General features: G+C 41.8%; 2 protein-coding genes across 12 annotated transcripts; both read left to right on the top strand.

The window, feature by feature from the left end:
* The first annotated feature begins 17,937 nt into the window (after positions 1 to 17,937).
* On the top strand, positions 17,938 to 81,482 carry mef2aa (myocyte enhancer factor 2aa). Of its 9 annotated transcripts, XM_069163551.1 has the most exons (11): positions 21,507 to 21,632; positions 24,073 to 24,196; positions 38,786 to 39,003; positions 47,140 to 47,343; positions 65,291 to 65,425; positions 66,728 to 66,941; positions 73,965 to 74,149; positions 75,637 to 75,660; positions 77,230 to 77,359; positions 77,523 to 77,646; positions 77,833 to 81,482. In XM_069163551.1, exons 3-11 carry the CDS (start codon positions 38,950 to 38,952, stop codon positions 78,170 to 78,172), a joined length of 1,410 nt encoding a protein of 469 aa, XP_069019652.1. In that variant the 5' UTR covers positions 21,507 to 21,632; positions 24,073 to 24,196; positions 38,786 to 38,949; the 3' UTR covers positions 78,173 to 81,482. The 9 variants fall into 9 exon arrangements, with proteins under 9 accessions (XP_069019651.1, XP_069019656.1, XP_069019655.1 ...); XM_069163550.1 differs by lacking the exons at positions 21,507 to 21,632; positions 24,073 to 24,196 and adding an exon at positions 17,938 to 18,196; XM_069163555.1 differs by lacking the exons at positions 21,507 to 21,632; positions 24,073 to 24,196; positions 65,291 to 65,425 and adding exons at positions 17,938 to 18,196; positions 65,092 to 65,223.
* Positions 81,483 to 85,960: 4,478 nt separating this feature from the next.
* On the top strand, positions 85,961 to 118,085 carry mctp2a (multiple C2 domains, transmembrane 2a). Of its 3 annotated transcripts, XM_069163200.1 has the most exons (23): positions 85,961 to 86,045; positions 86,573 to 87,544; positions 88,656 to 88,715; positions 88,812 to 88,920; positions 91,385 to 91,527; positions 91,626 to 91,702; positions 91,821 to 91,935; positions 92,045 to 92,068; positions 94,412 to 94,588; positions 95,295 to 95,425; positions 95,532 to 95,718; positions 96,335 to 96,428; positions 96,518 to 96,620; positions 96,704 to 96,806; positions 96,906 to 97,007; positions 97,104 to 97,178; positions 97,453 to 97,572; positions 107,395 to 107,514; positions 108,638 to 108,679; positions 113,380 to 113,489; positions 113,615 to 113,724; positions 114,845 to 114,942; positions 117,161 to 118,085. In XM_069163200.1, the coding sequence occupies exons 2-23, from the start codon at positions 86,585 to 86,587 to the stop codon at positions 117,218 to 117,220; spliced, it is 3,120 nt and encodes a 1,039-aa protein (XP_069019301.1). In that variant the 5' UTR covers positions 85,961 to 86,045; positions 86,573 to 86,584; the 3' UTR covers positions 117,221 to 118,085. The 3 variants fall into 3 exon arrangements, with proteins under 3 accessions (XP_069019301.1, XP_069019300.1, XP_069019299.1); XM_069163199.1 differs by having other exon boundaries at positions 88,656 to 88,920; positions 94,415 to 94,588; XM_069163198.1 differs by having other exon boundaries at positions 88,656 to 88,920.
* Positions 118,086 to 138,006: the final 19,921 nt, after the last annotated feature.

The raw sequence follows: 138,006 nt of genomic DNA, 5'->3' as shown, positions 1-138,006 counted from the left end.
ATTTTTCAGGGCCCCAAACCCTTCAGGGTCCTTCCTGGAAGGATGGTGGGTCTTGTTCTCACTCTCTTTGTCTGATTTTTCCTTTTGTTATCCCCCTGTTGACAACAGATGGAGCAGAAAACAGCAGAGAAGAAGAGCTGGTGCAGCAAAGGTGACTGATTTTCACTCCTGTTGTGTCTCTGATGTAATCAGACAAGTAGCTGTTATGTGTACCCGATTATGCAATTACACACACATGCGCATAGACACAGATTTTTACCCTTTTATAACACCTACAATTTCAAACAGTGTCTTTATTACACATCCTCATCTCAGCATATGCGGACAGTGATACATATGGTGTTCGGGGAGGTTTGTGTGTGATGGTGGATGGAAGGCACAGTGGGATTCTTCTTCCACTACATCACAGAACAACACTCTTGTCTTGCAGCCATCCATCTCTACAGCTGGGGTTTATGTACACACAGCAGGTCATGCTGGTCCTCTGTCCAGACCTGATGCAGAGCTCTTGATTATCCATTTACACCGAGAGAAACACATCTCTCTAATGGCACAAAATGACTCGGGTGGCTACAATTTGTAAGGTTTGCGTTGCTTTTGAAAAATCTGCAATGCTGTGATTTATGGTCTTTATTCTAGCAATTTTCAGGATGATTTTCTCATTATTTAAGTTTATTGTGGAAAGATACATTCCCTAATATCATCTCACTACACCTGTGACAAGATCTGGAGAGTGAACGAGCTCAAACTCACCTCAGCAATCTGCAGCAAAACAAACACTTGTAATCACCCAGGCTGTGAAGTTGTGAGCTAATGCTTACCTGATGTTTTAAATATGCTTCTTAGCTGTGTGCACAGTGCAGCACAGCAGCCTTAAAGGTGACCTTACACAGTGCAGACATATGTTGCACCCTTTTGGGAAAAGCTTTGACTTTTGTTTCATTTTTATTACACCGGGGTGAAGCCTTACCCCCGAGAAGACAATATACCTCCACTGGTGTTATAAATTTTATTTGCACAAGTACCAATTTGTCATGGAAAACTTTTTAACATCCTGTCCTTTTTTAACTGACCTTGTACAGAATAGCGCATGGAAACTTTTAACACACCAAGTGAAGATAATGTAGTGGCTGTACAAGATTTAGGTCCACACCATAAACCTCTCTTTACTGTTGATGTTAAAAATGAGAAATTCCTTCTCATGATAGATTTTATTGATAAAGATAAATAGCCGGGGGGGGGGGGGGGGGGGGGGGGGGGGGGGGGAATCGGATAAAAATTCCCTCAGGTTTCCTCAGCTTGCTTAACAGTTTGCCAAACATGTGGCGTTAATTTTCCAGCTATTGTCATGGAAAATCGGCAGATGGGATTTTAACTCATGGGCAGCGAGAGACCTAGAGAGAGCAACATCAAGGGGAATCAAGTTGGAAAACATAATAAGTCATCGTGTTAGCAGTGGAGTGAAAGAGATGGTGTGAAAATAGGCAAGAGGACAACCGGAGGTGGCGCATGACTGATGGCTGGGTAGGACGGGGTCTTGTTGCTCCAGAAGGGCAAACCTGACCTGATTGATTGGCTAGTATTTCAGAGAGAGGCCCCCACGCCTATTTGCTTATAATGCTGCAATGCTTTGGTAGCATTTCATAGAATGAGTATAGCTGTAATGAACAGGAGCCAATGTGAGATGAAAAATTATTTAGAGTGAATGAGGAGAAAAGAAAATTAGGCCATGGGAGGACATCATTTGCATCATTTTATATTATTATGGCTTAATGAACGCCCTCAAACTCCTAAATGCTGCTTTTTGTGTTAGTCTTCATTTATCAGGAAAAAAATGCAAATGAGAAAATTCAATACATTTTTGCTGTTGTTTTGGCACTTTCATGGGCATAACTCACTTATAATAAATGATTGATACACTAGAAACAGTGAGGGCAGAAATATTATTGAAAATATGACAAATCCAAAAGCATCAAAACCAGCTACATCAATCTGAAAATAGAGAAACTAGTCCAAGTCCACAGCCATGCCAGCAGCGCACACATGATGCTGAAATTCAAACATCAACATACTATCATGTGCACAATGACAGCGCTAATGGTGAATGCTTACCAAATTCATCACCTTAGTTAACATTTGCTAATTAGTGCGACAGAGTATAGCTGATGCAGATGGAAATGTCATTGTTATTATTCATGTTATTTTTTTTAAATGTATTTAGTCATAACTCAAATTTTTTAGATGCACTGAAATTTTGAGGTGGAAAATTAGGTGATCAAAGTCGTTACACTTTGTCCTGAATTGTATTGAATGCATTGAACTGACAGTGATAATGCATCCAATAGTTGTATTTCACTGAAACTACGTGTACATTTGCTGGTGTTACCAGAAATACATTCTCCAAAATCAGCCTTCATCTTTTGTTTATCATGAACGTCTGCATATGGAAATCTTTGTAATATTTATTGAGATATTTCCATCTGTACCAGACTGGTTAACTGACTGGCCTAACAGAGATGGACCTACAGTGCTCTGCCTAGCATATCTAAAGACCATCATTTTTGGTTTATGAATCTAAATTTCTCTTGCCTGCTTAATTTTTTCTAGCAGCACTTCTTTATTACAGTATTATAATGAGAGGCTCATTCTATTTTGATGGTTTTATTGCATTAAACTTAATATCTAATCTCCCCAGTCTCTCCTCACTAGTGTATGGCACTGTTCCATGAACTACAACCGAAAGAAACACTTACTTTTGGAATGTGCTTCACTGAAGAGCTTTACCTCATCTGGATAGTGGGATTGGTGTTTCCTGACTGTCTAATGTCTATCCTGAGAGGTTATTACAGAGAGAGGGATATCATGGCACATTATCCACCAGCATGGTATAAAAACAATCATGGAAATGTACTGAGCACTTCGTAAGAACACGGCCAGCTGTTTGGCCATTTAAAAGGAGGAAAGAGGATACATGGTCCACGTTGCACTTTTCCGCTGCTTTTGCCTCTTTGAACCTACTTCAAACATCAGTCCATATGTGTTTAGTGTCATGCCAGCCATGTGGATGGCATATGCTAACACTGAAAATGTGCTGTCTGGTTATAAGTGTGTGTGGTGACCAGTAGCTCTTAGTTATGTCCCTGAGCTGTAACTTTGATGTGAGGTGGTGGATGCCAGTGGTGAAAAGGTGATGGCTGAGGTGAATGTGTGCATGGATACAATTCAGATGCAAGTAATGTACAACAGTAGCCACATGAAAAGCCCCTTTGTGGGGCTGTGCTACCTTACAGATGGTCAGCTTCCCTCGTCCATTAAATAATAACAGTGTTTTATGTCTCCCTGGGCCAGATGTGCTGGATGGGTATGATGCGAAATGGAAACAAGTCAGTAAGGCTTTACTCTTTAATTGAACACTGGAGTGTTTATTTTCTTGAGACTTGCATAATAGACTCCAAAATTCCCATAAAACTCAACTCTGAGGGCAGATTAGACCATTTAGCACCTCTAGACAGTATTTTCCACATGAGACAAGTCTTAAGTGCAGTTCTGCTGGTGGCAAGACTTCCACACGGGACTGGTCACATCTTTAGTCACTCCTTATTTCTGCTCTGTGATCCTGCACTTAGAGGCACCCCTTGTAAAAGCAGCAGTCGCAGGGAGGTCGCCCTGACATCTTTATCATAATTGCCCTAAATACCCCCATTAGAGAAGCTAGCCAGTATCCTCAATAACACCAGTCATCCCTTGTAGCACTGGTGCATCTAATTGCCTGGGCCTTTTTTGAAAGATTGCCTGACATCAGCACGGTTCCCTATGGGCTGGCCCTCTTCATTCTCTGCCCAGCAAAGCATATCGTTATCGCAGCCAGCAAAGAGACCTGGCCTCCCTGCTCCTGGATAATTAACTGTCTGGCTTAACTGCATAATGGAAAAAGGAACATTGGAGGTATGGTAGTTATTCAAGCAGGCCTTAGAGAGGAGAGGTATAAGACAATACTGGGGTCATCCATGCTCACCATTTTTCAGTGGGATGGGTGATAATGTAGAAGGATAGAAAGTCATATTGGAGGCAGAAGCTGGTTATGGAGGATTGGTTTCATATGATAATTAGACCCATATGCTAATTGCTGAGGAAGCTTGATGAATTCCTCCAGCCTAGCTCTCCACTCCAGTGCTGGCTTTGCTATCAGCTGTCCCCAACGTCCCCCACTTCAAAGGCTTGAACCATCTTTACATAGCACTACATTCGCTCTCTCTCTCTTTCTGTATTACAACAACAGTTCTCCCCACCACTACCACCAAAGACAAAAAAAAAGGATTTAAAAAAAAAAAAAAAAAGACAAGAGCAGCAACAGCAGGAGGGGGAAGTAAAGGGGCGTCTGCCGTTGTTTGACATTTACAAGTCTCTTAGTGAAATGTATGATGCACATCCTTGTGAGTGTGTGTGCGCGCAAGTGTAATTAGAACACGGCAGGCATGTGTTTGTCTTTGTGTTGTTGTATGGTGGAGGTATCAAGGACAAGTGCATTAATGAGCACCTGGAGAGGAACAGCTTGTGTCTCCTGGTTAGTGTGACCGCGAGCAGGGCACAGACTCCTTCACTGACTCAGATGACGTGACTGATGGAGGGGGAGGTTTCTGTCAGATCTGGGGCACTCCCAGGAGCTGCAGTTTGTCTCGGCTGACAACAACGCTCACCAAAGGGGCCCCCGTCCCACACATCAGCTGGAAAGGCAAGAGAGGATGCTATCCTTCCCTCTGTACTTAGAGTCCTACTCTTCCGCCTTTCCTAATCTCCGACATATTTTCTTGAATGTGTGCCTTCCCTTAATCTTCTTCTATTTCCTTAAAGTTTGACATGAATGTACACAATCAGCTGTAACATTGGTATACTTTTTGATAGCAAATGTAATAGATAGAAAGTCTTATCTGACATTACGTAATGTGGCATCTGAAAAGATTGTTAATGGTTTACAAACTGCTCCATTAATACACACCTGTTAGAGATTTGTTTTGTATCAATATTTGAAGATCAATTCATATTGATGCCCAGCAGTCAAAATCAAACCATGTCCACATGATAAGTCTTGTCAAGTAAGGATAAAATAAACTATCCACCAAATGTTGTAGTAATATTTTCTTTATGGCAACAGAACAAAGAGATAGGGCCACATCCTCCGTTACATATGGATTGAACAGGATGCATATGAGACCAGAGGCTTGAGAGACCAGCTGGATTTTGGAGTTTGGCATTGCTTGAAAGTGTGCTGACATACTGAGTCCACTCTGCAATGAAAAAAAGAGCATTCGGAGTCATCCCTGCCACTCAACAATCATAACACTGTGTGTGTTTTGACATTGCTAACAACTGTCTTATTAGATTTGATCTGTGGTATTACATTGCTCTGCTAATAGAACTACATTTGCACTGCTAATAATATTGCATTCAATTCTCACATCCTCATCAGTACAAAAGGCAACAATGGCCTGTCTTGTTCACTACAGTTGCTCTGACATAAAAGATAAAAATATACAAGCATCTGGAGCAATATGTCCAAAACAGATCACTTTATCCTGGATTTGCTACAGTGCGTGTCGAGAATGAGCAAACTACTAATTTAGAGCCTCCACTGATGTTTGATGCAGCCGAAAAGATCATTTTAGACCTTGGAAACAGCAGCTGACACATTATGGTCTGGATCTTTCAGCCATTTCACATGATCTTCAATCAGCAGATTGGGTTTTTGCCAGTTGCCTACAGTTGATTACTTTTTAGTTTTTTTAGTCCTTCCTGTCGATGTTAAAAGAACATTCGAGTATCTGCAATCGGATGACAACTGGGCAAATTCAATCAAGCTCAATGATGATCATGTGAAGTGACTAAAATTTCCAGAACAACGACTACTTGTGCATGTAGGGAGATTGTGTTGTCAACAACAAAACATTTGCTCTAATTCAATGGGAGTTTATATAAGAACAACAGCATTTTGTCTGTTCATCATACTTTCCTGCGCTCACCTTGAAGTTTTACAGGTTCATGTCAGTGATGGGTTTTCCAGGTTCCAGTCTGCTGGTGACAGAGCTGCTGGTTTTATAGGTACAATGGCCCTGTACAGCAATTTTAAACACATGATACCCATAACAGTTAAGCATCTCTTCAATAGGGAAAATGGAGCTTGAAATATTGGAACATCATACCACACAATTCTCTTCTGTGTGACTTTTTATTGCCTGGTTTTATTATTACAAATGGCTTTAGTGAACTAAACACTAAAACCAGAACAAAAAAGCACAGTGTTAAGATTGTGATCTGTTTTAACTTGAGACAGGTCTTTGAAGATTTTGCTCCACGAATGCTTAGACTTATTTAAAGCTTTGATCTACTTTGAACACGTGGTGTTGGTAATAAACTGAAGAACATTTCCACAGATTTGATAAAGTTATCGATAAATTACTTCTTCTTGGCAGTTCCTCTATTGAATACCCCCAGTCAAACATATGGGGACATTTGTGCTTGTGTTACAGCTGCCCATGTTTACCATCCTCCACCTCAGGCTCTTTCCACTGAGAGAAAGACGCCGGCTAGGGTGCAACTCTGCAAATCCCACCTGGATGTGGCATTTGTAATAAACAACCTAGGGGCATGGCTACCACCCTGTCTTTTCTCTCCCAGCGCTCCTCCTCAAGCCCCTTCAACACTGTTGATAGCTTCCCCAAACAACCTCTAATTTGTCTCTTGATTAGTGGCTTATAAATTGCGCTGTGTTGTTTCCCTAGTAACTATATGGGTAACATGCAATACGGCTGTTCCCTGCATGCTCTCTTTTTCACACACACATGCACCCTCGCTCTTCATCACTGTGTTAGCACATGAGGGGGAAGATATAGTTATTTAGGGAATTATCTGCCTCATTGGTGCCATATCGCATCCCATGCTTTTGTGCCAAATGGCCGTGTTTCCATGGAGCCTGCCTGTGTTTACTGTGACGTGCCATGGCAGGGCCCTTTCTGGTACAGAGGGACTTAGTGCACAGCAGTGGAGGGTATTTCAGTCCCCGTCTGGAGTTTTGGGGCTTACTTCTCCAGCTCTCCCCTCTTCTCCCACCTGCTCTCCTTGCTGTTCCTTCACTGGGTGCCTGTGTGGCTGTGTGCTGGTGCTCCTGGCCCTGTTCTTTAGACAGACAAGGCTAATTGAAAGGGAAGGCTGCTCTCTGCTGATCAGCTCTGACAGCAGTGTCTTGCCAGAGGTGGGTGTGCCACCCCATGCGGAGAGTTTTCACGGCAAAATAACAGTGCTGTCGTGAAAAACACAAATCGTGCCACGACTACCCAGGCAGCTTGCCAACAGAGCCATATGACTTTTGCGTACAGAAGAAAGAGAGGAAACCCACTTTGTCTGCTTCATGACTTTAGAGAGGAGAGCTGTGCCAGCATTTAGTGAAACTCCAACAGGCGTTCTCTCATTTCATTCTGGGTTAGAATGAAATGAAATCACATCTTTTTTAAAGGGTGTTTGATCACAGATGTACAGTCTCTCATTTGTATTGCATTCCAGTGTTACAGAATGAAGGGTTCAACCAAAATTGAATATTTAGTGATTAACAACTCTAACCCCTTGTCCTCAAAATTCCTCTGAAGTTAGAACCAAAATGGAAATTGGAGGTAACAGATACAACAAAGAATTTCTTGGGGCATATAAATGTAAAATATGAATATTTTACACCCACTTGAATACAGTATTTGGACATTTGTTTATGGAGCTGTAAAAAAGAGGAAGCCTGAAAGCAGACCTGTGGTTCTTCAGAAACTGGTCTTACTATATCATGACCAAAATTGTTATATTCAGGTGAGCTATGCTTTTAAGTCAGAGTTTAATCGCCTCAGCCCAGCAGATCCTTTTCATTTGCTTCAGGTTCTTATTGACATCTCTTTTAAACTTTTGTGATGGGTCTTAGTCCGCTTGCAGGTCCATCCCACTGCCCATATCAGAGGTGCCACCATCCAGTGTGACATAATGCACCAGGACAGGCTGGGACCCCTCAGCAGGCCCACAGTGGACAGCTGTGATTACTGCTGACAATAATTTATGGTCCCCCCTGATTGAAAGCATGAGAGCTGGAGATAGAAAGACTGGTGCGGCGTCAAGGCACCACCTTAAGTAATAAAACTGAGGCCGCAGCTGCTGTCAAAAGCAGGACTCCTGCCAAGCTCTGCAGGCCTTCTGCCCATCCACACAATCACAAGATCTCATTTTGCTCTCTTTTCTCTTCCTTTAAATTTTCCTTCTTCCTTTTCTTAGCCTAGTCGCAGTCCTCATTTACATTGTTCCTCACAATACAATACTGCTATCTTTTTTTCACTCAATGCAATATCGCTCACAAAAAAGTAATTAAATCAAAATTAACTTGTTTTGCCATAACGGGTCAAAATGGCAAAGAGTACATATAAGTGGTAGAAAATTTCATAAAGTAAAAAAAAAAACAAGGACACTCCATAAAAGAAATTATTCCAAAATGTAATATCGAGAAATGCGGTTTGCTATCATTGTGCAAAACGAAAGAGGAACAAGCACTTATCCACCCTGGCTGATCAGGGGTCTCTACTGTGAGCTTTTCCAGCCCTGAGATTACCCCACTAATCCTAACAATAGCACTGTGCAGCTGGTTTGAACAACTATCGGCACCATTGTTTATGTTGTCATCCCTGCTGGATTGTACTCATGAGGGCTAACCATTTTAGTGGATTTGCATTTACTATTTCAATGCCATATCCAGGGATGAGGATCCCTTCCTCTAAATGGTGTATGTTTTGGGTATTACGTTCTATTCCTAAAAGAGGACTTGAAGACTTGAAAGAGAAAGGTAGCAAAGCTCTTGTGGATATAAAAAGGAAATTAAACAATCCCTAGATTGAGTTGTGAAAGATTGAAATGGAATCAGATAGATTGAAATTCCAAAACAATTAAGTAAAAACATTTGTTTTTAAAGCACTTTATTTCAAAATTGTGGTTAAATAGATAATTGACTATATTAATTGATTAACATGTGTTCACAATGTAAGTAGAAATAAAGTAATCATATACATGAATATAGTATTAAATGGTTTCATTTAAAGTTCTCACTGGTGACATTTGCATTTGTGGGCACATTTTTAGTATTTTCTTTTCCACCAAGGGCATATGTGTAATGCAAAAATGTGTTGTATTTGTTTGCATTCAAGTTATATAACAACTGTAACCATATGATTTGCTAAGTTAAGTTGTTATGTTTGGATATACACAAAACCTTTTACAGCATCACAAATTGTATCACACTGATTGTTTCTGCGAGTCTGTTGGCTACCTGTTTATGTAAAAATAACACCTCAATCTAGTGACGGAGTATGTTTCCTCTCGGCACAATGGTTTACAAAAGCGTCAGAGTTATGTGAACAAGAGAGGGAATGGAATCCCCCTAAAATTCAAGGCACACTACTTTGTTGCCAATAAAAAAAAAACAGTCTTTAGTCATATTGCCACGTGAATAAAACAAACACGTATTGACTGAATAGAGGTACTGAAAAAAACGTCCATCTTATCTACTGATACAAAAAAGTAACTATTGAAAAAGATGAATCAAGTACAAGGTCTGTGTTAGACCTTGAGTCTATCCACTTGCCTGTACTCTTCTTTTCCTTCAGTATGTGCTAAGATTTGCTGTAGTCTCCTGTGACCCTGAAGTGAATAAGCAGGATTAGAGAATTGTTGATTGAGACAGTGACATTTTTTTTTTAATTACCGCCATGCGGTTGGGCCTCCACCAGCCATTCAAGTTCAAGTTTACATGCATGTATGTCCAGACTCATATAATATATGAAGTGAAGACTTTGAATTAATCCTTAGCCAATTAAGTTGATTCTGATTGAACACAAATTTGTAGCCATGACAGCAGACAATGCTTCCAATATTGATGTTGCTGCAAAGAAGCTACACATTCTAAAATGTGGATGCTTCTCACACAGCACAGAAGATCTATAAAATCACTACAGTTTTAAGGGGGACACCCAAGATTAGCGTCTTGTGAAATATGGTCACAATGTCTCCTTTTATTCACGAGTTCTGGCATTGCATTCACAAGAATGGGACAGACTTGAGAGGGCACAGTGACCACGACCTTTGACCACCAAAATATAATTACTGCATTCTTGAGTCTTCAAGGCATTACTGATATATTGCATTCACCAGAATGGCATGGGTGGATTGGTCAGATGATGGGTCACTGTGACTTTGACCATGGTTCATTGACTGTTGACCCCCAAAATCTAATGTGTTTATCTTTTGGACCAAGTGAACATTTGTGCAACATTTGAAGAAATTCATTCAAAGTGTTCGTGAGATATTGACTTCACAATAATTGGATGGATGTAAGGTCACAGTGACTTTGACCTTTGACTTTTGACTGCTAGTCACTTCATCTTTTAGTTCAAGTAAATGTTTGGGGTAAATTTGAAGAAATTCCCTTGCGGTGTTCTTTAAATATTGTAATGGACTGTAGGTGGCGCTGAAGAATAAAAAAAAAGTACCTCTATGTATATAACTATGAAGGATTATTAATCATATTAAGAGTAAACTACTCTGATGACGATTTCAGCAGTGTTCTCTGAGACATAAGCCATACCTAAAGTTAGATGATCAAAGTTTGCACAGTCCGTGTGTTGAGAGTTTTCTTCTAAATCTCATATGATTACCCTTTGTCAAGAGGTTGTGGTCATTAATCCCTCTTCCTATAGTGACTGACAATAACTCCCACACTTTGTCCCATAACACCACAACCATTCATAACCATGTCACCTCTCACAAGGGACTGAATGGTGTCCATTTAACCACTGTACAAATCTGACTGTACTGTATGCACATGCTACAGCCTCCATGACTATATCTGATAAATTAAGAAGAAAGCAAATGAAAAATCACATTAATGCAGATATAATAAATGTTATTTAAAATGTCCATCATAGTATTAGAGAGAAAACAAAGATACAAAAATTTAAACTGAACATTATGGCAGAGTTGCAGTTGTTTTCACGGTGGTTGTTACCGGTTGCTTGATGTTTTATAGCTCACAGAAGGCTGATACTATCAGACTTGCTATCTTTTTTTCTCTCACATCTCTTTCTCCCCCTCCGCCTTCCTTGCTCACATTCACTCTCTGCCACCTGCACACACTCATATTCGCACACTTGGATGACATAAAAAGACTGCTTTCTGATGAATAAATTTGTATATTTTAGAACCTATCCCCGTTTCAGCAAGTATTCTCCAGAGGCCCTGCCTTCTTCTCTCCTGAGTTCCCCTACAACCCAGTGGAGTCATTAGTCTGCTTGCTGTGTTGAACTCTTTAATCATCTGTGTGTTACATAAAAAGAGGACTATTCCTCAGTGACACACAACGGCATGCTCAGCTTGGTTGGGGCTTGCTTTGATGTGTATAGGCTGTTGTGTTGTGTCTGCACTATAGGCTTCTTCAGGCTCAGTTTTTCCATTTCTCTGTGGAGGTGAGATAAGATGTCAGTCGTCTTCTTGTTGCAGTAAAGATGTGACTGTGGCTGTATAGTTTGACACTAAATAAGAGCGTCAGACCTTTGTAGACATACATCCTACTACAGTTTAGTCCCTGGTTTGTCTCCGTGCCTATGGGTCCTGGATCATGCACATATTTTCCGAGTGATAAGCACATGAGTGAACTAGCACAGTGTTGAATGCAGATTATTAATGCGCACGCCGTATTTACAACAGTTAGAACAAAAATGTTTATAAGTCCACAAATGTTCTTTGCCAGTCTAAATGTTAAAACTTGATGCACACACTCAAACACACCCACATGCACATATAGAATACATGCGGCATCAGTACTCCACAGAGACAAAGGCAGGCGCCTACTGCCATGGTATCAGGTTGCAGGTCTGTCAGACACAATGGTGAGGAGTTGCCCTGGGGCTCGACCTGAGAGGGCAGAACAATGGAGCCGCAGTGCAGACGGAGCAGCAGAGGGCACGACGAGCCGATCTGTCAGCCTGGCAGAGCTGCACGGTCCACTCCGGCCTCAGACCTTCTCCTTGCACATACAATGGAGGGTGGGAGGTCAAGAGCATGAGGAAATGGTGGGGAATTCCCAGCATGCTATAATGAAATGGAGTCCTCTATTTTGGTGGCTGTAGGAATAGGACACAGTCAGGCTACACCCAAAATACATCATAACTTTCACCGATTACAGAGAAGTCATTTGAGTGGGTCAGCGTGCAGCTGGAGATAATTAATTTATGGGTCAGTGGTCACTGCTCATTACTTATGCATAAAATGAAATGGCTTGTCTGTCTGACAGCTGAACTTGTACCATGAGACTAATACCACGCTGTCTTCATGGTTATCAGAACTTGTTACTGTACAATCTGGTTATAAATTACATTGCGAAGAGGGCAAAAATGTTTTCAATATGGGTCACTTTCTGAATTTCATCAGAATAATGTGAAGGATGTTGTGGTGCACTTTGAAACAGGCAGTTCAATATGCTGAAAAATAAAATTCAATCACATCAAGCCGTGACATCCAATAAAGCTGAATGTGTCTGATCTCTTACACCACTTACAGGGAGAAGGATATCACTTTAAACCAATTTTGCCATGCGTTCATACAGCACAGCTATAATATCTCCATTTTCGCCTTTTATCTGTTGTGCACATGTACACTGCCCCAATCTGTTCAGAGGGACTAAGCGTTTAGTCAGGCCTGTGTACAAACCGAGTTCCTGAAGACTGCTGCCCTCAGCGTGGTGACTAAGGGGGGCTAGTGAAAGCCAGATTTTGTAAAAGCTCTTAATAAGGCACAGTGTGATATATAAGCCCGCAGGCGGCAAAGCTCTGTGTGCAAACACTTCAACCACTCGTGTGATAGGGCAATCTGTGTGTGGAACAGTGAATGGCCTAACAACTCTGTTATTTCACACGCGACCCTATTTGGCCTCTCTGATATCCCTAATTTGGTAGCTGAATTTGATATAGTGCTGCAAATATTTGCTGAGGCACATTAACTCTGTTTGCTTGGTCTGTTACGATAAACAAACCGCAATGGTGTACTGAATGTAATAAATGTTAAACAGTGCATGCAATTATATACTTCACATATCTGGCCCTCCACACTGAAAGCATGCTTTGTGGACCTGAGCTCTATTTTGACAGATCGTTATTCCCCTTCCTGACCACCTAGGGTAATATTTAGAAATTAACTGTTTATGAGATGCCTAGGGTAGATGGCAAATTTTGGCCCATATTTTAGTGCAAAGAAAATACAGATTTTTACATGAAATTTTCACAGTTTCACTGAGTAAAAAACACATTAAGATACACAAAGAAAACAGGCACCAGCTTCCTGCAAATCTTAGATGCCCTAGTATGTTCTGCATAATCAGTAAGTTGCTTTAAGCTTTGCCTGTAAGTCTCTTTTCTGAATACTCTGAATGCTAAATACTTTCAGTTATACACTGCTTTTTATACCTTCACAATTCTATTATTTGCACTCTTTCATTTCCCTCACCTCCACTGAGCACACCAGGCAATGGCACACAGGTCAAGGCCTTTTTGCTATTTGTATGTTAAATTTGCTATTTAACATACAGGCTTTATCTTTTGTGTGTCTTGGATTTTTTTTTTTTTTTTACCTCCCCTTTTTTAAATGCCCTTCTCTCCCTGCCACAGTAGCACCTAATATTCTTATTATGGCCATGTGACTGCAATAAATTGCAAAAGGGAGTTGTTGTTTTTTGTAGGGGTCTTGGAGACATTTGCTACAAGAGATCCAACTGTGAGAGGGGTGATCATGGAGAAATCTAATTTGCTCGGAAAGGATGCACTTACAGTGTTTAATGACCTCCAGCTCTTCTTCCTATAAAAGTTGAATGCACTTACTGTATAACATTTTGAGCTACAGCATCTGCACGATGTATATAATGTAATGTCAGCAATGTTTTTTCATGATGTTCAGCTTCAAGTCAAAAATCAACTAATCACCCATCAAGAAGATCCTGGATTTAATACTGCTCCTGCTGTGATTAATTACCTCAAATTCAGACTGAGAATGGAGCGAATGAGTGTGTGCGATCAGGAGAAAGTGGGGCATCAGCAGCAGTCAGCTGTATTTGGATTATACCGTAAGTCAACATGCTTTTAGCTGTGCTACCTGCTGAATCAGCTGTTTCTTCGTGAGGACAGTGAATGATCTTAATCCTGTATATCCAGGTAACCTTCTCTGCAGGAGGACAAGTACAAGAATAGTGTGGTTTTCTTAGGTTTTATACTCTTTTATGACTGGTAGAGATATGCAACAGCTGCCATACTGTGAGGATAACAGGTAAGAGTCCTATTTTAGCATTGCGACTTTACATCCTTCATTGTGAGAGTACGTATGTATCCTGTAGTTTCATAGGGCATATGCAGTTTCTGTTACTTCTTGATAGTTGTTCTGAAGTAAGCTTTTCTCAGGATGGTGACAGCTTGCAGCACTATTGTGAGAGGAGGAGAAGACAAAGCACTCTGTAGTCTGAGGCAGTGTGTGATTAATGACAGAGGTGTGTGTTGCAGTGGGCACCCTCGGAGCAGCTACAGATCAGTCTTCCTGTAAGACAAATCTGACACTCACCAACCCGCCGCTCCACCTGCTACCCCCTCACCGCCATCAAACCCTCAGCGTCTCACAGCCAAGTGCACCCAGCACGACATTGCACTCATAAATCATCCTAAACAAAGCATGTTTAATCTGTGACGCGCAGGCCTGACACGCAAATTTATTACCTGTTGTAGGAAAACTGCATGTGTCCCACTGAGTCAAGCCTCTATTTACCTTTGTGAAACCAGTAAAATACTGGAAAGACAAAGTCTGCAACAAAGAAAGCTGATGATGGCAACATCTTTCAGGCTGAATTCAGGAGACAAAGCCTTGCTTTACTCAACCGTCCCGCTGCCTTTTCATGGTGGATGACATGCTTGCACGACTTTCTCGACTGCACTTGCCAAAAAGATTTAAGGATTTTTCTCAAGCACATTTGTAAAACATGAATACCAAATTATCTCTTGTGGATTAGAGTTGGATAGCTGCTCTATGCCTGGTGTGAGTCATAATGCTTAGTGAGAATTGGACACCTACTACCTACAATTGCATGATAGGGTAGGTTTTTAGAAATCAACTGTGCAGTAATGGAGCATTGTGAGGCAATACGTAAATGGCTCACTTTTCAAAGACAACGTGTAGCAGCAATTCCGAGCATATGATGATGTAAATACAACAGTAAAAACAAGTTTGTAATAGCAGATATTTTAAATCATAAGGTATTAGAGCAGTTTCTAATGTGCCATTTATCTGTTGAAAAGGGTCTCGTTAAAAAACAGCATTTAGAGCAAAATGGAGAACACTGTCTTCTCTAAATGTTGCCTACAGGTATGGTACAGTGACAGTAGATTTAGATATCTTTAGCTTTCTTGCTATACAGCCTGACAAACTGAATTACAGTAGCGTTAGCTTGATGTGTAATCGCAACTAAAATGCCAAGGAGAACTGGCTGAAAGGCAGAAATTGGAGTGGTTTCTCCCACACATTCCCTTTCGCAGACTCCCTTGATCCAGCTCGTCTTCAACATGTCTTTTCATTGTAAATGGTGGGAATGAGAAGTGATGGCACCTGCTCACTGGCTTTGGCAATGTCAGAAACTCACACGTACACAGACACGCTCAAACACGTTTTTGCTTATGATGCAATCATCAAGTCAGAAAATCTGTGAAATTAGCCAACAGTGAAATGCCTAAGTACAAAACGATCGTTAGGACTCATTTCACATGAAAGATTTATCCCTTAAAACACCATGAAAGTACATCTGAATGTGGATGTTTTTCTTCTTCTAATAAATGTAACCACAGAAAATTTCAGCTGGCTTTTACTTTGAAGAAAAAAAGGAGGAATTAGAGTGTCTTGTTCTATTCAACTTATATGAAAGGATATATGCTTGTAAGTATGAAAATTGCGAATATCACCCAGCAACCTATGACTATGAATAATTTGAGTCATTCCAGGTGATTTATTAAATAATACTTGAAATTAGGGACAAAATGAATAATGGTAAGAGCAGTTAAATTCCTGACCTTGTTCAATATTTAATGAGTTCAGTACGATGGAGACTACATTTTATAAATGGAGCTATAGACTCGTGTGAATATTGCAGATAATTAAAGAACTTGTGATATTATCTGGATCTCCGTACATCTGCTGGGAAAAAAAAGGGACCCATCAAGCAAACAAGACAGGATGGATGTTTGGGCTACTCCCCCTTGCAGTTGATAAGAATTCAGTAGTGTGATAAACAGAGACGAATACATTAAGAAACCCAAGAGACTGGTAATCTCAGGAGGGATCATCAGCTCATCATAAGGACCTTTGTATGCTGTCGTTCTCTGCCTCAGGAAGAGTGCAGGCGCTCAACAAAACCCACTGCAGAGTGGCAAAGTTGTAAGAGAAAAACATCACAGAACTCTTGCAAAGTCACTCCTGTCATTAAATCTGTGTAACAACTACACTCAACCTGCACTGTCTTCATTTGAATAATAAAAAAAAAAACATGTAACAGTCGTTGACCATTCAACTTTACTGGACACCTTTCTCCTGACCCACATTTACTGGAGTCCTCATAGCTCCACGTTAACCGCTCCACTTGGGCGCCAGCAAACTTACAGCTTGAGGTTTTTCATTTCAAGTGTCGCTCCTTCACATTAACAGTTGTGTGCTATTTGGAGCAGGAAGGCCTTGGTTACTTTTAATTACAGTAGGTAGTAATGAGAGAAGACTTCCAGAGTGAGACATGGCGTATTTTTAGATCTTGATCTTGATTATCCAATCCAATGCTGCGGTCGACTTAGATACGACTTTGTTGGGAGACTTTTGTACCATCAATATCAGTAAATGCCCTTTGAAAACTTAAATTAAATATTTGCTGTCAAATTCCTTCAAAATCTAAATGCATGAGTGTAATTCTGACAATTACTTGCACGTTGTTTCATAAACTTATCGGTGGTTCTGTAATAACTCTGACTACAGTGTATATAATGGGTAACTTTGCTTGCAGTACTTGTTGGCTGTGTTTGTCCCATGACTGAAAGTGTGGTGTGCAGTGAGTGGAGGGCCAGGGATTGATGCAGGGTGATAAGTGCTTTTCACAAAGGTTGTTTTAATGAGCCTCAGATAACGAACTGTTATTTTAGAGCTGCATGGTCAGATTGCCATTTCAGAAAATGGTGCAACTCAGTGATCTGTTTGTGCTTCTCTCATTTACAAAGTAAACATCTATTTCTTTCCCCGCTATCATACTGTAGATCAAACTTGACTTGTATATCCTAATAAAGCTTGCTGCATGAATTTTTTAATTGGAGAGAAAGAGTGTCTAGGTCTATTTGTGGTCTGGTGCAATGTTGAAAATGCCAGCTGTCGGCATCAAAGCCTTGCTGGAACAAACCATTATTTGGCACTTCCCTGCAGCTGTTTGAAATACATCACTTACGATGTCATACATGCAAGATTTCCCCATTAATTTAAAAAGGCAAATAGACATTTGATAAATTCAGTTTTAAAAGTTGAATTTTTTTTCACTATAAAGACTAATAACTTTTTATAAATCAAACAAACATTAAGACAGACACACGCAAGTAGTTTATCTCAAACTGTTTATAATGTTGTAGAAAAGACATTTTTTTTAAATGTCTTTTCAGCCTTCTAAGAGAGGAGGGAAAACTCCTCAACACCTTCCGAAGTTATGACTGACAGCTGTGGCTGGCCCAGAAAGCCCTGAGCCAAACCCCATCACATTCCGCATGCCCGAGATGTCTATGTCCATCTGGGGTCCTACCCTTCAAACCACTGCCCCCCTTTCTCTCTGCCGGCAGAGAGACCAAGGGAGAAGAGGAGGAACAGGGTGTGAAGACGGGCCTCTCAGGGCTCGGAAGGAAGCATCCAAAGCCAGCTGGTCTGGTTTTGAGGTAAATCAATGGGCAGAGTGACACAAAAGCAGCAGAAAGAAGAAGAAGGGTTGAAGACAGAGCAAAGAGAAGAGATAAAGAAAGTCAATGTGTGCACGAGGAGATTGAAGCAGCAGGTTCTGTGAAGACGTTTGTACAACAGCAACAAACAGGTGAGACACAGGTGTCACAACAAGTTTTGACTCCTTACACATATTGTGGGATGAAATATGATGCTTATGTCACGTAAAGTTCGGTTCGAGTTTTTATACAAAATTGTATCCTTTGCAAGTTTATGTGGATTTGAGAAATTATCTTTTGCCACACAGACCGTATCAGATACTGCATCATTAATGCGAATGAAACTTAATGAGCTGAATTCAATCACTACCTCAGTGTTTGCTGTATTTTTGCTAGCATCACTGTTTTCTGTCGCTGGCATCACTTTAGGAAGATGGGAGGGATGTGTGTTGACACAAAAATGCTGCTAAGGAGATACAGAAAGCAACTTGGATCTACGATGTTGTCAGCCACTTAACAAACAAACAAACAAACAACAACAGTGTGTATTGCTCAATGATGAAATAGTGCAATATAAAGTACTGGTGAGTAAGTGAAACAGATGGGAGGACAGTATGCATCAAGCATAGCTGTAGTTAATATCAGAACAATAACACTCCCGTACTTAGTATACAAGTTTTTCTTCAATATTTTTGAATGATCGTGTTGCTCACATTCATTTACATGTATAATGTGCAGTTAGTTTTGACTCAAAGAGAATAAAATGGACCAAATAACAGTTTAATGTCTGCTGTTGTGTTCAAACCTGACAGGGGCAATTTCTGTGTTCTGATATTGTTCTTTTGGAGCAATATTATTCCAAGATGATTGCAGTGGTTGTTACAAACTGACATAAGGGGATAACAGTGAGAGTTGTTAATGAGGAAACGTTTTTGTATGGGCATTAAGAGTTAAGAACAGGTGACTCAATGGCCTACAGCCATGAGTAAGGGATGAGGCAGACCAGACACTGCCTTTTCTTTTAGGACTGGGACTAACGGGTGAGAAAGGAGATAGTACACTGGGGGACAATATACTAGACAAGTATAAGTTATCTACATAGAACAGCAGCCATACTTTGTGAAAATCCTTTTTCTTTATTAGTTAGTAGTTACTAGAATGTGAAGTGTAATGAAACCTGATGTAACGTTTGCTAAAATCAGCATACAGTGTTTAGCTGTTAACAATTTCTAAAACATACAAAATACTACATTTAAACTTTGGGTGAGTTTATCTGGTGACTTTTGTAGTGTTCAATTTCAAATGACTTGAACTAATCCATTATCTGTCTATAAAATCCTGTGACTAACATGATGAAGTCATGTGATACAGTAGCACTCAATCATGTAAAATGTTTTTACTACTAGATAATGAGTAGTGTGATGTGTGAAACGTTTGTGTAACTTCTGTAACTCCTCTGGGCCTGGTTATATCTGGTAAACTGAGGATTCAGGCAGCAGTGGAAACAGAAGATGTGGATCCTTTACTTAAAACCAGTTAAACACAACAGATAGATATAAAGATGTAAGCCAAAGTATTACAGAGGAAAAACACTCCAATGCCAGTAATGTATTTTAACTGATTATATCATTATTTATGTGTAAGCAACGCATTAATGTTGTTGCTTGTCAAGATGGAGCTTATCTGAACTACTTTATTTTCTTTTAGTTTGGTATGAAGCAATATATTTGATACATGTACTGGAGTAAAAGAGTACAATAATTTATTCTGAAATATAGTTGGAGCTGACATAACAGCAGAAAACTGCAACACTTGAGTAAACTATGCAATAGACTAAAAGTACTTTCCATTAGATTCTACTTTATCCTTCCACTCCACTACATTTCAGAAAGAAATATTGTACTTTCTACTCCACAACATTTATTTACGAGCTTTAGTTACTTTTAACATGGTGATTTTACACATTGGATACTATAACAAGGTTTAAAATACAACACACACTTAATCCAGTGGTTTCCAATCTTTTCGGCTTTAGGCATTTTACAAAAATCAGTGTGTCGTCTTTTTCACTTCTGAGATGCTTGTGAGTTAACAGCTTCACCAAATATAGATTTTTTTCCTTCTGAACTTCTCACATGGTTTCATTTTGATAAATGTTCAAATGATCCAACATCTCACCAAAAAAATATTTGAGGAAAATTGTCCAAAAACTGAAAACAGCTTTGTGAAAACAGATTTTCTTCTTTCCTCTCCCAGTAATCACATGACAACCCCTCAGATTTATCTGCTGTCTCTGTGTATTAAATGGATATAAAGTAGTTAAAACTAGCTCCACCTGCAGCAGCTACAACAGTGACATGCTTACACTGATGCTTTTGGTATAAATAATATAAAGATGTCATGTATAATAATGTATCAGTCCCAGGGACCCAACCTTTTACTTTAATACTTTTTCTAGTTTGCTGCATTTCATTCAGAATTTTTTTCTTGTCACCAAGTATTCTGATATTGCTGTGTTAGTAGTTTTAATTAGAGATCTGAATACTTCTCCCACCACTGGGTTTAGACTGCTACATTTCATCAAAATAGGAGTCCATGTGCATATTTACTCCGTGTATCAAATCTAAACCTGGTCTCCTGTTTATCTAATCCCTATTGGACACATAATTACGAGAGAAAATGAAAATTATGCTGATTTTCAATCGCACCTGCCTCCAAATGCCAGTAAAAACCGTCACCACACCTCCTAAGATCCTACACGTGACATGCTCTTATGCGATTCACACAGAGTCCCGCCTTCCTCCTCTGATTGGCTGCTCAACAGACGCTGCAGATTGTCATTGGCCTAAGGAAGTGCTTTTCAAATCAAATTCCATTGCTGTGTTGTCTTAGAGATATGACGTCAAATGTAATATCTAATATGATGAGGCTGAGTGAGCCGAGCAGTTTGGGAAAGTAGCTGCTTAAATCTAAAGTGAGTGTGGAGGAAAGCAGGATGTGCTTCACTGATTGTTTTCTCTGCTTAAGATAGTGTTGTTGTTTTTTTTGTCAGTTAATTTGCCTCTTTGTTAAAGTTTCCATAAGCTCTGTCAGCTCCTCACAGTCACTGCCCCACGGCTAATTTTAGGCAAGGTTGTTGTTATGATAAATATGAAACGGATCTCAATGTCAGCAATATAAAAAAAAAAAAGAAAATCTAACATTTGGGCTGAGTATGTTGATCAAAGTGTATGTGTGTCCACCGCCTGAACCACGGATTCATTTTCATGTTATAAGAGTGTCAAGTTTTTGGTGTAAACAAGAGACTTTTCATACAAATGTTTTGACTTTGCGTGTGTGTGCGTGTATGAGAGAGAGAGAGAGAGAGAGAGAGAGAGAGAGGAGGGTGGGAGAAGAGGGAGAGGCAGGTCGTCAGAAAAGGGGAGGAGTCTCTTACTGACAAGAGGGAGACTAGCTTTTCTGAGTTTGTCAGCTCCCCCCCCCCCCCTAAAATAGAAGTCAGCGTGTAAATGTGAACTGAAATTACGTTTATCCACTGGAGTCACCGATATAGAGCGTCTATATACAGCGACTGACTTGGGAGTAAAGGTGAGTAACGGAAATAGAAACAATGTTGCGGAGTGTGGCAGCGATACTGTGGCAGTACAGCGAGTGAGAGTAGAAAAGCGCAAGAGGGAGACGTAGAGTGGATTTTGGGAGTCGTTGCGAGACATGTATCTCGTCTTCTCCCAGGTAGCTGCGAGCGGCGTTCGAGACCGTACACCACGTTAAAAGTCGCGCCGTGTCACGTAACATCGGTAAATGTGAGTTATCAGTCAGCTTTCGGTACCGTTAAAATGTCCAAGTGACGGGGTAAAAGGCTGCTGTCAGACGCGCGATCGCGCTGTTGATATCTTGTCAATTGAGAGAAAGTTTGACCGGATAATAAGTTGTTCTGTAGCTCCTGCAAACTGGTCAGTTTGTGAATTGTGATTCTTAAAAACTCCGTCAGAGTTTATCATGGGATCCAAAGTGTGAGCTGTTGAGCTCCTACTTTGTCAAAACAGGCGCGTCGTTTTGGGAAAAATAGTAATCAACGGTCGTATAATAACACTGTTGGGCCATTAGAGTAACAACACACACACACTAGCTCACAGTCACGGTGATACAAGTTGTTTGGCGTTGAGTTTACTGTAAATAGTATGTTTCCACATTGTGCAGCTTCTAAAAAAACAAGCAACCACCTTTAATTAAAAATATTGTAAATAATTCTTATGTACTATAGCCTGTATTTTTGAGTTGTGTACACGAACAATCCTATAAAGTCAAGGAGGGAAAGTATTATTATTATTTTTTTTTCAAAAGGGATTTACATTACATCAAGTCATATTGGTTATTTCCTCAATAATATAGCAAAACAGCCAGTCATTATTTGGTTCAAAAGAGATGACAAGGTTAATACCGAGTTGAAGCAGAAACAAGCTCAGCTGAAGTGTGCATAATCAAGTGAATTAATGGCAGATGTCTTATAGGTATAATCTTTGTCTTGATAGACCTCTCCCTGCCGAGGAAGACCACTTGAAGATCCCACATTTTATTCATTAAAGTGACAGGCAACGGGACAGTGCACAGTACATTTAAGATGAGCTGTATAGGCCGTTTGGGAGCAGAGCTTGTTAGAGTGGGTCTTTGCTTGTGCGGTGGTTCTTTGACTCTCTGGCACTCCGGTGACCTTAACCCCTGGCCAGAGTGGGAAATGGCCAACAGTAACCTGACCTTCTCAAATGTTTCTAGTGTGTGCCCCATATCTCATTAATATTGTACAGAAGGACTCGTTGTTATGCAGTTGGAACAGAAAATACTACCTGAAATGGTCACTTCTCATTTTACACATTACATGCTGAATGCAGTCTATAGGGCATTTTTGGTTGTCTGACACATTGCGACTTGTAAAGTGTGTTTAGCGTTATAACTATTATCCAGCATCTGTAAAAGATGTGTATTCAGTACATTGTTTACTTACATTTAAAAACGATTTATTTGCCTTAACCCGGGTAGTAAACATTTTACTGCTTACTGTATATTCCTCTTTTATCAGGTCAAAGCAATGACAAATTTTATTGGAAAAAAACAACTCTTCAGGGACACGAGTTGTTGCAGCTGTGTTAAAGCACACTTGCATTTTTCACTGTCCTTTTTTTAAAAAAATTTTTTTTTATGTTGCCGCTACTCTGACGGCATGCAAGTTACTATACCAGCTGGTTGCCAATGATTTCTAAAGCAAAGCATTAATGCAGCCTCCATTCTGCAGTCATTAGCTCCTGTGCTGCCCCAGGCCTCGCCAGTAATGGGCCTTGTTGCTCATGATCCACATCACGTGAGCTCTTATGTCTAATGAGTGGATGAGGGATTCTTTCATTGCTCTGAAATGAATATCGTTTCAACAATTTATGTCCTATATTATTCAAAGGAATGAATATGAAGGCACACGGATAGAGCCATCACCAAATGTCTTTCTCGCACATGCCGTGAACTGTTGCTCTAACCTCAGAGACCCCAAATGTTGCATCTCTGCTATTACACAAACACAGCGAGCCGTGTGATAATATGGCTATTAGATTCTGCCCTGTGCCATTTAATCAAGGATTGAATGATGTAGTATTGCACGATAGATGGCTGATATTCCACAATGACTGCCACTGTTTATTAAATGTTTTTAGCCTTGTTATATGTTATGTTTGTGTGCCCCTGCATGTCTCTTGTCAGTGTGTGTAAGTGCGTGTTAGCGTCTTAGCACAAGTTCTCGGTGGAAAGGGAGAAATGAGAGGTGGCGATGGCGCGAGGAATGGGCAGCTGCAGCATCTTTTACTGCACTCCTCATCCCACTTCAATCTCAGTGTCTCAGCTTCTCCTTCCAGGAGAAATGTGGAGTGTGTGGGCGAGTCGGATCTGCAATTAACGCCGGTTGTCAGAAAGAGAATGCTGGCGTTTACACGATGCCGCTGAATCACTGAGTGAAAGTCTTTCTCCTCCACTCTCCTCCTCCCAGGACATTTTTCCAAGGAGCAAAAAACACCAGAGCTGCAAGCCAAGGATGCGTTGAATGAAAAATAAGAGATAGGAGCTGTACATTCTTGGTCCAATAAAGAGGATAGTGTTTCTCTGATTGTTTGGTAAGCCAAGATGTTCTTTCATACTGCAGATTTAGTCAGGAAATTACAGCAGTTATGGATATTGCAATACATGGTATGATTCTTGTCTATCAGTTAAAAATCTTTTGCATGATTATGAATTTATTCTTTTAAATCCCTGGTTTGTATGATGCTATTTTGTGAGACATTGACGTGGCATTATTACAGGGCTGGTGGTTATCTGTAGACTGTACATTCAGCAAGTGGGCTCTTAAGTGCAGTTGTATTTTCTGATAAAAAAAAGTTAGAACATGATAGGTCATATGTTTTGGTCGGTGAAACGTGCCAAAAGGTACAGAAACCTCCCAGAGGTTTTCACTGGCAACAATTAAGTTCATGGATAGGGACATACAGTAGTAGTAGTAGTAGTAGTAGACTATTTTCTTTTAAGTGAGGATGTCTTTCCTTTCTCCTTGTGTGGTTAATTCTATTCAAAATGTTCGTCCTATTTTATGTCTGTTTTATTTTTTAATAAATACTCTATTTATATTTTTCAATCTCTCAAAAAGAAGTGTAACTATTCCACTTTGTCTTTGTCTAACTGAAGAATCTTAGTAACATGATTCATTGTTTATTGGAGCTCCATCATCAATATGGAGATTCCAGCATTCCCCTGTGAGACCTGGAGGTTAGATGCAGAATCTTGAGCCTGGCAGATAATGTTTTAGACCGCAGTTAACTGTAGACTGTTCCCTGTGAACTAAAGAGAAAAGACTTTTTTTTTCTTTCTACTAAACAATTGCTTACCTGTTAGAATATGTATTTAAACATGTGGTTTATTTCTGATATTTTACAGTACACCAAAAGTCACACCTAAACTACATTTCAAGCAGATGTTGTTTTTGTTTCTTTCTGAGTTTGGGTAAAGCTAATTAGATTGCACATGTGCCTGCAAATATCCGGACTGTGGGCGTCACGGTAAGACTTTGGTTAGCAGTGCTGCCTCGCTGCAGGGAGTTTCTAGGTTCAGTTCCTTGCCGTCGTTCTGTGTGGGGTTTGCATGTGCCTCTCGTAATAGACAGGACTTTCATGTGCTGTGATCAGGAGCCACGAATGATGGGTCACTGGCAACATGAACTCACCTGTTACTGTTTGTTCAGTGTTTATCATTTTTCTTCCAAACAACAAATGTCGAATGCTGAAATGTAATTGTCAAGTATCACAAACTCAACTGATAGAACTCACGCTTAAGGTTATTACTTGCCTTAACAAGTGCTGCCATGAAAGCACGTGGCTCTCCTATTAAATAACTGCATTTCACCGGCGGTAAGAAACTCTGTTCATAATCTCCAGTAATTGTTTAGAACCTGTAATAGCCCGATGTAAGCTCACAGGGTGAAAGCATTACTCGCTGAGCCTGTGTTTGTATAGCGAGATAGCTGGCAGTGACCTTTCAACTGTCCTGCCCTTGACTGAGACCTCTGGTGGTAAGCCACCTTATTTGGCTCACTCAGCACATGTGCTGCTGAGCAGGGCAGAGCAGCTTAGAGCCGTGCCGTCTTTTCCTGCCTCCCCTGCTCTTTCGAACAAAGCCCAGCTGGAGGTCTGCGCACCTCCTCAACCTGGACCGCACAGGCGACTCGGCGGGAAGGTCCTTGAACGCAGTCACACTCTTAGGTCTGCCTTTTGCCGCAACAATCCCAGTCTGTGTCTCGCTCCACGTCCATACCGGACTCTTGACTGCGATTGTCAGAAACAAGCAAACCTATGGTATAATGCTTTTAAATTCACTCTGCCCCCTCTAATTATCGTGTTTTTTTCAGCCGTTATTTGGACATCGACGTACATAATTTCATGGTCCTTCAGATGGTGGCGATTTTGCAGTGCCACCTTCTCAAATGAGCAGAATAATAGCGCATGCAGTCACTGTGTGGTTTGGTGGCGGGGGAAGCATGCAGTGGAGCAAAGGTGAAGACTTTGACGAGTGGAGTCATTTAGCGCCTTTAAGCTGTCTCGTCCTCCTCTTTCTTTGGGTTTCTGAACCACAGAATGACACTTTGCATCATTTCTAAAGTGAGTGGGCCACACTCTTACAAGACTAATGTGCATGTGGTTTATTTATTATTGTTTGGCGTGTTTTTCTTTTGTTGTTGTCTTAAAACGGACATTTTACAGAAGTGAATGATGTTGCTACGCGATATTGTGGTGATGTTATTAAGTTGAATCATGTATAAAGCAAAACTGAAGTTAAGAAAGACATCTCTTTGCTGAGTTGCATTATATCTGCATTTTAATGAGACTTTGAAAAAAACATAAATCAAAGGAATATATTATAATATAATTTACTAGATCAAAAGATCTCCCATGATTGCTAATGTGCGCCACTGTATTGAATTCCTGATGCTCTACTGTAGATCTTAAAAAGCATCTCTCACTGGAGATTTAACTTGTCTGGCTTTGTGTGGAGTCGATTCAAGTGGAAGCATCATCAACAGACAAACAATTGAACAGTGTGAAAAATAAACTTTCTTCAGAGTCTGGAAAGCTCTGTGTGATGAAACGGTTTACTATGTTGTTACCGAGTGCTAAACAAACAAAAAGAAGAGCTATTTTTTGAAGCATCAGTTACAGCATTTATCATCGTTTAATCAAGCCTCCCATTATGTTATCCAGGACAGAGAAGTAGAATGCATGCAGAAAGTGTTTATCAATGGCTGGTGGAGTAATTACAGCTGGGAGACTCCGGTGTCACAGCTCGTACATCAAGCCCCATTGACTAAAAGTCCAGTAGCTGCTGGAAGGAACAATTGGATCTCCTGCAGCTGTACCGGGCCCTGTGGCCCCATGAGCTGCAGGAAGGAGGCCTGGCCTGCAATATCCTTGTTTTTCTGTCTGTCTGCGAAGCCCTGTGAACCAAGACAGCTGGGGGGGATGTGATTCCTCCGATTATTCTGAAGCCACACATCAGCCCTATGAACGGGGAAGGGAAGTGACCCAGCCCCCTCTGCTCTCTGGAAGCTGCTCCGGTTCTCTGCGGGGCTCTTGACATGCAGTTCAAAGTTGTCTTCCTCTCTGCTGTTAAGACTGAGCTGTAGCAGCATGAACACTGCAACGCCTTACGCATGTTCTTTTTAGTCAGCGCACGAGTTTCCAAAAAGTTGCGCAAAAGACCGAGATACAGTTTTGTTGTGTTCATGTTGGGTGTGCAGATTAGAAATGATAAGAATCGTGACCTTGTCCACTATAGGGGAAGTGTGGGCCTGGTCAAGTTACAATTAGTGCAATCTAAAATAAACATTACTCTTCCCTCTCTACCATGTGGCAGGCCACATTTGTCATTTTTTCCCCCCATTTGAATTCATTTCAAAGTAGTCTCTTTGAATCCAGGGCATTCACAAATTATTGTCTTTGCATATCCAGTCTCCGGATCCCAGCTCTCCATAGTGCGACTGTGATTGTGAGTGAGGTGTTGAGTCCGCCCGCTGCTTGTGCGTCTGCCCGTCTGTCCTCTCCCTTTCTCCCAGTCCACTTTCCATCTGTGTGCTGTGGGCCGCAGATCTAGGTGAAAATGGTGTCGTGTTTCCACCAGTGAGCTGTTGCCATCCTGTGTTCATGTCAGACTGTGTTGTTCTTCACTTTGTTTCCCTCCTCCCCTGAACCTCTGTCGCTGGTCCAACTGCCAGGGGTGTTCACGGCAGCTATGGGGATTGAGGTGTGTGTGTGTGTGTGTGTGTGTGTGTGTGTGTGTGTGTGTGTGTGTGTGTGTGTGTGTGTATGTGGGAGGGGAGGGGGGAGAGGGGGTGGGAGGAGGGAGTACATTCATCATCAGCTGCTGGCCCTGGGAGTCAGAACCAGAGGCTATCAGCTATCAGAGACTGGGACTCAGGACCAGAGCCTCTCCAGGAATCTTTTCTGATTCCTGGAGAGGCGAGCAGCAGCAGCAGCAGCAGAGGCCTGTGGGGGTCTCTCTGTCTTTCCCTCTCTCTGTCTGTCTCCTGCTCTCTCTGTCACTGTTTGCACACAGCGTTCATGTGACAAGCTAACACACATCATCTGATTTGGGAGAAAGTGTGTGTTGTAACTGCAGAAACACCCATTCGATTATTTGCTCAGTGAATTCCGCTCATCGATGTCAATGCGTGTCAAACCGAGATAGAAAAGAGGGAAAAAAACAAAACAAAATAGATCTCCTCGCATTTCAGATTTAAGTCCGTTTACCCAGAAGAAACATTTTCAGGGATAGTCCTGTTGAAACCGGTGTTTGCTGCTAAAACGCGTCTTTCACGAGGCAAACTCAGAACATCACTGACTATTCCGAATGAATGTCTGCTCTTGTGACCTCATAAAACCCTGACAACATAAAACCCTATGACAAACGTTTTACAAACCCAGATTTGACACTTTTTCCAGACACTTCCATGCATCTCTCAGTTGTGGGGTATTTTGAGAAACAAGTGAGCAGCTGCTTTATTTGAAATATTTTACATGAAGTGAAACGTGTGAATCACAGGCCTTCGGTGTGAAATCATTACAAGATTAATTCTATAACATAAAATTGTAAGAAAAAAGAAATCAGCGCTACTTTAGCGAGCCCCTTTCGCTGTTGTTATGACTCATGGCCCGCCTCACTGCTCAGATTGCATAAACCTTTTATGTAATGGAACACTGTGGGAAAGAGGCATCGAGTGGGAGATAAAAATGGGAAGAGAAAAATCAAATATTTATTCTGAGCTTTTTGAAAACTTTTTTTTTTTTTTTTCCATTAAGAGCAGACATTCTCTCAAGGCAGACAGTAACTATACTCCAAAACAATATGGGCTACATGTAAGTGTACCAAAAAAAAAACAAAACAAAAAAAACCCGTCTGTTTCCCCGCTGCACTCACTATATATTTCTTTAAATCCGCCTGCTGATTATCAGACACCGTGAGAGAATTCAATATCTAGAAATTCCGTGGCTAATCTGGCTTCACAAGACGTGTTGAGATTGGGTAAATGTGCTGCTGCTGAGACACATTATGCATAAAGTCCCTAATATCCTTACACTGTGGATTTCCCCCCCGGAGGAAGATCTCGGTTCATCTTTTGCTGTTTACCATTTCTGAGTTACAGCCTGCGCAACATCAAAAGGCTGCCATGACACTTAACACAGCTCACAGGGTTCCTGGGAGGGTGGGGGTCCGTTGCTCCCCGTGGGGTTGGCATTATTACCCCCCCCCCCCCCGGTGAGAAGTCCGTCTCATGAGCGACAGCCATGCAAATGGACACATGCCATCGCACCAAATCAGACCGCGGTGCCGCACTGTAATCCTATTTAGAATTAGAAAATCTCTAGGACCATGCACGCATCACTTTCTGTTTGTTTGCGTGTGTTTGTGTACAGCCGTCAGGAAAGCAGAAAATAAAAGCAATAAGCCACAAAAAATAATGAAAGAGTGAAAGCGGAGAAAAAAAATAAGCTCAGACCTGTAACATGTAACTTCATCAGTAGGGGCAAAAGTATGACACAGGACGTGTTCATCCATAAGTGTGTGTGTGTGTGTGTGTGTGTGTATAGGAGGGGGGGAGGGGGGGATGAATGTTGACGTGACATGTCAAGACACTGACTTGTTAATTTGACACACTGTCATAAGGAATGTTGGTGATGAAGGGCCTTCGCTTAAAGACATAATTTATTAAACCAACGGGGTTAATATGAAGCGAGTAGTGAGCCATTAGTCCGTCAATTGCATTTTACGGATATAGCATGACATACTGTAGATTAACTGATTAGAAATTATTTGTAAGGGTCAAGAGGTCAACCCAATGGAGAAGTTTCTCAACTCACAATGATTCTTCACTCAATGCCACCGTGACCAATAGTCGACTCTGAACAATTCGAAGATCCAGTAGCACGCCAGCCCCACGCATAACCATCACACGCAGGCCTTCAGGTTACAACAGCTAGACTTAAAATAAATACCGAGCTATCTTCTTTTTTGAAAATCAGAGGTTTTTTTTTTTTTTTTTTTTTTTTAAATAAAACAACACATTTCCAGAATCCACAAAAACGTTTTCTAACCGTCTATGATCTGTTTGTTAAACACAAGCAAAATATGAACTACTGAAAAGAAACGCTGACGTAATTGATTACAAAATTTTGAGTTGTGGGTTAGACATTGTTTTTGCGCGAGGTGTCAGCAGTCAATATCTAATTATCTAGATTGTACGAGTTTTTGAGGATGCAGATACCTTCTTGAAAAGCACAAAGTATTTTTTTTTTCTCGACCAGCTGGGTTTCTCAAAGGTTCCCTGGTATTTACTTTTTGGAAAATCAGGACGCTCAACGTAACACTAATACCAAAGAGCCGAAAACCGAGGCCAGGGGTACACTGTGGCAACTGTACGTCTATGATTTCTCAGTCATCAAGCACATTCATTTTTAATGAGACATAATTCATCACCCTACCCTTGCATCGAGGAAGTTATCATCATTTTCTTTGTTCATAAAAGTTTCACTCAAATATGCATCAAGGGATTTACCTTGAGGTGGAGAGTAGCTTTTTCGACATGAAATGGATATAACTGTTAGGTGAGGGTCATCTCTTTATCCTTGAGAAACTGAGAATCCATTCATTGGCTGGGCTTGAAAACCTGACTGACGCAAATGGATCATTGGGAATAGAAGTGTCCCTGCAGTAATTATGTTACAACGCCGCTGCCGCACGCTACCACAGAGGTGGGATGGGATGGGCGCGGGGTGCTTCTTTTAGTCTTGTTTCCCTTACATCTTTCCACATAGTTAACACAGTCATACTGTCTTCTCTCTCTCTCTCTCTCTCTCTCTCTCTCTCTCTCCCACTCTCTCTGTCTGACTCTTCCTCTCGCTCTCGTTTTCATACACACCTGCTCTCAAACCCGAACGTACGTAAAGTGCAGTGAAAAGTTTCCAGCATTTATCCTTCTCTGCTGAGCGATTGTCTCGTCACTATGTTAAATGACCCTTAAAATAAGGGAAAAGTCGGGAGCAGATCGTGTCACCTATTTGTCACTGTTGTCTTCCTGGCCTCTAGATCCCCACCGCCTGTGCCTTGAAGCTACAGCAAAATGTCTCTTTCATTTCTTTTCTTTTTTTTTTTTCCTCCCGCTATCCAGGGCTCTGTGGCACTAAGTCAGTTAAAAAAGAGACATGAAATTAATGTAATGTCAATGGCGTTTTCTCATGAAACCCCAAGGCACTTAGTCAAAGTCACCTTGCAGAGTCCTCTCATCCCCTGACAGTGCTGCGAGAGTGAGATGGAGGATGTCTGTCTGGTAAGGCTGTCAGCATATGATGTCCTTCGGTTATTGGTTGTTATATCCACTCATCGTCATTCGTATTTTGTAGATTGGATACACGTCCGGTATTTATCTGAAGACCGACATCATTTCCATTCTGTCGTCTCCATAACGTGGCCGTCAGTGGAGCCTTTTCTCAGAGAGAGCAGGTTCATCCTGTGGGGTTTTCTTTCCTTTTGATGTCATTTTGGAGGTGATAAGTAGCTTTCTGTCTCCTGGTCCCTGTCTTACAGCACCATCCCCCAGCCCAAGCAAGGTGCTAGCAGCATGGAGGATTGTTTGAACTTGCATTGATCCAATGTGGGATTACAGCTGGGTCATTGGAGAGTTGGACTGAGCTTCCAGTCATCAGGGCAGATTAACCACTCGCTGTCTGTTTGGCTGCCATTTCGGTGCAAGCTCTCACTGCTGGCTTTGTGACTGTCCCTACTGTGCAGGTCACAGTTTCCTTTTCAACAATGCATTTTTATACTTAATTGAGTTATGCGCAGACTGATTTAATATGCAGGGGAATCATATTGCTTAATGAAATGAGACAATAAACATTCTTTGATTGCTTTTAAAGATTTGCCAATCCTAATTTTATAATCTCCAAAAATTGGCCTACAGGGTTTCCTTTTGTGCAAACCCTATGAATTTGATTTTCCGACAAGGTGTTCATATCATAAGCATCATGGCCTTTCCTTGAAATGCAATTCAAATCTCTACTGTGTGAGAAATGTCACCCTAAGCGATGCTTTACAGAGGAAGGGGAAGTGCTGCAGAAAGTCCACGTTTTGCAGACTGCCCCACCTCTTTACATTTATCAAAGCCTCCTTTTTCACTTTTTTGTTCGCGTGCCCTTGCGATAGCTCTTATTAATTATATCTCATTAGTTGCCTTGGAAACTGAGGTGAGGGAATGTATAACAGGAGTTCAAAAGAATGAGAGAAACAAAAAAAGAAAGAAATAAATCATGAGAAAAAAGCAAGCAAGAAGGAAAGAAAGAAGAGGGAGGGCTCAGAAGAAGGGATAGAGAAAGTGGTTGTTGAGGGATCAGCCGTGTGTCAGATTAGCATCAGGAGACATTAACACTAGTGATGCTGCCGGGGCCACAATCCTGCCTTTCACTGCTGGAGAGGGAGATAAGCGCACTCTCACAAAAGCGAAGAGGGAGAGAGTGTGAGAGGGCTGGCTTGCCTCCACTCCCCTCAGGCCAACAGCCCCATTTACAGGTACAGCACCTCCTGATGAAAGCAAGAACAAAGAGGTGGATGTTCATTTCCTACCGCGCTGGTGTCGAGGCGCCATTGAAACAAATCGGCAAAACTGTGGATTTAGGCTGTTTCGCTTTAAGTCTCCCGGTCTGCCGGGAGCTAATCACAACAGAGCCACAATGTTGACACTTTGAGTTTGATACACTTAAGAACGTTGTCGTGGATTATTTCACGGAATCCCAAAATCAATGCACATCAGATTACCGCGCGAGAGCTGTTGCATTCTCAGAAATGTAGTTCTGTCACAATCGTGTTGTTTTAATGTAGATTAACCCGTGCTGCGAGAGCTGTGATTCATTCTTACGTAACCGGCAGAGTGTTTGAATAACAAGAAAAGGTCTCTGGCTAGTATTTGTGAAGCAAGTGGCCGGGAGCGTCCCGTGCTCGTGGTCCAGCCCGTGTAATGATCCTTACAGTAACGGCGCACAGAGCGAAGCCACAAGAGATGAGCCTCTGTTGTTGTTTAGTCTCGGACTTAACATTCAGGACGGCAATAAAGGGAAGGATCAGAAGGGAAGGGTGTCCCTGAGGTGGTCCCTCCCTTTCTTCCTCTCCACCACGTCGCCCCGGCTCCCTCTGACTTCTGACTCCCCTTCAGAGGGCATGTAGAAGGGTCCTGAATAACAGGAAGTGCAGGGGCAGGAAGTTGAGTCTTGTCTGCCCACACGGCCTGTGGTAGGACACCGAGTCTAACTCTGTTTTGCACAGGAAGCGCAACTGTCATGGCTCAAGACTTTGGCTGTTGTCCATCACCTTCAAAGAAATGGAGGCATGATTGCTTCATGTAGTGGCTGCTTCTTTAACACAAGTCAGACAGATTGAATTTTCAAATGAACTTTGATATATTTTATTTTATTTTAACGGTTAAGATTTTGAGTGAAAAAAAAAAAAAAAAAAAAAGGTTCGTTGATACACTACATTTATATTTCAAACGTACAGACCGGCCTCACTTTGTGCTCATTTGGTAAATTCTCTTCACAGAAATGTACTTATGTAATTTCATGTTACCTTTTATATAGGCCAGCAGTTGAGGCAGTAATGCCTCAACTTTGTGAGGAGTGAACACAGGCCTACAAGGAGAGAGGGAGGAGGATCCATAATTACACTGGGAATGGAGCATGTTTTATTGATTGTAAAAGGGCCAGGCCTGTCACCGAGCCGCCCGGTGTCTCAGTGGTTCGTCCTAAGGGAGGAGGAGGAGGAGGCCGGCTGGCATCCCCGTCACTTGACCAGTCTCGCACCTCGTCACAGAGGATCAGTGCAGCTTTGGTCAGAAACAACAAAGCAATGCTTAGTTTTGGGTATCGAAATAGAGCATATTCCAGATCTGTATTTTGTTGAACAGGGTGTATAGTGAGGCATGGACTTGTTGTGTTAGGCCTGTCTTATTGACTTTCTGTCAAGGGGATGTGGCCGTTCCTACGGTGACATATTCTCTGCACAGTGATTTATGTGTTACAAATGTTTGGTAAGCATCTTTCAGAAGTGCTGGATTGGTTCATATCGAAGGGGACCAAGTGCATCATATCAAGGTCTTGGTAATGCAATGAATTGCTGTTATACAATGTGCTTCTTCGTATGTGCAAATTGAGGACGCACTGATCCGACTTTTTTTTTTATCAACATGATAGCGGCGCACCTTTTCTCCTAAATGTAAAATGATATGAGGCTCAAACTAGACAGCGCTTCTTCAAGCGGAGGTAATCCTGCTCCAAAATGCTTTTTAGACTTGTGCACATTTTATTTAGATTTACTTTGAAACTTTATGAAATTGTCTTACAGTGTATGAACTTCAAATTGACATACACAAACAAAAAGGGCAGAACATTTACTGCTGGACAAACTGCCCGGGATAAATCCTTTTCGAGAACAGGCCTCCCGCTATCTTTCCATGAAAGAATGTGTTATGCGGAACATGCAGCAATTAGCGAAGTTGTAGCTTCAAAACACGCCAGCTGTAAACAAACGGAGCAGAGCCCCAAAAATGTATTCGCTGTCGAATGGTGAAATTTGACCAACACCTGATTCACTCGGCATGGAGAGTTTGAAAGCAAATACCGATCCAACCGATCGGATCGGTTCCGAACGAGGTGACTGACCTCATCTACCAGCCTGTCATTATTCACAGGACCATGTCGTTTCTTTGAAGGCGTTACTTTTGCAGTAGTTAAGGGGTTACTCTTAACATCGACTTCACAAGTGTCCATACATGTGTCCATACATGTGTCCATACATGTGTCCATACATGTGTCCATACAGTTATAGTGAGGTGGCCTCATAGACTCGTGTTATCCTGCTCCTGCTTCCACGCTCAGTTTTCTCCTTTTCCTTTTCTCCTTTTATGTTCATCGTCTCTGTTTCTTACACACACACACACACGCACGCACGCACGCACACACACACACACACGCGCACACAAACAAACACGCACACAAACAAACACACACACTCACACACACACACACACACACACACACACACACACACACACACACACACACACACACACACACACACACACACACACACACACTCACATGCACAAAGAGCACATGATTTAGACCATAAACAGATACTCTGTCCCAATCTAACACTCAAGTGAAGTCAGCGTGTCACGCACAAACATGTACTCCGCTACAGTGCAGACATTGTTCTCCTTCGTAATCTGAACATCTTCCGACATGTTTATGTGGGTTGAGGGACCAGCTGAAAATTTCCCACTTCGTTGTGGAGATTGAAGCTGCATTGTACCATGTACACCGGTACATGGTGCGAAATGATCAACCGCAGTACAAGATCGGATCGATTCAAATCCTCAAAATAAGGTTTTGTCGGCAAGCCGTTTCAGATTTGGACTAACTTTCGATGAATGTGGACACTTAAGTTGAGAGCGTGGCACACCTGCAGTCGGAAGGCCCTCTCGGCTTGTCATTTCAGATCTGTGCAAGAGAAATGTCATGACACAGTCTATTATGCCTCTAGATGTGAACGGTCCTGCTGTGACAGCTCCTCTGCATAAAGAGAGGGAAGACCGTGCACATGCATTTCTATTCGTGAAAGTGTCTTGATTCTTCTTCTGGTGGACCAGATTGTTCAGTGACAGTCCCTCTATCGCAATCTTGCGATCACAATAATTAATTCAGATTCAACCATCCTCTGCATAGTAAACCTTTCCTAAACAGAACTCGCTTCATCAACAAAAATATCCCCATTTACAGTCAAGAAAGGCTCTTCAATGTTTTTTCCATCATCAAAACAAAACAAAACAAAAACTAAGAGTGACAGAGTTTATAGGAAATTGGTCTTATCATGAGAATTAGTCTGACTTCCCTGCATCAGTCTAATCGTACAGAAGGTGTTAGATCCATTTCATACACTTTTTCATTTGTAAGCAACTGCACTTTGATTCAGTGTATGTATATGCTGAATCAGTATTATTCAAAAAGCAGTCAGACACCTTAGTTTTGTAGAAGATGTAGCTTATGTATCTTATATTGTAGCCAGAGACGGTTTGTGCCCATGGTTCTTTAAGTGAAGAAAACTAAAAGAATAAAAAGACGAGAACTGAAATATTTAAAATATTAGATGTATAGTTAGCTTATAATCATATAACCATTAATGCATAAGGTTGTAGTAAATAAATTAAAAAAAAGCATTTTCTTCCTTGACTTGAAAAAAAATCCACATAAAATAAAATTCAGCAAATTCCTTTGCAATTTTTGAGAAAAGCCGCTGCAAAATCAAACCTTTTTGATCACAACAATTACATAAAAATGCTGCACCGATTGCCATTTCAGATGCAGTACACACTGCTTACAGTCATGTAACATTGAATACATTCATTTAAGCACTCACTTAAAGAACAGAACACTTGTCAGTTTAGACTAACCTCAAGTCATGATTTCAGATTCGTCCACCTCAGATGAGCACACAGACTAACACCAAATTCACACATACGCACACAGATAGAAATGTATAAACACAGAGTGAGACAAAAAATGGTCTCAACATTTATGGAGATACAATATTTGTGGTTAGTTTTCTGTCAGGTTTATCGTTGCTGCAGCGAGCTGTGATCTTAGCAGCAGAATAAACACTCTGGCATTGACTTTGTATCGTGAAATGAGGAATCCCCCCTCCAGAAAATAAAGGAAAAGGTTTGGCGGGGAAATTCTATTCTTGTCACTTAAAATGCAGTGAATTCACCGAATGAGTCAATAGCATGCTACTATTTTGTTACAATATAATTGTTAGTTGTTTGTATCAATATACAATTTCAGGGACCTGCATGTCTTTGGGGAACTGCCACGCTACGCCGAGCTCCCTTTAATTTGAACTCTGCTCTGTCAGTTTGTGTGTAAAATAGTGAATGAACAAGAGTATTGCGATTCTCTCTGGCCTGTTGTGATGTGGTTTGGGGAAATTCTTTGTGGGGGTTCAGGCAGCTACTTTCCTGGCTCAGACAGCCACGCGTGGGTAGTTAGCAAGGTGATCTCAGTCAAGTTTGCCTACAGTGGAGCCCCAATTCAGACAGCCAGACACCATAATGCCAGTCCATCTGTAACCCATAATGACTGTGTGCCACTGGAACTGGTCATTTTCGTTTTCACTGCCAATTCGGCCCCTGGCTCCCTCACCTCGCAACTGCTGACTGCACCTAATGGCCTGAGTTGTTAACCTTTCTACATTTTGTACTCGTGGGGGGAAATGCAGTTGTTTGGACATTTTCTATTTGCTCGGTGAAAGTGATGGATGTGCCTCCGGGGAGGGGGCTATATCTCTTCTTGCATGGGAGCAGTGACAGGACCGAGTTAGATGTTCCCTGGGGAACACCGTGGTCTGAACCACTGGCCAGGTTACAAGCTCATGTGGGAATATACAGTTCCCCCAATTCTCTTTATCTCCCCTGGCTTCTCCTCCAACCCAGGAGATTTCAACTGGCCTACTGTCAACACCAAAATGGGTGCTCTCTTAATCATCTTAAGAGCAAAGCTGGCATCAGCGAGGGTCAGCTCAGGAAGTCTCGGCAGGCAGCGCAAGGTAGAAAAAAAAAACTTTTCTATTTAGGTGAACCTGGCTTTGTAAAATGTTATCAAAACATGCGGTGACTACACCAGATCAAATGAAATGCAGCGGCAGTACTCAAAGGAAAAGTTTAGCGTTTCTATGAAAGGATTTATCCCACTCTCGAGTCTGTGAAGTCAAATGGAAGTAACAGCCAGAAGCTGGTTAGCTTAGTTTAGCACAAGGACTGCAAACAGATGGAAGAGCTAACCTGGCTCTCTCCAAAGGTAAACCACATTTGCCAACCAGTTCAGACCTCACTAATTCACACCAGTTGAAAGCAGTTGCCAGGCAACCACCGGAGACTCCCAAGAAGGTACTGCTCCCAAATAACTGAGCAAATAATAGGTCCTTAATAGGACAGGGAATTGTTGTTTTTACTCGTAACTTTTTTTTTTTTTTTTTTTGTACAGATTAAGCATAGTTATTACTGTTAATCCGTGAGCTTTATAGGTACAGGGAGTTGTATTGTGTTACTTTTGGACAGATCCAGGCAAGTTGCCTCCCCTGCTTCCATTCACTATGCTCAGTTAACACACTGTTGTCTTTAGCTGTGGTGTTGATCATTTCATCCAACTCTGTGCCAGAAAAGTGAAAACGTGTATTTCCTAAAAAGTCTTAAAATTAGAATAGAAGCTTCTGACGTAGCCTGACAACTCTCCATGTATTTCTTTATTCTAGTAATGAAACGGTTTGGAGACTTGTGTAGCTCCTTCCCTATAAATGTGAAGTTATCTTTCATTGACTTCAGCTGGGGTTCAAGTGCAGCAGCATTGGAGATAACGGCACGCCATGTGGGTCTCATACTTTGTGAATGTGCTTGAGAACAGGGCGCAGAGCCCTGCGGTGCTTTGAAGTGCCTAAGGAGACATTGTTGAGTGTCAAGTTAACTTTCTGTTTTCTCTCTCTCTCTCTCTCTCTCTCTCTCTCTCTCTCTCTCTCTCTCTCTCTCTCTCTCTCTCTCTCTCTCTCTTTTTCTTTTGGTACTTTTGCAGATTGTGGTGTGGTCTGCTGAAGAGCAAAGAGTGTACCGAGAAGAGTGAAAGAGTGTATCCAAGAAGAGAGGCTGTTGCACAATGTACTAGAAGAGTGGGGGAAGAAAGTGTGTTGTTTTTCTGATATTGTTGAGGTGTCAGAGAGACCTGGAAAGGACACAGCCATGGGGCGTAAGAAGATACAGATCACCAGGATCATGGACGAGAGGAACAGGCAGGTGAGTGGGACCATTTCTATTTATTGATCTGTCTATGTATCTATCTAGATATGTATCTCTCTCTATTTCTATTTCTCTACCGCACATATATGATATATATATAACGGTATATATATGCTCATATTCTATTTTAGAAGATGCTCCTGTGTCTGTCTTTGCTTACTGCTCTGTACCTGTCTGAAGGTTACAGTTGGCCTCTGTTTTCCTTCCTGCCTCAGACCAGAGTTCCACAGCTGTCATGGTGTGCACGGATCTAAACAGACATACCTCCCTCCCCAAAGTCCCAGCCAGCTGAACAGGGACCATGACATTTCTTTGTCAGTGCGGTCGTATTTACAGACATGATTCCCCTGCCACCCTGCAATTTCAGCCAGAGAACTTGATGAGGCAGCAGGAGCGCCGGGCTGCAGCGGGGGCCTCATGGCGTGGGAGTGAACTGAGGCTAGCGAGGAGCACAGCGGGCCGCCTGTGGCCTCCCCACACTGCAGGGCTTGTCCCCCGGCCTGGCGGTATGGCCGGGCCCCTTCGCTGTAGCCCTATGTGTTTGAATCTGTTTGGTAGTAATTAGGAGCAGCCACTGCACCACAGCACCCTCTCATTTGCAGGGTGGGACAGAGGGACACACAGCACCCTTCTTTGCCTTGGCTACACTGGTCCCGGGTAGCCACAAAGAGGGAGAGAGCTGGAATTCACTCTGTCTGCTCTTGTTAAATATAAACTGCTAAACAGCAAAACACTGTACAAAACAGCCTGGGTCTGTTTCAAACAAGAATAACAGGCGCAGATATCTATAGCAGAAAGGCTAGGTCCTTTTCTTTTTTAGCTACACTGTCTTTGATTTAAGAGCTAAGTTAGGGAACTGCAAGCTCTGATTTTGACGAATTATACCAATTAATGAAGACGTGTAGGTTTCCTGTATCCAAATAAAACGCATCTGGTTAACGCCGCCTCCAAATATAATCAATTACACGGTAGTAGCCAGTTGGTACTCTGACCATGTTTCTTCTCTGATAATGTGAGGGTAGCAGTTCAGTCAAGTGCGAAACAAAAATCCACAGCGTAGGCCAATTATCAGTATAACACCTGGCTCTGGGTGGGATCCAAAAAGGGGGGCAGGAGAGGAATCACTCCTGGCTCACTGGCGGTATCTATCCTCCATGCAGTGGCCTGTGACATGAAGAGAAAAAAAAGAAAGCGAGAAAATGACATGAAAACAGGTTGTCATCTGATGGCGAGGTGAGCGCGTTAACTCTTCAGATGATCCGTTCTTTACAGTGCGTGTAATAAGGGAGTGAGGGCAGACATTTTCCTCTATTGTTACACAGAAAAGTGGAGCTGCGCAGTTTATTATTAATGTGTCTCCCAAAGTCTGGTGTTTGCATCAGATTTTAAATGTCTCGCTGTATAATTTGTGAGAAAGTTTATCAGCAGAACGCAGGCAGTTCAGCTCGCACTTATTTGGTTTTAGCTGGCTCAGCAGAGAATTTGCTGTGACAATAGGCCGCTGTGCTAAAATAAAGCTTTGGTATAAAGTGATGTATGCATGTGTATCTTTCTCTCTTTTTTGTCCCCCGTGGGCAATGAAGCGCACAGTGCCATGTCCCTGGGGTGTACTCCTAACCAAGGGGGGATATCCATTAGCATATGCTCTCCATTGTCGGGAGACAATTTGAATCTTCGTCGATGCCACTTGGCTGTTAGCTTTCCACACTCTAGCATTGAAATGAAAGGGGTCCTTATGTGGGCTAATTAGATGGTATTGCAATACAGGATGTGTTTTTTTTAGAGGCAACAGGGGCTCCCTGGCACTGTCGGTGCAAGTGTTTTTAGGAGGGCAGTTAACCTTCCAGGATTTATAACGCCGAGCGTGACACAGGCTGAGAAGGTTTGTAATTACACAACCTCAAACTCAAGTCGAGAATTGACGGCAGAGGGAAGAGCAGGGTGAACTTAGCGGTTATACTTTTGTTGTAATGAAGTGTATTGTACAAATATGACAAGTAAGATAAGAAAAAAAATATTGCACAACTGTTGCATCCACCATGTGCAAGTAAGACCATTTCTGCTCACTCAAGTGTCCTTGTGCCATGTGGCCTTGCTGAGGTGACTGAGATGTGAAGGCAGCGCAGGCCCTATCATACATACTATAAGACTGTAAAGAGACAATCCCAAAGCCATGCTGTGCATGAATGATAGTCCTGCATCACAGCAGCAGTCACCAACCAGACTGACTTTGCTGATTGCAAATGAATGCTTCATAACTACCAGACAGCACAGCCCTGAATGACTCTCCTGATTTACTTTATTCACTGCAATTATGACCTTTTGAAATACAGACAGATACGCATACATGATACATAGACTCAAACAGCTTATACTTTTACTCATCTCTTGTCTTTTTTCTTACATACACACCTAAGAGTTTCTCACCGTGGACAGATCTGTGAAACCTAGCCCTCAGGGTCAACGGGCTTTTGTGCTTTCTGACTTTAGAGGTTTGTAACTCATGACCTGCACAACATAACAACAGCAGAGCCGGTGGCACTCTCGGAGCATATTCGGAGACGTTCGCCTCCTTCCCAGAGCTGCTGCCATTGTGTGGATCTACAGGGGGGGAATGACAGTACGCAGTAGTCCCATAAGTTAGTGTCGACGTTGGTGAAACCTAGTGAGCAGTGTCTAGTGACGTCCTCTGGATGCCATTAAGCCGGCTCACTGGGGGTAATTGTCCAAGTCATTAAAAGTTTGATGATTTTGCTGCTGGGTGGAGGGTTGCCTGCCCTTGCTGTGGCTCATTTTGGATTTTGCTCTGGCACGTCAGATGCCTGTAGGCACAGGGTAGCGCTCTCTCACAGTCTCCAGGGAGCAACACAGCGCATACCTTCCATTTTTCAGCTCTCACTCATTCCTGAAGTTTTGTTCGGTCATCATTAGTGTTTTGACAGGTAAAAAGCTTGTTGATGGACAACTGAAAAAAAACAAAGGGAAAATGTTAAATGTGACAGCCGGCGCATATATTATCATTGTTAAAGATGACAGTTCTCACTTTTCGACAAAACAAAATTTGTATTTCCGATTTTATCAACGCTCTCCATTCGAGTTTTCATGAAATTGAAATAGTGATTTATCCTTAAACTGGATCCATCTTGTTATTGACTGGAGGTATGTCTAGAAAACCAAGTTTCCTAGAAATATCTACTCCACGCTAGTCAACAAAACCTACTTGGGTTTCGTTAACTAGCGTGTCATCCTCTCCACTGAACAGGATCAGTCACGGCTACTGTAGGTTTCAAGGTCAATCCCACCCACTGGATGAGGCCTTTTCACTCGCCGTTGTCCACATGGGGATCCTGGGGCTGTCCTCTATCCCAGAGAGCTGATCCATGCAGACAGTCATGGTGGCCCTGGCTTGTCTCCCAAGCCCACACACTCTGGCACCGCGGAGCCAGGGCACCAGCCACAGGGCCTGGGTCACTCTGCCAGCTGGTGCCAGACCTCACTGTCTCTCAAGCCCGCTCTCACGTCTGCCATGGGGGCTGTCAAAGGTGACATGAGGTTCTAATAAGGCCGCTAGCTTCTCACCCCTCTGAAGGTGTTAGTGACTCAGGCATCTCCTGCCATGCCCCAGTCACAGCTGCACTCTCAGTCCCAGATGTCTTGTTTGTCATCTTGGCACCTCTGCCTGAGGACAGACATTGATAGACCCTTTGATTGACACATCAACTCAGTGTGAATGTGTGTGTGTGTGTGTCAGGGTTCGTTGTAGCATATGTTGTTATATACTACAAAATTTTCTTCGGCGGGGTCTGTCTAGTGGGGGATAAAAACAGTAAAACAAAAAGTGAATATTGCAGTAAAGGTATGTGTGACAGGCACATATGTTTGTGCTAAAAATGTAACGCACAGAAGGTTGCATTGGACACACTGGGATATCATGGAAAACAAATTTCAGTTAAAGTCACCTTCCACTCCAAAACATTTTTTTTCCTCTTTATCTTACGGTTAAATGTTTGAGCTTTACTGTGCAGAATGATGGATGTGCAGAGTTTAAAACTCATTGAAAATCTGATTTTAAGGTGCGGACCTATGGTGGATGACATCACAAATAGTTCAAAAAGCAAATCCTGATACAACATGCAACTCATACAACTTTGGAAGCTTGAAAGCCCAGTATACATCCAGACAGAATAGACTTGATAGTGGTAAGAGGCATCTTGTGTCCAGCAGTTTCACTTTAGAAATGAAATGTATTTGCATATTCATAGATTCTAGAATTGTTAATGGGTGAGGAGTAGATGTCATTTTAAGGATTATTACAAGATCCAATTTATTTGTGTAAACCCGCATCAGATACAAATTATTATTCAAAGTAGAGTATTTCAGATACATCTTCAAACATGTCTGGAGGAGATCTTTAACTTTGCATTTCAATTTACCAACCTAGCTGCTCTGTGATTTGTTTCATATCAAAGAGATAACTGTGACTGATATAACTGTGGCGAATTTGCTTGTTGCTCTCTAACTGAATGATTTTGTCAGTTCCAGAAAAGCAAAAATCTTAGGCAAAAAAGATGAGTCTACACCAGGGGTGTCAAACATACGGGCCGCGGGCCGGATCCGGCCCGCCAGGGGGTCCAGCTCGGCCCGCCGGATGACTTTACTAAGTGTGAAAATTACAGAAAGACATAAATTGCATTTCTATGAGAATATGGAGGTTTATGAGTACAAACGTTTTGTAATTGTTTTTAATCGATCCAGTAATTGCTTCAAAAACAGCGTAAATGCGATGTCTGCTCCGGAGGCAGAAGCGCTCGTTGCCACAGGCAGCAGCGCTCGCTGCTCGCTTTGTGACACGTTTGACGTCAAACGCGTCACAAAGCGAGGGAATCTGCAGAGGAGAGCCGGGGCAGATAAACAGTGGGCTGATGTCTGAGTTTTTGGTCTTTATGTTTCTAGTTTATTGTAGAAAGACCTTAAAATAGGGTTTATCATCCAAAAACCTTCACCAATGATTTAAACATAGAGAAATATTGTCGTTATTATGCTACGATTTTACTGGTCTGGCCCACTTGAGATCAAAGTGGGCAGTATGTGGCCCCTTAACTAAAATGAGTTTGACACCCCTGGTCTACACTGTCACTTTGAGCACGTGTTTCTCTGCTGCAGCACCACTCTCTAATTTTGACTGATATAACGGATGTATTTTTACTGAAATACTAATTTAGAAGCCGTGTCAGCTTGCAATCACGTAAAACTCATACCAAGTATAAAAACTACACATATGAGAACTAACTTACCGAGCTCAATTAAAGCTCTGTAAATACAGGATATGGTGGTGGAGCACTTGGGAAGAAGGCAGAAGCAGAAATGATCACTTCATCTTGACACCGTTAGAGCTTCTTAAAAGGTCAGCGAGTTTTCAGGCTGGCACGGTCTAAATGAAATGCTGGTATAGTCACTGATCTGTCGGGTATTGTGTGAGTTGTTATAATGACCTTATCAAAAGCAGAGAAAGTTGGAATCACTCCAGTTTATTGGAAGTTTGTACATGGCCCCCCCTTCTCTTTTGCCCTGACATTTTGATTTCTCTGAACAGCTGTAACATGCACTGGTACTGTGTGTGGTAGAGCTTTACAATACTCAGGCTAATCCTGCCATAGTGAATTACATGAATTAGTCAGGGAGCTAGACTACATGTGTACCACATCTTACTATAGGAGCGACTCAAATTTTTAAAACCACATTGAGTGTCTTTGTGCGTGTCTTTGACTTGGTGAACCATAGGAAAGCTTTGCCAGTGAGCCTCCCACTTGACCTCAAGGATGTCTGTGGTTTTCCACTGTCGCAGCAGTCACCCCAGACAAGATGGGGGTGGATAGAGGTTATATTTGTGAATGTTCCTCTTTGTGCTTTGAGCTTTTTGGTGTCTTAACCTATTAAATGAAGCTGAACTTCTTAGATATCCTAACAAAATGAGAAAACTAGGGCAAATTGGTATAAAAGAAGCTAACTGGGAAAGTACAGAAGAGTAATATGGTTGTCACCTTTAATGACAGTGCATGCAGAAGCTGGTTTTGTTGAGGTTGAAATGAAGCGGTGCCTGGGTCAGCAGCCCTGCACTCAGCACTCTGCCATGCATCCAGGTGGAACAAAGTCCTCGCTCAGCGTCTCATCCTGGGCTTCCTGCTGAAAGGTGACATCTCCATGGCTTAACAGCCACATTCATCTGCTAAAGAGCATACAATTTGTTAATCGTTTTCCCACAGGACAGTCCCCACCTTTCAGTTGGTTAGGCAAACAAACACATTTGCGAGCAGGTGAATGAGCGAGTGGGCAGCTCTGGTGTTTAGTCAGAGGAGACTAGTATCAGGTGGTTAGAGCTGAGTGCTCCAAATGGGTTGAAAGAGACCGAAAACTGTTCACAACAACAAATCCTCTTGTCTGCCTCCATGGTCTAACTTAAGAAAATGAAGATAAAGAATGAAGTGCACAATGCCGTTTCTGTTCAGCCAAACATGCTCAAAGGCTTTATATGACTACAATTTGTAAGGGAACATGTTATTTTATTGTTCTTCTCCCTTTTTTTAAACCTTGTCATTTCAAGACATGCCATGTTAGAATCCATTGGTGCATTGAACAGAAAATGACACGAAGGCAGGCTGCTTGATGTCTAGAGCAGGAATAATGGTCCTGTGTAATTACCTGTAGTGTGGAAGATTTGAAATTCATTTATCACAGTTGGAGTGACCCCACTGCCTGAACGGTTACACATACACTATGCAACACATAGGATTATACTGCATTATACCAGTTAAAATGAGGGTATAGCCGCAAGCTGTGACCAATTAAAGTTGAACAAAGCCATCTCATCTGCTCAACTCCTCTCTTAGTAGGTCAGTAAAACTGATGGAGAATACAGGCTCATACACTCCTCTGTAGCTCTACGCACAGCTTTTACTAGCACATTCACAAGCCACGTTGTATTTGTATGCGTTTCACAAGACAAACGCACTAACAAAACATCTGATTTCTGCAAACAGCCATTGCAAAACCAAAGGAAAAAACAAGCAAATTTCTATCCTCCCTCCTCATGAATAATGTTTTTAGTTTAAGAAATGAGTGTAGCTGACTGTAAAGAGCTGGTGTAACATAATGACATATGTGAACGGGTCTGAGGCGACCACAGAGACGGAGCAGCAGAGTTACAGGACAGAAAGTCACTTTGCAGAGAGGGTTGCGTTACCATTGGAGTGATGTATGACCTAAAGTCCCATCTGAGGGCTCGTGTTACAAGGCTTATGCTGCACGACAGAGATAGCTTTCCATATATGGAGTCAGGGGCTACAGTAATGTATGGGCCCCCGTTGTTGCCAAAGCTCTTACTCAGCTCGCTGGCACGGGCTCCTGACCCTGACCTCTGGCCTGATAACTAGACATTTCAGACATGCAATATGTTATTGTAATCACTCCTTAAGGGGGGGATGATCTTGTTATCTGTCAACGTTGTTTACAGCAGCGTTGTTGTCGTTGTTACATTTGCTCAAATACCAATCTGAAGTACAATTTTGAGATACTTTACTTGGAGTACATTCTGTTTTACTAAACACTTCAATTCCACTTCACTTCAAATGTTATATTTTTTTCTCTACGACATTTATCCGGCAGTTTTGCATGCAAAGTGTGCAAATACTTTATAAAATGTGATATTTTGCTGTAGCCAACAATGTGTATGCTTGAAATTTGCTTCACCTTGACCAGTGACAGCATTTTCATGCTGCTTATACATGAATGCAGAAAAACAAATATCCAGTAATATAACATATACATATACATCGTAACAGCAGCTGAGTATTTACATTTTGTGCATTTTGCTGATAGTATTTTTGCTTTCTTACTTGATAAATTAAAATGCAGGAATTTGACTTCTAATGGAATTGCTAATTTTACTCATAAAAAGATGTGAATACTCCTTTTACCTCTGATAATTGCCCAGTAAACATGGACTGCTGCTTTATGTTATAATAAGAAATACACATTTACACTTACTTTCCTCTCTTTTGTTCTCTTGACTTTGATCTTTTTAAATTAGAGAAACTGTTTTCCTCTGATGGTCTTGTTTTCTGTGTGTCTCCTCAGGTTACCTTCACAAAGCGGAAGTTTGGCTTGATGAAGAAGGCCTATGAGCTGAGCGTACTATGTGACTGTGAGATAGCCCTCATCATTTTCAACAGCTCTAACAAACTGTTCCAGTACGCAAGCACAGACATGGACAAAGTGTTGCTGAAATACACAGAGTACAACGAGCCCCATGAGAGCAGAACCAACTCTGACATTGTAGAGGTGAGTGAGTGTTGTTTTCTCACTTTGTGATGGAAAATGTCTTTCACATCATGCCTTCAAACCTCACAGTGACCAAGTAGTTTCTCTTCATTATGATTTGTTACACAAGACCTACACTCACATTTATGAGATTTAAGGCTGAATTCGTTATTTTAGTCCTGGAATCAGAATATAAACTACATTTATTTTGCGACAACAGTTTGCTTGTTTTGTAAATGCTGCTAAGAGTAATGCTTCAGACATGCCAGAGTTGGGAACAAGTAACAGTTTCCTTCTAGTCGGCATTCAGATAGGGCACAGGAGGTCTGCACTCCCTGATAAGTTCAGCCTCTCTCGTGCCCATCAACTGACGTGGAAAACCTATCTCTGCACACGCATGCACACAGTAGCTGCAGATCACCATTGCTGACCTTGTTTCCCATAGATATTGGACCTGTAGGGCACAGTTCTCTGGCTACTCCTCAGTACACACAGTTAGCTTGGCTGTTGCTGCCGTATTTCTTCTTCTTCTTTTTTTTTTTTTTTTCAGTGAAAATACAGTGTTTAGTACATTCCATACAGCTCTATAAAACTCAACAAGCACTTGAGGTTCCTGGCAGCTCCTCCATGCCCGGCGACTAGCGGAAGAGTAAGCCACTTGTTATGCCAGCATACAAAATTGTCAGCCAAAAGTGTAAAAGCCAAAGTAAATGAGAATGATTAGGGATACATCCTGTTCCAAACATCTTGCCTTGGCACACGTGTGGTTTCTCTGCTTATTCAAGATCTGCTTTAAGAGGCCGGTATCTTCATCCTGACGAAATGAAAGCGCACACAATGTATGTTAATGCTTATTGATGAAATCGTGACACTCGGTATGAAGTTGCCCATTAATCTTGCTATTATTTGAAATCCACTTAGATTTCCACTTTCTGCGGTAAGACCTTGCAAACTGCTGCATCCCAATACTCTGTGTTCACTGCCACCTGCCTACTGAAACATACATCATATTTTTTATTTTTGCTGCACAATTAGGAGATATTAAGAGTTTAAGTCGGGTGGGATTGAAAGAAAAATAAAAAAAATCAAGAATCCGAGCTTTGAAAAGAATTTCTCTTGGAAGAATTAGTGAAATTACATGCAGCATGAAGGAGTCAGCTGTGGCCCATTATCTTTTATTTATGCTGCCACTGCTTGTGAATTACCTGCTTGGCAGAGCTGCAGAAGAGTGTTCTGGCATTCAGTAGACTCATGCAGTCACTCTTCCATCAGAGCAGAGCACGGGCTCACCTGCATAAAAAATACATGGATACATTCCTTACATAACAGTGACCACAAATTTGTTTTTGCCGTGACTCTGGAAGCTGTCTTATTTTAAACAAGACTTGCTGCAAACACACCACACATCAGTTGGGTCCTTCCTCGGGCTGTTTTTATCACATATATCTGTGGTCTGCAAATGCATGTTTATGTGAACAGCATGATGTAATTGGAACACACATTGTGCATAATGTTGCACTAGTGAGCCCATGCTGATTTTCCCTCTTAGTACTGCTGGCTGCTCTCAAGGAAGCTGCCCACTGTACAAAAGGCGAGAACAGGCCACTGTTGTCCCCGCTCGCTCGGCCAGCATCTTTGAAAAAAATCCCCCTCTGCCTGCTAGCTATGTGGTCAAGGTTCAGAAGTGAAGCAGAGCTGAAGTAACCCAGCCAGTCCACTTCACAACATCACCACACAATCCCACTATTCACTTGGCCTGAGAGCCGTGTGTCAGAGGTGGCTGATAATCTGTGGAAGCTATGATCTGATCATATTTTCAGAGAGATCCTAATCCCAACTGTCGGTCAGACCTTTTCCGGTCTTTGTGCTTCTCCAGAGCTGTGCAGATCCTTGCAAAAACCAACGGAGGAGCGGACGCATTTGTAATGATGGGAAGAATCCACCCCTCCCTCATTTATCTAGTGAAATCGGCCTCACATGAAAACACTTAAACTGGACACTTATCTAAATCTTTAAATCGTGTTAAACCAATCTTTGCCATGCAAACAACCATGTGCTCATTTGTCCAGTTTGGGAGGCAAGAAAAATCCTCTCCCACTTTTCAGTGGTAAGCTCTTTCCGTGCGAGAAACTAAATCAAAGGTCACATTCCTGCTCAGTAGTACCATCTGTAGATAAAGGCTGAGCTGTGCAGTGTGGGAGAACAGTCTCCATGTTTTCCACAGATGGATGCATGCCTTGGCCACAGTTTGATAACCCAGTGGAGGGCTATGGACTTTGTCTCAAATTTGGCTCCCAGTCCAAAGCAGAGCATTGGGCTCCGATTTTTCTCCTGTGTGTGTGTATGTGAGTTTGTGCGCGTCTGCACGTGTTAACATTACCAACACTGCGGGCGACAGGTGTATAAAATTCACATGCATTCACCTGTATTTGACAAATAAATCCCTCTGAATTGTTAATAAAAATCAAAATAACATTAACGTAGAGGTTCATAGTATTTCATAGATCCATCCATGGATTGTCTTTTATCTATACCTGTGTTTTCCTGTTGCCGGTCACGCGGGGGTCACGTAGGATAGAGCTTATCCTAGCTGACTTTGGTCAAAGGTGTCATATACCCTGGACCGGTCGCCAGTCCATCACAAGGCCAGTTTTTATACATCTTCTTACTCAGCTAGATAAAACAATATAATTTATTGTATTCTCAGAATATGGTAAAGATCACAGTCCTGGAAACCAGCAATGGCTCCTACTGTGAAAGAAGAAAACAGTCTTTTAATGTTCACTTTAGTGTTATTCTTTTGTAAGTACAAACATTTCAGCAGACCTCTCTGCAGGTTTTCAGAAAATTCTCTGCCTGCCGTAAGTTTTTCTTTGGAAGTGAATGTGGTGTTTAATATAGTTGAGCAGAGTATTCATGACCGAAGGCTTCATGGTGTTGTTTCTATTGTATTACTTATTGAATTTCTGTTTATACCACAAATGAAAATGCTGCCGTTAGTCATTAGATTAATCTAATAATATTTAGTCTTACTCCCCTCTCCGCTTATGGAGCTAATGAGATTTTGCTCGTGCTCTGCTATAACCTCACACTGTTCTCCTGCACACAGAAAGATCCCTGTGTCTCCAGGAGAAACCTTGAAATGAGATCGCAACTTCACAGGCTTCATTTGGCATCTATCTGTCCTCACTTTGAGCAATTCAACACAATTAAGGTGTATTGTATAGATTAGTATTAATCAGGTTTGCAGGCACACGGAATCAACATTAACTCAACACTTATAAAATCAAGGTTGTGATTAGCCTTTAACCCGATTGGGAAATGCAATCTTAGTAGAATACCAATGCCTTGTAAATAACTGGATGCAAAGAATTGACTTTCCACAGCTCCTTTTTGTGTCTTTTGCCCTATTTGTGACATTAAACACTCCGAGATCATTCATAGGGAAATTCTGCTTATCTTACTCATAATAAAGAGGGGCGGCCATTGTTATTGTGCCTCTTGAAAAAAAAAATCAGACAGTTCCCTCTCTATTTATGAAGGAGCAGTCCCGGTCTCACAAGACCACTCCAGTGAGAGGAAATGAGAATAAAATTATCAGGTAATTTCCATTAGGTTTTCTTTCATGAACACTATCAACTTTGGTTATAAATAGAGCGTTATTAATAAGATATGTAAATATTTGCCATTATTGAATGTCAGGCCCTGTGTTTTCATCTGAAGCCCGCCCTTTTTTGTTCTATTTTGTTTGTTTATTTGTGACTGCCATTTGTAGACTTTACAGTGACAGCAGCAATATACACAATCATCACGTCCCACACTCTGTATGTCATTTTTTTCAATGATGGAGACAGTCATTGTATTACATGAGATGATGCTAAAGAAGTGTTTCCAGTGACTTACAGCTCAAAGAAAAATAAATGTTATTACCAGTTACAGAGTGAATATTTTTAAAAGCTTTGGGCTGAATGGGCACCAGGATTTTCAGACAGGGGATATTTATGTTCGTCAATCAAAGGCTGAGCAGTGATTAAGGCTCATTTCTATCTTAATGAATGCAAATTGGCACATCTGCTGTGGTGGTCTAGCTGTCCAGACTCTTCAATTAGCATGATTGATCAATTATCTTCCTGCTGGTGGCTCATTGGAAATAGAGGCTGGGGAATGGGCTTGTGGTGGTGGTGGTGGGGGGAAGAGGAGGGGGGGAGGAAGAAAGATGAAAGATGAAAGAGCATGAGAAAAAAATGAGCAAAAAAACTGTCCAGAACCTGCATTCAATGAATCTGATTTATAATTGTTTTTATTTCATGAGAATTGAAGAATAGTGGAATTCCATGTTACTCAAAGAAGACTCTCACTTTCATATATATTTCTTAAAAATAGACAGCGATGAGTATAATAGAAAAATCTGTCATTTTATCTTTAAACAACTGTTTACATTTTCGATAAAAAAAAAGAAAGAAAAAAAGCGTTTTCAGGTTGATGGGCTCATCAGAGATCAGATGCTCAGATTACAATAGGAAGATCCTAATATTACTTTAACAAATGTGTTTGCAAAGTCAGTGGTTCATTTTTACAGGCTGTAGCTCTAGTTTACTTCATTTGTTTTGCATGTACCCGTCATCTTTACATGAACAAAAACACACTCCGCATTTAATTTTTCTTTCACCCTTCATCTGCAGAATTTCTGATCAATTATTTATGAGGGAAAAGAACTTCAGCCTTGCAAATATTTAATAGATCAGTACTCAGTCAACTCTGAAGACTGTCTAGAATATTGTGGTGTGCAGCTTGCTTGTGTTGGTTTAACAGTGAGCACAGATCCTACAATACTCAAAGCAGGCTGACGAAATCACTTCAAGTCCAGAGTCTGACATACATTAATCTTTATGTTTTAGACGGTTTACTGCATATTATGTCAATTACATTCCATGTACACTACTGCATGTAACGTGACATCATTGTTCTTTGGTAATTTAACGCACATTTTTCAGCCATATTGTTTACTAATTACCTCAAACAAACCCCTGTAAATGGATCTCGAAGTTAATGGCAATTCATAAAACTGAAACCTGACATCCTGTTTTGGAAAACGGACACATCAAGTGTAGTTAATGGCCTGAACCACTTAACGCACAGCTCAGATAGCAGCTTTAAAGTTACACAGTGCTCGACACCAGTACGTTAATAGAAGAGTGAGACATATATTTGCCACTTGAGGCTTTTGAAACTGAAATGTAAAAAAAAAAAAAAAAAAAAAAAAGCCCCCCTCCCAAAAAAAAAAGTAAAAAACAACACAACACACTAATATTGTATAAACACTAGCCAGTAGCACTACTTGAACATAAATTTTGCCCTCCTGTCCTTCTGGCCGGCAAATTTCTCAATGAGTCTCTGGTTAAAGTCAGTCACCAGCTTCTTTTCCGTTGACAGCATGGCCAGTGAATCTCAAACTACAAGAGTAAACGAGGAACGCTCTGTGTGTAGCTGCCCTGATATGTGCACACAGCTAGTGCCTGTTAGAAGCCTTCTTCAACACGGATAGACATTTACTCAGATGATACTCGTACTCCTCAAAAGTACATTATCGGTACCGGATACTCGTCTTGTGCCTAGAAATAACCGAATTTTCCGCTGCCGGTCAGATAGGAAAGAAGCAGGAGTAACCGTGTAAATACTTAATGGCGGATGTGAGGTGAACCTGAAAGACGACGTCGAGAGTTGTCCAATCACATTAGATAAAGAAACGTAAAACAACACAGATTCGCTGCCAATAAAAGAGGGAGGGTCGGGAAAATCTGAAGCAGCCAATTGAAGAGCCACTTCAGGTCCTATGGTTGCCAAAAGTTGAAGGACTTGCATTCAGTCTCATTTGGCCGGCGGCCCGCACCAGGAAGTAGATGTATTTACACAGAAATGAACTAAATACAATTTGTAAACAGTTTTTATTGAATGCTCACAGGCGCTGGCAGACTACCAGGTCCACCTTACAAGCAAACTATTATTATATAATTAATTTATGTTTTACACGTTAAAGTAGTCTTTTTTTTCTCACGATGTTGGGTGGGGGGTGCCGCCCCGTATTACCAATCCACCACTGGTCTTTACTGCTGTCATTTTCGACTAAAGGTATTTTCTGTCTTTGTTTGTTCTGAAGAAACTGACACTGCTGTTGCCAGAAACACAAAGCAACATCACTTCCTTTTCAACAGAGTATTTTTCTCTGGAAAGACCAAACTCGTTTCCTGTTTACAGAGACAATGGTCTCTTGAGTTGATGTCTAAAATTTAAACAAGGCTGCTGCTCAGTCAGTCTGTCATTATGTGAAGACAATAACTCCGTACAAATCTACTTGTGAAATTTAAAAAGTATGTAATCTGAGTTCAGGTTTTGTCTTCCTTCCTCTGGTTGTAAATCAACTGCACTGCCCGGACTCCACTGATTCTGCCAATAATCCTTAATGATCACAGAAGATCAGTCTGCAAATGCTAAAGTCCATAAGGTTTTGTAAAGTATGCATTTGTGTTTCATAAAATTTCAAGCAAGTCGATTACATTGAAACATTATTCAGCACATTTAGACAATTATCTTTTCCTCATTTTACTCTTACCTTTTGATAAAGTTAGCCAACCAACTCTTTCAGGTTTTAGTTTGTGGTTAAGGTCTGCAGAAAATTTGCTGGCCTTCATTACAGTTTTATTTCTTCTTTTCGTCGAAACAAAAGTGAGCTGCCGTTTCTGGAAAAGTACAATACCAAGATAATTAAACATTTCGTATCTAGATTACACCATTCTCTCTTAATGTCTGACTGGCCAAATTGCTCATTCTTTGTATATAATATCTTACATTTTCTGGTGTGTTTCCAAAAGATCAAAGCAACAGTCTAAATTCAACAACAACATTTGCAGAGTGGATTTATAATTTATATGTCAGAGTGAAAATTTGTGATTTTTTTTTTTTTTAAAGAGGTTTTCACTTCAACTGAAAATAGGTAAAACAAGCAAAAGTTGAGTCCATGAAATAGACAGATTAAATGACTTCATCGTCAGTTCTCAATATAGCTTGATTTCCACCTCCAGATCTTCACCAGTATCTTTCTACTTCATTCTTTCCCCTCGACTGCACCATCATCATCCTTTTTCGCCACCGAGCTCACAGAGGCAGTGATGAAATATTCCTTTTAAGATAAATCAAATGTCATTGCTGTTGACATAGATTTATTGGTTTGATGTTGATTTTTCAAAGCTTTTCAATATATATGAAATTTTCAGCCAACCCATTTTTAATATTACAGAAAAAAGTACTTTTGCAGATGCACTTTTGGGCTTCAATGGTTTATTGGAGTGATATTAAAATGTTTTTTTTTGTTTTGTTTTTTTAATACTTGTTATAACTCGAGGTCATATGCACTACTGCAGATTACCTTAAATATGAGGATAATTTGGAACGTTTTCACACATATAAACACACCATGTTGTGAAGAGGTGCTCCTTCCTGTGTGCACAGAGTGTTTTGTCTACCTGAGAGCGGGTACTTAACCTTCGGGCCTATGTTACAGGCCAGGTCAGCTCCAGAGCTAACTTATGTTGCTTGTCAAAACAAACACACTGACTGTTCATACAGCGGCACCATCTATTTTCAGACTAGAGCAGTAGGACACGATAAAAATACATAACAACTCACAAATGTTACAGTGAAACAGAGAGAAGGGTTATCTTTGCCTCTGGAATGCCTCTGGTTATGTTACAGTTACAGTTTTAACAGGGCTTCATTTATATAGCCTCGATCTTTCTTATGTGTAGAGCAGAGGGAACTAAAGATGGTATATGGTATGGTTGGGCTATTACTATTTTGAGATTAATAGATTAATTTTCTCAAGTAATCAAATAGCTGTTTGGTTTTTAAAATGTCTGAAAACGGTGAAACATGTAGACCAGTGTTTCCTAAAGCCAAAGGTGCAGCCTAAATTGTCTTTTTTATTTTAATTTTTTTCTCAACCAACAAACCACAACCAAAATATATTCCTAGAGGACTAAAGGCACCAGAAGATATTCACATTTAGGAAGCTGGAATCAGAGAATTTTAGATCTTTTTTCATTAAACAAAACCAGGTCAAAACCAAGTATATGGCTGGACTGCGCATGAAATGCTGGAGGGCTTTTAATTTGAAACAAAGGCTTTTAATGTGAAATGGATACAAGAAGTTGCAGCATTTGGCTGACCAATTGTGTAGCTTTATTACTTAGTCACTCAGTTACTCAGTGACAGATATTTGCGTATAGATGGCTGGCCACGCTGTTGATGTCCAGCCAAAAACATGACTCAAAACTCCCCTGGAGTACTCTGGTGAGAGTTTTCTGAAAAGTCTTCTCTTGCAACAGCGAGTGAAGCAGTATTAATGGTTCTGTTGCGAGCATCATGCTGGGTTTCAAAGTGCCTCTTTTTATAGGACAAGGACTCCTTTTCCTCTGGGCTTTTAGCGGAAAAAAAAAAAAAGGTCACCAGTGTTCTCTTCTAGTTTGTGTAATGAAACAGTTGTGGTAATGTTCATGCAAGTATATGGCTGCAGACTACTCCGTAATACGTAATAGCCCTTGATTCTTTAAGTGTGAAAATGTAGTCTGATTATTGGAATGAAACTGGCCATAACCAGCAGTGTCAGGGCTCTTTATGTGGGTTTTTGTCTTGTAGGCCCATACAAGTGTTTTCTTTTGATTCACTGAATGGCTTAACTACATTATCAAATACTGTCTTCCTGTACATTTTAAACCCATCACGTACCACATCTCATTGTTTTATTATGCCTCTGCTGTGTGTGTGTGTGTGTGTGTGTGTGTGTGTGTGTGTGTGTGTGTGTGTGTGTGTGTGTGTGTGTGTGTGTGTGTGAGATGCTTGTTACCAGGTTACTGCTAAGAAATCTTTGCTTTTGGCACATGTCGTGCTTCATTGACGTCAGTGCTTTTTTTCCACCCTCTCAACTACGTTGCATATGTCTCATTTCAAACTGAGGGTCTCTTACAGAGCATAAAATGAAAAAAAAAGATTCAACAACAAATACCACAAGCCATGGTACCCTCTTCTAAGCATTAGTTTCCAGTCAAACTAATGAGCTAATATTCCAGGTTTAAAATTAGACATGTTCACTTTGAAAATCTGGAACTAAAAACACTTCAGTTTATTCACCACAGATGAAAAGATGTACGAGTTATATTTTAACCTGAATAACGCATTGTTCTGTTACATGAAGGCATTTTGTTTATGACTTGTATATATTAAAGAAAAAAAATTGTTTCTTAATGGAAGATGATGAAGAGGAAACCTCAAGAAAGAGTTTTTTGGAACCACTTTTTAAGTTTGTTGGAAAAAACTACGGCAAAAAAGATTAAACATGATACCGTCTTTGATTTGTAAATAAATGTCATCTTGTACTGTAGCGTCAAAGCAAATTAACATCTCTTAACCTTTATAAAAATTTCAATTTCACAATGACTGCAGATAGGCAAGCATGACCAAACTCTGTACTTGTACGCAGGAAATTGTATTGAGGTGGTGTTGGTAAACGGACCCAAACGCAAACACACACAGGCAACTTGAAAACAGCAGGGTGGAAAATAAAACCGAACGTGCATAAACACAGAAATAATCCAGGATTGCTGGAAGCCAATAATCGTCTTTCTCCTGACTCGGGATCATCCCTGAGTCGGGGCAGGTACTTGAACTAGTCCGGAAAAGGAGAGAGTCGGCGAGACCCGTGCAGGCAGGTGAAGGTGTACCCGTGATTCTCACCGGGGCCGAGACAGGCGAGTCCAAGCTGGCTTGAGGACGCGTCCCCGCGCTCCACACCGGCCACTGTGGGTTCAGGCAGAACCGCAGCGGCAGCAGGCCGGCAGACAGGTGATCTCCGTGGGCCGACGAAGGTTCGACTGTTTGGTTTCCCGTGGACTGACACAGGACCTCACGGACCAAGTCGGGGTCCAGACTCCGAGACCAGGGAACCCAACAAAGTTCTTCCGGGCCGTAGCCCTCCCAGTCTACCAGGTATTGGAAACCATGATCTTGTCTGTGGACATCCAAGAGGCGACCGCCATCAGTGAACCGAGGGGGGACGAGGTTCGGCCGAAGGGCTCAGAGGACCAGAGGTTACGGGCTTCAGGGGGGTTACGTGGAGGCACTTGTTCTGGTCTGATGTACGAAGCAGGGCAGCCCGAGTGTTTCTTCACATCCTCCTGCAGCGGCCAAGGTTGCGTTGCACGGATAGGACCACGACTTCAGCCTCCTGGCAGGGAAACGGGAGGGGGGGGGAGTTTGGTAGCCTAGTGGGCGCCCTTTGAGAACCGGTCCACTATGGTCAGGATTACGGTGTTGTTGTCGGATGGGGAAAACCCAGTGATGAAGTCCAGAGCAATGTGGGACCATGGAAGATGAGGAACCGGTAGAGTTTGCAAGAGTCCAGCAGGGGGCCTGTGAGACGCCTTGCTTCGAGTGCAAGTGGGGCAGGCGAGAACGTAGGTGCGAGCATCACTCTCCAAGGAGGGCCACCAAAAGGTCTGACGGAGCCAGTTGATGGTGTGTCAAATGCCTGGCTGGCTGGCAGGAGATCTGGGAGACCGGCAGAAAGGTGGCCTCCGTGGATCGACACTGGACGGCAGGTACGTAGCACAGGGTCGCAGGCACACAGGTAGGACTGCAGCAGGCAGGAGACAGACAGGGGGTCAGAACCGGAATTGCAGAACAAGCAAACGGACTTACTGAACTGCAACGTGGTACCAGGTGAGACGATCGGACGGTCTGACTCAGGTGGAGTGCAGCACGGGGGTTCATATACTCATATACTGCCAAGTGGTGATTACTGACACCAGCTGTGCCAGCTGAACAAGGTGTGGTAGTGGGAGGAGACTGGAGGCGGGCAGTGGACTGAATCCACACCCTCCAGACACAGACTGCAGACTCCAGACATAGAACACATGACAGACAAAAACCAGCAGGGGAGAAGACAGGAAATGGGTCATTGGGGGAAAACAGAGGGAATAAAAAACATGGACCGGCGGAGATCCTGACAGAAATAACTTCTGATTTATGTGTCATCAGATATTATGTTTTAATTGTGTTCAACATGATGGACAGGCTTTCTCTCAACATGTAGTTTAACATGTGAAAAATGTCTGCTTTTTGCATCAGCCCAAGTTCTCTGATTTCAGCTTTTTAATTATGAATAATAATAATTATATACAATAATTTTCTGGTTTCCTAGTCCACCATGATAATAAACTGAATATAATTTTGTTGTTGAGTGTTGGTTGGGACAAAACAAAACATTTTATACTGCATCCTGGGCTCTGAAAAACATGGACTGACATTTTTCACCATTTTCAAGACTAAAAAAAAAAAAATTATCACAAAAAAACAACTGATCAATCGATAATGGCAATTTGCAGCCTTAGTTTAATAGCATGTAACAATGATTTGTCTGTAGCGTCTGAAACTTGGTTCAAGTCACATACATGTCATTTGTGGTATGAACCACATGAAATAGGTCACACATTGAGCTGACCTAATTTGGTTTGATCTAGTTACAGAATAACTAATGCTAGTTATGCTAAAGACTATTAGAACCACAAGCTACAAGTCCACCCTCTGTTCTTCAGTGACCTTGCTGCACGGCTGAAATGAGACCTTGCTTTCGTGCACAACAGCTTCTGTGAGTTAGATCGTGCAACAATCCGCTTGCCCTTGTGCCCCCCTCCTCCCACTCTGCGTGCTGTGTGGCCAACCCCTCCTGCCCAGGGGCGAGGACAGAGCAAAGCCTGCTGGGAAGGGGGGGTAAGGGGGGGAAGCTGGGGTTTAGCTGGCATTGTGCCACCTTCCCTCGGCTGCCTGGCCTGACTGGGGGCAAAGAGGGAGGCTGCTGTGTCTCAGATTGATGAGGACAGGTCTGTGGTCTGGGTATAGAGTGTTGCAGAACAGACGTCCTGCTGGCACATCCTGCCCTCTCTGCCGCACGCCCCCCAGCCCTCCGTACTCGCCTTATCGGAACTCCTAATTGTCCTTATGAATATTTTAGAGGCGAGCAGGAATGGGAGTTCAGGGTTGGGGGTATGGTTTCAATGGCTCTGACAGCTAATGATCCACTCAGTGGCCAGAGAAAGAGGAAGATGGAGAGACAGACAGAGAAATGGACAGAAAGATTTTCAATAATCTGTATGTTAATTTTTTTTTTGTCTGGATTGTAATTTCCTCTGATCAGTTTTTAATGGGTGCCACCTTTTCCTTACGTGAAGTGGGAACAGAGTGCATTGTTCTCATTCTTTTTAATCTGTAGATAATGATGACATTGCTTTGCCTTTATCCTCAATTTGTAGTTTAATTCCCTCGTGTCTATACTGAAAATATGCAGTCCGCTGATTGAGACTGTTCTGTGACTGTGGCAGCTAATAGCTTTGTCACATCACTCATTCACCACAGTCTCAGAGCAGAAAGCTCTGAGACTGTGCACAGCAATTACTTCCTATTCTGTAAAATCAATGGGCTATATTAGTTTGGGACCCACGCAGATAATTGTTTGCAGTATACAATGTAAGATATCATGAGTTTGTCTCATGTATATCTATCACTGCTTTAGACTTGGCAAGCATGACTCACTTTGGATTTATGGCCCGCTGACTCTGAGGTCCCACTTCCATTGTCACTACGTGTGAGGTGGGATTAAATCTCCCTACGTATGTTGTTCTTCTAACAGCTGCATGAGAACAATTATCAAAATGTAAAGCAGACGGTCAAGTTGAATGCGTGCCACCTCCTGCTGCTCTTCCTGTCCACTGAGTAACTTGACAATGGACCGTGGTAAAGGGAGGACATGAATCCAGACTCATATCCTGATATCAGTCGGCTCTATAATGTGTAATAGTCATGAGATTAAACAAGATACGTCTGGGAATTACAGAGATATCCCTTATCTAATAGCCCTTCGCTCCTAACTCGCAGTATGTCGTGGAGAATAGAGCAAATAGAAGAATTCCTACATTAGAATAAACTCAGTACTGGACCATGGGTGCCTAAAGACCAACCTAAAGAGGCTTTTATTCCCCTCAAGTGAAGACTACAGCACCACCGGGGAAAGGGAACATGATGGTAGTGAAGTCTCTTAAGATATTATATAAGAGCAGAAATATTCCTTAGCAGATAAAAGCCTTCCTATCAGCCACCTCCCCATGCTGATTTCCTAGTGGGTTCACACTCAAAGAAGCCCTTTGATAAGCACATTAGATGGAACGGCCTGGACACAATGGTGATGTCATGAGGATTAGCACGCTACCTTGCTTAGTGCAGCGGCGGGCACAAGGGCTGATTCACAGCACTGCAGGGCGAGAGGGGCAGGGGACACGGCTGAAATGAGGTGCGGGCAGGCCGCTGCACAACAACCAGTTAAAATATAGCTTCTGTGGGAAGGCTGGAACAAATGCTACATGGATTAAACATTCATGATGTGCGCTAGCTTATTACACCACAAGCTGTCTTTCCATGGAGGGACCGGTATCCGAGCTGTGGTGCGCTCGTCATAGGTCAGGTGGTGCTCTACCAATAGTGAACGCTACTTTAAGTATAGCCTTACGGTGTGAGTCAGGCACAATGGAGGAGACTTCAGAAACAGCCTCTTCATGCCCTCCTTTCAGCCATCTCCCCCACAATTTTGTAAGTTCGGCTTTTATACTTAACCACTATTTTTCCCCTTTCACCCTACCTTCTATTCATGTACAGTTCTGTACAGTACATGAATAAGTTACATGCAGAAAGCTCTCTTGACACAAGAGAGGGAGAACATCAGAATGAAATGGTTCTCCAAGACTCACAGCAGCAAAGTAAATTGCTTGCACTGAAAGTACCCTCTCAAGAAACAGGTGATGTAGGTGGCTTATGCAATGGCTTGGGTTTTATTTTTAACCCGTGCAATGTGAAAATATCACTTAAAGTAAATATAAGGTCCGTAATAGAGCTTAATAATGTTACGCAGCACAGTAACGCAGATGAACTGTCCAAAAATACTCGTATATTTAAGCAGTTCATTTTACTGTTATAAAAATAAAAGTAATTTATTTTGACATAAAAAAAAGTGGAATGCAAGGTTACCTTTTTCTGCACTATAGCTGTACTACTGTACTGAACATATACTGCAGACCTGAGGAGGCAATTACTGTGCTGAATGTTTCCCATGGTAACAGCCAAGTTAATAGTCAGGGCTCAGATGGAGACGACAGAAAGATGTTTTTTCTTCTGAACAAGGAATCTTCAAGGCCTCCTGCAATTGAAAACATCTTTGAAGAGAAGCTGAAGTATCACATAAGCAAACTGATGGACACAAAGAGATTCAGACACAGACAATAGTGCCCAGTAGGGTTTGTCATCAGCTACTCAGAGTGTCATTTGTATTTGAAGTGCCAAATTTCTATCAATACAGGTTTGGACTGCTGTGAGAAAATAGCAGCTGGCCTTGTTCCCACTCATCTTTGTGAGCCTCTCAGGGCCCTGTGAATAGATTATACAAGTTCCCCCCGTCTATACCCTTTATTACCCTCTACCGCAACAAACAGCCCATATCTTTCATCAGACACGCATTTTAAAATCCCAGCCTCAACTGTATTCACATCCAGCCAAGTATATTTTCCAACGTACAAACCTCACAGCTTGATTCAACATGTGCGAGGCATTTTAAAGCTGCTTTTATCAAACTATTCACAATGCAAAAGAAGAAAACTTTATATATATATTTTTTTTTTTGCTTCCCGAAGTTTTCCCTTTTTCCAGGTCAGAACACTGTGGTGTGTGCAGCAGTGTGCAGCATTGACATGTCGGAACAAAGTTGATCTGGGGTCGGGTGGCCTTCACGGCCACATGTGATCCCTGCTATGGCCATGTGTATACGGGGCTGCTTCTGATTGGCCGGCACGGGCAGCTCGGGCTTGACAGGTGTTTGGAACAGGGACACCTGTTTGGCCATGTGCTGATTTAGTGATCCATTTACTTGGAGCAGTGGGCAGCGGCTGTGGGGTGTCCAAGACATGCCAAGTCATTTAAAAAAAAATAATCACAGCCACGCTTTCCTGGGTCTTCAATGTTATATTCGTTAGAACGCCACAAAGTTGATTAACTCTTGCACACCACAGATCGTGCATACACAAACACCTTTAATGCACCTTTTTGAAGACTCATGTCATGTATCATAGAACATATCTGAGTGCTGCCTGCTATTTGGTTCCTGCTCACTGTGCTGCTACAGCCCCTCCTGAAATGGCTTGGGCCAGTGGGTGCGGTGTACTGAAGGCTGGCCAGGCTTGTTGTGAAAGTAGAGCAGCCCTGCCCATCTTGCACAGCCGTGCCCGACCATTCCGACCAACATGTTCCCATAATGAGCAGGTTGGACCTTAAATTTGCAGGTTGAGATCAGATCTCTGGCTCACTGGTGGAAAAAGTGCATAGTTTAACCCCAGTAAACACAAGCCTTTCAGGACCCTAACTAAAGAGGGTTCGTTCAGTAAACAGGAAATGAACCAGCAAGGCGTTTTCTTAGAATGAGAAGAATGCCTCCGCTCTGTACCACACCAAACAGTAAAGCATCTGTGGTACAGTGCTGGTCATTCATTATCCAGAGGACTTCTCTCTCTCTCTCACTCCCTTCTGGGCATTGTGGACACTTATGTTTGAAGAGATGTGGGTGTTTTTCTGAATTTCCTTATTTCTATCTCAGCTGTGCACAGTGTCACATTTCTGTCTGCACCACGCAGATTATCATTGTTTTCGTGCCTCAAAATAAACATTCCATAAAAAAAAAAAATATAACTAATACAAAATTCGGCTTTTGAATGTATAGCGATAGAGAAAGCAGTTCGGGATCATCTGGTTTTAATGAGAAATGATATTATGCTGGAGTTTCCTAAAGCCATGGCACAGGTTTTCGGAAATGTGACTTACACTGAGGTTGTGGTGAGCAGCGCTGGGTTAGCCGCATTGTCTGCACAGACCTAAACGTACTGTCACATCGCTGTCAGAGGATGCAGCAGCTGTAGAAATACCTCCCCCTCCCCTCTCCTCACCACACATACACACACAATATATCGACATTGCACATATGCACCACACACTTGTACTCATAGTTTCTGTTTCCTCTTTTCTCTCTCACACACACACGCACACACACACACACACACACACACACACACACACACACACACACACACACACACACACACACACACACACACAGACACACATTTTCCACTTTGCTCGGCGATGAAGACCAGAAACAGAGAGGAAGGTCTCATTAGTGTGTGTAGGTTCCTTTCCTCTGGCTCACACTCTGACCCCGACATCCACAGGAGTCAGTGACCCTCCTGTAGACACGAGGCCTCCGAGGCAGCCCACAGACAGGGCAGGACGCCGCTGTGGACCTGCAGCAGCCTGATAGAGGAGCCTTGAGAGCCACACATAAATCATGTTTTGATGTACACTGCCTTGATATCACAGCCTGTCACATGCTGTCAGCAAGTCTTGTTAACACTGCTATTCAGAGCTGTAATGAGGAGCAGAAAACAGCCTGTTTGAAAGTGAGCAAAAGAGCACGGTGCTGCATTTATTTGTTTAGTTGTATGACATGTTATTTTTCCAGTGGAAGTTAGAATAGGCACTTCATAACACCACAACATGCCACTTTATGTACTTATGAGCTCTTTGCTTTTATAATAATTGCTCAGTTTTATGCTCAAATAAGCATATAATCCCATTTGATAAATCATTTTATCCTCCACATGCATTAACTTTGAAGATCCCACAAGTGACAACAACAGTGAATTACAGGCTGGATGTGCTCTGCTGCAGGGTTGTCTTATGCAGAGGTTTCTTCCAGATGGGTGGCTCAGGATAACTGAAATATAATGAAAAATGCAAACAGATTCACAGAGAAGGAAGAACAGACAAGGATGCCAGCAAGGGGGTGGGGGTGGGGGGTCGAGAAGGAGAGAGAAAGAAAGGAAAAGAGAGGAGGGCGGTATTTTGTATCTCCGTACACTTCTGCAGGGTGAAAGGATTTGGAGCGACATTTCAGTTTTGCCTTGTACCAGCGCCTCGCGCTGAACTACAGTTCAGGACAGCATTGTTATAGCAGTTGTTAATGTTTTACTGCAACAACAGCAAAAATTGAAGGACAAACATACAGTAGGTGTTGACATTTTTGTATGTAGTTTGGTTTAAAGTACTGTACTGTACTGTGCAAAAGTCACGTACAATTTAACAAGGGAGGATGATTAACAGAACAAAATCAAACCAATATTTGGTGTGATGACCCTCTACCTTTCAAAGAGCTCTCTGAAATGTCAAAACAATTCTCTGAGGTACACTTGCATATGCACAGAGGTACTTGTTAAATACGTTGTTCCAAACATCTTTGAGAACCTGCCGCAGTTCTTCTGTGGATTCAGGCTGAGTCTGCCTCTTCATGTAATCTCAGACTGACTCCATGATGATGAGATCAGGCCTCTATGGGGGCCATGCCATCTGTTGCAGGACTCTTGTTCATCCTGTCGCTGAATATAGTTCTGTATATCTCTGACTGTATGTTTGTCATACTTTAGAATGAATTGAGGACAGATTAATAATATTTTGTGATTAATCTAAATTGCCTGAAATGTTTGCATGGTAATGTATATATTAGTTGACAAGCAGCAAAAACACAGAGCCACATCTTGTATACTGTTTCTTTTCAACTGTGCAATTTCATTTCAGAAATTGAGAAACAAAGGCCATAATGACTGTGCTAGTCCTGATCCCGATGACTGTTTTGGGCACAGCCCCCTCATGGACGACCATTTCGGCAAACTAAGCGAAGAGAGTGATTTAATGTACAAGCGCTGTGGTGTAAGTACTTCCTTTGTCCCCTGCTATTTTGTGTTGATTCCTGTCTTTATGTTGATGTTCACTGCAGGCGCTAAACAAGAAAGAACACAGAGGTTGTGATAGCCCGGACCCCGATGCCTCATATGTCCTCACTCCTCACACAGAAGAAAAGTATAAAAAAATTAATGAGGAGTTTGATAATATGATGAGAAATCATAAAATCGTAAGTACTGTAAATGCAATGTTCTTGCTTGGCTTTGTGGCACAACGGATTTTGGCCGTTTTTTTTTTTGTTTTTTTTTTCATTTTAACTTTTTCTTCTTTTTGTTACCCTCCAGAACCTCTGTTAACTTCTTTCAGATCTACTCTACTTTAAAAAATTAATGCCCCCCCTTTAATGGGTGTGCATTTGTTTCTTATGTTGATTTGGTTTGCTGCTGATATTTTGGCACACCCTGATAAGATCACATTTCATTCAGAGGTTGCATGCTTCAGCTTGACAGATTACACCCCAGTATCATGGTCAAGTTATCATACATCAAACAGTCACAGTTTAAACACATAAGGAATTTAAAGTAAATAATAAGTTGTAATGTAATATTTATCTCCTTTCAAATCGTTCTTATATCTCAGAGTATTACAGAATATGATATCTCTTTCTGGTCCCACAGCTCACTAACGCTACACTATTATTTAGCATTTCCCCTCTTCTTCATAAAGTACCACACTTGGCTAACCCCCTAAAACATCGCAGATCTTTTGTGATCTTATCATGTGTGAAAATCTTAGAATTTTGCAAGAACATTTAGTGCTTACTAAGCAGTTTTCTACGTTCCTGAAATGAAGAGCATCACTTTGCCATTAACAAACTAATGATAACACCCAACTGGCTCACTGGATAATGCTATAATGAAACGTTCTCACTGCCACCTGTCATTCTCACTTATGCTTTGCACAGTCAGCACTCTGTAGGTGAATGCAAATGACTCGCGATTCTTGTAGTTGTAAATCCACACCACCGCTTTCTGTTGTGCTGAGAAACACACTACGCAGCGGTGTTTCCGAAGGCAAAAGTACGTCTCCAGTGCTGACTGCTGCAATGCCAAAGTGATCACCTGAATGCATGTTTTTGGATTTTCTTGTGTGTTTTGTGTATGCTGCGGTACTACTGAAAATTGATGTGTATTCTGTATGCAAATAAACTTTTTTGATGGTTGTGGGCTGTCACTAAGTAGCCTTCAAATGTTGGGCAGAAATGTTTGTTAAAATATCCTATGCTATGATGTAAATATGATTTTACTTATAAAGCAATTGTCAATCTTACAATGTACTGTAGTATATCCTTTTGCAGTTCTTTAGTGTGCTCTGCCTGATGATGTTGTGCATTTATTAGGTTATTAAAGCTAACCCTCAAGGGAAGCTCTTTGTTAATGATGCCATGACAACCACTGACCCATCAGACTCATCAGACCCTGGATTTTGAGTGCTTTGTGTGTAAATATTTCTGTTTGTCTCCCTCTTGTAGCCCACGGCATTGCCGCAGCAGAACTTCTCCATGCATGTGGCAGTGCCTGTATCCAACCCCAATGCCATGTACCAGGCAGGAGGAACCCTGGGCAGCCAGGCCCTGGCAGCAGCCACAGCCTCTCTGAGCGAGAGTGGGATGCTGTCCCCTCCACAGGCCTCTCTGCACAGGAATGTTGGCTCCAGTGGATCCTCCCAGAGGCCCACCAGTGCAGGTTAGTGGACAACAACCCCAGAAAATTGATCAAAGTAGTAGATGGTGGTTAGCACTGTCTGCCGCAGTGTTCTTTGTGTTTTTTTTTTTTTTTTTTTACTACCACTGGTTGCGCCAAAGTCAGAGATTTCAAAGTTTTTCATACAGTGGCTTGTAATGAGGAGTTCAACAGTCTGGGAATTGTTGTTGTTGACTTTCTCGTCCAGAGTGAGTTGGGAAGTTCAATACCACTCCCATGTATGGAGCTGGAGCCCGGAGATAACTAACCTAGCTTAGCGTGAAGACTGGAGGCAGGCGGAAACAGTTAGCATGTCTCCTTCCAAGTCGAAAAAAAAAACTACCAGCACTCTTCATTTCAGTTTGTGTTCGTAAATTAAATATGTGGTGTTAATTAGTGAGGTGTGGGAGGGACAGATTTCTGAACTTTGGACAGAACTTTGCTTCACCTCTGCATGCAAATCTAGGCTAATCGGCTTTTGGCTCGAGCTTCATACTTAGCGCATATAAAAGGGGTTTGGTATCAGTCTTCTCATCTAACTCTGCAAAAAAACTAAACTTTTTGTCTGTCTCTATTCCAAAATGGCATCGGATGTAAGGGGCCTCTAATGCCCAGTCAAGTCATCCTAACACCCTTTAACTGGTGTTTGTGTGATATTTCTCCTTCACTCTCTCTAAAAGCCTTATCATCACACCATTTACTATATCAGCATTGTGGAAAAAGTGTCAGATGCTAGTGCATGTATGACTGTTCTGAGTCAGCTCATCCAGATGGCTTTTGCAAGACTCATCTACACTGCATATGATGGAAGTACATGTAGCAAGGTGTGAAATGCCTCATTCAAATTTAACCACAGATCAGAATTGGCTGACACCCACCTGCACTCACAGGGAGGGGTTTACCGAAGGATTGTTCTTCAAAATAACTCCTCTTTCTTGATTATTCACTACAATGTCGCTATTGTTTTCCTTCTCTTTTATTCGGATTGGACCAGCATATTTCAAAAGCTGTAAAAAGTTGTCGAGGTTCAGGTGTTAGTCTAGCATTTTGTTCTTAGATTGAAGTGTGTCTCCTAAAAACGTTTGCTTGGTCGGCCGTTCAGAGACGCTCCAGTAGATGTCTGATTTCCAAGAAAATGTGGAATGCCGCATTCACCATCTCCAACTTGATAAACACGCTGAACACAAACAACATGCTGAACACAGCTCGATGTTGCTCTCTTTAATCCTATATTGAAAATTCCCCCACCACGACGACGCTGGCGGAGCACATGCCACCCTTTCGTGCGCTGTGAAGATAGATCGACATGACATTTTCATGTCTGGTCTGGCATCTCCATCACATGGGCTGATAGCTCTCAGAAAGGATGCAGATGGTTAATCATGTCACTCTGTGCATCTCATTAGGTGGCATGCTGGATACCACAGACCTTTCAGTGCCAAGTGGTGCGGGCTCCAGCCCAGCGGGTACGTCCTCCCGGAGAGATTCATTAGCTCGCTGTAGCTCTGCCCAATAGGTCTCCTGCTTAGCACGAGCTGGATAGTTGCGTATGTATTCGTGATTGGTTCAAGACAGTTGTTACCATCATTGATGGGTAGTAGATTGGCCTGACTTCATTTTATTGCACGCAAAGGGAGCACAGGTGTCCTCCCAGCTGGGGAAATGTATGATATGCTTGTTAAATGTACGTTCAAGATCGGAAATGGCTCCACGGCATTCCTGCAGTGTGGTGTTTGAACTTGAAAAGGGGGGTAAGAAGGCAGGTCAATTAGCTGTCCACCTGACATCGGCAGGTAAATAAACAGCGTTTCCTTTTAAGTCGTCACCTCCGTGCAGTTCTCCCTCCTCCGGTTTCCTTCCCTCTATTGACAGGTGCATCTGTTCCCCCCCCCCCCTCCCCTCTATGCTGGCAGCCCTTATAAGGCTGGAGAGGGTCGGTGAGATGCCTAGACCAGCATAACCCTGTAGGTATTCAGGCCATGTCATCCCACTAAGTCCTCAGTACACAATGACCGGACAGCCTGTCATGGCTGAAATGTGCTGTGTGAGACGTGGAGGCAGGTGGAGTTTAACTCTTTCCTTGTCACTCAGCTCGCTGCAGTCCATGTCGTATTTCTGGCAAAATACAGCATGCTATAATTGCATGACATTCAATGATAATAACTAGTTGAAGACCACATGAATACAGGCTTAGGGGGATATTTGATTAGGCTTTGGTTACAAAATATAAAGACCACCTCAGATTAGTTTCCAGTCAGCGATTTAGAGAGAGTGCTGGGCAAGTTTTAAGTTTGGGTGTGGTACCGGGTCGGGGTAGAGTTAGGAGCCTCTGCCGGAGAGGTGTGGGGGAGGAGGGGGCGTCAGGGTTTGGCACAGTGGGAGGCATGCTGCAGCTGTTGTTTGTACCAAGTGTGTAGAAGAGCTAAGACTACAGGGAGGACGAACCTCTCCAGCCCTGCTGTCAGATGACCATTCCTGACATAGTTCTGATTTTTCACAAGTAGCAGCTATGACCACAGCAGAGGCCTTTCGGAGTGGCCAGATGGAAGATGTGTCGTGTGATATCTTCCCTCCTGTTTGATGGTGTCACCACAGAGAGAACACTACGTGCACGTACAGCAAGGTTCAGTGAAATACTCCAGGCTTATTTGAGTTCATCTGAGTTAGTGTGTAAATTTCCTGTCTTACGAGCACACATACGTGCATGTACAATACCACAGTGAACAATATTGGCAACATTTTCTGGCAAACAAAATTTCAGTTGTTCTTTCTGAAATAAGCCATCTGTTATTCTTGTCTGGTCTCTGGTTCAGATAATGGCTCAACAGCTAGTACACCTTCAAATGCAAAACACCTTCTCTTAAAATCTCATTTTACTCAATCCTACAGTGTGCTGTGGACCGTATACTCCCAGTGTGTCATGCTTCAATACATTCTTTCTCTCAACATCTCATACAATTTCACCTAATTACAAGCTCTGGTCCTTGACTGGTGAGAAAGTTGTGGTGAAAAAGGGAGCGTTTAAGAGGGTGCTCTGTGTTATGCAATATGTATTGAAGTTGTACACATCCTTTCATTAATATTGGAACATTACAATCTCTAGGAACACATTTACAAAGCATGCTTGTATGTTATATCAGGGTATAGAATAAATAGAGCTGGAGCTGCATCAAGTCTGTTTTAGTGCATTTCTTTATTTCAAGAAAGTTATTTTCATTTATTCTAGCTTTGGATTTTTGCATGCTGGTTTATTGAATGTGTCACATGTAATAATAAAAATTGAAGCGTGATAATGGATCTTTCCCATACTGCATGAAAACAATACAAATATGTGTGCAGTCTCCATTTTTAAGTAAAATGGTGGGGGGCAAGAACAATTATTTACCTGGTTTCCATCTGTCTTTAGTCTTAACAAATCACCCTTGGGACATCCTGTCTGGAATTAGTTTTCTGAGACACAACAATAGGGCTGTGCGTGGCATCTATTATTGGAAAACTGCTTTTGGAGGCCCTTGATTCACATCTATTATTTATACTCATTCATCAAGACATTTTCTCTTTTGCCTGATCCTGACGCATGTGGGATGCTGGGCACAATAAGTCGCTGTGTTTTCTCCGCCTGAACTTAAAATTAAACTGAATGTTTCAGTTGTAAACACACAGCCTTATGTAATGCCCCTGCCCAGACCATGTTAATAATTCAGGACAATGAACAGAAACCAAACAGGCTTTCAACGTGCACAGGTTTCAGTCGGAGAGGATTTACTGGCACAACCAATCTGTTAGAGAAGTCTGAATATAGAATGAGGGCAGACATCAGGAAAGCCCAGTGAAATGTCCCTGCTGAAGGCTGCGTCTTAACTTGTGGCTGTTATCTTGGCTCGGAATTAACTTTGTGGTCTAAGTATTTGTTCAGACATGTGTTCCCTTCTTGGCATTCAGAAGAAGAACGGTTTGGTTCACTCATCATCAGACATCTGAAGCCATAATCAGAGGCACATTCCACAGATAAGATAGTCAGAGGGGTTAATCCAAGTCTAAATTAGCCACTAAACTCAGCAGCAAGTGTCTGTCTCTACCCTGAGATGAAATGGCAGATGACAATGTGAAACACTCTCTTCAACCCAGCAAGTTGGTGTAGGCTAAAATCCATTACAAATAAAGTGGACAAAGGATGATGTTAATATATGTACAGTATATGACTATATTCCTGTAATTCGGTGGAACTGTGCTATGTAAGCTTTGCAGAGATATACAGACTATTTAAAAAATGTGGAATATTTATATTTAGATAATAATTTGATAATAACAGACAGTGGATAATGCAGGTGGGCTACAGACACAGGTGTATTTGATTCAGTGAATATTAAACGGCAACCTTCTGTTATATCTGAAAAATATTACATCTATCATGAAGGTCAAATTGACCGTTTGAATACACAAACAAACATACAAATAATAAGTTCAAATCATAAATTTTATGATGACTCGTCAGAATATTCAGAAAGAAGTAGTTTAAGACCACTTGGATATAGACACTACATTTATCAACTTCATTTTACACAAAATATGGCATTTGGAAAATTATGCTCTTAGCGTAGTTCAGGGATTTCCTACATAATATTTTTTCTAAAGCTGAGCGTGTTTATTTTCTACACGTGAATTTCCTACACTGTACACATAATGTGTGGTGCTTGTCTTGTTGAGAAGTGCACATGTTGGAATTATGCTTCTGCAGAGACACACATGTTGAATTTACACAGAAGTGTGTTATGGGGTAGCCATTGTTTGCATAGACTGACAAAGCAGCTGATGTGCACACCAACCGAACCTATCTGATTGGTTGATCCCACTCCAGTTAATAAATGGCTTTAAAAGGGGAGGCAGGAAAGCAAAGCCAATATTTCCAGTCGTGTTGAAATATTTCTGTCAAAATCAGCCAACTAACAAGCAAATGAACTACCGAGATTTGTTGTGACATTAAAGGAAAACATGGCATTTCTAACAATAATAACAATGTTACTGATGACGGTGAGGGGTGGTTGTGGCTCAGGAGGGAAAACAGACTTTGGCCTTGTCATTGTAGGGAGAGCACGGGTGTATTTAATGATGGCTCAGTTCCATTAGATATCCCAGTAAGCCATGACAGTGAACCAGCAGGCACAAAACAGGACCTCCCCTAAGTGGAATGCAGCCATCATTAATACACCTGTGCTTCTCTGATAACAACTTAAAATATCTGTTATATAAAAAGCCTATTTCTCCTCTCCCTCGCCTTGTTTTCCTGAACAGCAGCTTTACATTTTTGGCTGACTTCTGCCGAAGTAAAACATCAAAGCTCACTGATTTATCAGCGAAATCTATTCCTTTACGTGAAATTGTATTTGCTCTAAATTCTCATTCCCACCGAATGACATCTTCGCCGCTTTTAACCAGGCTTGCTATTTTTAGGGCCTTGGACATTTACTCTGCTAATTCTGTAAACATTGCTTTCTTGCAGCAGCCAAGTCTTGCCTGATCAAAGCCAGAGCTGATGGCGATAGCTGCTTGTATATACTGTTGATTCAGCTGTGAGATACTATTGTAGACTTCATAACTGTTTATTTGACCATGAATTGTTGCTCTCCTTATCTGTAGTCAGAGGGGCTATTGTTCCATTATGTTCTTACACAAGAGCCTCCTCGTTGTGCACACAATTTGTGTTTCACTGGGGTACACTGAACACAATGGAGAAGTCAGCAACTTGTTGAAGTGTTACTGATCTGTTGATACAGTGGTGGATGCCATTAATCCTTTCTTCAGGATTTCAACATATATTTTTGTTTTCAAGTATAGATTTGACTCAAGACTGATATAAAACCAAATCCAGTGTAAAATTCAAGTGCACTTGAAATATTACTTTTGTTTGGTTATTGTTTTCATAACAATTCACAGCTCCCTTTTTTATTAGAGTGCATTTGTGTGGAATCTGCAGAGTCCCACTGCAGACCTTGTGCAGATGAGTCATACAGTATCTTGCAGTTGAAAATAAGGTACCGTAGGTTGACAAAAACACGAAGAATACATCTTTTTATGAAACCTGGATTTAAAAAAAAAAGACAACAGTTGTTAAAACTGCTATTTGGTATATTGTTATATAGTATCGTCAAAATACTAGATACAGACAGTTTACAGGGCTCTAACAGTTTGAATTTTGACTATAGTTTGGTTTATTTTAATTGACAAACTAGCAAGAAGACAATCTATTTCTGAAACCCAAAAAGCAAACAAGAAAGTAATTTTCTTGCTGCTGGTATTAAATATATTTTATGTTATACTAAAGTTTAGTAGAGATTACAGTATATAATGCATGGTGCAGTATCTGAAATTTGTTTTAAAAACTATCACAGACAGAGATCTTAACAAGTGTCTATCTATTTATCTGAAAAATATTTCTTAAATAGAATTCCTCACTGAATTTCAATAATTAGTGAGTACCGTGATAACATCAATCTTTTATCAGTTAGTTGCTGAGTGATAGAAAGGGAGTTCCTGTAATAAGCTGTAAGGACTCAGTCACTTTTCAAAAAAAGGAAATGACTAATGGCAGTCAACAATAAGGTGTGAATGTTGAGAGAAGAGTCTGACACTTTGCTGCTGTTTGTGTGCTGTTACAAACAACATAGAACAACATCTTATTGTTTTTATTCAGCTGTAATGGGCTCAGTTATTTCTTCTAAGCAGTCACAGTACATTTGTCAGTGAACTGCTCCTCATCCCAAGATGCAAAGAACTGGCTTTGGTATAATCATTCACAATAAAAATAAAAGGCTCATCAATTTTGAAATGGACATTTTATTTTTGTAAATGTGCAGGATAATTATCTCAGTCTATTAAAACTTCCCAGAGGGTTGGAAACACTTAACACCGCGTGCTGCAGCATGCTGGAAAACAACGCAGTGCGAGAGGTTTGCCTGATGACTGGGAGTGTTGTCAGTCACAGTCCACGGTTTGATGATGTGTTTCTGTTGCTGTGTACCTCTGCAGGGAACGGTTTTGTTAACCCCAGGGGCTCGCCGGGCCTCCTCAGCACACCCAGCGGCAATGGCCTGGGTAAAGTCATGCCCACCAAGTCTCCGCCACCCCCCGGAGGGAACATGGGAATGGGAAGCCGCAAGCCAGACCTAAGGGTTGTTATCCCTCCATCAAGCAAAGGGATGATGCCCCCACTGGTGAGTACAGAGCACACCACTGCACACAAGTATCTCCAGCTAAAGGACCTTTAAATATCTCTGCTGCGGGGCAGAGCTGAGCTTTGTTCAGTGTCTTTATCTCGACTTTCACAGCAGAATGTTTTGCAGGATTTTGCCTACGCATGTTTTTGATGTTATCACATCAATGTAGCACGGTGTGCGAGTGAGGTTGTCACCTCACTAAGGACTTTATCTATCAGCCAAGTGGGACTCGCTCACAGTGTGCTGGACTCATCTGAGCAAGGTTCCTCTTTTGCTGTGTTCTTCAATATTATGTGGACTGAGCCAAGAATCTGCAGCCCAGGTGTCATAACTCTTCCTCAATTATTCACATTTAAATGAGAGGCTTTCTCTAATTAAAATAATGAAGTTGCAGAGTACCCTGACCACGGCACACACCTGAGGCTGTTGTAGGCCCTCCAAGTCATAAATCAACATTCACAATAACTGCAAGCGGGGTACTTTCTGCCAGCAAATACTGGCAATACCAACTTTGCGTGTCGCTAGTGGCGTCAGTAACAGCAGCCACTCCAGAAAAGTGATTGTGTTTTGTAAATAAACCTCTGGTTACTGTGGGTGCTCCTCCTTTGCTGAGCCTCAACTGAGCCTGAAGCAGTGTTTAAACAACTGTGTTTCCATGTCTGCATGTGGAATACATAGCGCACGACAGGTTGTGTTGCAAGAGGTGGGAAACGGGTTCGTCGGTGGCGGGAGGTCGGTTCAGTTCTGTCTGAGCCAGTGGAGCATTTTAAACTAGTAGAGGCTGTGGAGGGTGCTGGCTGTGGCAGGACTGCAGACAGCCTGTCATTAGGCCATAATGGTATTAAATTAATCACATCTCAGTGTGACAGAGTGTAGATGAAGACTTAATCAGGGGCCCAGGGTGTGAGCCAGATAATATCTTGTCGCCCTTGTCGTGTCTTCCTACCGCTATTGATTGAGTGTGGGTATTAAGAGCCCTGGCTTGGTCACAGTATGTCCCACAGCACAGAAAAGATGGAAGATGAGCTTCTGGTTCCTCCTTTCAGCACAGGGAGGACTCTTAAGTGCACAGGGCGATGCAGTCATTGTTGATACCAGTGATGAAACTTTATCTGTAATTCCTGATGATTATAAGTTGATGTCAGAGTCAGAGTCACGATCAAATGAATGTTAGTCCACATCCTGTACAACTCTTGGTTCGTTTGTGAGTTTGTAACTTCAATAGCTTTTGTCCAGGATAAGAACTTTATCACACGTTGGTCAAAGAGCCAAATATGTTAAATAAAGGAAAGTAATCGGGTGCCTGTGCTTTGTACAAAATGAGTGACGTTTTATGACGACTGCAAAAGTCGTCTGCAGTTTTATACCCATTACTGTCCCTCTTACTATAAAAACCTTGATAGCTGTCACTATTTTCCCCGAGCGATTTTACAGCCGCTCGGCTTCTTTTCTGTAACCCTCTTCTTTTCTTCTGTTGAGGGCAGTCGGAGGAGGAGGAAATGGATTTGGTGAGTTTTGACAAATGCCTGGGCAAATGGCTGAAATGTGAACCATGCTTCCGGTAATCACAGATGCTAGACTGAAGGCAGTGTTCGAACTGGAGATTGGCTCTCAGAACTGCCAGCTACAAGAAATTAGAAAAAAAAAAAAAAATGTTTTGTCACTGCATGCTTTGGGTTTGGCCTGTGAAAATTGCCTCAGCCTGTTAAATTGGCTCTTCTATTCCCAACACGTCAATGTTAGTCATATACCACCAGGAGTGTGAGTGGTGTAAGTGTGTGTGTGTGTGTGTGTGTGTGTGTGTGTGTGTGTGTGTGTGTGTGTGTGTGTGTGTGTGTGTGTGTGTATGTGTGTGTGTGTGTGTGTAAGTGCGTAAGTGTGTTTTTGAGACAGAGAGAGCGAGAGAGAGAATCAATGCTTAATTTTTTTTTTTAACTATCACACTGCAGTCGCAGTTTGAAGTTTTACAATTTAAAGAGTGATGAGTCAAATATAAATCATTTATAGTTTTTATTTTCCCAAAGGGAGAGAGGCTTACATCATCTTCAATGATATCATTGTGTGAGACACTTGGGTTTGGTGAATTCATCTGGCTGGAGAGTGTTGGAACAATGCAAGGAAGCCATCTACTAGATCATGACGCAATGCTGCTTGAAACGTAACCGCTGGCAGCTGCACATATGTTTGTTACATTATACACTGTGGACTTGCTGGAGTGTTGTTTTAAACTACAGTACGTCTGCGTTTGATTAGTGCAGTTGGAGTGTCTGCGTTTGTAGCTCACAGCAAAGTTTGCTGCATGACCACACCAAGCTGTGTAGGTGTGTTTGTGTGGACCGCATGCCCGTCACTGCACTAAAAACCACCGGGGCTCGGCTGTACGTCACTCTGGGAATTGAAATGTATATTATCCTCTCGCACTTTCTCGGTTAGGAGTTTGAGCTCACAACTGATCTCGTTGTCTTTGTCTCACTGACTGTTTAAGCGACAGATGTTGTCCTTTTTACAGGTGTCCTCACTTGTCCTGAGCTGCCCCTAAAATAGCATTTTTCTTCATGTCTAACAAAGTGAAACTAATCGCTCGCGTTGTAGTAATTTGTTGTGTCAGTTGTCCACTTTAAAATGATGGAGGAAATAATTTATAATATCTGTAATCCGCTGTTTTTAGGCCAAGTTAACTATTTTTGTGTCGGGTAAATTTACAGGTGTATGTACAGTTCTACAGTATACGCCCAGATATGACACGTACATGTATAAATTCCTATAAGAGATGACGTATTGCGTATTTTATCCTCAATTTGTATGTATTTTGATTGTTAACTCATACAGTTAACAATGAATCAGACAGATCAGAGTACTCACTGCCATGAAGCTCCACCTCCACCTTGTGGCAGCTTTTACCATTACACGCACATCCCTGATTACCAGTAAATACTGGAGATAGGAAACACCTTGTAGGCTCTAAATCAATTGTTTTAAATCAAAAGGAATTACAGGCCTTGTTTAGAATCAGAGTGTGGCGTTTTTAGAGGGCCTCAGGTTTATGCATTGTGCTCGTTGTTTTGTATGTTTTGCAGAACACCCAGAGGATAAGCAGTTCTCAGTCCACCCAGCCTCTGGCCACACCAGTCGTGTCTGTCACCACCCCCAGCTTACCCCCACAGGGCCTGCTCTACTCCGGCATGCCCACCTCCTACAATCCTGCTGGTGAGTCTGGACTCGCTCCCCTCCCGAGCTGAACGCAACCCCCCTCGGTCGAGACTGTTTGTAGTCGACGCTGCTGGTTCCTGCTCTTTTCTCTGCGGCACACGGTGTTGTAACCGAAATGTGAGCGAATTCTCAGTGTGCGTGGCTGCTTTTGTTTTTACAGAGTACTCCCTGAGCAGTGCGGAGATCTCCTCCCTACAGGGCTTCAGCTCTCCTGGGCTCTCGCTGGGCTCCATGTCGGCATGGCAACAGCATCAACTGGGCCAAGCAGCTCTTAATTCTTTGGTGTGAGTAACACACTTCCAAACAAAGGCACACTCTCCAGACGCCCGCACATAAAAGCAACACCCACTGTGCTGTGATATCAAGCTGAATCACACATCTACATATCCCTGGCTTTTCACATTACTGCACTTCACATTTGTTGTCTCATTTCTGATAGATGCACAAAATGTCCTGCTTATCTTTCCTAGCAGTGGTGGAGGTCACCTACCTCAGGGTTCCAACCTATCCATCAGCACCAGCCAGAGCATAAACATCAAGTCCGAGCCCATCTCGCCCCCACGGGAGCGCGTCACCGCATCTGGCTTCCCGCTGCAACAGCCGCAGCAAGGGTCCAGCCGACAGGAAGTACTGGGACGTTCACCTGCCGACAGCCTCAGCTCGTCTTGTAGCTCGTATGACGGCAGCGATCGCGAGGACCACCGGCCAGACTTCCACTCCCCGCTGGGGCTGGGCAGACCCCCTGCTGGCTCTGAGGGCAGAGAGAGCCCGTCGGTCAAGCGCTTGCGCATGGACACATGGGTAACATAAAGAGTCGTGATCGAGCCTCCAGTCACCAGCTAGTCAGAGAGAGGGAGGGGTTAGACATGGAGATAGAAGAAAGAGCAAGGGTCCTATCATTATGATACTATTATTCAACTCCACTTCAATTTGGAAGACTGAGATGTAATGTAATGAGACGTGTCAGGACATATCTAAAGTAAATTCTCAAACTGATGCAGTAAGATTTAAAAAAGAAAGAGAAAAAAAAAATCTGTTAGCTGGACTGAGTTATATTTCACGAGCAGACGGTATCAGGTACTCGGTGCAATTCAGATTATGTTTTTAGAAGGAAGATGTTCAAAGAAATTTGTTAAAACATAGGCGGTAGATTATTGTAGTCACTGGTCTAGTCAGACACTTACATGTAGTTGCTGTTTTTGCTGTTGTGCTCGCAAGTTGCAAACAATCAGACAAAGTTGTGTTGCTTTGAGGCTGAGGACCCGTACATACGATGTTCACCGCAAGAACTATCTTTAATAATCATGCTGTAACCATACAAGACCTTTATCTCGAGTGGCCTCTTCTAATTTATTGATTCAGTCAATCAGGAGATACAGAGCACATGGAGTTAATCAATATTATACAGGAATTTTGACCCTACGGTAAATAATTGCAACAGTTGAGACTACTTTAGTGAGTACATGAAACAATAATGTTGGAGGTAAAAACTAAATAGCAACAGAATTTATTGCAATAATGACAAACTATTCGTTTTATAGTTTTAAAATAGTAGGATATATAAATGTGCAATTAAGATAATGCGAACCTGTCCAGTTGAACTGGTGAGAAAGTCGACATGTTTGTGTAACAGTTCATCAGTAATATAAGCCAAAGCTGTTCTTTTTGTGTTGTTTTGTACAGTTGCTATGATTTCCTAACAGTTCACTCAAATGCACCATTTCTTTCATCATAGTTTTATTTTTTATTGTGCTTTATTACGGTGTAAAGTCATGTAAACCGGATCTTGAAATCGATATCTAAAGCCATGAACATTTGCTGTTCTGTTTGTATAATTGAAAATTTGAGCCAAACATTGTCTTTTGTTGTGTAAATAGCGACTTTAATATATATTACCAGGGTGTGAGTACATACTGAATGTACTGTATGATCACCGTTTTCAAGAAAAGTATATTTTTGTGGTTTACAGCCAAGTTTACAAGAGTAGACCCTTAAAAAGTACAGTAGACAATTCGCTGGTCAATATTTGCTATTTCGTTTAGTCTCTTCTAAAATTGAATCATCAACATAAACTCCCATGTGTTTCAGTTCCAGATGGTCAATTTGTTTTGTCTGTCTTTATTAGTGGTGACTGTTTGTCCTGAAGACATTGTAATAGCAACGCTGTGAGATTGAAGTTCCACCATTTTCATATTTCTGAAGGATGATCCCAAGGTTAGGGGAAACAAGGGTTTCTTCCCACCTATTGTGTGAGTTGTATACCAGCAGCTGCTGAATACACTGCCGCCATTCAAATCCAAGGTCCCAGACCCACATTGAAGAATAATCTATTGTTACTGCACGTAGCTCGACTGAAAGACATGCCATCTCTCAGCGATTTCCACTATCCTGTTATTGGTACATGGAATTTAAGCAGAAGACATAAACATGGTTTGAAGGGTCTGCTGACTTTTACACAAAACTGATCATGCCCGGTCCCACACGTGGTTGTAAATACTACAGTCTAATCGTGTACAAAAAAACAAAAAAAACAAAAAAAACTAGTGTTTTCTTCATTGGCTCCAGAAATTGTATCGTTTATCCGTGCGCCGTTAATGAGAGTACTGTAGCCGTAGGAACCGTAGGAGCCAGAAAAGCGACAGAAAAAAAGGGGAGTCGGGGGGGGTAAAAAAAAAAGAAAAAAAAAAGAAGGGGGCTCCTACTTTTTCTTCTCCATCATCATCACATTAACAAATCATTCAGCAGCTAAATCATTACACAACACACTGACTGACTTCAATCTCACTGCTGAGAGGCACACGTTTGTCTGAGAAGTTTGCTGTACGAGAGAGGTGTTGCTCTGCATTCGCCATTGGCATCTCTTGTGTGCGCGTTTCTGAGGTTTCTGACCCCCTTTCCCCCCCCCCTCACACACACACACACACACACACACACACCCACCACCACCACCACCACCCACATCATCAGCTCCATGGTAGTTCTCAGTTTACGCCCGTACTGATCTATGCAGTTTTAACCCCAATTCACGTGAAATATATACGAAATATGATGTCATTACAGGTCACGCAGGAAGGAGAGTGACAGAGGGTAGACTGTTAGCCTCTTTTTCTGAAGTGCCACAGCTGGAAATGACTGGATAATACATTTCATGAAATGCTTTATTTGGATACCCCAGGGCAATCTCCTCATGTTCATATATATTGGTAGACATACTTTACATAATGTATAGTAATCCATAAAGTAATCCAGTTTATCACAGCAGGTGAAAATAGCAATAATAAATGACTACAACAAAAATGGTCTGCCTGTCTTGGCGGCATCACCTCGTAGTTGAGCACATATTTTAGCACTCGATAACATATCAGGGAATTTTGTAGTCGCTCTATCTATATGCACAGTTAGGAAATGCCTTATCCCAAAGAAAAATGTACTATTATTTTCTCAGTTAAAGAAAGACAAAGCAGACATCACTCAAACCTGACCAGACCTGCCTCTTCTCAGACTGGACTCGCACAAGAAACTGCGTGGTGAATGCACGGCGACACACTTTGCTCTTTTGGTCTATATCCAAATTGTGCACAACTGATGAATGTGAACGGAAAGGGTAATCAATGAACCTCTGTAGAGGACTTTCTTCACTTTGCTGTGCAAGAGTACACTGCTTTGCTTCATGGCTTTTCTAAACAAAACTATGTGTTTGGTAAGTGTTTGTAGTTGATAGTTCACTTAACTAATGAAGCTGTTTTCGGTTTGAACGCTCAGACCGTTTGGCGGCACAAGCTGGACTTTGTTGCCAATAATGAAATTATTCGTTTCAAAATCGAAATAGATTTTAAGTTAATCTACATTTTATTTCCCTTGAATGTGTTATTTTATTTTTCATCATACGATAAATATTCAAGTGAACTTTTTATTAAACAATTAAGATACTATGCTAGATGTTGTTGTACAAAATTTGTATTCTTCACAAAAGTACAAATATTGGCTTTTAATGTGTAATTTAGGTTCTCTCTCTTATTCTGTATAAAATGAAGTAAACAACTTTCATAGAATTTGTTCTCCTGTGAAGTCCCAAACAGTAGAAACTGTCAACTTTATTAAACACCTCAGTGTATGCTCAGTCTGATCTCACTGTCTATTCATCTTTGACTGTTGCTTTGAAAGTGCATCACCTCATATATCAGTTAACACACTTGGGCCACTGTCATAGTGACACATTCTTAACTGGCAGCACAAAGCTGTTAAAAACCTGAACTCCTTGAATTTATTGAAAAATACGTCTGCCATAATTCCTCGATGAAATCAGCAAATTTAAAACGTCTGTTTAAAAAAAGTGCTGCTCAGTTTACTGTAAAGGTTTTATGCATGATGTATTGATGGCCAGTGTACAAATAATACTATATGTATATATTTGCGCGTAAATATGTAAACAGCCTTTTAATGTTGAAACGAGTTGAGACGGAGTTAAATTTACCTTCATTAAAAGAAGATTAGGAGGTTTTATCTATAAAAAAAAAATGACACGTATTTCACTAATTCATTGGATGTTTTAGGGGGAAAAAAATCTAAGTGAGTTTCAGCAAATGCGACAATATTTCCTATTCAAATAAATTTGTGCAAAAGTATGAAGTACCAAGTAAACTAAGTACTTATAGTATTTCAAAACAGATGACAGTACATGTAGCCTTACCTATAAACTGTTCCGTAGTGCTTGGATAAATGTAGGCTGCACTGGAACATTTTTGCAAAGTAGATTGCATCTACTGATAAGTTTTAATTTTTTAAGATCAGTGCATTTCCACAGTACCACCAGCAAGTGGCACTGCAGTAAATTGTTGGCCTGTTGGTACAGCTGCAGGCTGTACCTTATTCTGGCTCTTGAGGTTATCTGGCTTCACAGGGGCTTGATCATAAAACTGGTTATGACCTGGCTCTATTAACTCTTGAGTTTACAGGCTTGTTTATGTAAAGAGGTGACCATTGAAATAGGAATGGATTTCATGCATTTAGTCTTTTTGACAGGGCTCAGTTTCACACTCATGTTACGTGCCATACAAATTTATATGTATCATATGCATTTAACAAATATAATTTATCCATCTATACCTTGATCTGCAATGAAGAGTTAACACAGCTGATTTTTAAGGTAAGTAAAGAAATTTCACACTCATAACATAACAGTTCATAACAGTTTTACTCACACTGTTGACCACTTCACTATTTGTAAAAAGAAAAGAAAATACCACCTCTTGTTCTGAATAACTTATTTCAGGGCAGTAGTGTTATTTTTTTTTATTTTTTTTTTTTATTACAAACACAACTTGCTAATAACAGCAAAAAAAAAAAAAAAAAAAAAAAAAAAAAAAAATGCTAACACATGTTAATTAATCACTGATGTTAAGTCACTTTAAATTGGAAAATTCTGAAGCTCTAGTAATTTACAAATGTTATACTGTTTTCTTGCTGTGAGCTAAGATTCATACTTCACACTAGTGTTTACTCCAGTTAACTTTGATTGTACATGACCTCCACAGACACCATGCTGAGCAGCTCTACCTGCTTTACAATTAAAAAAAATATATAATTTAGACAATATGGGAGCTTTGATGAGTCAGGTAAAGACAGGGATGTCATCTCTGTTAAGGTCATATCACCTATGGGGATGCTCCCACATTATACCACTAGAGATCTACCAATTAAATACAGCACGCTATATGTGTGTGTGTGAGACAACAAACCAAGAACAGCTGTCACGGTCACATATGAAGAAGCAACAAGATGCCAAAAATGCAGTTCCTGAGTGGCATTCACTGGGGAAGGAGATTTTTGTGAGACAAGCCATGTTATAATAGCCTGGGCCTGGTAACTTCCTTGATGGAATTGATTTGAGTTATTGCATCTTACTGCCCGTGGACCTCAGGTTAATTTTGAAACTATTGGAGCAGCCTTTAACCGATCAACATTGACCACCGTATGTGTCAAAACTCTTCCACCGCTGCAACTGCATTAAAAAAAAAAAAAAAAAAAAATAGGTCGCTGATTGGTCCTCCCCAACCCTCAGAGTGGCTGAGCAAATGTTAATGTGGACAGGATTTCCAGGCCAGAGTCACAGAGAAGAAAACTGAAGCTGTAAGTAATAGTCTGATGGAGCCAGACTAATGTTTGGAGGCCCAAGTCCCGCAGAAAACCTGACAGACAGGAAAACCTCTGGGACACGTTAAACAGCACTCACGAAGAGAGTTGTACTCGGTGCATCAGCTGTTGGGCGGGTCTATGATCCACTTGAGAGAACACCATTTGGGTTAATTGAAATGTAAAACTCAAATACACTAAGCGACGTTAGATTTCATGTCAGTCGATTATTTTAGCACCACACGTCAACCTGAGAGGAAAGGTTAGCGAGCTGCAAAATCTGTTCGCTAAAGCACCTGCAAACATATGGAATAGCTTTCCGATTTATCCACATCCAACCCATGACACAAGCTGCATACGGTCAAATGCTTTGATTTAGTTATGTACCAGTGATAAAATGCTTGCTGCACACGTCGGCGGGGGGCGTATGTTGTCAGGATCCCCGTTTATCCAATCGGATGCAAGAAGTTAGCTTATGAATACATATTTCTGGGTTACACTGTTGGTAGTGCGTCTTTCCAGGCAGCTGCTCTGTGGCATTTTAACAAGAGAGGGCAAAAAAAAAAAAAAAAAAAAAAAAAGGCGCGTAAATTGGTGGGTGGGCGGGGCTTCATTGCGCTTTCGTCCTTACGGCAATACGTCACCCCTCCGTTGTGCGTCCTCGTGCACGAAACGAACAAAACGGAAACGGGTCTAAAAAAAAAAAAAATGCTCCAAACGCGTGAGGTCAAAACTCTTCGTGGCACCATGAAGCTACCTGAACATAAACCTGAGCAACAGGTAATTAACCTTCGCCCACAGTAGCTGGACAGCATTACCTGTACATCAGTGGTAATGTTATATGCGATTTGTGGTGACCATATATTTTTTTTTTTTTAACTGCAATTTAAAAGGTAAATACTTTTACTGTTCACTCCTGGTGTCTGACCGCTGTGGTTATCAGTATCTCTACGCTGAAATCTTCCATACACTGAGTGGTTAAACAACATTTGTTTTTCAGAACTACAGTGTTATATTTTTTTATTTACAGTTGTAGATACCTTGCTGCTTTGAATTTTAAATGGTGGTACTTATTTGCATTTTCACCTGTGCAGTATTGCACTTTTTTTTTTTTTTTTTTTTTTTTTTTTTTTTTTTTTTTAATTTACAAATACAAACTTTAACCACATTTTCCACACTGAACATGCATACAACATTATGTAAAACACAGAAGTGGGACAAACAGAGGGTTTAGGTCAGCTGCGTAGTCCACAACCTCACTTTTTTTTTTTTTTTTTTTTTTATGGCTGTATTCAGTTTGTAGGCTGGCATGTGCATCACTCACTATATTTGTCCCCGAGTGCATGTTCTTGGCTTTCCATCCATGAGACCAGCTGTGCTGCAGGCTGGAAAAAGTCCAGTGTGCATGTGTAGAGTAACCAAGCAGGGTTTTGGGTTGTTTTCGTTGTGTGAGAAGGAAGGCGACAAGCCACCTGCCATAGGGGCTTGCCCTGTGCGGATCCGCAGCCCTGCCTTTCAACTGGGAGCCAAGTTGAGGTTCTTTCATGTGGGCCTGATCTCCTTAAGACATCAGCAAATATTGAACAAGAATCAGTCCAGGCTCAAACACATCTGTTGTCATGTCGTCTCCACTGTTCGGCACAGGCAAGAAGAAAGAGAGGGAACACCAGTGGGTGTGTTGCGATAGCTTCTATGTGTGGACAGAAAGCTATAGTTTATACTCTACAAACACAAATGCTCACTTTTGATGAGCTTAGGCTAAACCATATTCCAGTGCAAACAAATATGGAGCTGTGTGGAAGAAATGGGGTTCGGTACGGCGAGGCAGCCGCTGAGTGCCAGATCCGTTCTGACTTTTCATATGCCTCAGTCATGTTGCAGAATCCATCAGCAGTATTCTGGGACTGTTTTGGACAGATAAGAAAGACGGTTGTATTGCAGAATTAGGCTAGATTATGGCATTAAGTATATTTTCAAATACATGGACCTGTAAGAGGACCCATATTAAAGAAATGCAATGAATGCAAGTCTTAAAACGGACAAATTGCCTCACAAATGCAAATAAACTGTTAAATATACAAATCAACAATAAACAGATTGACAAAACAGGCTGCTGTACTGTGTGGCAACTGTTTCATAGTTTCAGTGCTTCAATGTCTGTTTAATCTCTCGCTACATTGTCTTAATTTACTCAATATTTGTTTGCAGATTATTTTTGATCTGACAAAACTGGAGTCATACTTTATGTAGCTCCATCCAACACGAACAACTTGGGCATGGCTCAACAGTTGATGATTTCACAGTCATTGAAACTCACCTTGCGTGACTGGTATGGCTAGTTTCACCCAGTTTGACTTCTCAGCCAATCACGTGTCCACAAAGTTATCTTAAAAGTGTGAAGTGCCGTACCCACATGTTGTGTTTCCTTGAACACTTCCTCTTTTTCACCATTGTTAGGATGGTTGAGCCGCATGTTGGACATTTTTCCACTGCTCCTGTTTGAAACTGAATCAGTGTTGCTTTGCCTGGCTGTTCAGCAGAGGTTGACGGAGTAAGTATGGTGTGATGTTTAATTTTTCTGAATTAGACTCGGAGAACGCAATGTCACGCAGAATATTTTATGTCAAGTGATTTATCAGTGAATGTTTGTAAGATTATACTTTGCCCATAATAGTAAGATGTTTCCATAGTTATGCAAGTTAAAGAGTAAGACAGAAAACTAGCAGAGGTATGTACTGTGTGGTGGGACAGTAAATCGGATGGCAGACGTAACCTTCTGTAAGGACACCATGTAGAGTAACTGAGTCAGCAGATTGAATTTAATCTTTATAAAGCCAAAGTGTCAAAGAGGAAATCTAATATAAAACATAATAGTAATATATGTTCAAAGGTTTTATATGTTTTGGTCAATGCTAAATAAATGAATATAGTTACCTGTAGTATATTTTACATTTGGCTCTTTTGTAGTTTTTATCATTTCCATGGACTTTGGCCACTGTACATCTTACTGCTCTGCATTAGCCCTGTGCATGTACAAATTATATCAATTTCACAGTTGTTGTTTTTTTTATCTGAAAGGTATCAATCAAGATGGAGGGCAAGAAAAAGAATTTATTGGAGAACTTGCGTCTGAAAACAAAGCTGCCCAACCTCAAGAAGCGTAAAAAGCCATTTGCCAAGCAGGGGAGGAATCTGGCCCATCGGCGAAGTATTTCCGTACCAGACCTCTCGTTTGTGCCAGGGGAAGCCTTTGGTAGCGATAGCGCCTTGGTGTCTACTGCCTCTGATGCTATCTTCTTTGGCATGTCTCCTGGTCCGAGTGATTCAGATTCTGTTGCAAGTGGCTCGGTCATCGACGGAGCACTTTTTACAGACAAACTGAATGATTATTTCCCAGAAACTACATTCAGAGTTCCTCGGCCAGATCACCAGGCTGCAGCTTTGAATAGAATAAGTGCACCAGCAGGATCACTAGCCCTTTATGAGGAAATTCATGAAATGACAAGTCCAGGCCCAGAGAACAAAGCAAACTTGACTCAAGAAGGCTTGTATGCACAAGTGGATAAAAGAGGCAGGGGGTATGTAACAAAATTTGCTTTTGAACCTATTCCGACACATGTTTTTAACAATGCACAAGTTAGTTCACCAAGAGCAGACCTTGTAGAGAGAGTGGGTCTCCCTGGTGAAGACACCCCAGCAGACTCTGTTGCTGCAGTGCTGGCCCGGGCAAACTCACTGGGGGACCAAATAAACCCCTACACTGCAAGGAAGACCGTATCATTTGAGCAGAAAATGCCGTCATCTGAAAAAGGGACTCCGCCAACAATCAGAAAAAAGGCTTCTGGAGATACTCTGGGTACTCCTTTGGAGAGTGCAGATGGCACTTCTTTCGACTCTGCATGTGGCACTTCCAGTGAGGAACGGGTCAACGTGTCCTGGATGACAGATTCAGAAGAAATGGACAGAGAACCCTTCTCTCTGCTGATGAGAGAGTTGTCCATTGAAGAGGGTATGCTGGAAGTTCCTGATGAGGCCCAGGAAGAAATAGAGGTCATTATTATAATATTATTCTTAATATTATTATTATTATTATTATTATTATTATTATTATTATTATAACATCATTTTTAGCCAGGTTTTTTTTTTAAGGTGACAATTAACACAGAAATCCAAACCAATCCAGCCTTGTGCACATACATCAGAGAGCCTGCACTTCTAGAGATTTAGATGAACTGTTTATCTCATAAATTGAGGTAAAAGTGTGCAATCACTTTTGCAACAAAAAGCAAATGTTGGACAAGAGGAGGTTACAAGAAGTTATAAAATATACTTAAAAGACCTTTAGTGGTTCCAAATGTAACATGAAGCAACAACACAATAAGTACTGTCAGTTACTTATAATATATTTCAACATTGGTCACATTTGTTTACACTTGCTTATATTTGCACGCTTTCATTTAACTTTCAAATATTGTGGTCAGCTTTTTCACACACTATGGCTTTCATGCTAAGAGTTGTGCTCAGCCTCTAATATGGTGACCAGCATGAAATTGATATTCCTTTCCTAAGCTCGAGCCTAGAGTTGTGGTTTTATTACACTTTATCCCAGTAGCCTTTATGACAGTAACTATTCAGTCTCCTGGTGCAACATATAAAAAACATCTTTGTCTGGATGCAGTTAAATGTAAAGCTGGGATTTGACTTAATGCGCCCTCTGGGATAGTTGAAACTGAGACTGTTGTCTCCTCTTTTGTCTAGATGTCCCATAGATATGGGAACCAGTTGAAAACCTGTGTTTCTAGTTGGTGACACGATGTGGCTTGGAGAGTTCTACAGAAAGAACACTAAAAGCTTGATTCAAATCTCACTTACACTCGAGACTTTGTACTGCTGTTAGCAGTATTTACATACGGGAGACACCATGCAGCCCTCACAGAGGTTAAATGTGGCCATGAGCAAAACACATACAGAGAACGTCTTGAAATGGATAAACCACCTTTTTTTTTAATAATTGCCCAAAATAATAAGAGCAGTACACACACCTTAACATCTCGGCTAAGTTTGACTGTTTGCAGCCAGCTAAAAACATGAACATGAAAAAAAAAAAGTGTTTTAATGTTGATGTTCTGTAAATTGTCATTATAATTGTTCTTCTTCGCAGATGTCCAGTGAACCGTGTGACCTTTATGATGAAAATGGTCAAGATCCTTTTGAAAACTCTGTGAGTACTCAATGTGCTCGATGTACTGTCCCCACTGAAGTAACCCTCACATCTGATATGAGAAAGTGTCTAAATGTGAATGTTTCTTCATTGGAGGTTATGACACCAGGGCCTGAGCTCCAAACCCCAGCCGCCTTCCAGCGGTACCTCTTGAACATCAACCTGAAGCAGGGAAGGAACCTAGTCATCAGAGACAAGCGTTCCGGTAGGTCAGCCGCCTGCGGGCGATCCACACAAGGTCCTGACAGTTCACAGCCTGTAAAACTTCCTCCTGTAACTGTGGAATTTTTTTGAAATCGATCAGTACAGATTCGCATGTGCCATATCAGATTCTTTGAACAATTGAAAAGAATGTCGTTCCTGGTGTGTTGGCTTTCGGTTACAGTTAAAGGCTGAGTCCTCAATCAGATTAGTACAGATTCACATGTGCCATATCAGATTCTTTGAACAATTGAAAAGAATGCAGTTCCTGGTGTGTTGGCTTTTGGTTACAGTTAAAGGCTGAGTCTTCAATCAGATCAGTACAGATTCACATGTGCCATATCCGATTCCTTATACAATTGAAAAGAAAGCAGTTCCTGGTGGATTGGCTTTTGGTTACAGTTAAAGGGTGAGTCCTCGATGAAACCCAGCATGTACACAATCTTGTTAAACTCGCTGTGACTGTGAGTCAATCAGACAGTGGAGAGTTGGGCAGGGAAAATGTGTTTTTGTGTATAAAGGGAAGATGGGATGTGTTCAGTTAACACCTCTGTTGACTGGTATGACATCTTTTGTCAAGTGACGCATGCACAACGGCAAAAAAAAAAAAAAAAAAAAAAAAAAAAAGAACACCAGAGAAGTATGCAGTCCAACCAGTATGACAAAAGACAGACCAGGAAAAAGGAGTCAGTTATAATTAAAGGACACACAATCTGTACATGAAACTGCTGCAACTTATTTAAACAGCTGTTGGTCAGAGGCTTATCCCACATATTCCTTGTATTTAAATATTATAAGCCACAACCATTTTTAATTTTTTTTATTTAAGTATAATGTTTGATTTAATCATCTTAAAGCAGCGCCTTTAGATCTATTCTTTGGGAGGAATTATTCATCGTCATATCCAGGTTTAGAGTCTTTCATGAACTTTGCAAGATGCTTTTATTTTAATAATAAATTTGTATGTATTTGAATGACTTGATTTTCATAACTTGCTGATCTTTTGATAATGGATTTCACATTAACAGTTGTATTTATGTATGAGAGAAAAAGATGGAGCGTGTGAACCACCTCCTGATGCCCAGGCCAAGGAGTGTTTGTTTTGGGAAAGCAGCAACCCCAAGTGGCCATAAATGAAATTACAACATATTATAAAATTCTTGTGTGGTCTCATAAGTTATGACTGTGTACCTTTTGTCATTTTTCAGAGTAAAAAAAAAAAAAAAAAAAAAAAAAAAATGCATTATAATAGTAGAAATATGATATGACAACATTTCAGAGCTACATCAATCTTATTTCATTTAAAATTGAAACCCTGAGGCTGTTCTGGGGTTTTAAGCAACATTATACTCTTCTGTAGCTCTTTTAGCTTTGGGAAATCACCTAACAGTGAAATGGTGAAAGGATATTCGTCTTTGAATTATGCAGTTTTTTTTGTTTTTTTTTCCTCACCTGGTGGCAGAAGACCCTCCCAGTCCAGTGCCCTCCTCCTTACTAGTTGAGACCTTACTTTCCCTGACAAGATGGCACCACAATGATGCAATCCCCACACGTATCCTGTCTCTCCACTGTTTGTCCAACAATCAACACCGTGCCAAAGGCTCACCAGTGGCATACATTGTCATTACATATTCTGAAAGGGCCCACACCACCAGCCCCCTCTCCTTGCTTTTTGTTCTCCCCTTTTTTCCCATTAATTTCCATCGTCACCATTCTCAGTCATGCCAGAGCTTTTCTCCTTGCTAGCTGCCACATTCTCCTCCTGTCAAGTTGCCTGGAGGTTTCCCTGTCACAGGCTGGCAGGGTGGAGCTGCTGTGGGTCCTGCCTGCCTTTGCGAGATGTTCATTTGGAGTGGGGAGCTGACAGGCCTGACAGCCCATCCCCACAGGGCCTTTGTCATGTGATTCAAGCCTCCCTGCAGGCTCTCTCAAGCACCCCTTTATTCCCCTATACAAATGAAGGCATGGGCCTGGCTTTCATTTTTTGGCCAATCTGCATGCAATTGCAGAAACAAAGGAGTCCCACACCCCCACCCCACTCGCAGACAGACTTTCTTAACAGGCTTGAGAGATTAACACTGGTTGCTTCTAGATTTTGGTTTCTGCTTGCCTCATGCTGGCGAGTGTTACCCTTTGACAATTAAACAGCTACATTCCTCTGTTTTTGCCATGTGTGTGGTGCACCTCCTCCCTACATATTTCAGTCTCTCACACAACCGGCATGGGGGAAGGGTGTGTATGTTTGTGTGTGTTCATGTGTGTTTTGACACACAATGTACAATCTTATATTGACAATGTGTTCCACAAAATGTAAACACGGTTTGAGCCGTTGAATAAATCCCTTCCACCGCTGAAGTCAGTATTTATACAGTGGTTGTACTGTATATAAATCTAACACTTGAGGTGATTACCGCTTGCGGTACACAACATTATCTCACTGATTTGCTCTTTTGTATATTCAATTTTAGGTACCAGTGATCCTTATGTGAAGTTCAAACTTGAAGGAAAGCAGTTCTATAAGAGCAAAGTGGTTTACAAAAACCTGAATCCACGGTGGAACGAGTCCTTCTCTCATCCTCTTCGAGACAGAGAGCACGCCGTAGAAGTTCGGGTAGGCACTGTCTGTTCCAATATAAGCACGTTACCTGACAAGAGTGGTCTTGTGCGAAAGAACACTATTTCAGTGACATGTTCGCATCAATGTTACAGGTCTATGATAAAAATCGGACCGCTGATGAGTTCATGGGTTCCGGCTCTATTTCTCTGACAAATCTTGAATTGTACAAGTGAGTAATAATTCAGTTTTTATATTTTTCAGAATAGGTCATCTTAAAGAAAACCGTAATTGATTATCATTTTTTTTTTTTTTTTTTTAATCATCTTGCCTTTTTTCCCTCTTCACAGAACCTATGAAATGGAGGTGAAGCTTGAAGATCCAAAAAGTAAAGAAAATGACATGGGAGTTATTATTGTTGACGTCTGCTTAATGTTCAGAGATGCCACCATCAAAAGACCCCCAGTAAGAGTATTTCTCATATGAGAGGAGTGTGTGTGGATGAAATTCTGTCTTTTATCTGATCTGAATTTTTTTTTTTTTACTGACGCATGCATTTCTTTTTAATTCACAGAGATGGTCACCAAGGAAGAATAAGGTATGGATTTGATTTTAAACTTGAATTTTCAAATTGTATACAGAATGCTGTTTGCATTCTTGCATTCAGCTTTTGCATTTACTCAGCAGTGGGTATGTTGTAGCTGATCTGAAGCACTAGGGGGCAGTAGCTTACTGTACTATGGTGCAACAAAGAATGAGGCCTATGCTCAGGACTCAGGCTTTTGTGTGTAACCTTGGTTTCAGCATAGCCTATTTCTTTTGTGGTTTTTATAGTTAACCTTTTTTGCAATGCATATTATTTTCATATCCTTTTATGTGAGGGAAAAAAAAAGAAAAAAGTATGGAACAATATCACATTCTGATCAAAACCAAAATAATAATATTGACTGAATATGTTGTCATGAGAGAGCCCTTAGACGAGTATTATAGACCAGGATTTGGTTTTGTTGTAAACAAAGTTCCATCTCTCCTCAAGTGGTTTTCAATATAGTGCAGCTGTAATTAGATTCAGAGTGAAATAGGAGGGTTGCTGTTTGGGACTCACACTGCAGCGAGTGGGTTTATATTCACACCTATGCTGTCACTACATCTGCCACTGTTCAGTCTCTTGATGGTGCAGTAGACAATCTCAATTTGAAATTAGATGACAAAGGAACGAATGCCATTTTCATACACATTGTAGGTTATCCACTGCAGATGGTTAAAGATACTCAAAGGGAGACAGAAATGTGTGGTGGGACTCTCCGCAATGTTCTGCTGCCTAAATCACAGTGCTAATTTAACAATGTAACAATGCCATTTTTCCTCCGTTTCCTTTTTGACAAACGTACAATATCTTATTGCATTTAACACCTATCCTGGAAGTGCTGAATATCCAGCTCTTACAGCTCTACTCCCCCTCTGTCAGAACATCGTTTTCTCCCTCTGTGCTACTGCCACAGAGACGGGGAATGGCAAGTGCCTGAGTAAAACTCTGCTGTGTGATAGTGTTTCAAACAGGAGGGGGCGTATGGGAGAAGCGGAAGGGGGGCTCGGCTGTTCGAGGCATGTTGCCAGTGTGGGATGCCTAAGATCGGCAAGGCTGATAATTCCCAGGCATAGCGGGCAATAACCCAGATGTTAGGATGTAATATCACAGCTGTGGATGGACAGTGCTGAGGTACCAGCCAAATGGACCTGGGTCTGAGCTCATCATGCTTGTCCCCATGCTGTCCCACCATATGGAAGCAATCGCACAGCCCTTTTAGGACCAGGAATAGATTCTCTTTAGGGGCCACTTACAGTTAAGTGGAATTGTTTTATTGGCCGCTGAGATAGAAATGTGTCCAAGATAAACACTTGGGATGACTTGGCTGAGGCCTGTTTTATATCGCTCCTCCACTCCCTCTGTTCCTCTTCTTTTGAAGGGGCTGATATTTATAGGGCTGTGCCTGTGGTATTCCATGTTAATTCAGGTCCCAGAGATGTGCTTTGATCCCCTCTGGATTGGGTGGCAATGTGGGTTGTGACCCCGAAGTGATGAGGAGGGGCCGGAGTGGCAGGGGAGTTGCAGTGGGGCTGTTTGAAGCAGCGTCGCCGGGGCAGCCGAAGGAGCTGGGCAATCAAAGAGGCTAGAGCAGATTACGCTCCTGCTCTTTAATTACAGTCAGCCCTACACAACCTCTGTGCTGTTTGTTTTTACAGCCCTGGCCTATCACCGCATGGCCTCCCGGGAACTCTAACATGGAAACATATCAAGGCCTCTCTCTCTCTCACTCTCTCTCACACTCCCTCTGTGACACACGGCAGGAGAAGTGGATTATTTGCTGCTCTTGTCCTTTATGTCCAAAGTGTTCTTGAAAGCACAATATTTTTGTTAGTTTACAGCTTCATTTTTGTCGAAAGTATTTTGTTATTATGCCGGTTAAATTAAAACTGGATGAATTTGCCAACATGTAGTAAACTCTGATGCTGCCCATATATACTGCATGTATGCATAATTTGCTGATGAGAGAGAGCTGTGCGGTTTGCATCATTACTCACTGCTGCCTGCTGTCTCTGGTGCAGTATGCCAAGTGTCCTGCCTCCCCACACTCAGTCTGGGAGCCAGTGATGAGTGGGACTGTCACAGCCAGGGACATCTGGCTGCTCGCTGACGTCCCTCTCTTTCCAGGAGCCTCCATGGTGTGGCTTGCCTGTCAGTAGAGATGTGCTAATGTGCTCCAACTAAGATGCGCTGTACAGTGTAAACCTTTGTCCTACTTTCATGCTCTCTGTGAATGTGATGAGGTGCCAGGCTGACGCAGGAGCAAGTAAAAAGATGGGAGCTCAAAGCCTTCCATGCGGGGTGCTTTTTAAAACAAAAAAACTGTAACTGTCTGTCTGCATCTTTGCCCTGCAGCAGAACCAGGCCACACCGTCTCATCGCCCAGCTGAAACACAGAAAAATCAGCTGAAGAACCAGATGTGGACTGGGATCCTCGGCATCACCTTAGTGGAGGGACAGGACCTGCCGCAGTGTGGCAATGGTGACATTTACGTCCGCTTTCGCCTCAGTGATCAGAAGTACAAAAGCAAGGTTGGACCTGCTTTTTTTTTTTTAAAGTGTTCCTCTTTTCTCACTTCTCCTCTACTCCTTTTCTCATGCTCCTCTGTCTTTTTAATGTCTGCGCTTTATACTTCAACTTCCTTCCCAGCCGCTATCTCTTACTTCCCCACTTTTTTCTCCCAGCAGGTGCCTGTCAGTGACTCACCTCCACCTTGGCTCACTGGGCCATGGCAGAGGCAGCTCATTAGACTGGGCGAGGCTGCCACTCACTTCTCAGTGTGCTTCGGGTGCTGGGCTTCATTGCCTTCATTTGCATAGCCAGCATGCCCTGTTCATCTACCTGTACTTGTTGGCCTCCCCCCTGATGATTCTATGGTGCACTTGTCTTGTGTTGTCGTGTCATTTCTTTGTAAACCTCTCTGCTTTCCTCTCTGCTTGTTTGTTTGTTGAACAAAGCTGATTCTAATTGGAAGCTGTCAGTGTTTACAATCCCAGAGTGGCTACTGAGGTGTACACATACAAGCGCACACAAATAGATACACATACACACAGCACACCTCTCTTTCCCCTCTCCTGCCTTGTTCTGGTTGGACTGAGTGAAGACTTAATCCACCTGTCATTGCAGGAGCTGCTCAGTCTGATAATGCATTAAACCTGACATCGCGTCAAGGTGTTTTGGTGTGTGTGTTTTTCCATGTTACTGTATGTGCTGAATATGTGTCTTTACTGCCCTTAGAACCTTTGCATTCAGCCGAATCCCCAGTGGAGAGAGCGGTTTGACTTCAATCAGTTTGAAGATAACCAGGAACCTCTGCAGGTGGAAGTCTACTCAAAGAGAGGGAGGAAGGGTGAAGAATCATGGGGGATGTGAGTATTTTCTGGTTAAAAGTGTTAATTTGGCTTATATTAGCTCCTCCACAGAACTAGTTGGCCTTGTATGTTTCAGCGGAGCGATTTTCTCTTTATGTCTCAGGCTTGAGGTTGACCTATCAGGACTTGCACTTAATGAGAGGCAGCTCTACACTCATGTGCTGAACCCAGGAAAAGGCAGACTGGTGTTTCTGGTCACCCTGAGACCCTGCTGGGGAGTCTCCATCTCTGACATGGAAACAGCTACCTTGGCAAAGCCTGATGAGAGAGACACAGTGGTGGAGAAATTTGTATGTTTTATGTTTTGTTTTGTTTTATTTTTATGTTAAAACAAGAAGGGCAGTCAGAGAGCACAGACCTCCACCAGGGCTATTAGTCCACTCTTCCATGATATGAAAATCTGCAACTGAAACCACTAAATTTGGGCGTATATCTTTCCAAATCAATTACAATGATGTCAAAATACACTTGTTCCCAGCTGAAGCATTACATCTCAGTTGTTGTATTGGTTCCGGTTCTCCCCCATGAAACCACTGCCCAGTAATCGCTGGTACCCGTGAATGTGGATTGCGATATGAAGTCGTCGTAACTAGCCGATGTTTTGTCACTATTTAAATTTACTGCCACCGACTAGATTTTTTTAGTTAAATTTAGTTTAATTTATATCGTGCCAAATTTCAACTTTACATGGAAATGTCTAGAACTTACAATATTATAGAGGACCTCAACAAAAACAAACTTCTTGGCAGAGATAAAAATAATGAAATCATGTTTTACTACCATTGACAGGTGTAAACTTGTTCTCTCAATTTGTTCACAAAAAATATATTGGTACTTTTATTAAATATGCTTATAAAAGGTCACATCAAAAAGTCATGTTTTTACTGTTTTCCCCCCCCCCCCCAGAGCTTAAAAAACTCTCACAAGTGTGTAGGAGATGTGGGCTTCCTTCAGGTCAGCGTTGTGAAGGCAAATGATCTTCCTGCAACAGACCTCAATGGTAATCTTTAAAGCTATTCGCTGCTGTGTTTCCTCTTCTCATGGTCTTTTTCTTTACATTAAATAATAACGCATATTTATAATTTGTAGGAAAAAGCAACCCCTTCTGTGTCATCGAGCTGGGCAACTGTAAACTTCAAACTCACACCATCTATAAGACCTTAAATCCAGAGTGGAACAAAGCCGTTACATTGTAAGTCAAAATATCAGGTAATCTTTCCTATTTTGTGATGTATATTTGAACAGGAATAACATTTGTTGAACTTTTATTTACAGCCCAATCAAGGACATTCACGATGTGATAGAGCTGACTGTTCTTGATGAAAATGGAGACAGAGCCCCAAACCTTTTGGGCAAAGTGGTCATTCCTTTATTGAGTGTAAGTTTATTTAGTTTCTCTGAACTATTAATATATGATACACAAACTATAAATCACTTGTAGAGTATAATTAAAGATGCACTGTATTTTGAAATTTAGGTTCAGAATGGCCAGCAGATAAGTCTGTTCCTGAAGAAAGAACACTTGGGAAATGTATCGAAAGGAACCATCACCCTGGTGCTGGAGGTTATCTATAACAAAGTAAAGATCAAACTATATCTAATAGTATTCTGTATCCTATATTGTTGGGTAAAAATGTCTGAAGTGTTATTTTTTTTCTCTCTCTCTTTGTTCCAGGTCAGAGCTGGAATCAGAACCTTTCAGCCACAGGAGACAAAATTAATGGAGGAAAATCTGAAGTTCTCCAAAAAGGTGATCTCTGTTCATGTATTTAGCAGAATTTAGCAGATGGCACAAAATAGCTTGCCAGAGGGTTCCACTCACATCCCACTAATAAAGTAGCCACAACAAATCTACACACAGTCATAGTTTGGATCGGCCACAGTCGTTAGTTTAATTGGCTTTAACTACATAAGTAGCAAATCAGGGATCTTAAAGGTGATTCAACCTCATTGCAAAACCATAAACATGATGTCCAGTATCAAGTGATACTAACCATTGTGTTATTCCAATTATTTCCCATTAGGTTCTTGCCCACAATATATATCGAGTTCGAAAAATCAGCACAGCAGTTCTGTACACGTTACAGTACATTAAAAGCTGTTTTCAGTGGGAGAGCATGCAACGGAGTCTAATAGCCTTTCTGGTAAGTCATTGCCTCACGTTAATGAACTCTCTTTAAGCCTTGGGGCGAGCAAGTTTTGTCCCATTTCACTGCAGCCCAGTTTTAACTCTTTCATTTTATGGGAATTAGATGTTGAGGAGAATCTTTGGTTTCGCCATTTTCTCCGTCTGCTTGTCTTTTTTCCCCATGAAAAACAGTGGCTACCTTCTGTTTTTATTCTGTGCGTATATGATGGATGCGATTTATCCTTTAAATCAAACCCCACTTGGCTTTCCTTGGGTCTAATGACATAAGGGTGAATTTGAAGGAGTGGGGTTTGGGTGTTTGTACATCTGACTTCTTAGCAAAGCCTCCTAACCCAGGGGATGGTGTAAGGAGGATCACAGTCTGCGCTTCCTTGGGTGGAATAGTGACAGTCTGCCTCTGAGATTTGAACCTTGTTTAAATGTCTCTGTTTAGCTGTTTTTAATGAGGGTATGTGATCTTAGGTCCTAAGCTTAAATAATCTTAAAGCACCCAGTGAATCCCCCGCAGTACAGCACATGTAATGTCATGATTAAGAGTGTACACTTGCCATGAAAGCCCTGCCAGCGCTGTGTCAGGGTGAGGAAGCGGTCACAGACAGGGTGTGTGAAGAACTCTCCTTTCACTGCCTTTCTTCTGTCTGCTCTGTCTCAGGATGACATGCAATTCATACCTGGTGTATTCTATAAGCCCTTCTCACTGATCCTGAGGTGCAAATCCCCCCTGGCAATGGCCAGGCTCAGTGTTTCACAGCCTTTAGAACAGCCCGACACAGACAGACAGACAGACAGGCGGACACACAGACAGGAAGACGGAGAACAATGCAGGCAATTGTATAAGGATAGAGTGGGAGGCAGGCTACTATCTGGGAAAGAAAGTTGGAGCACAGAATGAAGACAGTTCAGTAGTAGCGCCGGGTAGATAGCGAGAGACTTGGAGGCAGACGGGCAGGCATGGCTATGGGCTGGAGAGCAGGAGGATAGGCAGGCTGACAGGTGACAGGTCAGCGGGATGGGGCCATCTTCCTCCACCTATAATTAGATCCTCCGCAGGCGATGGGAGTGTGAGGTGGTACACTCTAATCTTTCATTTCCACTTCTCCTCCACCTGCTGTTTAGGAGTGCAGCACACAAATAGAGATTTCAGAATGAAAGAAAAAGCCTCGCACTCACTACTTTCATCGTGATTGTCATTGTTACTGTAGTGTAGTGCTTCCCAGTCTTTTTTTTTGTGTCGGTTTCATGTCATCTGTTTCCTGTCAGTTAAGATGGTAATTATTGCGACTGTAACTGAAAATCCGTTTATTTGAAACAACTGGTCTGTTTTCAGACATGAACACCAGCACACTAGTTGATAGGGTGTTTTAAAGCAGACAGTAACATAGTAGCTAAAGTGCGCCTTTGTCTGCGACGAGGTGTGCTTCAGAGAGTCTAAAAGTGTCGAAGGTGCGCGGTGAGAACCGCCCAAACAGAGTGGATCTGGCACTGTTATTCATCACCCACTCATCAGCAGACTGAGAGTTGAGCGACTGAAAAGTTACTTTTTTTTTTTCCTCAATGATTTATTATATTCTCAACGAGCACAATGAAATGTGCAAATCGCATGTAAATGTTGCAACAGGAAAAACTCTGCGTTTTACCACCGCCTGGCAGTCAGTGAGGGCAACAGCGAGGTCCTGACTGACCGTCATTACAAACCGCCCGTGCCATGCCACTATCCACACTCGGGCCCCTGCCCACTCCAAGGGCGTCCACCATGTCGGCGCTTCTCCTCCTCCAAGTCATCATTTCCAATTAAGTTAGTGTTTGGAGCTGTCTAAAGCAGCATGCCACCGTGTGCTTTAATGAAAGCAGCTCCCACTCCTATCTTTATATCTTTAGGCAGTGGTAATAAGGTAACTGATTCAGACATTGACAGATGGCCTCTGCTTGCCTCTCAGATGTGCATAATTATACCACTAGTGTCTGCTCTTTTCCACAGTGGCATGCAGCGCAGGGCTTCTCAGGGTAAGCCAGTAGGAAACACTGCAGTGGTGGGCCAAGCTTTAATATACATTACAATACATTATTTATCATGCAGGCAGACCAGTCCTACCCTTTTTCACTATATACATCCTGTAATGCATTACCACCGCTGTGGTTTTTACTGGGACTGCGGGATGCTCATGTAGTGCTTTACCAGGAATACTTAGCCATTATATCACTCAGTTCCCCAGGCCAATTTTCTGACCTCCACACAGCATGCAGTCTACATCGCTATCCTGTTTATGTAGATTCATGTATGTATTATGAAGTGGTTGTTAGTGTGTGGTGCGTAAAGTATTCAAATTTCTTCCGAGGGATCACTGCTCTGGTTCACGTTAAGCGAAAGAAGAAAAAAAAAATGACGGAGTTGGTTTTATTTGTATCAAGATGATTCCCCACGAGTGGCAATCAGAAAACTGCACATTGGCTTATTTGGTTTTGTGCTGCTACCAAGTGTTTTTATACGAGAGGAAACTCTGTAAGGAATGGAAGGAGTCGCAGGATTGTTTCTGTTTGCAAGTGCAGGAGGTTACTTGTTTTGATTGTGCAAACTCATCAGCAGAGTCCACACTGTTTGAAGTTGCCTTCAGTTTTCCACCAATGGCGTGCAGTTTTAAGATAGTCTCTCGACTTAAGTAATGTAATAAAGAAGAAAAAGGAAAAAAATATCTTTCTCACGCATTTAAACAAAGTTCTGGCAAATCCCCATAAACATTTTCATCAGTGAATGGAAATACAAACAAGAAATTTAGATTTCTTTCCTCCCTCTTGTTTATGCTACAGTAATGAGCTGAGGATCTACGCTTTTCAAGAGTTTGACAACAGCATGTTCTTTTCTCTGCGAGAGAGAAAATGTGACAGCTAAAATCTTCATAAAATAACTGCCTTTAGATGTGCTTTTCACTAAGACTGGGTGAGATGAATGTGCTATACATCAGCAGTGACTGCAGAGGGGTCACCCAGAGTTCTTTGCTGCACATAACAATACCACCTGTAGATGGAGCTACAGCACTGCTAGAAACATGAATGGAGGCGCTAAAGAGATCAGATCAGTTACTTTTCCCAACAGGAGCCATTCGTGGGAACAACTTGGAGTGAAATCTTCCATTCTGTGCATTAGACCAAGAGACGAAAGTTTCTTCCATTAAAAAAAAAGAAAAAGCTGAATAGCATCTATTAACCAGCCAAATTAATCTGTTTCAGAAGTTTAAAGTTGGGAACAATTTTGATTTAGATGAAATGGATGAAAGGTAAAAAAAAAGAAAAAGGATCATTTACACTTGAAAGCTGATTTTGAGCTTTGCTGTCATTAGACCGCTTTAAGTATTTAAGTAGAATTAATATTTTAACATATGAGGTACCTCATCTGTCAGGAGTTTGACTAGAAAGAAACCTGTATACCTTATGCGAGTATTTGAACAGTTTTCTTTTTGACACTGCCAGGTAGCAACTGCTTTAGACATCATTTGACAGCCTGTGAAATGCTGATTGCCTCACATCACACACTGTAAAGATGGCATTTGATGAATGTTTGATGCGGTGCAGCTGTAAACACACTTGGCAGCTGCAATAGGGGCTTTTTAGAGGCTGATAGAATCATTGCCTCCCCAGATGAGGGCAGGACAGGGTCAGTTCTGGCTCCGGAGGTCTCGGGAGACCACCTGTGTAGAGCCACCACAGTCCGGGCCATTAACCAGAACACCAGCCCGGCCAAGATCAAGGCCATAATCAGAGTTGTCATAATTGTTCTTGTTAACACTGTCCCTGAAAATGAGATGCTTTGTGAGTCTTGGATCTGCTCTTTTGTGGTTTACTGCATTGCAGTGTGGCCGTGCTTTTGTGAGAACAGCGAGAGAACTGTGCGCGCCTGTGAATTGTCTCCTTGTTTCTGCTCTGCATCTGTTTTCTCTCTGTTTGAAAAAGTTGGAGACCTTAAAGGAGTGGGTTTCTTCAGTCTCATGGGGGATTGACTCTCTATCTCCGTGGCTGTGGGAGTTCTCACAGACTGTGCAGTGGGAATGTGTCTTGTAGGGGAAAAAAATGATGGCAGTGATGGCCATGTGTATAATCATGTTTTTTTTTTTAGTCTGAGATCTATTAATTATTAAACAATAGTCCCTGACTACTTGCAAAATGCTCAGCAGTGCCTCCTGATTTCATACAACATTATTATTGAGCTGCCCTCAGTGTCAGCTGACAGCTCTTCAGGCTGGATGAATGCTATGTGTAACCTTGGAACATATTAATGGGATTAATGCATTTTCTCTGCTAATAATCACTTCATTAGGGCTGTGAAAATGTTTTAGGACACTCAAAGTTGAGAACACATTTGATTCCGTTTAAACCAAATTCATGACTCGTTATTATTTAGCATTAAAACCAACATAAATTTACTTTGAAGTATCAATAAGTAAAGGTGTTATCTGTGCATGTGTTGTACTTTGTTGTCTTATATTATGCATGTTTTCAGCCTACGTGAAGTACGTTCTGTGTTTGACCCCATTGTGTGTGCTGTATTATAATGACTCCCTTTTACATACTCACCACCTCCCTGCTCACAGAGGACACCTCTCTCCGTGCAGCTGAGGCAGCGACCTGTCCACCCCTGTGTGTGGCTGTTTCAGAGCCGGCCTTAGCCCCCGACGCGTTAACGTGTGTGAGCTGAGCTGACAGGGAGAGAGAGTCCATGCCACTGCCCCCCCCCCGCCCCCACCAGCCCCATCCCCTTACCCCCACCACCACCACTACCACCACCACCAACCTCCTCAGGGGAAAAGGCTCACATGGCAGATCTGTCACCCAGGAGGTCGCTTAGTGTTAACGCTCCCGACACGGATTAAACACTAGTGGCCAGTGCCGGAGTGCGAGGTCAGTGTAGCCACCACTGACAGGCACCACGGGGCCCCCGCCGACTGCCCCGCTCCAGCCTCGCACTGGCGCTACTCTAGCCCTGGCATGTGTCAGACAGGCAGGGAGACAACGGCCAGAGCTGGCCCTGTGAGCAAATGCTAATGCTTTGCCTTGCACAGCTGCTCTTCCTGAGTGCTTTGATAAAGAGCTATCATTATTGCATTGTAGTGTGCAGGCGTACTTACAAGCTGTGGCATTTGCTTATCGTTTTGCCACCGCTAACCTTTTGTTTACAATTTTGAAAAATGAGCAAACGCAGATTTGACGTAAATTAGACTATACTGTATAACGCTAATGTTATGGTCTATAATTATTTCTATTTACCCAAGGAATGGAATTGTCTATGTTTACATTAAGTTCTAAATGAATGAGTCAAATTCGCGCTTGTTTTTTTTATTAAGCTATCATAGAGCAAAACTAATAGTAACACTTGTAAAGAAAGTGGAAAACCAATACTACAAAAAAAAATCTGTAACTTAGTAATACTGTAAATAATGTTAGGATATCCATATTTGATTTCAAAATACATTATTTATTGTATCACACTACATAACTGCCACAACTGATTTAGCCCCGCTGAAGAGGCACATGAGATTCCCGTTTTATTGCTCGCTCTCGCCAAGGTAGCCTCTCTTTTACCCCTTCTTCCTCTCCCCCGCTCGCTCTCTTTCTCTCTCTACAGTCGATAAGACTTGAGCTGAGCGTATGTGAAATATTTATTCAGCGTTAGCTCAGAGCACTATGGCTGCCCACACACTCTACCTGCCCCGAAGAGAAATCTTATCTTTGCTTCCTCTGCCTCCGACACCCCCTGAAAGCCTGTCCCCACACTGGCCCGAGCTCAACACAAATTACATGTCTCATTGCTCTGCATTTACAGCTACTTTAAAGCCTGCCGCTCCTGTCCCCAACGCAACACCCTCTCATCCAGACTCTGTTTCAGATTATCTGAAAACTAAAATTGGAACCGCATGAGTTGAGCTGCAATTTGTACCTTTTAAATGGCTATTAATCCGTTTCTTTTGTTATTATTATTTTTTTAATTTTAATTGTGGGAGTAATACAGATTAATTTTACTGCCCTTGATTTCATCCCAAAAAATATCATCTTTATCAGAGTAAAGTCTATTCAAGGCTCTCTAGAGGTTCCTATTTATTTTTTCAAATAATAATTTTAACTGATTCTCTTAAAATCTGTTTATCTCATATTTTGTACTCGTATACTCGCGTACACCCATTTTGTCCTTTTCTTCTGTCTTACTCACACAAATAAACACACACGGGGAGAACCACACACATACAGACACAAACCCTGAAGCCTATACTCCAGTCTTAAACTCTTTCAGTATATGTTCACGTAATCTGGCATCCATCCACGGCCCCCACGACTGACCCTCATAATACTGGCTGGCGCTCTTCTCGCTTTGTTTAGCTTTCCAAGTGGAGTGTAACTGAAGAGAAGTAGTGAAGATAGAGCCAAAAGTAAATCGTCCGTGTTTTTGGTTGGTATAGTTTAAAAATAAGATTTTTTTTATTTATTTTAAATGTACCACATTCAAAAAAATAGCAGAAAGTGTTTTTCTACTTTTACGTACAGACATAGTAATGTCATTGTATGGCCTCATGTGCTGTGACATTATATTAATTTGGCTCATCAACAGCATTATTTATCTTGCACTGTTGTGATGCCTGTATTTATAGCTTGTTGTCTGTTGTAGTGTATAAGAAGAGCATTTGGCAGCCCTGCGGTCTGGCAGCACGTCTACCTGTCAGTGGTTTAGGTTGGTAGATTGGGCCACCCCCCCCCACCCCCACCCCCACTGTTAATCAATTTACAGAATGGTAGAACCTTTATAGAAGGTGTCTTTGTCCCTTTGTTCCTGCTACGATCCCTTCTCCCTCTCCTGGGAGAGTGTGGGTGGTGGGAGCTGCCATGCTTGCTCAGCTTTAAGTTATTTTATTCACACTTTTAATCGCTGAGTGCTTTATTATTAGGTGCTGGATTCTGCTGGCCAGGGGATCTGCATGAGAAGGCGCAGAATGCATTTAGTGGAATCATATTAATGGCACTATAAAACAAATCTGTCAGGCTGTTCTTAACCCTGCTGGCAGAATTGCTGTGCCCAGGGTTGCCCCCTTCTCCAAGCGCTTACAGGTGGCTAAGGAGAGTGCATCTCCATCATCTACTCCACTGTGTGCTAATAGTTTTATTAATTCATTCTTCTTCTTTTTTTCCCTAGGCACCCTGTGCATAATCATACAGACATTTTTCAGCTAAATGGTGTTTGTCAAGGGAGGTTTCCTACATTAGAGACACTCCTCCCAGACATACATACCAACACTTGTTCAATTACAAGTCGCTCGTTATCCGATTCTGCGGTGCGTATACCAAAACGCTCAGGTATATCATTAATTATCACCTCCCTTCTTTTTGTTTGTTGCGTTTAGGTTAAATAAATGACTGTGCAACATATTAGCACTGTCGAGTTGAAAAAGTTCAAGGTTTTACTTGACGTGAGTAATTTGTTGATGGACCCTGAAATGGAAGCCCATCTTTGATGGCAATGAAAAAGTGGATTATTTTCTATACAAATTTACACTTCCTTCTAAAAGGCTGCACTTTGTCCAACAAGTCCTTTAATCACCCAGCTGCTTGCTAATAAAACATAAACCACTTAGTGGGGAATTAGTTCTGTCTCCATTTCACAGAAACTCTGTAGAATGTGAGGAGACAAGGGGAAGGTATCGTCCTGCCTCTGCTCATTACTGTGGGATATCTGACGGCAAAGTCTCAGTCTGTGCACCTGAGTGAAGGAATCCGAGAGGTTTTCCCAGATGTTTCTCTCCATCGTTTTTATTAGTGTTAAAAAAAAACCATGTAAAACCTGAACACATGGGTTGACATACCATGAGGGAGGAATTGAGAAGATATTTCTGACAGTTTTGGTTTATACCCTCATTTAAGCACTCAGTTTAGACACAAGGCATTGTATTTCTGTAGGCTTTTATCTTGTCCACCGAGCCAGAACGTGGTGAGCAGAAATTTGCATTAGTGGGCGATTATGAATACCTGTGACAGATTCTCTCTGCTGGCTCCCTGGGCGGAAAGGAATTGGCTCCCTCTGTTGACTTGCACAGGAAGACAGAGACCAAGCAATTAGACTTTAGTGGTTAATGTAGCAGCTTTTGCAGGGAGGGCAAGGAGGTTCAACATTCCTGCTGGGCTCATGTCAGTTTCCAGGCACATCCCCCCCCCCTTTTCCTCTTCCTTTTTTATGAGAATACTGGGAATATGACAAGCTACCTGTCCACCAGCCAGCTGAATTCCTCTGGGGTGAGGGGAGCGTCGCTTTAGAATCGCCTCATGGGAACTGAGGTGACAACTCATGACGTAAGTTATTCATAACAGAGAGGAGATGTACTGCAGCTATCTCTGCACATCATGCATATTCATTGTTTACCTCACCAGCTCGTTTGTTGATGTATACGTAATTCAGACGAGCTCTCATAAAAACAATAGCACATTGTTCATTTCCTTGAATCTTGGTCATCCCACTGTGTTCCTGCATGACTCTTCAGCTCCCCCGCCCTTTCCCAGGTTTCATTGAGGGATAATAAGCAGTACAGTGGTGAAGCCTAGGGCACTTGGGCCAAAGTGTTGTCTGCATTACTCATGGTACACGTTTCCCTGGTGGCTGTTTGAACCCAACCCTGGTGTGGCAGTAGGTAGACTGGACCCTAGAGCAACATGCACGGACAACGCGTTGTTGCTATGACAGGAGCAGTCTGCTGTTTACAGGCCTGCTATTGAGGCCTGAAGGCCTCAGTGCTTCACATCCTGTCTCGGGCTTAACTCGAACATATTGTTCGTACTCTAAGCAGCCTCCAGCTCTTTGAGCTTAGACTGCACAGTGCAACCGTCGTGCGGGTTCAACATAGCGGTAGATGCCATGTTTGAAATGAACTTTGCAACAACAAAAAAAGATTTGTCATAACGGTAGAGCGACTGTAACTGTTCCAAAAGATGCATTAATTATAGCAATATAAGATATGAGGACACGTTTACATTGTGAAATATGTCTGTGATAAATAAAAGTGGACCATATGTTCGGTGTATTGGTGTTTATTCACACTATAATAGATTTTAAGATTCAACTTGATGTGGGGGACATTTTTATTTCACTCTGTCAACCTGCTGGTGTCATCCTCCTCACACTTTCCTGATCATTTCAGTTGGAGACAGACTCATTAGGCTGTCACTAAATGGGTTTAAATGCAGCCGTTCAATTAGTGCTCTGCTGTGAAATGCAGTGGGTGTTGTGCAACGTGCTTAGCACCACTCCTTCACAGAATTATGAGGGATTACTCTTTCAGTGTGATCCATCTTATTTCTACCAGGGGTCTTGGCTTTTCTCAGTATCATCGCCACAGAGGGGGTAAATGTTGCAAATGCTTCCCCAGTTGCCATATGTGCTTCGTCAGAGAGCTTCGCTACCTCCGAATCTAAGAGGATTTGATGTGCTAGTTAAAAGACGGCGTATCATGCCAATCCATGTCATACTTTATGTTCAGCAGCGAGGCACTCTGCCAGCACAGTGCTATCGGTGTGTGTGTGTGTGTGTGTGTGTGTATATACTGCAAATAGGATTTCAGGATATTAAAAGTTGAACGTCTATTCCTTTCAAATCACTTGAGGTAAAAATCTGTTGCCATTGGCTGTAGATCTCAGAGGCTTTGTATATTACTGTAGTCCTTTTCATGGGATTTAGGACGTGGTTAAACCTATAATATATTTTGTTTTGGGGGACAGGTTTGTTGAGATTGGAAAGCTGGGTGAGGGTGCTGTGATGTGCTTTGCGTTACACTGTCATGTCCTGTCTCCTCAGATCTTCCTTGTGACTGTGTGGCACTGGGAGCTCTTCATGCTGCCCCTCTTCCTGCTTCTGCTCATCGGCTGGAACTACTTCCAGCTCTCTACAGGCAGAGCCAGCTCCAACCAGGACTTGGTGAGCAGGACTCTTAACTATGCAGTATTTATCCATATACATATGCAGATGCATGCTTTTACATTGCAATATTATTCTATATGTTACCCCAAACTCTGGTCACACCATGATGGAAAAAAAAAAATCCTTTTGATACGCACTGGGCAAATTAAATTTTTGCAGTAATATGAATTAACTGCTCTTAAAATGTCATGTGGACTCTATACTACAAGAGCAATACTATAAAATGCAGCCCACACTACGGTTAGTTTTGGCAGCACTCCACATGACTTATAGCTGGTTCGACAAGTTTCTACATTGTCTCCAAGGACCCAATAAAACATCAAGCAGTAAGAAGCCACTCAAATTAAATCACTAAGTGTATGTATAGCTTACAGTTTGCTAATATTGGCTTGCCACGTGTGTAAATGCAGGACTACACTGTAGATCTCTCTACAACACACCACTATCTCCTCTCTGTCTACTGTTATGGAAATTATGCTTGCCCTACACATGCCTGTGAAGGTTAATGCTGTTCACACTTCTGACTGCCCCCCAATTTCACTGGGTTGTAAGCTGTCTCACTGGCCAGCCAGGGGCTAGGCCTATTCACACACCCTCCCCAAAGCAACATCCCCGGCCCAGTCATTGTGTTTATGGCTGCTGGCTAAGATGCCGTCCCTGGGCAATGTTAAAGCCGAGGCTCACCCTCATATCCAGTGTGGAGACTCTGTCACCCCTTCCATGACCCTCTGGCCGGCAATGACACAGCTCTGTACCCAGGCAATGTCACAGCGTGCACCACAGTGGGGTCAGGGATGACTTGATATAAAGTGATCTAGGCAACAACATCCAAATTAAATGTGGATTTTTTTTTTCTTTTTTTTTTTCTGTTTTTCTGTGTGCATGTTGTGGAGGAAAGAGATTGCTTTGGTGTGACAGTGCTCTTGTGAGGAAGGCCCTTTTTCACCTCTCCTTTTGTGTGAGGTCACCCCTGTGATGCAGTCTCTATGGAAACAAGCCTCTCCCAATAGGGGTGAATGTACTCAAAGAAAATTTCATTACTAGGTGTTTGTTAAAAATGCTCCAGTGCCCACATGTCCCATTCGTTGGAAATCACCCTCTACCCTTTATTTTCTCTTAGGTGAACATGACCATGGGTGACGACGAGGAGGAAGACGAGAAGGTATTTTATCCTGTCTCTTTCTAACATTTTACAGGATAATGTGTTTTGGTATTATCACGTCTCAGGTTTCACTATAGAAATAAATATATATTTTAACATGGGCTGTTTTAACATTTCATAGAGCTATTTCTCAATGGCTATTAATACCACTGAGGTTTCTTTCTGAATAAGCAAGGTTAAATCAAACACAACAATGTCTGCATGCTTCTGGTGGGTACAAACCTGCTACAGCAAAAAGATGTGATTCTACAAATGAACACCTTCTTTTCAGAAAATATTCAAGTAAAAAAAACAAAAAAAACAAAAAAGCCATCCAGATTCTAGTCAATATTTTAGCATAGTCACACAATGACAGCTAAATCTCCGAGGCTCTTTTCTAACTAAGAATAGAAATATTTTCATGCATTCCAAATGCGGGCAACATCTATGAAACAGTTGTAGTATGTAGCTTTTTGTTCAGCTCCTCTGGGTGTTCAGTGTCACTCTGAAATCCAGTCCTCTGAGGTACTGCAGCCCTTTGAAAATGTATAAATCAGATTTAAACCGCATCGTCATTTAGATTTTGAACAACTGTTAGGAATAAAATCAGTCGATTTTTCTTGTATCATCCTTGTCTGAAAGGAGGAGTCATTATATTGACATTGTACTACGAGATTAAATGAACAAAGTGCAGTAACACAGACGTGAACTTATACTGTGCCCCACCAGTTATCAGTTATTTTCACCTTTTTGCTAGAAATCACAAGTGCTGATGTTTATTATCACATATCTCCGGTGTCTCTCGAAAAATAAAACAACAGGAAATATTTAAGTAGCCTGAAAATTATACTTCCCACAGCACATAATATTCAATTATACTCATCCCACTGTTTTTTTGCGAGGAAGGAAAAGTTAACAGGGATCTGTATTATTGCTTTATGGCAATGAAGTGTGGAAGTAACGCAAAGCCTCCCAGCAATGACCCTTGTGCTGCGTGTCTAGGCCCAGGATTCATATCCATAATGCGCTCAATATATTCTGTTGTGATGACCAGGGGCTACAAAAAAAGCCAGCTTCTTTTAAAAACACAGGCACATCCGCCAAATCCTGTCTGAAAGGATGGGCTAATTCACAGATGAAACTCGCATGACATGTCTGCACACACAAAGTAGAAAGCCACACTTTCTATCACTGCTACGAGCAAGCAAACTGGTGCTTAAACAAACAGCAGTGACACAGAAAATTCTGTGTTTTATGAATATTAATTTGACAAGGATTACCTTAATGCACTGAATTTAATATCACTGCTTCACAGAATGATTATTGTTTTCATTTGCTTTGGAACTTCAATATATAATGGAGGAATGTTTACTTTTTTTAGTTTTAAGAACCGGCCGTGTCTTTGGTTTATGATTCTCTATGTACGGCACGTGTTTGCAAACTCAGCCTTCGCCTCTTAAAGCTTTTTGAAAGGTTTTCCATGAGCCTTTTAAGCCCTTTCACACTCGGAGGAAATGAAATATCTCCTTTCATTTACTAATTAAGCAGTCACCCATGTTTGTTTTAAGCTGTCAGCTTTAATTTAAAGTGGCTTATTTGAAAGTCTTGTTATGGTCTTGCTGTCACTTGAATGTGATATCATGCAGTTAGATCAAGCAGTGTAGCTTTACACACCCTATCAAAGTCTTCTTTAAAAATATTTGGGGTTAAAGAGTGATCAGTGTTAAATTTGATGACTTCAAAGCCTTGCTTTTCCTTCTCCTAGTCTCTCTTCTAACATGTGAATAAAGGCTTTTCCCTATGAGAAGGTTATGATTACCACTCAAATATGTTTTTATCCCCCCTTTTTCCCCCTTGAGGAGGGAAATATGTAAACCTCAGACAGAGCAGTGAGAATGTGAAGGCATGACGTTAAAGAGAGACGAAAGGCAAGGCAGTGTTGCAGCAGGATAATACAGAACAGATTCTCTGCCTGTGAACAAATCTGTCCTCAGGGAAGGAGACAGCTTACAAATTATGTGTGGGCAAAGTGACTTCCCTTTGGCCTTAGGTATCAATTGAGCAGATAGACAATATTTAATCATAACATAAAGAAACAGAGAGGCAAAACAAGTCCATAGATCTCCAACAGAAATGAACAGGGAAGATGAAACAGCCCTTTCATTGCCCCCCGGCTGGCAGTGCTGGTCTGGGGTTGACTTGCTCACAGAGCCCAGCCCAGGGGAGTTGGGAGGGTTGTGGGGGTGGGGGGTGCTAGACTGGGCTGCGGGGTTACTCCATCTCTCACCCGATAGTCCACAGTCACCGCTAGGTCTCCTTGAGCACACCAGTCAGACGGACTGCCCCGTGTCATGATCTGTGGCGTGCACACAGAGAGGTACCGCACACGGACCCAACAACACATTAAAGCCCAATCCCAGCAAATTGTTTGTTAACTTATTTTAGCTCCACACGAGAGATATTGCCAGGAACACAGGTGTTTTTCATTTCGACAGACTTCGTATCTTTGTTAAAAAAAAAAAAGTCACTGGAAAAATATTCAGTCTGAGAATTCAAAATTTGGCACCGTTTACTCTAATTAAAATTATGCTAAATGGGCTTTTTTCCAGCCTTTGATAACACCACACATTTCTGTGAGAGTATGTTTACCTTTGTGCAGGAGATCAAATTGGTTCTCCATTACAGCACCTTAAAAGGAAGCTTTTACAATTTTATCTGAAATGAGAATATGATTTCACACAGGTTTTCTAATCAGTAGACATTTAGGACTCATTTAGTCCATCCCCAGTTTACCCATCCATTTCCATTTCAGAAGGAGATCTTTTATTTATTTTTGTTTTCTCCCCACTCATGTACGCGCTGAAAAGAGAAATGAACAAAGAATATCATCACATGATTAATGTAGGAAGGACTTCAGCTTTGGTCGCTAAGGAGATGGAGGATTTCAGGAATCTTAAAGCAGATGAATAATGATAATCATGAGAGCTCTGCCTCTTGATGCACACTTCAGAGTACATCTATTTTGTCTGTTTTTGCTTTTAGAAATGAAAGCCAATATGTTTTTTGTTGTTGTTGTTTCCTGCCGGAGCTGCATTTCAGACTAGATTTACCTTGAATGTGGATCCATTGCAGTTAAATAATGCCTCATAGCTCATAATACATTTGAATTCTAAATCATGTAATTGGGTAGCTTTAACAAGTTTAAATGGAAATATGAAAAGGAATGCCTAACGGATGAGGCTCCATATCAAATGAGGCATCATTTTGCGCCGTGTGTCTCTCTGGGTCCATCAGGAGCTTCCCGACATGGATTGTAATGGCTTTTAGCAGAGTCGAACAGTGTTCCCCGCTTTCAAAATAAACTTCGGATAAAGAGCTCAATTAACACCTGATGTGGAGTAAAGGACACGCGTGAATGTTTGCTCGGCCGCCTGATGCAGAGGAGCGTGGAGTAAGATGATTCACAAACACGGATAGTCCCCTCTCTCCATGATGAGACCATGAGATGTTAATCTCAGTGAAAGCATATTTGTGATGGTTTTCCCTTTTTTGGACCGTGCTGAGCCTTCGGTGTCTGTCCAGATCCGAGCCCAGTGGGGGAGGCTCTGCTAGTGTGGGAATTGCTCTCTTCCTGCGCCTTGCGTGGAGGAGAGTGGGCCCAGCAGTGGGGAGTCTCTCTGTGCTGGCAGACAGTGTGTTCCCAGGGGCTGCGTCGTGAAGCTTCTGATAAAGGCATTCTGTCTGGGCCCTGTCGATGCACGCAGGCTGTGGCTTCAGCTGACTTGTAACACAAACATATAGACATCCTCAAGCCTCCTGTTAGGGTCCATTAGAGCACCCTCCCCTCCCCCCCCAACACTCTCAGTCCCCCGTCTCACTCTTCCTCTTCCACCCTGCTCTCTGTCATCATTCCTGTCATTATTTCCTCTTTTTGATGTGAGGCTTCTCGGTCCTCTTTAGCTTGTGTTACTTATGTTATCTGTAGTCACTCCTCAGCCCTGGAAGGCTTCACAGTTGTCATTACTTCCAAGCTTGACGTGATCACATTTATTTCCAGACAAGCAGTCCAACCCTCTCGCATATTGACTTATTGCTTTGCCAGATTCATTATCGTCTCAGTGCATTAAAAACAAATAATACTTCATGTGCAGCGGTGGTTATGACAAGAATAAATGCGTGAAAAAGCGAGCGAGTTACACATCCAACTGGTGCTCCGAGCAGGCTGGAGTGTTTTTCTCATGCGGAGAGAATGTTAGGATGGGTTAGAAAGCCAGGCCTGACAGATTTGTAACAACATGTTCAAACTTGTCCCTGTGCAGGCTGCTGGAATGGAATCTCTCCGAAGTTGTGAGGCCCCTGCACTTCTTGTCTAGGTCGTCTAGTCTGCCTGATTGCAGATGGCCATTTTGTGTACTTTTCATCTACCAGAGAGTCTTGATTGTGCTGCACTTGTGCAACAGCTCTATTGTGTGTGGCGGACAAAAGCTGAAATCTCTTAGCCATCCACATAACAGCTTCTGAGCAGAGTCTGTCTCTTCTTTAAAAGCATGGTCCGTAGATGTACAGTGTTTGCTCATTATGGGCCATTCAATAGATAAATCACACATAATAGCACAGCAGAGATAAACTGGTCTTTGTCCACCCTGCCCAACAATTGACATACAGTGTACCTCATCAGTGTCTATGCATTTTTTTTTTTCGTGTGTTTTGTTTCTTTCAAGGAATCCGGAAAAAAGGGTTTGATGGATAAGATACATATGGTGCAGGAAATAGTGCTGGTTGTCCAGAACGTTTTGGAGGAACTCGCAAACATTGGAGAGCGACTGAAGAAGTAATTTAACTATTTTGTATTTAACCTACAAAACACATTTGATATTATATTATATTACATTTGGATTCATATTTAATTTTGTTCAAGTAAAATTACACCTTAATCTGACAGTTATTCTTTTACAGCATATTCAACTGGTCTGTCCCATTCTTGTCGTACTTGGCCTGCGTGGTTCTCTTTGTGGCAGCAGCACTGCTGTATTTTATCCCGCTGCGATACATTGTGCTGATATGGGGTAAGTACTGCATGTAAAAATACAATTTACTTCATGAAATTAGAAAAATGAAAACTGATTTTGTGCTTTACTAAAAGTGTATTGGGTGAATACCAAAAGCTATCAAACTCCCACAATATAGTATATATATAAAAAAAAAAAAATCAATGCACAACACAACTCTTATTCAATCTTGCCAACTGCAAATCTATGATTTAATGAAGTACAGTAATTTAAGAACTCTGCCATCTCTACACCTCTGCAAATGCACAGAGATCAGACAGCTGCAGAGGTTCGCTCTGCCCAGTGTGGGCAGATGTAGCAGAGCCCAGCAGAGGCATGACCGAAGGTTTGTATGAAAACAAAGCAGAGGTAGAGTAGCAAGCTGTATATAATACATGATGTCCTTGGGCAGTCTGTAGGCTCCTGGTCTAGCCTCTCATTATCTGCTGTAGTCATACAGAATAGACCGTCATCTCAGTGGTCAGGGAGATATGCTGCCCTTAACAGGCTCTCCTCCTCCAGCTGTAAGCCCACAACCACTGTACTTCCACACTGCCTTCAACACAATCAATACCAAAAAACCACCATATCAAACAGAAAACACACAGTCTGAGACACTCCTCTGCCTCTCCAGTTAACCCCCATCTATGTGGTTGCAAGGCAAGCCTTTCAAGTTGCCTGCACATATTTAAGTCCTTAGGTTCTTTGTCTGCATGCTGAGGTACAGGCAGTACCGAGCTGTGAATATAATGGTCCCATTACAAGACCCTAGAGATGTGTTTTTCTTAGTGGTATGCAGCCATGTGCAAAGTAAATATAGACGTGGAAGAAATGATCAGATCGAAGCACACAAAAGTGAGAAAAAGTTGCCATGAATGCGTTCACGTTGTTCAAACCGAAGTAACATTTGATGAAGTATTGTTTTTTCCGTGTTGCTCTATCGGACTGGCTGTAATTAATTTAGTTTGAAAGGGATCGGTTGAGACGGCAACACATGATGCAGTCACTGAAACCGTACATAGATAGGGTTACACAACTCTTTTTTATTAATGTTATTTTTTTCTGCACTTTAAAACGGTATAAAACTATACTGGTCTTTATGACACTTTTATTTATGAACGTGTTCTTGTTTTCACAGGTGTTAACAAATTTACCAAGAAGCTGCGCAACCCATATGCTATTGACAGTAATGAAATACTGGATTTCCTCAAGAGGGTGCCTTCTGATATTCAAAAGGTAAGGGTCCAATTTTACATACAGATAGGGAGGGAATTCCCTGAAGAGGTCTGCATTATTTGCTGTACCAGAATTCCCATGTGTTGCCGAAATATATCCTCTGGCTTTGTTTGATTATTAATGGAATCTCGCCTTTTAAAGCAGCCGTGGCCCAATTATTCCTCAGTGCAACTCCTCCATGTAGTCACCGCGGCGTCTGAGTGAGGAGGAGCTCAGATATGTCGCCGGCCATATTGCTGTAGCCTCGTCCGTTATTAACAATTTTGTGCGTTTGATTGAAGCGCTGTGACATCGGAGCTGGTGATTGGCCGAGAGCCGGCAGAGGGCTCCTGACGTCTCTGGCTGTTGTGTCAGCACAGAAACTCTGATGTGGCCTCAGTCACTTCAGGGCGGTAGAGTCAATTAATGTAGTCGTGGGCCCCAGTCGTCTTGCTGGGTGCCATATGTGATTACATATTAGCCGTGGCTGATATGTCATTTGCATTTACATCACAGAGCTGAGAGGAGCTGTCAGGGTGTTATAAGTGGCGCCGGGCGCTCGCCGTTCTCTCGCTGAGAATTTTGCTTAGCCAGGAAATGAAGTGCCACACAATGCCTTCATCTCGCAGGTAACTCACTAGACAGACTTCAGCAAAAAAAAAAAAAAAAAATCCTGTCAGTCTGGATCTGGCAAGACACTCTCACCCCAGTCTGTTTCTCAGCTGCACCCTTGATGTCCTCCTGCAGCAAGCCATTGCTGACTTCTCTGTGATGTTGGAGGGAGCCTGTGTTGTTTGAGATTTGGCTGACTGAGTTGGCAAAACAAGGTGGCGAATACATTTTGATTCAGAATCCTTTGTATGTCTCTTTCCCCATTGGGATACAATGTTTGGGCTTTGAAAACGACTCACTTTCAAATCCCGTGGAAGCGATACTTTTTAGCCCGGTTTAAAAGAGGAACTACATCTTGAAAATAGCTCCAACCGTGAAAAAAAACAAAACAACAACAACAAAACACCCTTAAGATTCATCATAAGTACGTTGCATTATGTGCTGTGAAAAATAACCTTAACATCATATACACAGGAGACCCAAAAACAATAGACCGCATATTTTGTTTTTGTTGACTTAGAACTTCAATCCTCAGATAGGTGTGGACACAAACCACCACAAAGGCTGAAAATTGACTCCTGTCTTTCTTGCAAATGTGACTTGGCAATTAGTGCCTGTGCACATCTACAAAGTCCGCCTCAAACGGGGACTTCTGACAACACTCTGTCTGTCTTGAAATAAGAAGCATCTGTCAGTTCTGAGGACAGTTTCATGTTCTGATGCAGGAGGCAGTCACTTTGTTCCCACATTCCATCTCCCATTCTAATAATGGAGACCAGCTAATTAGCATAGAGTTCTTACCTTTATTCAACAGATTCACCGTATTGTTTGAGCTCAGCAGGCAAGCTTCAAAAGCAAGTTTTCAAATTCCAACTCTTCTTTTCAGTTTACCCCTATGATCAGTCTTCTTTGGATTAGGATGGCAAATTCGGGGGGTAATTTTAAAAAGGAAAATAAAATATTTAATATAAAAAAATGTTCAGTGTCAAAAGTGAACATTTTTCTACAACGTACATTTATTTTGTAAGTACATTCGAACATGAATACATTTCTGTTGAAAGAAAACGTGAAATACGAGCGCACCTCTCTCTCGAGCTTAATTCTGCACGTGTAAGCGGCAAGAAAAAAAAAAAAAAAAAAACCAAGGCTGTAAGTTCGAGTATCACAATTCAGGTCTCGTTTTTTGCCTGAAGAAGTTGAAGTCACACAAAAGGTTTGTAAAGTCGTGAGAAAAGTTACACGTGAACTGATGTTGGTTGACTTCTGTACTGAAACAACACCAAACAAAGTTTTCTTTTAGGGGACATAACTTACAGAGAGTGATTATGCCGTTTCCAGCTCCCTCACTGGCCTGGCAGGTCATCTCAACAGTTGATGTCTGTTTCTAATATTGTGATTCTGGTGCAGAATGAGGGGGGGGGGGCGTACACTGGTACAGAACCCTTGACTCCTCAAATCCTTCCTCCCTGTGATTAATCCCCTCTGCTCCTGTGTTTAAAAAATGATTCATTACAGGCGAGCCCGCCTCGCTTTCCCCTGCACCAGCTCTCCTCAGGGGAGCCATTACCGTGCGCTCCGCTGAGCTCGGATTACCTGCCTCTGACCAAACTCCTGTTTGTTTTTACAGGTGCAGTACAGTGCGCTGAAAGCGCCCACCAGCCAGGGCCAGCCACGGAGGAAAAAGTAAGCTCCACGGACACGGCGGATGAAAGGCTGGGTCTCTTTTTTTAAATGTGGCACGACGCAGTCCACCTGACAACAACGCTCCAGTGCCAGCGGAGCCCGTGACCCCGTGCACCCCACCGTACCACCCTAACTCGGCCCCCCTGCTGCTGAGGGGGCAGCCAGGCGCTCTCTGGCTTGTGTGTTTGCCACCCCCCCTGACAGGGGCTGTGAACTGCAGCCGCTAGGAGGGCAGCACATGGCGCTGTCAATCACGAGCTTGGAGGTAAAGAAAAGAGAGCACTGCAAGGCTCAGCCTTCATCTTTGGATATAATTTTGAAAAGGCTTGGCTTACCTAAGACCCCCACTGTTATGCTTCTTTTTTTTTTGTTTCTTTTTTCTTTTTTTTTTTTTTTTTTTTTAACTTTAGTGAAACTGAGAAATTTGCCTCAAGGTAAAGATAATACAAACTTAACAAACCACTGCATTGATTTTTCTTTTTCTCCTTTTCTTTATCAGTATGTTAATGTAATTAAAGGTCAAGTTGAATCATATGCATCATATATATTTTTTTAAATAATCAATGACAAATATGATCTTTTGTTGCACATTTAAAATGTTAGGATAGAGTGCAGAATTTTACTCTTTTTTTTTTTTTGTGGTTAGGATTTGCTGCATTTAACACAGCTTTTCAGCTTTCTTAATTTGATTTCAGCAACTAACATATATTTATGTACTCTTGTGTTTTATTTCCAGCCGCAATTTCCTAGGTTCCTGTATCGTATCATATGTATGTTAGATTCATACGAAAGTTTTAGTTCTGCTCAGTGTCACGCCCGCATCATGACGATTTGCAAGAATCTTGAATAAAGAATCTCGGTCACTTTGAGTTCTTGTTTTTGCCCGTGTTGTTGTTTTTTTTTTTTTTTTCAATAACTGGACCGTAGTGAGGACGGATTACACCACTTCTTTACTTGAATGCACAGTAAACACATCTGATTACACAACACAGCCATTGAAACAGAGCTCACACACCGGCCACCGCTGCGCCTTGGTTACCGAGCTCACATCAAAGCTGTGTGGCTCCAGTGTGCTTCCTAATGCATTGCTTTGTTGCCTTCTCACAATAACAGGGTCCAGATGAGAGAGAAAGAGCTCATCTCACAGAGAGTACTCTCTCCATCCTCAGCACTTAGTGCTTTATATTTCCACTAAAATCACCTGGCCTGTCTAATGGTTACACACACACACACATGTACTCTGTTTTTCCATCTGTCTTCCCGCAACACTTTTTCCAAGTAGAGGGATTTAGCGTATCGCCTGTCAGTGTTCCCGTGCATATTTGGTTCTCATACGAAAACAATCAATGAATGACCTTTTGCAATTTTAATTTTTGCAAAACGGTAAAGCCGATATTACACTACTCTCGCAACAAATGTACTGAAGTCCCTCAAAATATTTAGAGTCCCTATTGCACAATATATGAGCAAGTGCACATAAGAGGGCAGTTAAATCTTCACTGTGATCGTTTGCATGGAAAAGATAAAGCCCTCCTTTACACGCTTGTGTCTTTTTGATAATAGACGCATGGCAAGTACTCTTGTAAAATATACATAGTTCTAATTGAAGTTGAGCTGAACTGAGGAATGGACCCCCAGCAATGGGAGTTTGTTCTAACTGATTGGGGAACTGCATCGCGGACGGGTGCCCCCCCCATCCACAGGAGTAGCACGCTGGTGAAAGAGCATCCATCTGTGCTTTGTGAAGAGTTTGATTGGCTCAGGGGGACCTGGTGGAGCCCCGGGCTATCTCTTTTGACAGGCTGATAGAGACATCACTGGGCTCTCCCAGGAGCTGCCACCAGGGGTCCATTTCAAAGTGAGAGGGTGTGGAGGTGACCCTGAGCTTCTGACGAGCTAAATCCCACACACTGGCTGAAACCCTCCTACATTCTTGGCTCCATTGGGGCTGGAGAAGGGGGTGGCGGGGGTGTGTTGCTAGTTTTGGCTGTGCTGAGAGGAGGGCAGCGCTGGGGAAGGGGGCGTGGGGGGGGTGTGCGTGAGTGGGAGTGGGAGTGGGGTACAAGCAGATCACTGGCAAGACCCGACGAAATATCCCCAAGAGGTGAAACCAATTAAGCAATACTCCCAGGGTAATTGTAATCGACATCTCCGCGAACAACCAAATTGCTTCTAAATCTCGGACAGAACATGTGAAAATAAAAACCCGAGTTAGTGGTCGCGTAAAACGCAATGCAACCGAAATGATCACTTCCGTGAACAGCAACTTTTAAATTGAAATAACGCCGTCACGGGCATATAGTATATTATCGAGGCAAATGCTGCCGGTGACATTACGACAGGTCCCGGGGGACTACGGTTGCCTGCCTCCAAACTGTCAAATCTTTGAATCTGTGGCACTGAGGTTGTGGACTTGGATGTTCCCTGTATCATTTATATTCAATGAATCATACAGAAGAGTCTGACAGGGTTTCAACAATTGTTGATTCGACTTTGCGCGCGCCGATGAACACTCATTCTACCTACTAATACATAGTGTGTACACACACACACACACACACACACACACACACACACAACCAACAACAACACATCAGCCCCTCTTCAAAGTGGTGTAATCATATTTAAGGAATTATTTATCAATGTATTTTCTCTTGGGACAGTTTCGAACCACACCAGAGGAAGAAGTCACCATGCAATATGGTCCCTGAATGCGGTGGGGAAAATCCCTGGATGTTTTACAAGCCTGCTAATGAACATTTCAGCCACACAGCAGTTAACATTGTCTGATCATATTTTTTTTTTATTTTTTTTTTTTCTCCGGTAGTTGTTGTTGTTGTGCATGGTGTGGCAGTGATGTCTTCATCAGGCTGTCAAAAAAGGAAGTGCCTGCAGCTGTGGCGGATCCCCCCAGAGCCTGTCACACTCCTTGTTTCCATGGCAGTCCTTCAGGCAGCACCACAGGCAGGCTGTGTGCAAGGACCCATACAACCTGTTTTTTCAGCAGCCGCTCCTCTGATGTTCAGCCCCGGAGCGGGCGTCAAACTACCAAGTGCAGAGAGAGAGAACACTGCAACCTTTCTCTCTGTCGCAGTTCTGTGTTGCTTTACAAGGAGATGCATAGCAAAAAAAAAAAAAAAAAAATCTCCTCATTTAAATAAGCCACTGTTCTCAACACCTCCTTAGTAATTGCTACATGTGCAATGCAGTTAAGGTCCTCTGACCTCCTCTCTGAGAGACATAATGCACACAGTAGGACAAAGCAACAAAAGCAGCACTCATAGTTGACTTACATGTGTTGAAGCTCTTATGCATGTGTTATTTGGTCTCTCTGTACCACCTGAGAAGCAGGTCATGGAGATCAGTGGCTGCGCTGCAACTCCCACCTGGCCTAAATTAATGGTGCAGAGGTTATGGTCTGCCTCCAGACAAAACCCTGACACCAATAAAGAGCAGGATTTGCTGGGAATCAGCTCAGTGGAAAGAAAAACAACACAAATGACAGAACACACTGAGGTTGCTACACAGACTGATTGTTTTTTTTCCGACTGTATGCTTTGGCAAATCTACACGATGAGGATGCATCGGCACTTTTTTTTCTTTTTTTTTTTAAATGATCCTGTAGCCGGCTCATGCTGTTTGTCCCCAGCTGTAACATAACCAGTCGGCACATTTCTTTAGTCTCTCCCGATGATAGAGGACATAAATCACGATAACCAGGACTGAACCAGGGTGATAATATGACTGAGATAACAACAGAGAGAAAAATGGTCACTAATAGCTGCTGTTTTCAGTGCCTCCAGTTTACAAATAATTCATTTTGTGGCTCACAGTACACATTGGTGTTAAGAGATGGCAAAAGCCGTAATTCTTCATAGCGTCAAGAACAGAAGATGGCCTTTAAGAGCTGAAATTAAATCATTGGCCTTTAAAAGCATCTCTCTAAGGGGCTAGCTGCATTAATAAATTCAACTGATTCCGCTTTAATATTATTCAGAGTGCATTAAAATGAAGACAACAGCTGGGATCATGCCCAGTCTCGAGAGTATTGCTTGGGCCAACGAGTGCCGACGAGAGGCGAAGCATGTCTAAGCACAACCTTGCCTTGTGGACTCGGAGGGTGCGGGGGTGGGGGTGGCAAGGTCTCGGTGTTACAGGTGCAGGCCTGACAGTTGCTGTTCCCGGATCAGAGGTTGTCGGGTACTGACACTAGCCACAGGACAGCTACTGCCTGCCTTTAAAAAAAAAACAAAAAAAACAATGTCACATGGGACAACCGGCCGCACAGCCAATCAGGCCGGTTACTGCCAGAATCATGACAGTACTGCTCATGAGAAACAACCTTCGAGCTATTAAATGCTTTGTTTTTATAGTCACTGTATGGAATAGTTATGGGCTCACTTTGTTATGTTGAAAAATGGAGCGGAACTGCGGGAGAAAAAAAAAAAAAAAACAGCAGCAGCTTAGGAGAAAAAAAAAAAAAATGAGAGGAAATAAAGTGTTAAGCTTTCAAACATTTGGTGTTACATCAGTGCTCTATAGTTAGCATGAGCACATGCGTCAGGAAACAATACAAAGAATAATTGAACTGCATATTTCATTCTAATTAACAGTGATATAACGCAATGTGACTCTCAGCCTCCTGAGGAAAGAGCACCGTATTTTGTTTGATGAATCTGCTAAAGCCACAGCTAGTCTCGCCACTAACCCCTCGGGAATCAGGTATCATTAGAGATATGAACAGATCTGCTTTTTGTCTCGGTGAAAGAAGGGGAAAACATATTTCTTCAGCGCTGGCACATGGGTGAATGTGAAAGTGTTCAATATTAATAGCCTTTCATCAAGGACACAATTAGGACACCTCTATTTGACACACACTATAGGTTCAGAATGAATATGGATATATGGTCCCGAGAAGGGAGCCACTGGCTGAATAACAAAGTGAAATCATCAGCAAACCCGGCAGAATGAAGAATTCACAACGTTAATATTGGCCAGCCGATGTGTTTTGATTCAATGTGAATTTAAAAGAAGCAAGAGACTCCAAGTTTATCACTGTTAGCCTGATTTACAATTCACGGCCCAGGGCAACTTGTATATTTATCCAAATTAGCATACATGCTGCTATGCAAACACATATTAAAGAGAGCACAGTATATCCATCTGGTATATTAGTATTACTCCTCACACTTTGAAAACACATAGACCGTACTTGTGCCTTTTAGTCCCTTTCCCGAGAATAAAAAATAAAAAAAAATAAAAAAAATAAACGATTAAAGCCCAGCGCTGGTCCGGGATCAGTGTGAGGTTCACAGGGGCCAGATTTGATTAGTGAGTGCAGTTTAAGGTATGCAGTTTTCTACAGCGGAGGTTTGTGGCACCGACTGCAAAGTTAAGGTGTGAAGAGGGCCGCGGTGAAGTGAGGAGAATAATCACACGCGTATCACCCCGGAGCACCGTCTCCTCCAAGCGCTGCCACGTCGTGACACCGCGGAGTCATGTAGCACACAAGCACAGTTAGGCCCATTAACCACCGTGGCTAATTATCGGCTCCTACAAGGTCTTCAAGCTCTCAGGCAATGCATGCTCTCATTTCTGATTAAAAACATAAATGCATTCAGAAAAAAAAAAAAAAGAGGATCAATTACAGCGCGGCAGAAAAGATAACAGCCCTGTACCAGAGTAATTAGGCTGGGTGTTTCATCGGAACCGCTTATTCTGTGATGAAGGTTTAAAGAGTCCAGTGGCAGGAACACCACAACTGTGTTTGTTTTATTTATGATGCTGCAGTGTCACCCACCGGGGCCCAATTAGCCCTGCGACTGATGCCTTGGAAAGCATCTCCCCGCTCCTCTTTGACAGGAAATGAAAGCGCCACTTGCTCATGTCCTTCCAGTGACCTGTGGGGCTTCAACCTGCTAAGGGCAGACCGGCCGGCAGCTCTGTCTCCAACATGCCACCACAACCCACTGCCGGCGGTACTTTTAGGCCATTTGCCCGTATACATCATATCGTTTCATCGTGTCAAGAGAAGCTGCTGCGGGGATGCCATGCCAAAAGTATTTAGGCCATCCCGTGCCACTCTCCCCTGGCCGCTTCCATGATGTTCGGCAATGTATGGAACAGCCTTCTCCGCGTTCCACATGAGGGAGCACCACCATAAGGAATGAGCCTGATTGCAATGTTGGCTTGAGCTCTTACATCGGCTTCACAACGTTTGTCAAAGTAATTTTCTTAATTAACTGTGATGTGCTCTGATTAAGATAGTATTTACCAATTTGCATCATATCAGGCGGCACAGGGGTTTAAATTGGCTTTCATGGACGTAATGCATATGTTTTACGACAAGAGAGAGAAATAAAGCGGTAAATGATCTAGTCAAGCTTTGATATGGTATTATAAATGGCCTCGTCTTGGATTTTTAAAGGACATGCTCATTTTAGTGAGCTCAGCGTCTCCTTTCAGTCTTAATAACAATAACAACCATTCTTAAAACTACTGTAAAAGCGGTCCTTCACACCTTCTTCTTTTCTCCATTGGAACAACACAGTGCTTCATGTAATCCTCGACTTACTGCGCGCGCACGCACACACACACACACACACACACACACACACACACACACACACACGTGCGCACACACACACACACATGCGCACACAGACAGACATAGTTTATTAGTTTCAATAGGCAAATGAAAAAGAATGTCTATGGTCCTTTAAGCAAGCAGCAAGAGACCAATTAGCAAGTATCTCTATTCAATTTCTCCATATCTGTACTTAGTGAGTGTGAGGGAGAGCGAGGTCTGGGAGGAGGAGTTTGAGCGGCGCAGACAGGAAGGAGAGAAAACAAAGCCATCATCTCCCAGTGCTTGCCCCCCCCCTCCCCCCCTCTCCCCTCTCCTCTGCAGCTCCAATTACTGGCTTCTCTCCCTGCCATCAGTATGCAGCAGGGCCGCTCCTCTCCTCCACTCGCCCCAGGCCATTGAATACGTTACCTCCGCTATGGGGCTCGGGGCTCAGGGGCACTGCGCCCCCTAACCCCCTGGATAATTTGGGATTCCTGCTCCTGCCTTGGAGAGCTGAAAACAAATAAAACACCCCGATAAATAAAAATAAAATAAGGTTGGCTTACAAACATCCAGAGATCTACTGATTTATTGATTTGCTCATTCCTCCACTTATTATTTGTAAATCATTACTGATCCGCAGCCACCCACACCTCCATCCTTAATAAACCTACGCGAGAGGATAAGAACGCACTTCAGTCAGGCAAACATTTTGGGCAGCTGAAGCTGAAAGATAGTTTGTAAAAGTTAGTTTGATTTATTCATCTGAAAATGTACTGAACAAAATACATATTTGCGGACTATTATTCATGGTTGTTTTTATTCTTATGCAATTTTTCCAAACAGACACTTAATGTAAATGGTGTTTTTTTTTTTCAAATATATCCATATCTATACACATATTTTGCTTCTTATCTTCTCTTTATTTGCATTTGTAAATTATGAAAATGTTTTTCATGTCTTCAGAAATCACTTTTCCAGACAGAATAGTAACACCTGCCTCATCCCTCCTCTGTTTGAAGATTGCAGCATGAACACAACCCTTTTGTTTTACGACAAAGACCACTGCCGGGTGAGAATAACCATTTTCATTCTTTTGCTCCCCAAAATCTGCACAGTGCACTTGAGGCAAGTCTGTAAAGCCGTTCAAACTAGACTGCCTTTGGCTTAGATTTATTTTCCATCTCCCTGTCTTTGTCCAGAGTTTAAGGTTTAAGATAGCTCACAGCAACACACCATACAGTTCTTATTAAAGCACTTCAGGTTTCATACACACTACTGAAAGGTGTGTTTTAAAATCATTTTTGAACACAAAAAAAACCCAAAAAACAAAATGTTTTATGGTCAACTTGTCAAACTATGAAAGCCCCATAATCTAGCACCCTACATTGCTACTTATTTAAGTATTAAGTATATATATCACATTGCTCAAGAAGACCTGTATGTAGTGCAAATGCACGCAATTGTGAAGTGAAAAGAATAACCACTGCGGATCTAAAACCGTGAAACAGTATCATTGTCTATCTAGTGCCTTTTAAGTTGACAAACACCTACACTGTGGTTCTCATGCAGTGGTCTGTGTCCACAGCTGCTCTCTCCACTTGCCTGCGAGCAGATGCACGCTTCGCTCTTTTGGGGGAGAGCCTCGTGACTGACTGGATCGTTTCGGAGATGGGGATAACGATGTAAATGCAAAGAAACGGGGTGGAAATTGGTGGCGTGAAAAAGAGGAGATCTTCCACTTCACTGTACCGCTGGAGGAAGTAACCGAGCGCAAAACCCCAACGTGGGCCGTTCAAGTCAGATAGCACTCGCGTTGTGCCCAAACAGCTCCGTTCTCCTCGTAGTGACATCCATGCCTGTTTAATATGCTTCTGTTTCTCCCAAAAAAAACCAGTTGGTGTAAATGATTACTAGATTACTTAATGTAGCGCTGAATCAATTCTCAAACTTGTCCGTCCCTGCTCTCCGGAGCAGGCGGGGTAGGGGGAGCACAGTGAGACAGTGAGTATGATAGAGCCATAGGGGAAATTATGAGACTATTAAGGAGGCAGCGTTGTTACTCTCGGCTTCTTACGGGATTTTTCCAGTGGACGTAGCTGCACTTTAATAGTTGGCAGCAACTGGTCATGCAGTGTTGAAGCTGCTGGCCACCCGATTTTAAATTGTGATATGGTGAAATAATGTGTTCACAAAATCAACCATGATGTAATCTTAAGGTGAGGTAATCCATTTACAGTGATTAAGAGGCCCTGTTTTCGTCTTTGCACCGCCAGATCCTCGATTCAACTTCAAGGCTTGTTGAATGTAATGAAGCGCTGCTCCATAATGATCCATGCACAGAAAAGTTCGCATTTGAAACAAACCACATACAAGGTGGAATTTGACAAGCTCATGAAGTATCATCTGGTTAAATGCCTTATGACAATATAAGATTAATGACCGTCCATTCGCTGCTAAGCAGCAGAGGTAGAGGAGGCACCTGCTCCTCAAAGGCCAGCTCTAATCGTTCTCATCTGGACTCCCTGCTGACATACTAACCTGCTGTTCCAAAGGAAAGGAGATCTGCCTCCCAGATCCTCAAACACTTTCCTGGGCCCGCCGTATTACTTTCCTAATTCAGCCCAGATGTGATGTCCCCACTCTGCCATCCTGTTTTCTTTTTTTTTTCCCTGCTCTGCTTCATCTCATTCCCACCTGCTAGCTGACCTGGGGACCCGAGGCCCAGACTCTCATTTGGTTTGCCTCTCCAAGTAAAGTCCTGTTCTTTGAATTGCAGCAATCTTTTTTCTTTTTTTTTCTTTTTTTTTTTTTTTGCCTCGGCCTGGAGGGTCTGTAGTGAAGTCGGTGTACTGTAGTGAGCACAGGAATCTTCCTGCTGTCACATCCTCAAATTCCTTTTGTTGTCTTTATAAGAATCCTCTTGTTCAATGCGGAGTGGCCGGTCGTCCGTGTAGACGTCTAATGACTGGAGATACCTTCATACTGACTCCAGCAGGCTTCATACTCCCAACAACTTCCTTTGCACCATCGATCACGTGAATGAGCAAGTGTAGTTCATGTGTCCTGGTCTTTTTGGGAGTTGCTCCTCTGTTCTTCATACGAACATCTGATGGTCTTGCATATTTGTCACTTCTGAATAGGACTGGACGATATGGACAAATGCAAATATCGCAATATTCTTTGCGAATGACCTTGAGATTGAGTCGTCAACAATATTGTAGGGGTGTTGATGTTTTCACAAAATATTCACACAGTGAGATTTTTAAGAAATAGACATCGGTGATGCGCATATAATGACTACAACGGGTAAAGAGAAATAATGGGAGAGCTATAACCGTCTGGTAAAGAAAATGACATCACTTTACTGCAACGCTACCTTTAAAACCAGTAAAAGACAACACGTATGCCATATCGTGATGGATATCCAAAATCTAAGACGACATCTCCTCTCATATCGCGATACGTTAAAATATTGCTATTTCACCCAGACCTTCTTCTCACTACAAAAATAACTGTTTTACCCTTTTAAAGACTCTGTATTTCAATGAAAAATTACCAAAGCAATGTCATTGAAGGATGATGAACACCGGTTAGCACTGACCGCCTGAAAGACTTCTACTTTAATTGGATTGCTAGGCTTCCCCAAGCTGATGGACATGTTTGTCTCTCAGGACCACGGAGCGTCTGTCTCCACTGGATGGGCCCCAGTAAATAATCTCTCTCCCCTAAACGCTTACCGTTAATTGTGGGTTTTTTTTTTCGTCTTCTTGTAGAGATGTGGTGGTGGTGTGTGTTGGGTGTGGGATAATTAAGACAATGCCTTTGCGCTTCACTTTGGAATGGGGATCCCACTAGGGCTGAGGCAGGTGCCTCTAAACTGGAAGAGACTCACCGACAAGGCCTGCCAATCAAGCCCGCAAGAGCTCTCAATTTCTCGAGCTCTTAGGTGCTCTATTCCCTTTAGTCCATTTATTCCAAACACAGTTTTAAAATGCTGGGGATTAAGCAGGTAGCAAACAGGCCCAGTCTGTCGGAGGGAATCAGCGTTCCCCAGCCTGCGTGTACGTCGTCTGTCTCAGCCCGTCTGCAGCTGCACCCGCGGTGAAAGGTTTTATCTTAGAATTGATTAGACAGCTCATATTTCTGAGTGGAATAGTTACAGTGGAATTAAAAGCAGTGCAGAGAAATCTTTGCGCTTTAATAAAGGGAACATTGATGTCATGTAACAGCACAACGGGGTTTTTTTTTATGTCTTCTATTTTCACTGCCTTTGCCTGTTAAGGGTAAAGTGCCAAATAAACTCACTCTCCTTTTTAATGGTCAACAGTTCCTATATTTTCTCTGCATTTCTTAATTCCTGCTGAGCATTTGCATGGAGCGTAGTGCAACTCTACAAAGAGTCTTTGAGGAACACAGAAGGAGACTACTTTTTGTTATTCTTATACCTGACCCGCAGGGCATTGTCAAGCTGCGCAGAACCAAGCGGACACAGCATATAGTATAATAACATAATCAAAGCAAAAATGTAATGGTACTGAAAAAAAAAAATGGTGTATCTCTTTAAACTTGCTCCTCATCTAGTAGACAGGGTGGAGAGAGGTGCCAGCAGCTATTCATGATGGAGCGGGAAAGCAGGTCATGGAGTCACGGCCACTAAGAGCTGCTGTGCTATAGAGTGCCACTGACAGGCTTGTACAAGGCCAGGGCCTCATCTGGCTGCAATGCCAAAATTTAGGCGCTGAATATGGTTTAGTGTTGATACATAGAAAAGACGTCCTTGCGCAAACAAAAAAAAAAAGAATACCGATATCCACACATAGCTGAGAATAAATACAAAGATTGTTTCATAAAGAAAGAAAACATCTCAGTGAATGAATGTTTAAAGTCAGTATGTTTAAATGATATGTTTGACTCATTCTCAAATAAGATTTTTTTTTGATTTGTATTTTTTGAAAAATGGGTAGCCACACACTTTGTGCTAAATGTGATATGGGAGTTAAGTAAATGGGAGAGTGGGTCTGAATTCCCCAGCACCCACAGCCACTCGTCACACACAGACAGGAAATGGACAGCCACTTTGGGGAAATTCAATTCAGTTGTCGTCCGCTGTGAAAAAAAATTGAATCATGTAGACATTTGAGGTGATTTAATGGTGTTAACATACGCACAGTGGAACACCATGGCTTGCGCTGCACATCTCTGGATTATTGAGTTCAGTGTAAAATCAGTCACTTCTCCAGAGTCCATTTGACTGGGAGAAATGGATGGACATTAGCAGGAATTCTGAAAGAGGTCCATTTTTTTGAATAAACTAGTGATGGATTTCTCCTCGGTCACTGTTTTAACAGTTGCTCAAAATTCACTAAATGTCACTCCTACTTTGTCTTTCTTTGAATGCATGTGAGTAGCATCGGATTTTGAATTTTGTTTAAAGTTACCAGTTCTGATATTTGACTAAAAATAAACAACAGTCTGATGGACACACGGTGGAGTGTGTGTGTGTGTGTGTGTGTGTGTGTGTGTGTGTGTGTGTGTGTGTGGTGGGGCTTGATGGGGGTGGGGGGGCTATGTAAATGACCAGAAGGTTTAATGCACTTGTGTGTCTTGTATATATACACTATATTTTTTGAGCTATGGTACTTGCAACGCAGCGATATGGACCAAAAACAGTCCCATGATGTCATCGAGGACTTTGACGTTGCTTATGGTTGTAATGCATTTCCTGCTGCCATCCCGCTGCATTAAGAGTTGTTATGTATCATTGCCAGAAAAATTATGGCCAAGGTTTATTGGCTTAAAATGCAGATGATTAATTGTGCTCTGATCAGTAGAGCACTTCCTCTGCCACTCTCCTTACTTCAGGGCAACAAGGCCAAAACCCGGCTTTATAATGAATGGAAATGTTTGTTGGTGGGTTTAAAACACTTTGGGGCTCATACTCCTACACCTTTTAAAAAAAAAAAAAATTTATAGGATATTTACTGTGTACACAGTACTATAAATACAATGAATAAACTTCATTATACACTGTCTATGATTTTAGTCCACTGCATTGAATGTAATGCAACTAATTTGATGAAAAGCAAACATAATTTGTACTTCTTTAAGTATAACTAAATTTCAGACATCAAAATTTCAATATCAATTTATCATCACAGCATATTTTATTATCATTATCTGTAAAACAGTGTTCATCAAGGAATTTTCTTTTCCAAATCAAACTATTACAAATATATTTTTTAAATAAAGATGTACATGTTTCAATAAAAAAATAATCTTTCAAGAGAGCAAATACTTAATATAGTGAGCACTACGATTTCCTTGCACTTCATATACTAACGCCGTTGAGACTCCAGAGATTTTCTGAAGAACAAACTGCTGTGTGTCAGCTACCAGCAGGCTTGACCTTGAGTTTCACATTGCAATAAATAAATGTTATTGAAAGAGAAACAAATGCATTTTTTTTGCTGTCTCTGCATGCTATTGTCAGTTATTGTCAAATGTTTAACGTTCACAGTTTTGTCCTCCTTACCAACAGAGATATGAACAATGTCCACTTCTAAAGACTTCCTCATTAGCTGCAGAGAGCGTGGGAGTGCTGGTATCTGGAAACAAGCTTGAGCTGACTTTTTTCAGACTACAACAACATCCTCCTCCCTGTGCTCCATGCACATGTCCTCTCACTCCATGCATTATAACCCTGATGAGCTGACCACATCCTTGGAACACTTCACAAGATAAATAATTGAACTCTCAATAGCCCTTGATGGACAAAAATTGCTCCTCCAGCTGCCACTTCTTCTTTTGCTTTGTTCTCAAGAGCAACAACAACAAATGGGCCTTTGCAGAATCCCACACTAAGAAAACACATTTCACAGTGATAACACATAAGAGCTGGGCTTGCATTACTCTCCTGCTCAGATGATTTGTGCCATTAGAGGTAGCCTATGTGTTGTACAAATAGTAATAAAGAAGCCTTCAAAAGAGGTATGTGATCTTAAAAGAGTGTTTTATGCCGACAGATGACTGATGTCACCATCATCAGTTATCTGTTACCAGCTAACTTCTCAGCAATCAAGAGAGGAGGCAGACAAAGGTTTCTGAGGCAGAGAGGAGTCCTTTGAACAATAGGTGGCAGTGTGCTACCACAGAAGGCAGCTACAGTATCCTCAAGGTGTCTGAATCCAGTCTTGGCAGAGGAAGGCTTAAGGCTGTTCTGCGGATTTAATTAGACAGAAACAGATACTCACATGTTCATTTCTCAGCTGCCTCCCATCCATTTCTTTACAGTCTGTTGGGGAAAAACGCTTTATGGTCCAATTGTAACTTTAACTGTGAGCACAAAAAGAACCACACATTCATAGTAAAAAGCCAAGTGTTAAGACCTTGTTTCACACTTCCTGGAGGCAACCATTACAGCAGGTAGAGCTGTCAGAATCACAGGCCAACTGTTAAAATACACAAAAGAGAGGGCAAAGACTTTTTCCATGGACAAAGAAAGTATTTTTTTCAAAAAGTCTTGCGGTATCCTCCTGGCTGAAGACCACACCCATGCTACTCAAACAAAGACGAACTGAAAGCTTCGTATTTACAAAGACAGATTTTTTTTTTTTTTTTTTTTTTTTTTTATAAACTTATAATGATTTTAAAGAGTACAATTATTTGTCATTATTTTCTAAGAGGCGTGCCACTTTTAAATGTATTCCAGTTATTACGTTTATTTTCATTTGACTTTTATAACATTATCTATTAAAAAATGTTCCGGTTACTCGACTTAAATAAAACAAAATCAATAACGTCCTCATTGACGTGATTTTATTTCATGTGGCATTGAGCTATGCTAACATCCAGTGTGCTAACATACAAGACAAATGCCAGCAGAGGAACAAAGCAAGGCAAAAAAAAAAAAAAAAAAAAAGACAAAAGATGGGGTATAATTGAATCAGAAGGAAAATGTGGTTGTGTTGGTGACAGTCGGGGTACGAGGAGCTGGAAGAACAACATTTAGGCAAAGTGGCATGGCCTACCACTAACCTTCACATCCATATTAAAAGCAAGGTGTCACTGCATGCAAATTAGAAGTAGCCGAGTAAAGCACCGTTAATGAACCCCAGTCATTGAACTCCATACAGCAGGCTTGTCGTCAGATAGGTGCACCATAAATAGTCCATTTGGCCGAGAGCCAGAGGGAGAAGCTAAGGCAGAGTTACTAGCAGTAGGATAGGGCCTTTATTGTGTTATGACAGACAGAGGGGACGATCAGACAGGATAGAGATATGGGCTTTCCTTTCCAGATTAATTAAAGAAAGGATCAATTAACAGTGATGAAAACCATGGCAGCATACTGACTAGCTGATAGGCCAATCAAGCCTTGAAATGCAGAGTAGTTGGCATGTTTTATCTCTCCAAACTTAATTGCAATTTTCCAGAGGGAATGACGTGATCAAAATGGAGGGGTGAAATTAGCTCCACGTGAATAAAGTATTTATTTGATGCATTTGTTCGTTGATTTCAGGGCTAAAGTATGCATTGTATTCATATGGAGGACGATTTAAAAAAATTTTTTTGTCATGCACACAGAAGTTTCACTTTCCACAAATGATTCTTCCCCTGCCTTCACCTTTATCATGGTAATTGTGAAAATGCTTCCACTCCTCAACATTAGCTTTTGCTGAGTAGCAAAATGCCTTGGCTGAGGACTATTTGTCCCACATTGCCCAATCATGCCAGATGCATGTGGTTATTCAATATGGAGCGTTCATGAATTAATTTGCATATTAGGGCATGAATTTCATACCCCCTCACCGCTGAAGCTTTACGGCAGATTCCAAGCAATAATGACCTTACGACAGATGAAAAGAACAAAGATTTGATGGCTCACTTGTGGGGGTAAAATTAATGCAGTGTGTGCTAAGAATAAAAGGAGGGAAAAACATGCATACGAGGAGGCGATGAGGGAGTTAAGAGGAGCAGGAGTTTGTAAAAGTCATGTAATATTGACCTTTAACCCAAGAGGTTATGTCTGTGGTGTTGCCATCTATCCGAACACCTCCAAGGTTCACTATTCAGGCAGTAAAGAAACAGAACATGCTTAAAATGTTTTAAAATGGAGCTCCCCTGCACTGTTAAAAGTTGTAAAATAACATAAGAAAGTCAGGTTGTATTGGTGGTCTTTAGAATGTTACCATTTGCTTGTTTTTAATAATTTATCCAGTTATTATAACAATATTAGCTAAGATTAAACACACACACATTGCTCATTACCTTGGGAACACAGCCCACCAAAAGCTCATTTCCTGTTGAGGAAGACTGCCTAACCCCGATTGACCCTCAGATATTCCCATTACCATGGGCCAATGTTTAAGGGAAAGCTTATTGAGCTACCTCAGCTGGAACACCCACCACTGATTTATGAGCAGGAGACTACTCTTTTAGCTTTTAATGATTATCTGTTTATTTCCCCCCCCCCACAAATCAAATCAGAAACAAGGAAGTATTATTTAATTTTGCCAGGAAAAAAAATGAATCAAAGGAGTCTCATCCTTTGCTTGTTGAGTGTAAAAATAAATATGAGCAAAGAGAATATTTTGGAATTCTCCTGGGGAAGGTGATTTTTAAAAGGTTTATTTTGAAGTTAATTTCTCAGTCGGTTAAAATTCTATTTTGTATTTAAGTCCTTTAAAACCTGTTTATGTGCTTGAAGTCAGTGAAAAAAAAAAAAGAAAGAGCTGATAATGTGCTTGACTCCCTATACAGTCTATGACTAATTAATCTAATCCCTGTCAGTCTTTAAACAACATCCCCATGGAATAAATTCAGTCCACCTACGTTCGTGACACTTTTTATTACAAGAACAAGGTCTAAACAGTAGATGCCGTAACCTCTCTACTTTTTTTTCTTTTCCTGGTGGTGTATGACCATTATGCACAACAAGAATCCTGAGATCTATCCATGTCGGTAACGCTGCTAGATGGAGGAGAAGCTTAAGTGAGTCTGTCATGGTAATTATGGTGGATAGTTGAGAACTATCAGGTCCTTAGCTCGCTGTAAGCCAGTCTAAGCTATCCTGAACATAAAGAGTCTCCTGTGTGCCTGGGGGAAATTGAAAAGATGCACTTATGTACCTAATGGCAATAGCTGAGGCAAATCACATGCATTGTATGGCATGGAATAACTGTATTTGAGGCATGAGAGTATTAGTCTGTGCTCTCTGGCCATATTCGGCTGCTATGTTTGATTATCCATCAGGCTGTGTCAGAATGTAAACACTGCAACCACCTGACTGGTTAAGGCACATGATGATGTCGCAGGATTGTCGTTCATTTTAAAAATTTTCTGGCTGACAATCCTGTCAGTCTCTGACAGGAAGAGTGTCTGAAAGAAGCAACCAACATCTCCCAGCTCCCATATGAAGCAGCTATATGCCTGTTTTCGTCTTCTTTCTGCACGTCTGGTGACAGCTTTTGGAGCAGCATGATGTCCTCTAAACAGAAAACATTGAAAATGAAGTTGGTTTTGCCTTCAGTAGGAGGGGGACTTAGGGATTCTGCATTCTGAAATCGAATGATCAATAATGTGTTACTTCCATGTCCATACTGTATGTAGTTAAAAGATGCTTCTCTTTTTTTTTTTGTAATTCGCAGTGATGGGTTTTGTAGCACATTATCTCCAGTATACAAGTGACTAAAATGAGACAGTGGGACTCTATGAAACCAGAGTAAGCCTGTAAATGTAATGTGTTTGTGCACAGACATCAGTGGTGATGCAGAGCTGTTTTATGGTCATTTATCTGAAAATGGCAACATAATGTAATAACATTTGGGAAGCAACTGTTTTGATTGGGATGGGACAGTCTGCCGAGCTGCAGTTACATGCTGGAAACATAATATTAGCGTCCATCATTTGAGGTAACTAACAGGGTTTCAGTTTCAGGGTTTTTGGAAAATCAAATTAGTCTGCCAGACATCCAATTTGTGTTTTGGTTTAGTCAAATGTAGCAGCGGCATAATATGCTGGAGGCCACAAGACAAGAGGAAAGTGGCTCATTTGCGTTACATAACACAAAAAAATGTGCAGCTCTTGATGTGAAATGGAAACTTTTATTTTGCTAGGCAGAGAAATGACCTAGGCCTGATGTACCGATGACCTTGTAATCAAAAGGTTCACGCACAGCAAGCTGCGCTGCTTCCTTGCAGTGAGTAATATATTTCCATTAAAAAGGCTCATTAAAAGAATTGTTGGTCAATAAACTAGTGAGAGTAGAAGTTAGCCTCCAAATATTCGGCAGGATTGTCAAGCGTCTGTGGTGAGCACATAGTTCTGCCACAGCTAAATCATATCAGATGGACTATTGACAGCATCCTGTCAATAGCTGAGCCCTTGGAGGCTTAGCTATTTGCACATTGACTGATTGACTGTTTCTTAATAGACACATAATTGGTGACAAAGACCTTCCAATGAAGTGTCATTTGCCAGAGCATTTGTGATAATTCACAGCCTGTCCCATTTTCTGTTGGACACAGTCCCAAAGTAGGGGCTGTGATGAGTAACATGAACCACTAGACAGTGTCACACTGACAAGAGAAAATTATAATAAAATATTTGAAGCATGGAGAAATAGCTGAGCAGTAATCACAATGGATACAAGACAAACAAACCAGTTAGCAGGTATGGAACCTATGGATGGGAACATGAAGGATGCAATATGGAGCCTCGGAAACTTTGACCTCATACAACATTATTCATTGGAAGTAATATTACATGCTATTTCCTCTCATTCCAGACTGTGGACAATGTTGATGGATGGTAATTTTCACATGGCACTTTCGGTTACCTTATTTATCTGCTCCCCTGTCTGACAGACCCATCCTTGCCTTCATCGGGGAAACAGCGCATGTACAGATGGCTCTTGTGATTGCAATGTAGTGCAGACATTTAAAGGTAGATGAAAGATTTAAAAAAGAAAAGAAAAAAGACGCCCCCATGATCCTGCAGCATTTCATGAAGGCATTGCTTTTCAAACCAGCTGCTTGGAGGATTTTTAACATCTATTAATGCAGAATTACTCCAATTACAAGCCTCCTTTGCGCCTCGGCCCCCTTCCGCTGCCTCTGTTAGATAGTGCACACCTCTGGGATCCAATCACAGCCTTCCCAGCCACTGGCAGCAGATGTAAGCAATTTACTTCTGATTTCTTCATATTCAGTGTGAGACGAGCTCCTGGTGACCCGCGACCCTGGAGCCTGCAGGATTCTAACCCTATCAAATTAAAGCTCTCTGCTCACTTATTCCCTAGCGCTCCTCTGGTGCTAAGCAGCCATCTCGCTGCATAGCAACGCCGGTCGGGCGTGCTCGCTCATACGCCCTGCCTCATCAGCCGCTATTAGGGAAAATATACAGTGCTCTAATTGGATGAGATTCAGCTAAGGAAGTGCAGTTAAAGGTCATTTTCCACCGTGTGCCTCCTGCTCTTCAGAATAATTTCTGTGTCCTCCGTCTTTGTGAGCTGTTAAACAATAGGGCCAAAGTTACAATCCTTTCTCTCTTTTCCTGACAGAGTGCCACAGGCCGTGATGAGCAGCAAGTCCTATGAATCATGTAAACAACATGGCCAGCCATTGACTGATGTGCTCTGTGTCAACTGCACATATCCTCTACTGTCTCCCTTCAAAGTGTCCTGGTGCCTATGTCGTAACCTTATTGTTAGCCAATTTCAGAAATTTGCAAAAGGTTAGGAGAAACCACCTACTATTCTAATTAGCTGGAATATTTCTGTATTTCTTTTCCTCGTGGTGTCAGTTTTAAAGGCTGATTTGCCATGTGTTTTGTCTAACAACTGATATTAGAGTAGTAAAAAAGGTGAACAAACATTTGCAGTATGTTTTCTCTCAACTAATATGATGCTTTGAGATGGTGACGCTGTTGGTCAGTATTGTAACAGATGATTTAAAGCCCCTAGAAGCTATTCAGCGGTAGAACAGAAGCAGAGAGCCGGGCACTACCGCAGCTGAAAGAATCATCCGTCATCAACAACCATGAAACTGTCAAATATTACTTGATGTGATATGTCTTTAAAAAATATCCCCCTCTAACATACTTACATCTTATCTAACTATAACAGAAAATAATGAACTTAATTACATACCTGGACCTTAACTATTAAAGATCATTAAAATACCTTTTTTTTTTTTTTACCTTTATAACTTTTCAAGCTCCCCTTTTATGTTAAAGTGTCAAATAATCTTAGTTTGCATAAAGTTAGTGTTACTTACTGTCACATCAGGCTACAGAGGGATATCTGAAGCTGCTTTAAACAGCTGGGTAATGATTACCTGTTACTTTGTTTAAATGCACATCAGTTGTTTTATGCTACAATGATGTACTATAAATCCCTCATAAGATCCATGATCCTCTTAAGTCACGGGCCACTTCATAAATAAGTGATATTCTCCTCTGAGGGGCTTGTGGCTCCAGTCTAGTTCAGTTCACCAGCTTGTGATGCAATAATGATGAACGGAGACCTCCAGCACTTTCACTTAGTGCTCTAATTTATAGTCGGGTGGACACGAGGTTCACAGTGCTGAAGCAATGTTCAAGCATCAAATTGATCATAGAAACAAAACATGAAGGGCGTTATGTTGAGTATTATTTCAAAAACATATAACCCTGCTTTATCTTTTTTTGTTTTGTGATGTCATAGTGGAAATAATGAAATCATGGTGTACAGTTGATTATTGCTTTTTAATTCTCGCAGTTAATGTAAACGCAAAGAGACAAAGCATACAAACATGTTTATATTTTTTCTTCCAAGAATTTAACATTTTGTTAAAAATCCAACTAATCACAGCAAAATACATATTTGTCATTTAATCTTTGTCAAGTAATCTGAAATATAAAACAAATATATTTTACACAAATACGATTGTTGATGCATCAAATCACTTCAAAACACACAGTAAATTATTCCAACCCTTAATATGATTGTGAATGACATATCTTATTAGCAGAAAAATATCTTCTCAAAATGTTTTCATGTAGCTTTACCAATAGCGTGCAGGATAAAATCTGTCAGTGGTGTTTGATGTTGCCATTTTCATACAATCAATTCACTGTTTGCTCTTATGGAGATACAACACACACAACACAAGGTATATACCCATGTAAATTCTTCACTTGTAGGCCTGTCCTGAATAAAAGTATGTAAAATGTGTTGCGTTCAG

This window comes from Embiotoca jacksoni, unplaced genomic scaffold (assembly GCF_022577435.1).
Source record: "Embiotoca jacksoni isolate LCO1_2020_lvr unplaced genomic scaffold, fEmbJac1.0.p SCAF_3, whole genome shotgun sequence".
In the NCBI taxonomy this organism is placed as follows: domain Eukaryota; kingdom Metazoa; phylum Chordata; class Actinopteri; family Embiotocidae; genus Embiotoca; species Embiotoca jacksoni.
The sequence above is the reverse complement of the archived record's forward strand: the minus strand, read 5'-3'. Positions and strand labels throughout refer to the sequence as shown.

Bases quoted from the DNA above. Each gene is read 5' to 3' on its own strand.
- mef2aa (XM_069163550.1), top strand. From the start codon at position 38,950: ATGGGGCGTAAGAAGATACAGATCACCAGGATCATGGACGAGAGGAAC. The intron at 47,344-65,290 runs GTGAGTGAGTGT...TGTTCACTGCAG, and splicing joins CCAACTCTGACATTGTAGAG to GCGCTAAACAAGAAAGAACA. The intron at 77,647-77,832 runs GTGAGTAACACA...TATCTTTCCTAG, and splicing joins GCAGCTCTTAATTCTTTGGT to CAGTGGTGGAGGTCACCTAC.
- mctp2a (XM_069163198.1), top strand. From the start codon at position 86,585: ATGGAGGGCAAGAAAAAGAATTTATTGGAGAACTTGCGTCTGAAAACA. The intron at 97,573-107,394 runs GTAAGTCATTGC...CTGTCTCCTCAG, and splicing joins GGAGTCTAATAGCCTTTCTG to ATCTTCCTTGTGACTGTGTG. The intron at 107,515-108,637 runs GTGAGCAGGACT...ATTTTCTCTTAG, and splicing joins CCAGCTCCAACCAGGACTTG to GTGAACATGACCATGGGTGA.